Genomic DNA, 133066 nt, shown 5'->3' with positions numbered 1-133066 from the left:
ACGTCACCCACCATTTAGGAGAAGCCTTGTGTTTTTATCAATGAATACAAGGGTTTCTCTGATTGGTTGAGATGGTGAGTGTGACGTCAGCCCCCATTTAGGAGAAGCCTTGTATTTTTATCAATTATAATACAAGGCTTTCTCTTATTGACTGAGAGGCGGAATGTGACGTCACCCACCATTTAGGAGAAGCCTCTTTTTTTTTTTTTTTTTTTATTAATGAATACAAGGCTTTCTCCTATTGGTTGAGATGGGGTGTGTGTGACCATTTAGGAGAAGCCTCATACTCCTATCAATGAATGGAAGACTTTTTTTTATTGGCTGAGATTGGGATTGTGATGTCACCCACCATTTAGGAGAAGCCTTGTATTTTTATAAATGAATACAAGCATTTCTCTTATTGGCTGAGATGGGGAGTGTGTGACCATTTAGGAGAAGCCTCATATTCCTATCAATGAATGAAAGATTTTTTTTTTTATTGGCTGAGATGGGGAATGTGACGTCACCCACCATTTAGAAGAAGCCTTGTATTTTTATCAGTGAATACAAGGCTTCGTCTTATTGGCTGAGATGGGGGATTATGAATTCACCTGCCATTTAGGAAAAGTCTTGTATTCTTATCAATGAACACAGGGCTTTCTCTTATTGGCTGAGATGGGGAGTGTGACATCACCCACCATTTAGGAGAAGACTTGCATTTTTATAAATTAATACAAGAATTTCTCTTATTGGCTAAAATGGGGATTGTGATGTCACCCACCATTTAGGAGAAGCCTTGTGTTTTTATCAATGAATACAAGGCTTTCTCTTATTGGCTGTCGTGGGGAATGTGACGTCACTCACCATTTAGGAGAAGCCTTGTGTTCTTATTAATGTATACAATAATTTCTCTGATTGGCTGAGATGGGGATTGTGACGTCACCCACTATTTAGGAGAAGCCTTGTGTTTTTATCAGTGAATACAAGGCTTTCTCTGATTGGCTGAGATGGGGATTGTGAATTCACCTGCCATTTAGGAGAAGCCTTGTATTCTTATCAATGAATATAAGACTTCTTCTTATTGGCTGAGATGGGGATTGTGACATCACACACCATTTGAGAGAAGCCTTGTATTTTTATCAATGAACGCAAGGCTTTCTCTTATTGGCTAAGATGGGGATTGTGACATTAACCGCCTGCCTCTCCACCTCAGCCAACCAGAGCCAGCAATGTGGTCCGGGTGACTCGCACTATTTCCGGCAGTAGAAGGGAAGTCGCAGGAACGTGCTTTACTGTATATGTAGCACAAGCTACTTCATACAGAATATTCCAGCCTAAGCAGCAGCCGGTCTGTTCTGCCATGCAAATAATTAGTTTGGTCCAAGCTGGCTCAAGGAATTGTCTTAATGTGCCTTGAATTCAATTTTAGATCCGGTTCACACCAGTGCGGCTTTGAAATCACGCTACTTCAGCACAATTTTAAAGCCACAGATTAGTGCGATTTGCACCTCTGATTTCATTTGGACTTCATGTAACAGAAGTCTAAGAAAGTCGCAATGAAATCCCAAAAAATGAGTGCAGAAACCTTTTTCAAAGCTGCTGCAACTTGAGTCACAACAATTTGAATAGTTCTATTGCAAGCAATGGGGATGCGACTTTTTAATGCGATTTTGAACTGTCAAATCACACCAGTGTGAACCAGGGTCTCTCTTGCCCGGCTTTTGTTCACTTCAGAACTGCGTCTCTCCCCCAAACAAGTCTTTGGGAATGTCAAAGCAGCTGAAATCGATCAAATGCAGGTGAACTGCACCAGAAACAAATTCTGAATGATCTCCGTAATGTTCCAATATTAAAAGCATTTTCCCATCAAAGCCCTTCAACACCGACCCTAAGGCTTTGTTCACACATCAGCGATTTGAATCACGGGTGGAATCGCGGCAAAACGCGGGACGAGTTTGTAATACCATTATTTCTTTGCACCCCAAACACTGCGACTTTGAAGTGTCACGCAATTTTGTTTGCAAGATTGCAGCGTGATTTGTCATGCCATCAAGAAATAATGGCATTGCAAACGCGTCCTGCCGCGATCCTGAAATCGCAGGCAGAATCACAGCGATTCCGCCTGCAATTCAAATTGCCTATGTGTGAATGGAGCCTTGGACCTCATTCACGCGGGCGTTGGTAAGCGCACACCTGTGCGAGGGCGGCATTTTCCTGCACGGGGATGCACAGATGTTCAGGCAGTGCTATTCACATCCATTGGAACGCAGTGGCTGCATGGACACAGACGCTGCTCCCAATTTGACATCCGTGCGGGTGCATGCGGGTCCATAAACGCATACAGGTGTTCTGTGTATCCCCATGCTGGCAGACACGACCCTCACACAGGTGTACACTTAAATACAGGCATACCCCACTTTTAAGTACACAATGGGACCAGAGCATGTATGTAAAACGAAAATGTACTTAAAGTGAAGCAATACTTTTTTTCACTTCTCAATGCATACACTAGCTCTATGGGAAATCTTGGTCAGCTTGACATGGCACTGCTCCCAAACCATAAGTGACAAGGACACCAAACTTGGGGAGCATATTAAGGGGAAACAGGACTATGACATAATAGATTACCTAGGCAAGCTGGCTGGCCACAAAATAGGATATGTTGTAGTCCTGGGTCCCTTCTCCATGCTCCCTAAGTTTGGTATCCCTGTCACTTATTGTTTGGGAGTAGTGCCATGTCAAGCTGACCAAGATTTCCTATAGACGCCAATATTGAAAATTGGGAGTAGTGTGCTGTGTACGTAAAGTGAGTATACGTAAAATGGGGTATGCCTGTACACTGCTGTGAAGGAGGCATAAGGTCTGCCATACACAGAGCGAATTTCCATGGTTGCAGGAAATAAATTTGCTCGATTCCCCCATCAACACAGACAGTAATGATGCAGGAATCCCTCCTGCTGAGCCATTGTCTTCTCCCGGTAGGGGGCCAGGGGATATAAAGTGATTATTGGTAGCGGCTATAGCAGCCGTTAGCAATAATCGTAGGTTAAACCCAGCATGCTGGCAGTACCCAAGTTAATTGATCGATCAACTTGGTACATTCTGCCGGCCCAAACACGGTTTAAATCTCTGCCAGTTCCTGCTGAACTCGTCGAGATTCGAACCGTGTATGGCCTGCCTAAGGCCCCTTTCACACAATCGGACCATTCGGGACCGACTCGATCTGGGCACCCATTGTCCTCTATGGGAAGGCGGATGTCCGCTGACACCCGCCTGGCATCCGATCCAACAAGATCTGCTGAAAACAGACGTCCAGCGGGTCGGATGAAAACGGACAGCCTGTCCCCAGATCTCCCCATAGAGGAGAGTGGGACTCTGATAGGTCTCTGCACACTGAGTGGAGACGGAGCTGTCATTGGCCTGCTCAGCGGGGATCAAGGGAGCAAGCGGGGATCTCAGCGGAGTCCGTCCAAACGGATGCACCCCGCGTGAAAGGGACCGAAGTGTGATGTCAGATGGGAGCATCTGACAGCAACATTTTACAAGTATGAACTCCTAGGACCCTTCCAGCTGCAGATGGCGATGGAACCACAAATGTGACATAAAACTGCCATGGATGTCGTTAACAAAATACGCTGCAAAAGACAGCATGCAGGATAACCCATAATGGGGAATGCTGAGTATTCCAACAGCAGACTCTGTGGTCTCATCACACTTGCTGCAAAAGTGTTTATTCATCTGATGTGGAAGGTCAGTGAAGATTATTCTTAGAACACAGTGTTAGAAAACCTGTCCTGTATGCTGCTGTTTCTCGCTGATAAGCCAGCACCAGTTCCTGCTCCACCCATCCACCACCAATAAACTGTAAGTTCACCTTCAGCAACATTTTCCAAATAGCACCCCCCCATGCAATTCCATATCCCCTGAATAGTACATATTAGTGTTCCCTCTTAAAATGCTGCACCTGCTACCATTACACATGTGCTGGCTCTTTAATCCCCCTCCATTGTGCTTTTTTTAGAATGGGCCTGACATTACAATGGTGCGGCTGCTCTGGGCCCTTCAAACTGCACTCATGCGCCGTCCACTCTCCCCTTCTCTAGCTGAGCTCAGTGGCTGCAGCTATAGACCAACAGAGCGCACTGCTCAAGTGTGCAATTTGGATGGTCCAGAGTGGCTCTTAGAGGGCACCATGTAGCGTCCAGCAAGTATGGAGGGGCCAGCAGATTTTGCAGGGAGGGCCCCCCACAGCTGTATGTGTAATGGAGAACAGAGCGCACTGCTCATGTGTGCAATTTGGATGGGCCAGGGGTGGCTCCTAGAGGGCACCATGTAGCGTCCAGCAAGGATGGAGGGGCCAGCAGATTTTGCGGGGAAAAGTTCAAATAACACATTTTCTTCATCCCAGTGATTGGATGGCTTTGTGAAGATTTTATCACACTTGTTTTAGGACTATCATGAGATTGGACTGTTTGGTCTTTTTGATCTAATTGAGTAGCGCCATACCTTTTCTTTTGTTTGAATGTTCTATTCGGGAGATACAGAATAGCACAGGGGGCTTTTTTGGAAGATGTCGATGAAGGTGATCATACACTTTACGATGGCCAAACACATATGTGCGGGTGGAAGAAAGGTGGGCTTAAACACCCTCACATTGCACATGAGCGTCACTGGCCAGCCAATGTTTCTGTTCTGAGAGTGTTCGCTCTCCCAGTACACAGACCGAGCTGTCTGGTCCCTGCTAATGATCGGTAGCCAGCAAGAACAGCTTCCGATCATGTGACCACCATGATAACCGTTCACAGTGGGCACATGATCGGCCGATCCTTCCCATCTCTTGGCTTTCAGAACTTTTTAAAGGGACACTAGAGCGGGCAGGAAAGGATTATAGTATAAGATAAAAAAATGTTACATTTCTTCTGTAAACTACTAATCTTTCTATCCCTCATGTCATGGAGATGAACAAAGGCAGATATGTTTGTAGTCCAGCCTGGGCTTTATATTTTCTCTAAATGTTCTGCTGAACAAAGTTAACAGGTTTGTGCTCTGCCTGTAGTGTTAAGGGGATCTCCACGTTTGTTTAAGGGAAAACAAATTAGGCTACTCTGTAAAATTGCAATATTTTGTAATGTATAATATAATGTTGTTATAAAAGATAACTTTTCAAATGGAGTCTTTATTCTTTACCATGCTATGATTTTCTAAAACTGCATGCATGTGTTACTGGCTGACCCCCCCAGTCTGCACAGAGCTCCCCATCTCTGTCTCTGGGTGTACTGATGTCAGCCTGACACACACACACACACCTTGGATGCCATTAAAGTTCATGGAGGCATCCCAATACTTTTGATAATATAGAGAGAGTGTGTGTGTGTATATATATATATATATATATATATATATACATACACACTCTATATTACCAAAAGTATTGGGACGCCTCCATGAACTTTAATGGCATCCCATTTTTTTTTTTTTATATATATATATATATATACATACATATATATATATATATATGTAAAAAACTTGGATGCCATTAAAGTTCATGGAGGCGTCCCAATACTTTTGGTAATATAGAGTGTGTATGTACACACACACACACACACACACACACACACACACACACACACACACACACACACACACACACACACACACACACACACACACACACACACACACACACACACACACACACACACACACACACACACACACACACACACACACACACACACACACACACACACACACACACACACACACACACACACACACACACACACACACACACACACACACACACACACACACACACACACACACACACTCTCTCTCTATATTACCAAAAGTATTGGGACGCCTCCATGAACTTTAATGGCATCCCAGTCTTAGTCCGTAGGGTTCAATATTGAGTTGGCCCACCCATTGCAGCTATAACAGCTTCAACTCTTCTGGGAAGGCCGTCCACAGGGTTTAGGAGTGTCTATGGGAATGTTTCACCATTCTTCAAGATGCCCATTTGTGAGGTCAGGCACTGATGTTAAGATAAGGCCTGGCTTACAGCCTCCGCTCTAATTCATCCATAAGGTGTTCTATCGGGTTGAGGTCAGGACAAGGTCAAGTTCCTCCACCCCAAACTCGCTCATCCATGTCTTTATGGACCTTGCTTTGTACACTGGTGCACAGTCATGTTGGAACAGGGAGGGGCCATCCCCAATCTGTTTCCACAAAGTTGGGAGCATGAAATTGTCCAAAATGTCTTGGTATGCTGACACCTTAAGAGGAAGTAAACCTGTAAAAGAATAGACTTGTACCTACAGGTAAGTCTATAAGAAGGCTTACCTGTGGGTACTGTGAATATCTCCTAAACCTTCACAGAGTGCATGCAGACGATGATGTCATTGGCGCATGCACTGTGAAGGTCCAGCTTACCGCGCCAGACCTTCAGACCCCGCGCCTCAAACAGGCGACTCCCACCCGCATTTGTTGGAGTGACGTCATCGCAGCTTCGGCCACTCACAGCACCTGAGCCCGCAAACCTGGAAGAAAAACTAGGGAAGATGTCAGCCATCACAGTAGTGTGCGGGCGCCGCTGGAGAGCTTTGTTCTAAGTAAGTATTTCATAATGAGCTAGTATGTGATGCATACTAGCTCATTATGCCTTTGTCTTACAGAGTTTTTTTTTTTTTTGTCCCACCCCCCCCCCCCCCCCCCCCATGTTTACAACCTCTTTAAGTGTTCCCTTCACTGAAATTACGGGGCCAAGCCAAACTCCTGAAAAACAACCCCAAACCATAATCCCCCTCCACCAAATGGTTTGGACCAGTGCACAAAGCAATGTCCATAAAGACATGGATGAGTGAGTTTGGGGTGCAGGAACGTGACTGGCCTGCACAGAGTCCTGACCTCAACCGGATAGAACACCTTTGGGATGAATTAGAGTGCAGACTGCGAGCCAGGCCTTCTCATCCAACATCAGTGCCTGACCTCACAAATGCGCTTCTGGAGGAATGGTCAAACATTCCCATAGACACACTTCTAAACCTTGTGGACAGCCTTCCCGGGGGAGTTGAAGCTGTTATAGCTGCAAAGGGCGGGCCAACTCAATATTGAACCCTACGGACTAAGACCGGGATGCCAATGAAGTACATTTGTGTGTAAAGGCAGGCGTCCCAATACTTTTGACAAAATAGTATATTATATATAAATACAGGAATTCTGGGGATTTATTGTTTCTCTCATTACAACAATGTAATGATTGTTCACAAAAAGGATATCGGGGAACTGGAGAAAGTGCAGAGAAGGGCAACCAAACTGATAAGAGGCATGGAGGAGCTCAGCTATGAGGAGAAATTAGAGGAACTGAATTTATACGATCACCATGTATAAATACAGGGGAGGGCTGGGCCAGGGGGCAGGGGGGCAATTGCCCCCCGGGCCATTCTGATGCTCCGTAAAAAGACTGCACCACTTCTGCCACAGACATGCCTAAAGGATTCCTGGTGAAGAGAAGTAAAAAGTCCCCACTGCTGACCTATTGAGTTCAGGATGAAGGCAAGGACAGAGTGCAGGCCTCTCCCCCAGCATGGATGGTATAAACTGTGTCTGAGCAGAGACCGGTTCCATGCCCCACTGGAGACTCTCCTCCCCCAGGTAGCCCTGACCGAGCTGTCCCAGCTCCCCCCAACTGCCCCATGCTGACCAGGTCAGCAACCTGGATTCGGCCAGTGAATAGAGAGTACCTGGAGCAAAGCTTCAGCCTGGAATGGGGGTCAGGAGGAGGCCGGGGAGAGGGCCGAGTCCCTGCACCATGGGCCTCTGGTTTGTAGTTGCCCCCTGGGCCGAAAGTTGCCAGTCTGCCCCTGTATAAATACATAAGAGGGGGATATGATCACCATTTACAAATACATAAGGGGGGGGATACGATCACCATGTATAAATACATAAGAGGGGGATACAATCTCCATGTATAAATACATAAGAGGGGGATACGATCTCCATGTATAAATACATAAGAGGGGGATACGATCACCATGTATAAATACATAAGAGGGGATACGATCTCCATGTATAAATACATAAGGGGGGATACGATCACCATGTATAAATACATAAGGGGGGAAACGATCACCATGTATAAATACATAAGGGGGGATATGATCACGTATAAATACATAAGGTGGGTATGATCAAAATGTATAGGTACATAAGGGGGGGATATGATCTCCATGTATAAATACATAAGGAGGGATATGATCACCATGTATAAATACATAAGGGGGGATATGATCACCATGTATAAATACATAAGGGGGGATATGGTCTCCATGTATAAATACATAAAGGGGGTATGATCACCATGTATAAATACATAAGGGGGGGATATGATCTCCATGTATAAATACATAAGGGGGGATACGATCACCATGTATAAATACATAAGGGGGGGATACGATCACCATGTATAAATACATAAGAGGGGGATACGATCACCATGTATAAATACATAAGGGGGGGATACGATCACCATGTATAAATACATAAGGGGGGGGATATGATCTCCATGTATAAATACATAAGGAGGGATATGATCACCATGTATAAATACATAAGGGGGGATATGATCACCATGTATAAATACATAAGGGGGGGATATGATCTCCATGTATAAATACATAAGGGGGGATATGATCACCATGTATAAATACATAAGGGGGGGATACGATCACCATGTATAAATACATAAGAGGGGGATACGATCACCATGTATAAATACATAAGGGGGGGATACGATCACCATGTATAAATACATAAGGGGGGGATATGATCTCCATGTATAAATACATAAGGAGGGATATGATCACCATGTATAAATACATAAGGGGGGATATGATCACCATGTATAAATACATAAGGGGGGATATGGTCTCCATGTATAAATACATAAAGGGGGTATGATCACCATGTATAAATACATAAGGGGGGGATATGATCTCCATGTATAAATACATAAGGGGGGATATGATCACCATGTATAAATACATAAGGGGGGGGATATGATCACCATGTATAAATACATAAGGGGGGGGGGATATGATCACCATGTATAAATACATAAGGGGGGGATATGATCACCATGTATAAATACATAAGGGGGGGATACGATCTCCATGTATAAATACTGGAAGAAGCATCTTTGAGAATGCTCTTGGGAATATTAAGCTGAATATAGAAAAGGAGAAGCAGATGTTTGGCGAATCATTGTGTCAAAAGAAATTTGTGAAATTGAAGATCTACCGGGATATACTAATAGGTCCTGGAAGGAATAACTGAAAGGAAAAGTCACCTGGGCTGACAACGTCTTCCATTCAAAAAGAATACACTTTGATTTTTCTGTTCAAAGCCTTTAAATCTGACCAGTCTGAAGTTCCCAGGCATTTCTCTTTCTAAAAAGGACCCTTCCCTTTGCCACACAACCCTGAGTGGGCAGATCCTCAATGTCTTTGTCAGAGACGTGGAGAACCCCTTGGACTGCTATTTTCAGGAACAATTATTTTGTGCCTCCCCAGTTCTCTTTCTGGTCTATAAGATCTGGCCTCCCTGAACCAATCACTGGCTGACCTCCTCTCTGAGGACTGTCACAGGTTAAAGGTTCTTTCGTCAAGCAGGATAAAGCCTTGACTTGCCCCTGGTGACTATGATAGGGTTGAATTCATTCCGCTTTCCAACAATGCAGAACCCCTCAAAGGGAATCTTACATTATTGTTCCTCAACAAGGAATTAGCTGACCATGGTTTACCAAAGTGCTTTTCTAGCTGTAACTGACTAAATCGTGACCCTTTTCGCACAAAGTAGGGAATCAATGGTAATTACTAGGAGATTGCTGGTCAACTTCAGTTCATGCAAAGTTTTGATATTTATTTTCTGGACGCAAGCTTTAAGAGTTGCCTCAATACTATTTGACCATATTCTCAGCCATGGCAACTGAGGTAGGCTATTGCTGGCTTACAGTCACTGCCCCCGTAGGTTTCCAGCTTTATTTTAAAGTACATCTCGATTTTACTATCCAAGGAATCTTTAAATGAGATGGCATCATTCACCGGCTATGGCAAGCCAGGAACCTAATTGACGTAGTAACCAGGGAAGTGTTAGTATCTCCTTTTAGTGGGTATACTTTTGAGAAGGGGTTTATTTCCAACATTCCTCTGGTATAAGCTCTTAACCACTTAAGCCCCGGAGGATTTGGCTGCTCAATGACCAGGCCCTATTTTGCGATTCGGCACTGTGTGACTTTAACGGACAATTGCGCGGTCGTGCGACGCTGTACCCTAATTAAATTGATGTCCTTTTTTTCCCACAAACAGAGCTTTCTTTTGGTGGTATTTGATCATCTGTGCGATTTTTACTTTTTGCGCTATAAACAAGAAAATAGCGACAATTTTGAAAAAATAACAATATTTTTTTATATGAAATTTCCCCCCAAAAAATGTAAAAATCAGAATTTTTTAACATTTTAGGCCAATTTGTTTTCTGCTACATATTTTTGATGAAAAAAATTGCAATAAGCGTAATTTCATTGGTTTGCGCAAAAGTCATTGCGTTTACTAACTACGGGAAAGATTTATGTAATTTTTATTGTTTTTTTTAAACTAGTAATGGCGGCGATCTGCGATTTTTTTTTTGCGGGACTGCGATATTGCGGCGGACAGATCGGACCCTTGACTGACATTTTTGGGAGTACCAGTGACATTACTACAGTAATCAGTGCTATACATATGCACTGTTACTGTAAAAATTACACTGGGAGGGAAGGGGTTAACTTTATTGGTAAACAGTGGGTTAAATGTATCCCTAGGGGCGTGATTCTAACTGTGGGGGGGGGGGGCGTGGCTTGTGATATAACCACAGAGACATACGATCCTACATAGCAGGATCATATGATCTCTGCTGTTACACCAGTGAGAATGCGTGCATAGGTTGAACTGGATGGACTGATGTCTTTTTTCAACCTTACTAACTATGTAACTATATAAGAATGACAGACGGCTGTATTTACATCAGCCGCCTGCCTTTCTCCCTCTCCAGCGGGAGATCGCGAGTGACCGGCGGACATCGGAGCCGCCGGTCACTCGCGCGGGGATGTTAGAGAACGAGCGGGGGAGGGAGCGCGCCTCTGGCGGCGCGCGCTCGCCCCCCTAGAGGCTTGTGGACGAGTTACGTACCTCTACGTCTCTTTGCCCAGGAGGGGCTGACCGCCGCAGTAAATATACTGACGGCGGTCGGCAAGTGGTTACATTTCAACTATTAGAGGAAAGGAACATGAACTGGACTTTGTTGGTGCCTCTACTGGCTTTTCCCATTCAACGGCTTCTACGATGGTCTTGATAAAGGGCTACACAAGTGTAGAATCAAATCTCACAGCAGGCGATTTTTCTGACTTAATCCAAGGAAGCCGAAGCATCTGGTTTTAGCTGGCCCCTACTCAACTATAAAATACCCGGCCTTGTAACTGTACTATCCTATCCTTCAATTATAAGGGATATAAAGAATCCAGTTTATCATTTACCATAATCCCAACCTTTACTATATCTAATCCTGATACAGACTCGGTTTCCCCAAGCAGAACCCCACGCCATGCACTTTTACATTCTGAAGGATCGCACATGAACCCAATCTGGACTAGGTTAACCACTTAAGCCCCGGAGGATTTTCCTGCTCAAAGACCAGGGCCTATTTTGCGATTCGGCACTACGTGACTTTAACGGACAACTGCGCGGTCGTGCGACGCTGTACCCAAATGAAATTGACGTCCTTTTTTCCCACAAACAGAGCTTTCTTTTAGTGATCTTTGATCGCCTGTGCGATTTTTACTTCTTGCGCTATAAACAAAAAAACAATTTTTGAAAAAATATTTTTCACATTTTTTTATATGAAATTCCCCCCAAAAAATGTAAAAATCAAAATTTTTTAACATTTTAGGCCAATTTGTTTTCTGCTACATATTTTTGGTAAAAAAAAATAGCAATAAGCGTATTTTGATTTGTTTGCGCAAAAGTTATTGCGCCTACTAACTATGGGAAAGATGTCATTTTTATTGTTTTTTTATTTTAAATAGTAATGGCGGCGATCTGCGATTTGATTTGCGGGACTGCGACATTGCGGAGGACAGATCGGACCCCTGACTGACATTTTTGGGGGTACCAGTGACATTACTACAGTAATCAGTGCTATACATACTGTATGCATAACATTATTGGTAACCAGTGGTTTAAATGTATCCCTAAGGGCGTGATTCTAACTGTGGGGGGCGTGGCTTGTGATGTAACCACAGAGACATACGATCCTACATAGCAGGATTGTATGATCTCTGCAATTACATCAGGGAGAATGACAGGCAGCTTTGTTTACATCAGCCGTCTGCCTTTCTCCCTCTTCAGCGGGAGATCGCGAGTGGCCGGCGGACATCGGAGCCGCCGGTCACTCGCGCGGGGATGTTTGAATGAGCGGGAGCGTGCTCGCCCACTAGAGGCTCGTGGGCGAGTGCCGTACCGGTGCGTCACTTTGCTCAGGAGGGGGCTGACCGCCGCAGTAAATAAACGGAAGACGGTCGGCAAGTGGTTAAACTTCACTATTAGAGGAAAGGAACATAAACTCATCTGACTCCGGATAGTATTTTATGGAGTTTTTTGGTGCCTCTACTAGCTTTTCCCATTCAACGGCTTCTTAGATGGTCTTGATAAAGGGCTGCACAAGTGTAGAATCAAAGCTCACAGAGGGCGATTTTTCTGACTTAATCCAAGGAAGCCAAAGCATCTGGTTTTAGCTGGCCCCTACTCAACTATAAAATACCCGGCCTTGTAACTGTACTATCCTATCCTTCAATTATAAGGGATATAAAGAATCCAGTTTATCATTTACCATAATCCCAACTATATCTAATCCTGATACAGACTCTGTTTCCCCAAGCAGAACCCCACGCCATGCACTTTTACATTTTGAAGGATCGCACATGAGCCCAATCTGGACTAGGTTAAGGTAACAACCCTCAATTCCAGACTAACTTTATTGCTGTAAATTGAGCGCTGTGTCATTCCCTGGATCCTGGGTCCAGAATTCATGCAGTGTCCCGCCCTAATCCAAACTGAGACTCAGAGAGTAGTGGTATGACAAAAGGACAAGTTTTGGGTTTGTTCATAGCAGGTGCACTAGGACAGCACTGGGCATCCTTGCCCAGCACAATCCCACCCCAAGACCAAGCAAAATGAAATCAGTGCATCGTCAGCCCTGTTCTACTACACTCTAGTGCAGCGTTGAGCTTAATTTCAATGTGGACAAAAGTCAAAGCCCCACTTACAAGCCTGGATTAGGGTTACAAATGGGTCCATGGAAATCACTGTAACCACTTTCACCCCCTTCCTATCCAGACCAATTTCCAATTTTCTGCGCTGTCGCAATTTGAATGACAATTGCGCAGTCATGCAACACTGTACCCATATAAAATGTTATCATTTTGTTCACACAACTGGAGCTTTCGTTTGGTGGTATTTAATCCCCACTAGGTTTTTTTATTTCTTGCTAAATAAACTAAAAAAGACTGAAAATGTTGAAAAAACAAAACGCTTTTTTCATCGTTTATGAAATTTAAAAAAGAAAATTTAGGTCAGAATGTATTTTGCTACATTTCTTTGATGAAAACACAAATCAGTGTATATTTAGTCTTTAGGAAAGTATAGAGTCCACAAACTATGGGATATACAGTATCTCACAAAAGTAAGTACACCCCTCACATTTCTGTAAATATTTTATTCTATCTTTTCATGTGACAACACTGAAGAAATGACACTTTGCTACAATGTAAAGTAGTGAGTGTACAGCTTGTATAACAGTGTAAATTTACTGTCCCCTCAACTCAACACACAGCCATTAAGGTCTAAACCGCTGGCAACAAAAGTGAGTACACCCCTAAGTGACAATGTCCAAATTGGGCTCAAAGTGTCAATATTTTGTGTGGCCACCATTATTTTCCAGCAGTGCCCTAACCTTCTTGGCCATGGAGTTCACCAGAGCTTCCCAGGTTTCCACTGGAGTCCTCTTCCACTCCTCCATGACAACATCACAGAGCTGGTGGATGTTAGAGACCTTGCGCTCCTCCACCTTGCATTTGAGGATGTCCCACAGATGCTCAATAGGGTTTAGGTCTGGAGAAATGCTTGGCCAGTCCATCACCTTTACCCTCAGCTTCTTTAGCAAGGCAGAGGTCATCTTGGAGGTGCTTTTGGGGTCGTTATGTTGGAATACTGCCCTGGGGCCCAGTCTCAGAAGAGAGGGGATCATGCTCTGCTTCAGTATGTCACAGTGCATGTTGGCATTCATGGTTCCCTCAGTGAACTGTAGCTCACCAGTGCCGGCAGCACTCATGCAGCCCCAGACCATGACACTCCTACCACCATGCTTGACTGTAGGCAAGACACACTTGTCTTTGTACTCCTCACCTGGTTGCAGCCACACACGCTTGACACCATCTGAACCAAATAAGTTTATCTTGGTCTCATCAGACCACAGGAGATGGTTCCAGTAATCCATGTCCTTAGTCTGTTTGTCTTTAGCAAAACTGTTTGCAGGCTTTCTTGTGCATCATCTTTAGAAGAGGCTTCCTTCTGGGACGACAGCCATGCAGACCAATTTGATGCAGTGTGCGGCGTATGGTCTGAGCACTGACAGGCTGACCCCCCCACCACTTCAACCTCTGCAGCAATGCTGGCAGCACTCATACGTCTTTTTCCCAAAGACAACCTCTGGATAGGACGCTGAGCACGTGCACTCAACCTCTTTGGTCGACCATGGTGAGTCCTGTTCTGAGTGGAACCTGTCCTGTTAAACCGCTCTATGATCTTGGCCACCGTGCTGCAACTCAGTTTCAGGGTCTTGGCAATCTTCTTCTAGCCTAGGCCATCTTTATGTAGAGCAACAATTCTTTTTTTTTTTTTTAGATTCTCAGAGTTCTTTGCCATGAGGTGCCATATTGAACTTCCAGTGACCAGTATGAGAGAGTGAGAGCAATAACACCAAATTTACCACACCTGCTCCCCATTCACACCTGAGACCTTGTAACACTAACGAGTCACATGACATCAGGGAGAGAAAATGGCTAGATGGGCCCAATTTGGACATTTTCACTTAGGGTTGTACTCACTTTTGTTGCCAGCGGTTTAGACATTAATGGCTGTGTGTTGAGTTATTTTGAGGGGACAGCAAATTTACACTGTTATACAAGCTGTACTCTCACTACTTTACATTGTAGCAAAGTGTAATTTCTTCAGTGTTGTTACATGAAAAGATAGAATAACGGAATTTTTGTAAAATCTTACCGTAAAATTCCTTTCTCTGAGTCCTCCGACAGTCGCCACCCCTTCCCAAGTCTTCACCAATGGGTATTGACCTTTGCTCCGCAGGAGTAGCTAGGCAGAAGATTTGTTAATAACAAAAGCTTTTAGCATAGACACACCCCTAGGGGCTGTCCCCTTAGTCAATACCTCCCTGCACCAGCATTCCCAACTCAGTTTGGTAGCATAGCAGTAAGAGTACACAAAAAACCTCAAAAGAGGGGCAGGGGGCGGCGACTGTCGGAGGACTCAGAGAAAGGAATTTTACAGTAAGATTTTACAAAAATTCAGTTTTCTCTTACGTCCTCCGACAAGTCGCCGCCCCTTCCCAAGTCTTCACCAATGGGACGTCCCAAAGCAGTGTAGACCTGAGGGGTGGGAGACGCAGCCGCAGAAAAAGCAACGCAGTACCCACATCAGAGAAAGGAACCTTACACACCGTAAGAGAACCAACTGGGCAACAGGAAAACGTGCTCAACAGGAGCAACAACCCAGGAAAAAACAAGTAACCCAAGGGTAAAACACCCCAACAGCCAAAGACCCCAAAAAACCAAGGGTCCTTAAGGCACTGCCGCACTGAGAACTTTACGGCCAAAGGAGGCATCGGCCCGACGCCTGACCATCCACCTTATAGAACTTTGAGAAGGTGTGAACGGACGACCAAGTCGCCGCCTTACACACCTGGGCCACAGAAGCCTGATGCCGGAAAGCCCAAGACGTACTCAAAGACCTGGTAGAGTGCGCTTTCACAGGGAAGGGAGGAACCCTCCCCTTCAAGGCATAGGCTTGTACAATGGTTTGTCTAATCCATTTGGCGATAGTCGCAGCCGACGCCGCCATGCCCTTCCGAGGTCCCTCAGGAAGGACAAAGAGGGAATCCGACTTGCGAAAAGGCTTAGTGGACGACAGGTAAACCCTGATCGCCCGGACAACATCCAAGGAATGCAAGGCAACCTCCTTAGGATGCTTCGGCTTCGCGCAGAGCGAAGGCAAAACAATTTCCTCATTAAGGTGAAAATCTGAGATCACTTTCGGCAGAAAGGACGGGTTAGGTCGTAGGACCACCTTATCCTTGTGGACCACCAAGTAGGGAGAGCTGCAGGACAAAGCCGCCAGCTCCAACACCCTGCGAGCCGACGTGATCGCCACCAAAAAGGCCACCTTTTTGGACAACAGAGGCAACGAGATCTCCCTGATCTTTTCAAAGGGAGCATGTTGCAGTACGGACAGAACCAGGTTCAAGTCCCACGGAGGCAAAGGCTCCCTCCGTGGAGGGGCCAAATGGCGCACCCCTTGAACAAAGGTGCGGATCAACGAGTTTGACGCCACAGGGCGCTGAAAGAGAACGGCCAAAGCAGAAATCTGGCCTTTAATCGTGGCCAACACCAAAGGCTGGTCCACTCCCGCTTGGAGAAAAGCCAACACGCTCAACAGTATGAGCGAGGGGAAAACCCCCTGGACTCACACCAGGCAAAGTACGCTTTCCAAGTGCGGTAGTAAATCTTTCCCGAAGAGGCTTTTCTAGACTTGATCAAAGTGGGAATGACCTCAGGGGAGAGACCTCTGTCCTTCAGGACCTGGCTTTCAACAGCCAGGCCGTTAAAGCCAGCGACTGTAAAGCAGGATGGAATATCGGCCCTTGAGACAGAAGGTCTTCTCGAAGCGGCAGGCGCCACGGAGCGTCGACTGCCAGATTTACGAGGTCTGCGTACCAAGACCGGCGAGGCCAGTCCGGTGCCACCAGAATCACCGTGTGCGGTTCCGAGGCCAACCTGCGAAGGAGCCTGGACAGCAGCTGAATCGGCTGAAAGGCATACATCAGACGATACTGATGCCAGGGCGCCACTAACGCGTCTAAGGCGTCTGCCTGAGGATCGCGCGTCCTTGCCACAAACCTTTCCACCTTGTTGTTTTGACGAGACGCGAACAGGTCCACATCTGGGGAACCCCACTTCGCGCACAACATCTGGAAGACATCCGGGTGAAGGGACCATTCTCCCTGGTCCAGGGTCTGGCAACTCAGATAATCCGCCTGCCAGTTCTCCACCCCCCGGAATGCGAACTGCCGTTATCGCCGGGACGTGCGTCTCGGCCCAAGACAGAATGTCGGCCACTTCCCGAGCCGCTCGGGCACTCCTGGTGCCCCCTTGATGGTTGATGTAGGCCACCGCGGTGGCATTGTCCGTCTGAACCCGAACCGGACGGCCTTGAAGCCTTTCCGACCATTGCAGAAGGCAAAGTTTTATCGCTCGCAATTCCAGAATGTTGATCGGAAAGGAGGACTCCTCCTCCGACCATGTCCCCTGGGCGGACAGATTGCCCAGGACACCACCCCAGCCCGACAGGCTGGCATCCGTGGTGACCACCGTCCATAGCAATGGACGAAAAGACTTGCCACCCGACACCGCCGGGGACTGGAGCCACCACAGAAGACACTGTCTGGTGCGGTGACTCAACGAGATCCGCAGATCCAAGGAATGCGGACGCCCGTCCCACTTGGCCAGAATCTCAGCCTGGAGACCCCGCGTGTGAAATTGGGCAAAGGGGATCGCCTCGAAGGCTGAGACCATCAACCCCAGACACCTCATGCATGTCCGGAGGGACGAGCTGTGGTTGGCCCTGAGGGTCCTGACCTCGTCCTGAAGCGTCCGGAGTTTGTTCAGGCGAAGGTTTTCCTTCCGGAAGACAGAGTCCAGAACCATCCCCAAATAGGGAAGGCGAACCGAAGGACACAGACGACTTCGGAAAGGTTATGGTCCAACCGAACTCTTGCAGCGTCTGCACCGTGGTGGACAGGTCGTCCATCAGGCTCTGGCTGGCAGTTGACCGTATGAGGAGATCGTCCAGATACCCCAAGACCGCAATACCCTGTGCCCGCAACAGGGCCAGGACCGGCGCCAGCACCTTGGTAAAAACCCGCGGAGCCAAAGCGAGACCGAAAGGTAACGCCATAAATTGGTCGTGTTCCTCCGCAATGGCGAAACGAAGGTACCGTTGATGACCCTCGAAGATAGGGATGTGTAGGTACGCACCCTTCAGATCGATGGAGGCCATGAACTCCCCCGGATTCAGGGCAGCCACCACCGAGCGCAGGGATTCCATGCGGAACTTGCGCACCCGCACAAAGCGGTTTAGAGCTTTCAGATCCAGAATCGGACGCACCTTGCCCTCCTTTCTGGGCACAGTGAACAGATTGGAGTAAAACCCCCGAAATCTGTCCCGATGAGGCACCGGAACCACCACTCCTTGGGTCCGCAGGTCCCGCACCGCCAGGTGTGGATCCTGCAAACGCTCCGGAGACAGCTGAAGATTTGAGGGAAAAAATCTGCCCGCCGGCCGAGAGAGAAATTCGATCTTGTAACCAGATCGAACGATTTCCTGAACCCATCTGTCCTGAATGCGGAGCAGCCAAGGTTGGAGGAAACCGCGCAGACGTCCCCCCACCCCAGAAACGGGTGAGGGCGTCCCTTCAGGCGGAACTAGCGTGGGTTGTGGAACCGGACTGGCCGGATTTTTGCTTACCCGCCCACGGCTTCTTCTGGGAGCCCTGGCCCTTGAAGGGCTTGCCCTTGGATTGTGACCGAAAGGCACGAAAGGACCCCTGGGAGGGCCTAAACGAGGGATTCCGTTTGCCACGGAAAGACTTGTGCTTGGGATTCTGGGGTAAGAGAGTACTCTTGCCCCCAGTAACACCCTTAATCAGAGTATCCAAAGCCTCGCCAAAGAGGCGAGATCCCATGTAGGGAAAATCCGCCAACGTCTTGCGAGAAGATTGGTCCACCGACCAATTCTTCAGCCATATCAGGCGACTGTTGAGCACCGCCACGCCAGACAGGCGTGCAGCCAAAGGAGCCAAATTCAAGTCCGCATCACACAAGTACATGACGCCTTGATGGATTTGATCCACCATGGCCAAAGTGGTAGGCGGGGCCGAAGCAGCCACCAGCGTGCGCCTGAGCACCTTCGTCCAATCGGCAACTGCCTGGGCTGCCATAACCAAAGCAAAAATAGGTTTTAGCATAGAACCAGCCACCATGTAGGTATGACGGGCAAGAGACTCCAACCTCCTGTCCGCAGGGTCCCGGAAAACCGGGGTATCCTCAGAAGGAATCGCAGTAGCTTTGTTCAAAACGGCTACCGCGTGATCCACCTGAGGCGCCACACACCAACGCTCGTCGTTGGATGGCGCAAATGGATAAAGCAGTTTAAACTTATTCGGCACTGTAAAGGGCTTCTTTAAATTGCGCCACTGTTCATTAACCGTATGGTGAAATTCCGCAGGGCAGGGAAAAACCTGCGCAGATTTGCGGGTCCTTTGCGTCCCAAAGGAGGACACCCTAGCAGGAGGGTGCAAAGTATCCTTAATGGAGGCGATCAGCTCATCCATGAGTGCAAGCTCTTCAGGCGAGCCAGGGGGAGAAGTATCAACCCCTTGCACCTCCGCCTCCCCCTCAGACCTCATGAGGTCCAGAGATGAGCGAGACCCTGAGAAGGGCACGCCAGCCCCAGCAGCCACATCGCCCTCTGAATCAGAGGAAATGGATAACCTGGCCCTTTTTGTGGATCGTTCAGCCATCAGCATCTGCACCCGAGACACCAAGGACGCCACTACCGTGGCCAGATCAGCCCCCTCGGGGGGTGCAGCAGCCCCCTGGTCCCCCACCAGGGCGGGGGGAAACTTGCTATCCTGAGAATCCATGCCCACAGCAATGAAAGCAAAAAAAGGGTACTGTCCCTTTAACACCACGACGAGCGCAGCCCACCGCACACTACTGCATGCACCGATCCCGCAGGGATAGAGAACACTGAGCAAGGAATGACAGGACAATGAAGGAAAAACCTGGAGAGAGCACAAACAGGCTGCTGCCACCGATCGCTGTCCCAGAGAAAGAGGAAGTGATGCAATAACCGGCTGACTTATATAGCCTATGAAGGCTCCGCAAAAATGGCCGCCCAGGCTGAGGGACCGAGGCTACAAGAAAATGGCGCCGACATGTGCTCGAGCGAGCGCGGCCCGCCAAAATGGCGGCAATTGGCGCCAAAACAGCGCTGTACAGGACAGGGCCATCCATAGCAAGTACTGTAAAAAGAATGGCGGGCTGCAATAGCGGTCGCCGCTCAGGCATGTCTGTCTAATCTGCCCCACAGAGCTCACAGCAGAGCGGGAGGGCCCCCCCCCTCGCAGCCCACAAAAGGCATGCATCCATACAGGGATCTGACAGGGAGCCCGCATAGCACACAGACATGAGGGTACACACAGCCACAGACTGACACCCACACAGATGGTCCCCACACAGAAGGCGCTTACCATACCGGATGGCGTGGGGAGCCTTCTCAAGCAACAAACCGCTATCAGGATGACAGGGAGTGCCGCAGCCAGGATGCAGTGGACCGCAGCACAAGACCGCAGAATGGCATCCAGTGAGGTAGCCACCTCACAGGCAGCATCCCTGCAGCGAACAGGGATGGGTCGTTCATGGCGCCAGGGCGAACCATAGCTGAACGCTCGATGGCAGGCTGGGGATCCATCTGGCTCTCAGCCCTGGGATCCAGGGCGGCCAGTCCGAGACCCAGCTCCGCATGATCATCTTCATCCGAAGATCCCTAAACTAAAGCTGACAAAAAACAACAGCTAGTAAAGAAAAGAAGAAATACTTGAAATAAAATCAAAAAAGGGTAGAAGGCTGAGACTGAAGCCCCAGCACAGGAAAGCCTGCTACTCCTAAGCTAGGCAAGATCAAACTGAGTTGGGAATGCTGGTGCAGGGAGGTATTGACTAAGGGGACAGCCCCTAGGGGTGTGTCTATGCTAAAAGCTTTTGTTATTAACAAATCTTCTGCCTAGATACTCCTGCGGAGTAAAGGTCAATACCCATTGGTGAAGACTTGGGAAGGGGCGGCGACTGTCGGAGGACGTAAGAGAAAAAATATTTACAAAAATGTGAGGAGTGTACTCACTTTTGTGAGATACTGTATCCGAATTTTGGAATTTTGATCAATCGTGCTGTACTGACGGCTGATCTCATTTCCTGATGCCCTAAAATATCAGAACAGTACAAATACACCCCCCCCCCCCCCCCTCCAAATGACCCATTTTTGGAATGTAGACAGTCTGGGGTAATTATTAAAGAGTCATAGCGAGTTTCTTAAAGTTGTAATTTTTTGGACACTGAAAAATTAAAAATTATTAAAAAAATATTTTTCTTACATACCGTCACTAGAGCAGTACAGCGTCACCATATAACTGGTGTGGCAGCGATCCGGGACACTGACTGGTGACAGTACAAGTAATAAAAAACTGAAAAAAAAATTTTATGTGACCAGAGCAATACACTGTACTAGGGGGAAGTGATTAGGATTTTTTTTTTTTTTTTTTACACGATTGCTTATAGCAGTAAATTACTGTTCATTGTTATAAGCAAGCATTTTACTAAATTAAATCGATTCATTCAGTTTGTTTTGCTGTGACTAGCAGATTGGCCCCGTCTGTACCATGTGATCACATTGACCAATCACAGCTTGCAACACAATTGTACAAATCAGATAGATGTCTTATAGACCCCACATAGTTAGTGAGGTTGAAAAAAGACATCCGTCCAACCTATAATGTGTGTGTGTTTGCTGTTACCCGTACATTGTATACCCCTGTATGTTGTACATTGTATACCCCTGTATGTTGTACATTGTATACCCCTGTATGTTGTGGTCTTTAAGGTGCCCATCTAATAGTCTCTTGAAACTATCGATGCTCCCTGCTGATACGACTGCTTGTGGAAGAGAAATCCACATCCCCACTGTTCTGACAGTAAAGAACCCCTTAGGTATTTTAAGGTTAAACTGTTTTTCCTCTAGGTTTAGTGAGTGACCACGTGTCTTATTGTATTCCCTTTCTCTGAAAAGTTTGTTCCTTATGCTAGGGTCGCCAGTATAGTATTTTTACATTGATATCATATCCCCCCTCAATCGTCTCTTCTCCAGAGAGAATTAAGCCCTGTACACACGCACCGATTGTTGGCCAAACGAGCGGCCGTCATTTGTCCAGTGTTGTTGTGTTAGTTGAAATGTGCTCTAGACTGCACACGAATTTTGTCGGCCAACAACAACCAACTGCTGAAGTGATGTCATGTTCTGGTCTACTTTTCGTGTGTTTTTTCTTCACTGAGCATGCCCAGTCTTGATCATCACATTTTTGTCGGCCGAAATCTGTACTGACTGACGAACAATCGGCCGCTCTGTTGACGGCCAACAAAAATTTTATAGCATGCACACCAGATTTTGTTGGGCCGAAAAGTCGCAGTCGGTTGTCGGAAGCATCATACTAACAAGCCGACAATCGGCCGATCGGACGTTGGCCGAAAATTTACGGCCAACAATCGGTGCGTGTGTACGGGCCTTGAGTTCAGTGCTTGTAGTCTTTCCTCATAGCTGATGTCCTCCATTCCCCTAATTATTTTTGTTGCCCTTCTCTGAACTTTCTCCAGTTCCAGCACATCCTTCCTGAGGACCGGTGCCCAGAACTGGACGGAATACTCCAGATGTGGCCAGACCAGAGTCATGTAAAGTGGGAGAAAAATATTTTTCTCTTACGTCCTCTGACAGACGCAGCTCCCCATGGTTTCTTCACCACTGGGTAATGGTCCATCTACAAGAGTAGGACTAGGCAGTAAAACTTTTCACCTGACACGCCTATAGGGGCTGTCCCTATAGCAGAGGTGATGTCTCAGAAAGTTGCCTTTCTGGTGGCTAACAAAGGCAGAGAGATTTTTCTGATATTCTGATTAGTGAGCACAGTGTGTCTGGGGTAATGTCATGAGGGACAGCCCCTATAGGTGTGTCAGGTAAAAAGTCTCACTGCCTAGTCTACTCCTGTAGATGGGGCATTACCCATTGGTGAAGAAGGATTTTACGGTAAGTTCTTACAAAAATCCAATTATTTGAGTGAATCCCCTTTTTTATATACATGCCAGTATTCTGTTGGCTTTGCTTGCAGCGGCTTGGCATTGCATGCCACTGCCAAGCCTGTTGTCTACCAGTACCCCCCAGGTCCTTTTCCATCTTAGATTCACCAAGAGGTTCCCCCCCCTAGCGGGTAGCTTGCTTTCGTGTTTCTGACACCCAAGTGCATTACCTTACATTTTTCAACAATAAACCTCATCTGCCATGTAGTTGCCCACCCCCATTATTTTGTTCAGATCTGCTTGTAAGGTTACCACGTCCTGCATAGAAGTTGTTGCCCTGCTTAGTTTAGCATCATCCGCAAATACTGAGATTGTGCTAGATATCCCCTCCCCTAGATCGTTTATGAAAAAAATTAAGCAGGATTGGGCCCATGACAGATCCTTGGGGACCCCACTTTCCACACCCGCCCAATCCGAATACTCCCCATTTATCAACACGCTCAGGACTCGCCCCTGGAGCCAGTTCTCTACCCATGTACCTTAGTTTATACAGTAAGTGTTTGTGGGGAACTGTGTCAAATGCCTTTGCAAAATCCAGATACAGGCCTTCCTTTATCTAGATGGCAACTCACTTAATTTAGGTTAATAGATTGGTCTGGCAAGAACAACTTTTCATGAATCCATGCCGATTAGTAATGAGAATGGTATTATTAGTAGTAAAGTATTGTATATAGTCCCTTAACATCCCCTCCAAAATCTTGCAGACTACTGATGTTAGGCTGACCGGCCTATAGTTACCCGGGATATATCTCGGCCCTTTTTTTTTTTTAAATATTGGTATCACGTTGGCTTTTTTTTTCCAATCAGCTGGCACAATACCCATCTGTAGACTATCCATAAAGATCAAGAATAATGGTCTGGCTATCACCTGTCTGAGTTCTTTAAGAACCCTCGGGTGCAAGCCATCCGGTCCCAGTGATTTATTTGTTACGTTTCTCTAGTTTAGTTCTATCTTCTGTTAACCATGGGGGTACTTCCTGAGGTGTATTATTTAGTTTAGCATTACAAGCTGGGTTAGTGTAGCCCCCCCCCCCCCCCGATTCTTTTGTGAAGACTGAAGAAAATAAATTCTTTAGTACTTTTGCCTTCTCTCTGTCCTCTGTGGCCAGATTCCATTAGTCCTCTTTTATGAGGCCAATGTGTTCTGGTCTCGCTTTCCTACTATTCATATACTTAAAGAATTTTTTTTTTTACTCTCTTCTGCTATAGGTCTCTCATGTTCTATTTTAGCTTCCTTGATTTTTGCCTTTACATTTCTTATTACACTCTGTTATGTTGGAATGCTGCCAATGACCCTCAGCCTTGTATTTTTTGAAGGCCTTTTCTTTAGTATTAATATGTATTTTTATGTTTGAGTTCAGCCACCTTGGGTTTATTTTTGCTCTTTTAAATGTATTCCCCTTTGGAATGCACTGGCCAATCCCTTTGTTAAGTATGCTCTTGAAGCACTCCCATTTTTCCTTCATGTTCTTTGTTCCCAGGGTTCTATCTCATTTTATATTGTCTAGCAAAGAGTGCAGTTTTAGGAAGTTAGCTCTTTTGACATTCACTGTGTCCTTATATTACCCTTGTGTTTCCTATTACTATGAATAATACTTAAACGAATTGACCTATGGTCACTGTTTCCCAAGTTGCCCCGTATTTCTATATCCGTTATCAGGTCCTTATTGTTGGTAATCAGTAGGTCAAGTACCACATTGTTTGTTTGTGCGTTCACCATATGACCCATGAAATTGTCCTGCAAAGCTTTTAGGAACTGCCGAGCCTTGGATAAATGCGCAGTTCCTTCTGCCCAGTATATATCTGGATAATTAAATTATAATTACATTTCCCATCCTTGCTGCCATTCCAAGCCGTGAAAGGCGGTCTGCCACCCTCTCCTCCCTCTGGTTTGGGGGACCTACAGCATACGCCCAATATTTCTTTCTCCAAAGTGCGTTTCCTTTGAAGTTCTACCCATAGAGATTCTATCTCCTCCTTAGCTTCATTATTATCGTCCCTCATATTTACCTGTACACTGTTCTTAACATAGACATACCCCATCCCCCTTTTTTTACCTTTTCTATCTCTGCGATAACAGGAGAAAAAACCCTGAATGCATAGCAGTCGACAGAAGTTGTATTGGAGGAAAGGCGTAAATTAGACAACACTGACCCCAAGGGGCCACCAGGGCATCTGCGCCGTTGGCTAGAGGATCCAGAGACCTTGACACAAACCTCTGCACCTTTCTGCTGAGATGGGAGGCCAGCAGGTCCCCCACCTAAGACACAGTTGATGAAATACCTCCGGGTGGAGACCATTCTCCCGAATCCAATGTCTGCCGACTGAGATAGTTCGCTTGCCAGTTCTCTACCCCTGGAATGTGAGCAGCAGAGAGGGCCAGAACATATCGTTCTGCCCACCTCAAGATACCAGCCACTTCCCAGGCCACTCTTTGTGCCCCCTTGATGATTGACATATGCCACAGCCATAGCATTGTCCGGTTGTATCCGCACAGGGCGTCCCTGCAGACGATCTGTCCATTGGGACAGACAAAGCCCGATCGCTCGAATTTCCAGGATGTTGATCAGCAGCCTGGACTCCTCCCGAGTCCAGACACCTTGGGCCAAACACGCTCTCAAGACCCATTTGGACAGATTGGCTTCCATGGCAATTACAGTCCAATACAGGAGAAGAAAGGATTTCCCCAGACACATGGCTGGGGAGCAGAGCCACCATAGAAGAGACTCCCTCAAACCCTGACTCAACAGTATCAGATTGTCCAATGACAGCGGATCCTTGTTCCATTTGGTAAGAATCTCCTTTTGCAGAGGTCTGGTGTGGAACTGCACAAACCAAACCGCCTCAAAAGTTTGAAACCATCAGACCCAGCACTTGCATGGAAGTCTTGAGTGATGACAGATGGTTGAACAGGAGCCGAACCACATTCTGTAGCTTCAGAAGTTTCATCTGAGGAACACACACCTGGGATGACGCTAAGTCCAGCATCAGCCCCAAATAGTCCAGCTTGGTGGATGGAGTCAGTGCCTGAAAATTCAGAGTTTGCACAGTAATGTCCAAGTTTGCTTCTAGAGCCGAGGACGACTCTGCACGCAGAAGCAGATCGCCCAGGTAACCTAGTACCACAATCCTTTTCTGCCATAGCAAGGCCAGAACTGGGGCGAAAACCTTTGGGAACACCCGAGGAGCTGAGGCGAGACCAAAGGGTAATGCCACAAATTATTAGTGCTCCTCCCCCACGGCAAAACAAAGAAAACATTGATGGCCGACATATATTAAAAAATATGAAGGTAAGCGTCCTCGAGATCGATAGAAGCCATAAGATCTCCTTGATGAAGGAAAGCTACTACCCTTTGGAAGGAAATTTCTGAACCCGCACAAAGTGGTTTAGAGCCTTGAGATCCAAGATCAGACGAAGCTTGCCTTCCTTCCCGGGAACTGTAAATAGGTTTGAATAAAAAACGTTCTGACTCTGGAACCGGCACAATAACTCCTTGTGCTAACAGGTCCTGCACTGCTCCGTAGAGGCTGTGTAGCCGCTTGTGATACAGGCGTAAGTTGGTTGGGTTTCTAACCTTGCCAGGACAGAAACTCGATCTTGTAACCGAATCAAATCAGCTCGTGGACCCCTTTGTCCTGAATGAGCAGATGCCACGAATCGGGAAAAAGACGAAGAAGATGTCCCCACCCCAGATGCGGGTGAGGGTGCCCCTTCAGGCTTGTTTAAGGAACCCGAAGTACCCGCTTTGGACTTACCATTCTGGGAACCTCCCGCAAAATTAGGGTGGATGTCAAAACCTTTACCTGCAATCCAGACGGACGAAAGGGCCACTTTTGAGCCGAGAGCAAACTGTGGAAGTAATGTACTCTTACCTCCTATAAGACCCCTAATGATCTCTTCCATAGAGGCACCGAACAAACGGTCAACTACAAAATGAAGATCAGTTAGCACCTTTTTAGAAGCCTGATCGGCCGACCAGTGCTTCAGCCATATTATGCGGCGAAGGATCACCGCCGTCACAGAAACCCTGCCGACCAAGGGTGCATCACAAATGGACTGTAACCCCTGGAACAACTGATCCGCCAGCTCCGGAGGGTGTTGACTTCCTTCCAGATCCTGGCGTAAAATCTTAGCCCATTCTGTTAAAGTCTGGGATACCAAGGTGATAGCAAACACCGGTCTCAAAATTGAACCAGCCACGGTGAAGAGGTACCAGAGCCTCAGCTCTTTTGTCCACGGGTTCCTTAAAGGACAGAGAATCCTCCAACGGTAACAGTGTGGCCCTATATAGCCTGGAAACCTGAGAGTCTACCGACGGTGGAACCGTCAGTTTCTTCAGAAGAGACTTCTCAAAGGGATATCGCCTAGCAAAACGCTTAGGTATTCCAACCATGCGTTTTAGGGAACCCCACTGACTAGTGACAATCTTGTCAAAATAGGCAGGAAAGGGAAACACCTTAGTAACCTTGAAAGATTTACGGATGCCAAACTGCACCGGCTTCGCCGATTCAGCCGAACCCTCCAACTTTAAAGTTTCCCGCACTGACACAATTAGGGCTACCACCAGCTTTTTATCCTATGCAGCTGCAGAGGGCGACTCCTCATCCTCACTATTTGAACACTCAGCGTGCGGAGACGCAGACCCAGTGGGCTGACTTGTCCTCAGAATTAAGGAAGCAGAGGATACAGGTGAAGGCGGGGCCATATCTACTTTGGATCCTAGTGACTGCAGGGCTGCCGTCATGGTCGCCAGGGCAGACTAATGCCTCGTACACACGCATCGAATATTGGCCGGGAGTTTTCAGCCAACGTCCGATCGGCTGATTTTTGGCTTGTTAGTATGATGCTTTCGACAACCGACTCCGACTTTTCGGCCGAATAAAATCTGGTGTGCAGGCTATAAAATTTTTGTTGGCCGTCAACACAACGGCCGATTTTCCGTCAGTCCGTACAGATTTCGGCGGACAAAAATCTGATGAGCAAGACTGGGCATGCTCAGAGAAGAAAAAACACACAGAAAGTAAACCAACACATGACATCACTTCTGAAGTAGATGTTTGTTGGCCGAGAAAAATCGTGTGCAGTCTAGGCACATTCCAACCAACAAAACACAACTCAGGACAAAAGACGGACGATCGGTCGGCCAATAATCGTTGCGTGTGTACGAGGCATAAGACCCAGAGGTGTCCCGCAGCTTTCAGGAGAGGATCAGGTGGTGATAAACACTCCAGAGGCTCCATGGACAATAAAGAGTTAATCGGCGCAGCGCACAAATTAAAAAAAAAAAAAAAAAAATTTTCTAAAGTTCATGTGCCCCAATACTTTTGGTAATATAGTGTATAGTATCCGCTGCCAGACAAAGTAGTTCATCCACGGGCTCTATACCAGTGATGACGAACCTTGGCACCCCCAATTGTTTTGGAATTACATTTCCCATGATGCTCAACCACACTGCAGAGTGCATGAGCATCATGGGAGATGTAGTTCCAAAACATCTGGGGTCCCAAGGTTCACCATCACTGTTATAGAGCCAGCGGATGAAGAACTACTTTCTGTCTTGCAGCTGATACTATACACTATATTACCAAAAGTATTGGGATGCCTGCCTTCACACTAGTAATGGACCATTATCGGCAAAGCCGATATAATCGAGGGCCGATCTGCACTTTCCCCTATATATCGGAATCGGCCACCAAGGTGACCGATATTGCCGAAAAGTGCTTGTACTGGAGTGATGACTACAGCTAGAGATATCACCCCAGTACCAGCGTCCATAGCCCACGGTTGGCTGTCTTGTAATGACAACCGATGTGGCTGAGAAGCCGCTCGGCTGTCATTACAGGGGACACCCCCGTGCCCCCCCTCCCCGCGGCTCGCCCAGGTCTCCCGTCCCACCGGGAGACCTGGACAACCAGGCTGCCAAAGACGCGATCAAAGCCGCATTCGGCTCTGATTGGGTCTCCCTGTAAAAACCCGGAAGTGATGTCATGACATCACTTCCAGCTACTGTCTGGAGCCAGATTAAAAAAGACAGCATTCAAAACAGCCAAACTTGGCGTTTTGAATGCTTTTAAGTGCAGAGGATGCAAGGGTGATAAAAAAAATATAATACCGATATGAAATGGCCAGAATATCGGCAACAAAAAAAAACAATATCGGTCGATCACTACATGCACATGAACTTAAAAAAAACAAAAAAACACCTTTCACTGCTCTATACAGTCCTCTTAATAGAAGCCCAACCCCAAACACATCCTCCCAAGAGTACATGAAGCAACACTGAAATGCCTGGGCAACATCATTTCCCCCCCCCCCCCACTATATAAACAGAAAAAAAAAAAAAAAAAGGTCACCATGATGGTTTGCACTTTGTAGACGTTTCTCATTTGCAGTGTGGCAGTATGGATGACAGTAGTCTTGTCCCGGGTCACAAAGCCCATCCGAGAAGCCTAGCCATGTGACCTTTTCCAAATATTCTGGCAGCAGCAAGGTTTTAAACTTAGGCGATTGCAGAGAATAAAAGTATTTATTTGGGAACTGGTATGGAACATTCACAATAAAACAAAACCATTGCATAAAAGTCAGTTTTACATGATAAAGTCGTCGCGTTTCGAACAAACCCCTCCCATACCGATACAAAAAAAATTGCCAAATTGGCCCTTCACATAGAGGTCGCGCTCCTTAGGTCTAAGCATAAAATTAGCTTTAAGATCGCCTCTGCCAAAAAAAAAAAGCCAACCAGTCAAAAAAACGCACCAGAGAAAGCACAGCAGCCACCTTGTCACAAGGATGAGTTTATTAAATTAGTTGTCTTATAAAACAAACCTTTGCAGTCTTATTGTTAATATAACAATTCTCCCACGGAAGGACCTGCTTGCAAAGCTTCATCTGTTAAATGAGCAGAAATGAAGATTGAGAAGAAAAAAGAGGGGGTCAGACCGTGCACTTCTGAGCAAAGAGTTAGAATGCATCTAACCAAACTTGGAATCACGCTGACAAAAATCAACTCCTAAAATAAATACCAAGCCAACCAAAAAAAAAGGAAAAAAATTGTGATCTCTCGGCATGGGCGTTGTATGTGGCAATCAAAACACTGGCAGCTCAAGTCTCTCTCTCTGCAAGGACTAAGTCTGGGGCATCAATGGCAGTTGCCGCTCCTCTCCTGGGTCTTCATGGTTGCACAGTCAGAAAATCCCATGTGGATTAAAGTCTTTTATGTTAAACAGATGATAAAGCTCTGTGCTGTGATAAGGAAAGTCAAAGCACAAGTCAGAGCTCTTACCAGTAACAAGGCTCAGCCAATGGCATGTAAAACCTAATATAACTAGAAAAAAAGGTAGCAGTGTGATATGGGCAGGGGCTGGAGAAAGAGTGTGCCGCTATTTCTCCCTGTATGTGGGGGGGCAGGACAGAGGCTAGGAAGCAAAAATAGGCCACTCTGTTTGCAACATGGCACAGCAAATAGATGCATGCCACAATCAGAGCAGAAAGAGATCACAGGCCGGGATATATAGTGCACGAGCAAGTATGCAGGGTGGTGAGGATGGGTCTTATTAAACCCTGTAGTATCCGGATTCACCCAACCACAATTTTGCAGGCTGGGTGAAGGGACTGAATTCTTCCACTGTAGCATTTGGCAGAGTCTTGAAGAAGGGAGAAGATTGCTCTGAGTCAGAGTGGTGAACATTAATGCGAGTGTCACATGAAATCTTCAAATTCTCGATATCCATCATCCACGCCGCCATAATCTAATAGATCATCCTTCATGGTGGCCTTCAGCCCTCCGCCAGGAACAACGCCTTTCTTCTTCTTCTTGGCTTTATTTTGCTAGTTAATAAAAAAAAAAAAGACATATCAGGTTAGTTATAATTTACTGAACTACTAAAATTCTGCTACAATTATTTTTATTCGATTTAAAGATGTCACAGTCGGGTGATGTGCAGAGGCCTAGGTGCACTAAAACCCTAATTATTGGTTTTATTATTCCAAGAGAGAAATTATTCTAAAATGGAACAGCTGTCTTATACTGCGGCAGGCGGACAGAAAGCGGTTAATAGGAATTGTCCCAAAAAGTGTTATATGGTCTGGTAGGCATGGACGACTTAGCGGTCGGTGGCTGTCACGCCCCTCGCCTAATCTTATGTTTTGCTACTTGTACTCTTATCTGACTTATTAGATTTTTTTTCCCTTTTCAAGAAATTGAATGTGCTGTATCCATTTGTACAGTTTTGCTTACACACCTGAGATGTGCTTTGTCATGACTTTCTAACAGGTCTTTGTTTATTACAATAAAGGAACAGTCTGATTGTTTAACCACTTGCCGTCTGAGTACGGTAATACTACTGCGGCAGAGTGGCTCGTTATCGTCTGACGACGTAGTATTAACGTCGTCAGACACTCCCCCTTCTGGGCGGCGCTTGCGCGCTGCCGGAGGCTCGCTCCCGCTGTTTTCATTCACAGCGGGAGTCGGGCCAGGGGAGGAGCAGCGGCGATGGCCGCTGCTCTGCCCTGATCGCCGGGGATCTATTGTGGAGATCCGCCCGCCTGTGTAAACACAAGCGGGCGGATCTCCATAGTGACAGATCGGACTGTTCAGCATAGCTGGACATCCGATCTGTCCATGACTCAGTCACCTCCCCCCCTACACGTCAGTAAGCACCAGGCATACATTAACCCCTCCCTCTCCAATAAAATTAACCCCTTCCCTGCCAGTGTCATTTTTACAGTAACAGTGCATATATATAGCACTGATTACTGCAGTAATGTCACTGGTACCCCCAAAAGTGTCAAAAATGTCAGTCAAGGGTCCGATCTGTCTGCCGCAATGTCGCAGTCCCACAAAAAAAAAAAAAAAAAAAAAAAAAAAAAAAAAAATCGCAGATCGTCGCCATTACGCGTTAAAAAAAAAAAAACACCAAAAATGACAGAAATCTTTCCCTTTGTTAGTAAACGCAATAACTTTTTCGCAAACCAATCAAAATACGCTTTTTGCGATTTTTTTTTACCAAACATAGGTAGCAGAAAACAAATTGGCCAAAAATTTTTTAAAAAATTGGTTTTTACATCTTTTTTGGGGGGAATTTCATATAAAAAAATGTTAAAAATATTGTTATTTTTCAAAATAAACGCTCTTTTTTTGTTTATAGCGCAAAAAGTAAAAATCGCACAGGTGATCAAATACCACCAAAAGAAAGCTCTGTTTGTGGGGAAAAAAAGGACGTAAATTTCGTTTGGGTACGGCGTCGCACGACCGCGCAATTGTCAGTTGAAGTCGCACAGCGCCGAATCGCAAAAAGTGGCCTGGACGGAAGACAGCAAAATCCTCCGGTGGTAAAGTGGTTAAAGAGGACAGTAAGGCGTCCAATCTGCCCACGCAAGGGGTTGGGATGCCAACATAAAGAACTACTCAAGTTCTATCACACGTTCCAGGTTGTCATTATCAGTCCTGCGTCAGCAGTCTGAGGAATGATAGGCCAGGTTGGGGAGTATCTGCTTAGAACAGCCACACTTGCATGATAAGACACCAATGCGGTCACGTTGCATTGGTCAGTGTGAAATGTGAAAGAATAGACAAGAAACAAAAAAATTCTAACCAAAATAAGATTTAACCACTTCAGCTCCGGAAGGTTTTTTAATCCCCCCGCTGGAGGCGCAATTGGGCACTGACTGGAAAGAGGGGGAGTCAATCAGCAGGCCACTCGCGATTGTTCCAGATAGGCAGACAGCCGTTCTGCCTCTATGTAAACAAGGCAGATCGCAGTTCTGACAGGGGAGAAGATAGAGATGTTGTGTTTCTGCTAGATCTCTGGCTTCCTCCAGTAAGAGCACCTCCCCCACAGTTAGCAAGCACTCCCTAGGGACACATTTAACCCTTTGATCGCCTGTTAACCCCTTCCCTGCCCTGTGTCATTTGTGCAGTGAGTGCATATTTTTTAGCACTGATCACTGTATGGTCACTGGTCCCCAAAAAGTGTCAGGTGTCCGATGTGTCCACCGCAATGCCGCAGTACCACTAAAAATCGCTGATCGCCGTCATTACTAGAAAAAAAAAAAAAAAGCCATAAAAATATTTCATATTTTGTAGACGCTATAACTTTAGCGCAAACCAATCAATATAGGATTATTGAAATTGATGAAGAAATTTGATTTTGGACCAGACCACCCACACAGTGGGAGAGGAGGGAAGGACGACAGACGGGAAGCAGGGGAACCCGGGCATCTGACCGTCCCAAGGAGGAGCCCAGGTTCACCCCAAGAGGGGGGACAGCACTCACCACACCAGGAACCAGACAGGCACCGCTCCAGACAGAACCCTTCGCCATCGAAATGGGAGGAACACTGTGACTTGGGCCGAGACCCTGTCGTATGTGACCTCGTGAGGCGTTAAACTCGCAGGCCAGCCCCTGTCCAGTGCGGCTATGTCGCCGCCAACCTAGCGCGGAGCTGAGGTCTGCACACGCTCGTCAGCCAGACTAGGGTAAACACTGGATCTAGATTTTTCAGCCCGTCGCCCAGTCCAGCAGTTGATCGTAGATCTCACAGGAAAAAACCAGGAGAAATTTTCATCCGAAAAAAAAATTTGCCAAGACCAGAGATCCCAGCAAGGAACCAGGTCCTTACTCCTGACTAGGCAGAAAAAAAACGGAGTACCTATAGCAGGGAGCGGGAGTATACCCCCTGAGACTGCCCATACATGGACAACATGTTTGCTTTCTTTTTACTTGACACAGCCTCCTTCTATATTTAACCAAATATTGTGTATTGCGTTGGGTTGCACTAAAATTCATTTAGGTTCCATTCACACTTGTGCGATTTGTCATGCAACTTCGGACCTCCATGTCCCTGCTTTCTAGGAACACTGTATGCCTTCCCTCCTGACAGAATGGCGATCTGCCTTGTCTACATAGACTGCCGTTCTGGCCTGCGTACCAAAGGATTGGTGGGTACCGGCAGACAGAGACTGCAGTACCTGCAGATCAGCTCCTGCTGTGTATAATCACAGAGGGAGCCGCCCACAGTTTGCGCGCATGCGCGCCCCAGACCAGGAGTCTTGGATTACCTACTAGGCACGTGACCCAGCGCAGCAGTGCCACCTTGACGCTGTATAAGTTATACTGGTGGTAAGTGGGTAATCACAGCAGAAGGGGACTGCCGGCGGCACGAGCACCCCCTGCAGGCAGAGGTTCAGACATTTTATATATATATATATATATATATATATATATATATATATATATATACATACACCATATGTACACACACACATGATTCTGCAGAGGAGAGCTGCCCTGTAGCAGTAAGACTGTTATGGGGCGGTCTTAAAGTGGTTAAAGCAAAAGCAAGACAGCCAGGCAGCTGGCATCTTCAGGAGAGCTCAGCAATAGCAGCCTTCAAGTATCCCTTATGTCGGGTTTAAATCTGGGAAGTAAATGTATTCAGGAAAATCCTGTAAAAAGGAGTCATGGAAACCCTGTTAAGACCCAAAATAAAATCTGACTAAAGCCTCACCTTTTCTTGTTTCTGTTTCTCGCTGCACAGAACTGTTAGAGTATTCGATACTTTCTTCAAGTCATCTACTTCCACTGTAGGACAAGTCGCTCAGTTAGTAAAGGGACTTTTCATAAAATATATACAAACATGCGATAACTTATAAAACAAAAATGCAAAATAGGCAAATTATTCCCGGACCGGGGGGGGGGGGGGCTGGGGGTCACGGTTTTCTTTAACCTGTGTAATTCTAGTCAGAAAATATAACTTTTTTTTTAATTCTTGTTAAGAGCTGTCCTGTATGAGCACAGAGTGGCTGCCTATTTCTCCACCCCCTGACAATAAGGCATGCTGATTTTGATAGAGTGCTGGTTTATCAGGGTAAATAATGTCTGCACCTTATGAGTCTATGTGGTTGGTGCCAGCAACTCTCCAGTGCTCATGGCTGTTAGCAGGCTGGTCACTCTTAGGTCAGGGGTCGTTAAACTGCGGCCTGTGGGCCGGATGTGTCCCTCTGCTTGCCTTTACCCAACCCCTGGGGCACCATCCCTGCCACCGGCACCAGACGGGGCACCTTTCTTGCCACCGGTACCAGAGACGGTGGCACGATTCCTTCCACTGACAACAATGATGGGACACTTTCTCCCACTGACACCAAGGGGCACTATTCCTCCCACTGACACCAATGATGGGGCACTATTCCTCCCACTGACACCAATGATGGGACACTATTCCTCCCACTGACACCAATGATGGGGCATAATTCCTCCCACTGATATCAATGATGGGGCATAATTCCTCCCACTGATACCAATGATGGGGCACTATTCCTCCCACTGACACCAATGATGGGGCACCATTCCTCCCACTGACACCAATGATGGGGCACTATTCCTCCCACTGATACCAATGATGGGGCACTATTCCTCCCACTGATACCAATGATGGGGCACAATTCCTCCCACTGACACCAATGATGGGGCATAATTCCTCCCACTGATACCAATGATGGGGCACTATTCCTCCCACTGACAGCAATGATGGGGCACTATTCCTCCCACTGACACCAATGATGGGACACCATTTCTCCCACTGACACCAATGATGGGACACTATTCTTCCCACTGACATGAATGATGGGGCACTATTCCTCCCACTGACACCAATGATGGGACACTATTCCTCCCACTGACATGAATGATGGGGCACTATTCCTCCCACTGACATGAATGATGGGGCCCTATTGCTCCCGCTGACATGAATGATGGGGCACTATTCCTCCCACTGACACCAATGATGGGGCACTATTCCTCCCACTGACATGAATGATGGGACACTATTCCTCCCACTGACATGAATGATGGGGCACTATTCCTCCCACTGACACCAATGATGGGGCACTATTACTCCCACTGACACCAATGATGGGGCACTATTCCTCCCACTGACACCAATGATGGGGCACTATTCCTCCCACTGACACCAATGATGGGGCACTATTCCTCCCACTGACACCAATGATGGGGCACTATTCCTCCCACTGATACCAATGATGGGGCACTATTCCTCCCACTGATACCAATGATGGGGCACTATTCCTCCCACTGACACCAATGATGGGGCACTATTCCTCCCACTGACACCAATTACGTATTTTGTTTTTTTTTACCCCCAACTAAACACAAAGCCTATTGTTTACTCACACCACTGGGGTGGCATTTCCTACTGCTGCTGGCCACAGTCTGGCCCCCTCCCCCAAGGTTTGAAGGGCAGTAAACTGGCCCTTTATTTAGACTGTTTGGAGACCCCTGCTCTAAGAATACAGCGCACAAGTGAGTGCAATCTTTTGTGTTTGTTTCATCGTGTTCTTCTCATGGGCAGGCAAGGGGCACATATGCTGGTGCATGCCATGATCAAAGCCCACTACCCACCAAAAAGTTCCAATTCTGCTAACCTCAGCCCAGGATATGCTACTTTTACGTACATGAGATGCAAATGTCTCGCAATAGTGCTTCTAGGAAGGTTGGGTAATAGAGTGATTTCTCATACTGTGTGATCTTCTCCTTCAACAACCTCCCGAATTCTGTAAAGTCATCTCTTGAGGACGGATTCATGGCATCTATTCCAGTGACATTGGTTACACCTATGGGAAAAAAAAAACATTGAATCACTGCCAAAGCCTTTTTAAAGGTATTCTTGGTACATAAAGTGCAATCAGCTTTTTAAAACCAGAACAGAAAAAAAAAAAACACCATTAAGCCTGCTGCCCATGTCAGCTATTGGGCACAAAAAAAAAAGCCTAAAATCGTGACAGCAGATTCGTATATCCAGAGCAGGGATACTAAAATAAATATAATAAAAGCCCCCTTAATTTCACAACTCCATTCCTTCATCAGAGACCCCCGCACCTCTGGGGCTCCTCTTCATTCACATCAGAGCCCCCCTGCACCTCTGGGACTCCCCTTCATTCACATCAGAGCCCCCCTGCACCTCTGGGGCTCCCCTTCATTCACATCAGAGCCCCCCCTGCACCTCTGGGGCTCCCCTTCATTCACATCAGAGCCCCCCCTGCACCTCTGGGGCTCCCCTTCATTCACATCAGAGCCCCCCCTGCACCTCTGGGGCTCCCCTTCATTCACATCAGAGCCCCCCCTGCACCTCTGGGGCTCCCCTTCATTCACATCAGAGCCCCCCTGCACCTCTGGGACCCCCCTTCATTCACATCAGAGCCCCCCCACACCTCTGGGACCCCCCTTCATTCACATCAGAGCCCCCCCACACCTCTGGGGCTCCCCTTCACATCAGAGCCCCCCCGCTCCTCTGGGGCTCCCCTTCACATCAGAGCCCCCCCGCTCCTCTGGGGCTCCCCTTCATTCACATCAGAGCCCCCCCTGCACCTCTGGGGCTCCCCTTCATTCACATCAGAGCCCCCCCTGCACCTCTGGGGCTCCCCTTCATTCACATCAGAGCCCCCCCTGCACCTCTGGGGCTCCCCTTCATTCACATCAGAGCCCCCCCTGCACCTCTGGGGCTCCCCTTCATTCACATCAGAGCCCCCCCTGCACCTCTGGGGCTCCCCTTCATTCACATCAGAGCCCCCCCTGCACCTCTGGGGCTCCCCTTCATTCACATCAGAGCCCCCCCTGCACCTCTGGGACCCCCCTTCATTCACATCAGAGCCCCCCCTGCACCTCTGGGACCCCCCTTCATTCACATCAGAGCCCCCCCACACCTCTGGGGCTCCCCTTCATTCACATCAGAGCCCCCCCCCCACACCTCTGGGGCTCCCCTTCATTCACATAAGAGCCCCCCCCCCCACACCTCTGGGGCTCCCCTTCATTCACATCAGAGCCCCCCCGCACCTCTGGGGCTCCCCTTCACATCAGAGCCCCCCCGCTCCTCTGGGGCTCCCCTTCACATCAGAGCCCCCCCGCTCCTCTGGGGCTCCCCTTCACATCAGAGCGCCTCCCCGCTTCTCTGGGGCTCCCCTTCACATCAGAGCGCCTCCCCGCTCCTCTGGGGCTCCCCTTCACGAGTGCCCCCCCCCAGCTCTTCTGGGGCTCCCCTTCCCGAGTGCCCCCCCCAGCTCTTCTGGGGCTCCCCTTCACGAGTGCCCCCCCCACAGCTCTTCTGGGGCTCCCCTTCACGAGTGTCCCCCCGCTCTTCTGGGGCTCCCCTTCACGAGTGTCCCCCCGCTCCTCTGGGGCTCCCCTTCACGAGTGTCCCCCCGCTCCTCTGGGGCTCCCCTTCACGAGTGTCCCCCCGCTCCTCTGGGGCTCCCCTTCACGAGTGTCCCCCCGCTCCTCTGGGGCTCCCCTTCACGAGTGTCCCCCCGCTCCTCTGGGGCTCCCCTTCACGAGTGTCCCCCCGCTCCTCTGGGGCTCCCCTTCACGAGTGCCCCCCCGCTCCTCTGGGGCTCCCCTTCACGAGTGCCCCCCCGCTCCTCTGGGGCTCCCCTTCACGAGTGCCCCCCCGCTCCTCTGGGGCTCCCCTTCACAAGTGCCCCCCCCCGCTCCTCTGGGGCTCCCCTTCACAAGTGCCCCCCCACTCCTCTGGGGCTCCCCTTCACGAGTGCCCCCCCCACACCTCTGGGGCTCCCCTTCACGAGTGCCCCCCCCCCACACCTCTGGGGGAGGAAGTAAACACTGATCCATTACTTGTACCTATAGGTACTTTAAATATCTCCCAAACAGGCACAGTTTAGGAGAGGTCTAGAATAAATGCAATCAAGAACGTCATCAGTGCATGCGTTCTAAAGGAACGGCCGCCCATGCCGTTCCTTCCGATTCCTGTGCCGTAAACAGTGGCTCCCCCACGCATGTGCGGGTGTGACGTCACGTGGCTCCGGTCACTCACACAGCTGGAGTCCGCAAACCCGGAAGGAAGACGGGAGGAGATGGATGCGGCCTGCAGCGGGTACAAGGCATCAATCGAGGGGTTTGTTTGCAGGCAAGTTTCACATAATGTGCTAGTAGGTCATAAAAAAAAAAAACTGCCAGTTTACTTCCTTTTTAATCTCTATAGGTTTTGTTTAAAAACTTTTTACAGATTACCCGTTTAGAGTTGGAGTTCTAGTCCTGGAATTATTACTTTTGCTCTAAGGGCTGGGGCACTTTCATTTTTCTTTTTTTTTTTTCACACCGTCGCTTTATTTTTTTGATCACTTTGATTGCCGTCACAAGGAATGTAAGCATCTCTTGTGACAGCAATAAGCAGTGACAGGTTCTCTTTATGGAGGGATCTGGGGTCTATAGGACCCCAAACTCCTCCTTTGCACTTGAAAGCATTAAAAACGATCAGCGTTTTTGAATACTTTCAAATTTTTAAAACTGGCGCCTTTAGGACTCCAGTGAAGCGGAAGTGACGCCGCTGCCGGGTTACCACATCAGAGACCGGATCAAAGCCGATTTCGGCACCTTTTTTGGGCCTCTGGAGGTTGTCGGCTGGTTGCTTGGGTCTCCCGGACTGTAGAGCCCGGGTGGAGCAATGGAAGGCGGTTGGGGGGGGGGGGGGGGGGAGAGGGAACGTCCCCTCCTGCTGCTTGTGATAATAATCCAACGACTGCCTAGCAGCATTGGTTGTCGTTACAAGAAAGCTGACCGTTGGCTCTAATAAAATGGTTCCTGGGGTGATGCCTGCAGCTGCATATCATCCCACTACAACCACTTGAAGCAGAATGACTTACAGGTTCATGATTTTGCAGCAAGTGGTTAAACTCCACAACAATGAAGTGATCTAGCAGTTAAGGCCCCTTTCACATGGGGCGGATTCCATCCCGATCAGCAAGGGATCAGCTCACAGTTCCCCCTGATTGAAGCAGAGCAGGTGGATAACACATCCGTGTCCGTGTTTTGGCAGAGCAGACACACTCTTCTCTACAGGCGCCGTCTGTTCACACCCAACTACCTCCAGAGCTGATTAACCATTTGCCGAGCTGCGAGTGCGAACCCAGCGTGCGTGGCGACGTCATGTCCAAGCCCCGCCCTGCGCGGAAGCTTCTGCCCCTGGACGTCGGGTGACAAAACGCGTAGGATGGGGCTTGGACGTGCAGTCACCACGCACACTGGGATCGCACTAGCGGGTCGGAATTGCAGCCGGAAGCAACTTGGCTTTTTGATTATACCGGCATACTGTCAGTGGAGACAGGCAAATGTGAGTGTTCGGATTATTTTACGAAAATAAAAAAAAGTTTAACCCACTTGCCAACCGCAATACGTTTAAATACATTGCAGTTTGCAAGTGGTTTATTTGGGATTACGGCTAAAGATATCAGTCAGAACCCCCGGTATCCTTTCTTACAGCCGGTGGCTGGCTTGCTTGCTCGTGAAAAGTGTTCCGAGAGGCTCATGAGCCGCTGGAGCCCTTTCAGAAGCGGTGGTCCTATCCCCTCCTCCCCCCTCTCAGACTTACCATTTCTGCCGGTTCGCCTGAGAAACGATCCGAAGGTGCCGCCGGCTTGCCACATAGGCAATGAAAGAGTAGATCCGCTTTCATTGCCTCTATGGCCTTGAAGGACCAGCGCAACGTCCCTTCCAGTCTGGGCTTGAAGTCGTCAAGTTTGCTTTTGTTAAAACAAAAACAATCAAAAAAATGTTTTTGGGACCTTTTGCTTTTAAAAGGTAAAGGATAGATTTGGGGTCTTTTTGAGGGGACCTGTCATCCTTATTTCCATTACAAGGGATGTTTCCATGCCTTTAATAGGAACAAAAATTTAACAAAAATAAATAAAAAAAAAAAATTAAAAAGGAAAAGTGTAAAAATAAAAAAAAGAAGAGAAAAATACTTTAAAGCGCCCCGATCGCTCTGTGCAGAAGCAAACGTATACGTAGGTAGCGCATGCATATGTAAACAGTATTCGCACCACATGTGAGGTTTCGCCGCTAACGCTAGAGCAATAATTCTAGTGCTAGACCTCCTCTAACTCTAAACAGGTAACCTGTAAAGGCGTTTAAAGCGTCACCTATGGAGTTTTTAAAGTACCGAAGTTTGACGCTATTTTACAAGCGTGCGCAAATTTAAAGTGTGACATATCAGGTTATCCATTTACTCGCCGTTAACATCCTTCACATTTTACAAAATTGAGGTAGTTTTTTTTTTTTCCAATTCATTAAAGTGTATTTTTGCCCAAAAAAAAAATTGCGTTTGCAAAACTGCTGCGTAAATACCGCGACATAAAAAAAAAATGCAACGATCGCCATTTTATTCCCTTGGGTCCCTGCTAAAAATAAATTTATAAAATGTATGTTTGGGGATTATAATTTAAAAATACTGATTTAAACTTTAAAGTGCAAAAAAAAAAAAAAGCCTGGTCTTCAAGTGGTTAAAGCGGTTGTATCAAAAAAAAAAAAAAAAAAAAAAAGCTACTAGCTCATTATGGAATACTTGCCTTAGAACGAAGCCCTGACAGTCGCCCGGACAACGCTGAGGCAGCAATCTTCCCTCGGCATCTCTTCCAGGTTCAGCGGCTCCGGCCCTGTGAGTGGTGGGAGCCGTGATGACGTCACTCCCGTGCGCATTTTCAGGCAAGGACCTTCAGAGCGCATGCGTCGCTGGCGTCAGCGGCTGCATTCAGGGCGAATATCTCCTAAACTGTGCAGGTTTAGGAGATATAATCCTTTACCTACAGGTAAGCCTATAATAAGGTTTACCTGTAGGTAAAAAAGGTAAAAAGCGGAGTATAGTACCGCTTTAAGATAGTTTTTCTACCACCTCTATGTGATACAATGAGCTATATTAAATGATCATTTTTAAGAGGTCTTTGGGAGTAACGATTTGCAGCTTCACGAATCTCCTCCTCTTAACGCTCTTTCACACGGGCGGTCCGATCAGATCCGCCTGTCAGTTTTTTAGGCGGATATGATCGGATGCCCCATTCAGCCCTATGGAGCAGCGGATGTCAGCGGTGACATGTCCGCTGACAACCGCATCTGATCCTGTCCGTGAAATCCGGACGGATGGAAACCCTATTTTCCATCCGTCCTTGGGATCGGATCGGATGAGAGCGGACAGGCAGTCCGCTCTGATCAGATTCCCCATAGAGAGCAGCGGGGGCTGTGACACCTCCCTCTCCGCACTGCAAGTGAAGACGGAGCTGTCATCCGCCGGCTCAGCGGGGATCGATCCCCGCTGAGAAGCACGGATGCGCCTACGGAGGCGGACCGTGTGAAAGAGCCCTTAGGCTGGGTTCACACATATGCGAATCCGATGTGGGTTCCCCCAATCCAATTTGCATGACAGCAGAGAGTGACTGGCTCTCAATGCAGCCGGTTCACACCTCTCTGGGGGTGGCTGGGGTCCCCATTTAAAAAGGGTCCTGTGCATTTTTGGTTCTGATTTAGGTGCGAATTCAGGCAAAAATTCAGACCTGAATCGGTGAACAGGGACGCACCGGACCCCCTGCTATGAATCGCTGCATTATGTGAACCCAGCTTTACAGTTTCATGTGCTATCAGCTGGTTTATATTACCAGCAATGTGCTCTGGTGAGTTTACCTCATATTTGTGATGTTGGAGAACACAAATTTGGTGAACACTAGGAAGAATTTTTGAAGAATGCACATAAGATTTTGTGTTTTAGAATATAATATGTATGTCAGGGCTCGACAAACCCCGGGTGCCAGATCGCTTATGTAACTAGAATTAGCGACCTGGGGTGCCCTGCAGGAGGTGTCCTGTCCCTTTTGCGTCCCCACCTCCTCCCTGAGTGCACGGACTTCCGCGCCGTCCAAAAATTGAGGCCACGGCTTTTCGGCCTTCTTTTGTGAGATGAGAGGCGCTGGGGAACTGGCGCCCTCTTGTGGTGGCCGGGAGTAATGACTGTTTTCACTGCCGGTTAATGCATTCCCATCTCTTTCCTAAGAGGAGATGAGAGGGAAGTTTTTGCAGGCTTCATCTCCCTGTCCAGTTACCTTTGCTTAAAGGTAAGTGGATAGGAAGTGTGGTTATTAATTTATTTTTTAAATTTAAAAAAAAAATAAAGAATAATTTTTCTTTTTTTAATTATTAAAAAAAAAATAATATTGTCTCTTTTTTTTTTCAATTATTATTAAAAAAAAAATATATATATATATATATATATATATATATATATATATATATATATATATATATATATATATATATATATATATATATATATATATATATATATATATTATTTTTTTTTTTTACTCGCCATGCCACAGCCGGAGGCCCCTTTCACACGGGCTGTCTGATCAGGTCCGCCTGTCAGTTTTTCAGGCAGACCGGATCGGACCCTTCATTCTCCTCTATGGAGCGGTAATCTGCCGCCATCTGATCCTGTCCTCCAAAAACAGATGGATGGTGGTTCTATTTTCTATCCATCCCGTGGATCGGATCAGATGGCATCGGATGGAAAGAGACAGTCTGTTTCCATCCAATTACGCTATAGAGGAGTGGGGTTCTAGTCCTATTTATGTGTAAATTTAGTATCCGTTTTATTAAATAAAGCTTGTTAGTTTTTAAAAAAAAAAAAAAGAAAATGGCTCCTAACTTTTTTAGCTGGCTCCTAGATTTCAGGAAAATTTGTCAAGCCCTGATGTATGTAATATGTATATTATATTATCTCTTTTGCAGGAGTATTGAACCATTATGGTACGGGACTTTTATATAAGATTTATATGAAGTTGTGTGTTTACACATTGCACTTTTTATTGTATTTCTTGAAAAAAAACGATGTACTTGCACACTATGCACATTGGTATATACTGTTTACATGAGTTGGATATAGTTAACCACTTCAGCTCCGGAAGATTTACCCCCTTTCATGACCAGGTCATTTTCTGCGCTAAGGCACTGCGTTACTTTATAAAGTGGTTGTAAACCCACTTTGATGACTTTTACCTATAGATAAGCCTTTATTAAGGCTTACCTCTAGGCACAGTAAATATCTCCCATGAACTTGCACCGTTTAGGAGATATTTACATTGCATGCAGCTGATGACGTCATCGGCGCATGCGCTCTGAAGAAACGGCCGCCCGTGACATTTTTTCAGAACCCTGTGCCGTGACTGGCGGCTCCCGCGTGCATGCGTCACGCGGCTCTGGCCAGTAATACAGCCGGAGTCCGCTTCGTTGCACCTAAGTGTCACATAATGTGCTAGTATGCGATGTATACTAGCACATTATGCATTTACTTTGCAGGGGGGGAAAAAAAACATTAAGAGTTTCCTTTCTCTAACTGACAATTGCGCAGTCGTGTGAACCGTGTACCCAAATTAAATAGATTCCTTTTTTGGTCACCTCTGGGTTTTTATTTTTTGCACAAAGAAAAAAAAAAAAAATTTTTTTGCTTTCTGCTTCTAAATTTTTTGATGCAGTTCTATTTTTTTTTTTTTTTTTACAAAAAAATGATATATAGAATATATCAAAAATATAATTTTTTTTGTAAAAAAAAAAAAAAACAAAAAGATAGAACTGCATCAAAAAATTTAGAAGCAGATGCTATCCAGTTTTTATGTAAAGACATCAAAAGTTATATATATATATATTTTTCATCCCCCCCCCCCTTTTTTGGAGGTATTTGGTCACCTCTGGATTTTTTTTTTCACAAAGCAAAAAAAAAAAAAGTATTTTTTGCTTTCTGCCTCTAAATTTTTATATATATTTATATATCATTTTTTTTGTAAAAAAAAAAAAAAAAAAAGATAGAACTGCATCAAAAAATTAAGAGGCAGAAAGCAAAAAATATTGGTTTGTTTTTTTTTTTTGCTTTGTGCAAAAAATAAAAATCCAGGTGACCAAATACCTCCAAAAAAAAAGTGTGGGGGGGGGGGGGGGGGTGAAAAAATATATATAACTTTTGATGTCTTTACATAAAAACTGGATAGCATCTGCTTCTAAATTTTTTGATGCAGTTCTATCTTTTTTTTTTTTACTATATATATATATATATATATATATATATATATATATATATATATATCATTTTTTTTTTTTTTTTTTACAAAAAAAGATAGAACTGCATCAAAAAATTTAGAAGCAGATGCTATCCAGTTTTTATGTAAAGACATCAAAAGTAATATAAATATATATATATATATATATATATATATATATATTTATTATTTTTATTTTTTTCACCCCCCCCTTTACAAAATCAAATACGTTTGACACTATCAATATCAGATATCAAATCACTGGATATTAATAGAAAAGAAAAAAAAAATATTAACTATTTACCAAAAGCTTCTTTTGCTAACTCCAGGTCAGCTTCCTCTTGCAGTTTCTTTAGTCGCAGTTTCTCTGCTAGTTGCTCCTCCGGTGACAATTCTTCAGCTTCAGGCTCCTCTATCTGAACACAGAAGCACAATCTGAATCTATGACACCTCCAGACACAGGAAATGTCCAAAACAGATTTCTGTGTCTAATTTTTTTTATTAAGATTTTGAACATCAAACAAAAAATAAAGACATTGCTGGGTAGCACAAAATTAGTACAAAATACACAGGCAGTATACAAGAAAACTGGTGACGATAATAGATGATCAGGGTTTTGCTATGAACCCACAGAAAGTCCATAAGCAGGTGTGAGAAACTACATCAAAGTGGTCGACCAAGAAAAAACCCGCTATGGCTCCAAAACGGACTTCATCTTTTCTACAAACAAGCAGTGCCTATTTGCTCACCCTTTTTTTAAGTTCTTCTTGTTTCTTTTTCAGATTCCTTTCTTTTTCTTTAATTTTTTCATTCAACTTCTTTTTGTCGCTAATTTTAGTTTCTACAAATGAAAAAAAATAAATAAAATGAATACATTTTAAGATGCAAGTCCCAGATTAAGGAAGTGGGGAGGGAATATAAAAAATTAAAAATACAAAAAAAACGTACCTACCTGCTGTCCCTTGCTGGCTCTAAGCCTGAGAATTGAGCGAACACATAATTGCTGATCGCTCAGCTATCGGTCTGCTTAGGGCAATTCTTAGGGCAGAGAGAGATGATTGTCAGTCACAGCAGCTCTGCCCCCTTCAGCGCTCACTAGAGCACCGGTATGCGGAGGGGACGGGAATGACAGGCTCAGGGTCTAAGCGGCATGCTGAAAGGTTGAGCCAGCTGCCTGCAAGTCATCTGGGTGGATCCAGATATTATTGTCGGGATCCCTCCAGAGAGTCTGGAGCAGGGGTGCACCGATCCGACTTTTCTTGTCCCGATATCTGGCATTGTGTATTCCATTCACAGGCGGAGTGCATCTGATATCACTCCGCCTGTAAACCGGACCTATACAGGAAGTAGCGGCTCCCATCCCATACTACTACTACACCAAGTAAGGGACAGCTGAGCCGGGACTCCGCAAAACCGCATCGGCCCATGGATCGGCGGCTCCGTGCAAGTAAGTGACAGCTGAGCCAGTACTCAGCAAAACCGGATCGGCGGCTCCGTGCAAGTGACGGCTGAGCCAGGACTCAGCAAAACCGGATCGGCCCGTGGATCGGTGGCTCCGTGCAAGTGACGGCTGAGCCAGGACTCAGCAAAACCGGATCGGCCCGCATATCGGTGGCTCCGTGCAAGTGACGGCTGAGCCAGGACTCCGCAAAACCGGATTGGCCCGTGGATCGGTTAATTTTACCGATCCCCCGATCCAGCTATTGTGGCAGTATCGGCGCCGATATCCGATCCCAATATCGGATCGGTGAACCCTAGTCTGGAGCAGCTCTGTGATGTCAGCAGACTTTAGTATGCTACCAGCTGATTCTATTTTAAAAGGAGAGCACAAGGGCACTCCTTTGACCCACATGGGAAGTATGACCAAAAAAGCTTTGGTCATACCTCTTAAAACAATTTCAGTCATACATGATTAACCTCCCTGGTGGTCTGATTATGTCAGGATTTCTGTGCTAAAAGCGGTAACATTATACATTTTAAAACTCACCTTCCCTGCGATCGCTGTTGGAAATTTTGAAGAATCATTTGATATTCTTCCCAAATTCCACAAGCGATGTGCCAGAAAGAGACATCAGAATTGTCGCTGTCGTCACTTTCCGTACCGGATGACCAATTTTCCCACCAATCACCATCGCTCAGTTCTTCAAGTAACTCCGTTTCGCTGTCATTGTTTTCCAGTTCGTCTAAAAGCGCTTTTTCACAAAGAATGCTTTTTGGACGCCATGGTCGTTCTCTATTTTCCAGGCACAAAGAACGGGAAAAGCACAGGCAGGGCACTGGAAAAGTCACCATGTGAAATCCTGTGGTGAAATGGGATGATACAGTGTAATCCAATCACAGCTTTCTATCATGTTATTTGGTGTATGTACATTTTTCAATTTGCCGCCGGTTCCACCCCCCTGCTTCACAACGCTTGCAGGCAAGGGAACCCGAGACAGGTGCCAGCATCTGCCGAGCACACAGCGAGAGGGCAGCGGGACTACGGCGGGGGAATCGCAGGGGAAGGTGAGTTTAAGAGCCGGTTCATACTGAGGCAACACAACTTCGGGGGGCGACCTGTGAAGTCGCATGCACCGCCACTTTGGCGCGACTTGCAGGGACTTCACATAATGGAAGTCTATGCAAGTCGCCCAAAAGTAGTACAGGACCCTTTTTTTAAGTCGGAGCGACTTGTGTCGCTCCTATTAGAACGGGTCCTGTACTACTCAATGGACTGCGACCGACCGCGACTTGTCAGGCTGACAAGTCGCGCTAATGTGAATGGGCTCTTAAAATATAAAACAGATTTCCATGCAAAACAATGTACCGCTTTTAGCACAGAAATCCTGACATAATCAGACCGCCAGGGAGGTTAAAAGGAGAAGTTCACTTTAAAAAAAATAGAAATAAAAAAATAAAAATGCACGTTTTTGCAGGTAAAAAATGTGCATTTATAATTTGCTGTTGCAGGATCGCATAAAGCATTGCACCAGTGATTAGCAGATCACTGGTGCCATGCAGGTCTTCTGCGGATCTGTCAGTGTATTTGTGTGCCCGTACATCCCGTACGAGTAAACCGATAACACTGACAGGAAGAATCAATGACCAACCACAGTGATGCAAAGGCTGCTGGACTTTGTAGTTTTCTATTCACAGAGGACTGTGAAGGAGTGAGGTGGGCAGAGCACCGCACAGTGGCATCTTTCTTGATTTGTGGCAACAGACATGGGGAGAAGATCACCAATCTGCTGTCACAGTGGAGATTCAGTGAGGGGGTGACCGGTGCATTCATAACATGCTACACCCTGAATGTGGCGGTAACATGTAGCATGTTATGAAAGGTGAACTTATCCTTTAACAAGCCAGGAATTGTTGCACATAACACAATCAACTCCGTGATACTTCCCTCTAACAGTCCAACGTCCCTTGCTGGCATCTTCCAGGTATCAGGCTGCAGTCATCTTCACTGGCCGGCGAGGGATGATGCCACTCCTGCGCATGAGTGCAGTTATCCCAGCACACAAGCACAGCGGAGGGTACATTCCAAAGACCACTGCGAGCAGGTAGGTAGGTTTATTTTATTCGAGTACAGCCTGCCTGCTCGTAGTTTTTGAAAGCGAGACTTAAGTTCCGCTTTACCTGCGCATACCCTCAACATTCAAACGGGGAACATTTTACTTCCCCATTTTCCCACAGCGTGTATACCAGTGATGGCGAACCTATGGCACCCGTGCCACAGCTGGCACGGAGAGCCCTCTCTGTGGGCACACGAGAGCCGCCACCACTGCCCGCACTGCGACAAGGGGAGAAGGGAGCGCGGGCTGTCAGTGTGCAAGCAGCGTGGGGACAGGGACAAAGCAGTGCTTGAAGGGATCGCCGCCTACTCCGATTCCTTCTGCCTCCCCATTGGCTAAAGCCAGGGACCAATGAGGAGCCAGGACAAGTGCACCATGGGACATTTAGTCCCGGAAGACTATGGCTCCTTTTTAGCATCAGCATGCCCTGTAAAAAAAGGGGAGGGAAAGCCTGGAGCCCGGAAAAAAAAAAAAAAAAAAAAAAAAAAGGGCTGAGAGAGAAGGGAGAACAAGGGTGAGAGGAGGCTGAGGTGGTTTAGGAGGGAGAGGAAGCCCAAGCCACAACAGCCCCTCGAGTTGAACCAGCCAGAGAGGAGCAAGAGGACGGTGCCGAGAGGACGCCAGGGTTAGAAGGGTGATCAAAGGCACCAACAAAAGGAGAAGCTGCTGCCAGGCGCACTGACACTGGACGCCGGAGCCGGGTGAGTGCTGAAATGACTACAATCCCTCTTGGAGTGTGCGTTCCTCACCTGCGTGGCTGGGTGTCTACAGTTAAAGGCTACGTTCACATGTGGGCGCAACGGATCAGGGCAGAATCACCGCGATTCTGCCCGCAATCCGGAAATCATTGCAAATCGCGGGACGCCTGTGCGATGCCCGTGATTTGCAATGGCACCCCAAACGATGTGCAATGTTGCTGTGATTTCCGCCTGCCGAATCGCGGTAACATCGCGCAAACAATTGCGGGACGCATGACGCCCAAAAAAGGTACAAGAGCTTCTTTTGTGCATCATGCGTCCCGCGATTCTGTTTGCGCAAAGTTACCGTGATTCGGCAGGCGGAAATCGCGGCAACATCGCACAGCGTTTGGGGAGCCATGGCAAATCACGGGCAACGCACTGACGTCCCGCAATTTGCAATGATTTCCGGATCGCGGTGATTCTGCCCGTGAACTGCTGCGCCCACATGTGAACGTAGCCTAATTGCAGTGTTGGCACTTTGAAAAAAAAATAAGTTGGTTTTGTGATGAAGTTTGGGCACTCGGCTCAAAAAGGTTCGCCATTACTGGTGTATACAGTTCAGGCTGTGGACCCACCTAGGAAGGACTCTAAGGCCTGCTCAGACTGGCTGCAGGGAATGATGGGTAATTCATAAAATGTGAAGTAAAAACCAATAGGAGCGCTTTTTACCTTTTACATATTTCCGCATAGTATTGCATAAGCTCACCGAAATGGCCCATTACCCCCCAATGCCTTACCTGCTTTCTGGGGCTCTGTCTGACCCTCGGCCTTTTCTGCTTCCTCATCATCCCAATTATCCTAAAAAGAAAAAAAAAAAAACACAGACATTACAGAACAGTCAAATGATTGTGTGCGCTACACTAAAACAATGTGACAATTAGACAAATCAGAAAATAAAAACAAGCCAAATCTGAATCCAGCAACTTTTTTATTTTGAATTTAGAGTGGGCAATTGTTTTTTTTTGGGGGGGGGGAGGGGTTGCTGAGAATCTCTTGGTATTGGACCATGTCTACAGGTTAACCGCTTGGGGACCGCCCACCGTACATATACTGCGGCAGGACAGCCACTCTGTGCTAATCTTGTACCTGGTAACATTATCAGCGTGCCAACCACCCCACCTATGCTGCAATTCACTGCAGCACAAGCCAATCAGTGGGTGCCGGCAGACATCCAGTACCAGGCACCTACAAATCAGCTTCTGCCGTCAACACTCATAGCAGAAGCGGCGCATGTCACCCGCAGGCAGAAGTGCAGGATCATCTATATAGAAGTGATCCTGCACAGAGCTGCCGCCCTGTAGCAGTAAAGCGGATATGTGGCAGACAGACAGTGGGTAAAAATTTCAGGCCATTTTAGGCCTGAATAGAAGTTTAAACCCCCAAATGCTGACGATTGGAGGGTGCCAGAGGACATTGAGTGCCTGGCACCTACGGATCTGCTTCTGCTATGAAGAATCACAGCTGAAGCGGCCCCGCTGGTGGTATGTGCGCGCCCCCTGCAGTTGGAATTGCATAATTACTGGTTCTGGCCAGCTCAGTAGAAAGTTTTAAAAAAGTCCTGGATTCTTTCCTGGGTGTACATAATATAAATGGGTACTGATATTTATAGGTAAAGTTGATCCAGGGAATATCTGATTGCCTCTCGGGAGATCAGGAAGGAATTTTTTTTCCCCTGCTGAAGCAAACCGGATCATACTTTGTTTTTTTTTTGCCCTCCTCTGGATCAACTGTGGGTATTGATTGCCTATAATTAGGAATATATATAGATAGATATTTCTATCTATGCATCCCTCCATATAGAATTTTTTTTCCCCCCTCGGTTGGTTGAACTAGATGGACTGTATTTCTACAGCCAGACTAACTATCATATGTATGTATATACAGTGGGTACGGAAAGTATTCAGACCCCCTTAAATTTTTCACTCTTTGTTATATTGCAGCCATTTGCTAAAATCATTTAAGTTCATTCTTCTTCCTCATGAATGTACACATAGCACCCCATACTGACAGAAAAACACAGAATTGTTGACAATGTTGCAGATTTATTAAAATAGAAAAACTGAAATATCACATGGTCCTAAGTATTCAGACCCTTTGCTCAGTATTTAGTAGAAGCCCCCTTTTGATCTAATACAGCCAGGAGTCTTTTTGGGAAAGATGCAACAAGTCTTTCACACCTGGATTTGGGGATCCTCTGCCATTCCTCCTTGCAGATCCTCTCCAGTTCTGTCAGGTTGGATGGTAAACGTTGGTGGACAGCCATTTTTAGGTCTCTCCAGAGATGCTCAATTGGGTTTAAGTTAGGGCTCTGGCTGGGCCATTCAAGAACAGTCACGGAGTTGTGAAGCCACTCCTTCGTTATTTTAGCTGTGTGCTTAGGGTCATTGTCTTGTTGGAAGGTAAACCTTCGGCCCAGTCTGAGGTCCAGAGCACTCTGGAGAAGGTTTTTGTCCAGGATATCCCTGTACTTGGCCGCATTCATCTTTCCCTCGATTGCAACCAGTCGTCCTGTCCCTGCAGCTGAAAAACACCCCCACAGCATGATGCTGCCACCACCATGCTTCACTGTTGGGACTGTATTGGACAGGTGATGAGCAGTGCCTGGTTTTCTCCACACATACCGCTTAGAATTAAGGCCAAAAAGTTCTATTTTGGTCCCATCAGACCAGAGAATCTTATTTCTCACCATCTTGGAGTCCTTCAGGTGTTTTTTAGCAAACTCCATGCGGGCTTTCATGTGTCTTACACTGAGGAGAGGCTTCCGTCGGGCCACTCTGCCATAACCCCGACTGGTGGAGGGCTGCAGTGATGGTTGACTTTCTACAACTTTCTCCCATCTCCTGACTGCATCTCTGGAGCTCAGCCACAGTGATCTTTGGGTTCTTCTTTACCTCTCACCCCAAGGCTCTTCTCCCCCGATTGCTCAGTTTGGCCGGACGGCCAGCTCTAGGAAGGGTTCTGGTCGTCTCAAATGTCTTCCATTTAAGGATTATGGAGGCCATTGTGCTCTTAGGAACCTTAAGTGCAGCAGAAATCTTTTTGTAACCTTGGCCAGATCTGTGCCTTGCCACAATTCTGTATCTGAGCTCTTCAGGCAGTTCCTTTGACCTCATGATTCTCATTTGCTCTGACATGCATTGTGATCTGGAAGGTCTTATATAGACAGGTGTGTGGCTTTCCTAATCAAGTCCAATCAGTATAATCAAACACAGCTGGACTCAAATGAAGGTGTAGAACCATCTCAAGGATGATCAGAAGAAATGGAAAGCACCTGAGTTAAATATATGTGTGTCACAGCAAAGGGTCTGAATACTTAGGGCCATGTGATATTTCAGTTTTTCTTTTTTAATAAATCTGCAACAATGTCAACAATTCTGTGTTTTTCTGTCAGTATGGGGTGCTATGTGTACATTCATGAGGAAGAAGAATGAACTTAAATGATTTTAGCAAATGGCTGCAATATAACAAAGAGTGAAAAATTTAAGGGGGTCTGAATACTTTCCGTACCCACTGTACATACACACGGTATGGTATAATTATATATATATATATATATATATATATATATAATCCTGTGCACAGTTGTGCGGCCCTGTAGCAGTAAAACTACTGCTATAGGGCGGTCAGCAATTGTTAATATCTCTATTCTGCCCCTCCCATCACCAATTTAAATACACGTTGAGTTTGGTTATGCTAGCAAAGGTAATAATCCACATGACCCGAACCTCCAACAAACAGGAAAACAACAAGCACAAGATAATTTATGATCTTGCTGCATATTTAAACCCAGTGTTAGCACAAGTCAAATATAAAGATTATAATTTAAAGTGGTTCTAAAGCCTGAATAGGTTTTAAATTCTATGCATTAGGGTAAAAAAATTCTTCTGTGCCACAGATAAAACCATGTCCCTGCCTCCCCCCTATAATAACTTGAGATCATTCCTGATCCAGCACTGTGCATGAGAGCAGCGTCTGTCTCCCCTCCACTGGCTCCCGCTGCTGTCAAATTCTTAACGAGGGGGGGTGAATGAGAGCCAGGAGCACCGGTGGGGGACATGAGAAGAGGATTGGGGCTGCTCTGTGCAAAACCATTCCACAGAACAGGTAAGTATAACATGTTATTTACCCCTTTATGCCTAAGCCTTTTTCTGACACTGGCTACTTACAAAGTTAAAAATCTGTATTTTTTGCTAGAAAATGACTTAGAACTTCCAAATATACATATATTTTTGGCAGAGACCCTAGAGAACAAAATGGCGGTCGTTGCGATATTTTATGTCCCACTGTATTTGCGCAGCGGCCTTTTCCATTTTACTATTGGATTTGTTTTATAGCAGAAAGTATATATATATATATATATATAATCTGTCTCTATCTATCTATCTATATATATCTATATCTATATATATATATATATATATCTCTATCTATATATATCCCGATTGGTTCTCTCCTCTCCCGGCCAGCCTGGGACGGAAACACCGCGGATCTGGAAGGACGCCGAGCTATGATAGATGCTTACACCTCCATGTAATTTCTTAATTATAATAGGTGTCAATAAAATTATTTACATGCTCCACTGAGTGGTGCCTTTCTCTCTTTTCTGCATATGCAACAAATAATTTCCATGACTTTTCCAAATCTTTTGGGTTAAGTTAATTTTCCAACACTTTTCCAGGCCTGGAAAGTGCCATTTTAAAATCCCACAACTTTTCCAGGTTTTTCATGACCGTACAAACCCTGTAGATGATATTTAGTAATTAGGTATGTGGGTTACAATTACTAAGGGATTGTCCACACCAGCTGCATGCATTGCACGCAGCGACTGCTGTGTGGTGCTGAGATCAGAGCAGTGATGTGGTGAGCTCAATGAACTTTGAGATATCACACCAACATCTCAAAGTTCAATCGCCAGCCGCACGGTACGAGGCAGTGGGCTGCCTTGCACTGCAAAAAAAAAAAAAAAGTTATGCATGCAGTACTTTTTTATTAGTGCTCTGCTCACAATGTAGTGGTGTGAACTGGGCAGATAGGGAGACAAGGCACTTTGCCCCATCCATGCGGGGTGATTGCTCTAGAATAGCCGCCCACCGCATGTAGTGTGAACATACCCCCAGTTCACGTGACTTGTCATGCGATTTGACAGGTCCAAATTGCATGACAAGTCGCACCCTATTGTCAGCAATAGAACTGTTCAAGCTGCCGACTTTGAAAAAAAAAAAAAAAAAAAAGTAGTTTCTGCACTATTTTTGGTGATTTCAGTTGTGAGTTGTATAGACATCCGTGAATGAAGTCACACAGATGTTAGCCAAGTTCGAATTACCTGCGGCTTTGAAATCATGCGATTTCAAGCGAAGGCCCGTGATTTAAGCGCCACAATCAGTGTAAACAGGTGCTAAAGGAACATAAAATAAAGAACACTAAGCCGGGGCTCACACTAATGCGGTGTGAGACACTGCATGTAATTTGCACAGGAATCGCAGCACATTCCTGTGCAAATTACATGCGGTGTGTCTGGGGTGAGATTTGAGCCATGGATTTGTATGGCTCCACAGTGCATTTGCACCAAACTCGTGCAGGATCCTTTTTTTTTTTTTTTTGTCCGCACCAGAATCGGATCGCATGGGTGTTCTGCAAATCGTACTGCGTTTTCCAAACTCATTTCGGGTGTAGTTAACTTAATATACACCCCGCAATCGGTTCGCATGAAATGGGCTGCGATTTTGATGCAGGACGGAATCTGCAACCACATCCAGTGTGAACTGAGGGCTTAAAGTCTCTCTTTTTAGTTATATAAACATGTTATACTTCCCTCCTCTGTGCAGTTGGTTTGAACAGAGCAGCCCGGGTCCTCTTCTGTGCTTCTGGCCCCTCTTTTCTGCTGAGTGCCCCCCCCCCCCACAGCAAGCTGCTTTCTATGGGGGCACCCGAGCCAAGGCTGCGTACCCATTCAACACAGAGCTGTGGCCTAACCAAGCCCCCTTTCTCTCATTGGCTGACTGACTTTGATTGACAGCAGTGGGAGCCAATGGCACTGCACTGCTGTCTTAGCCAAAAAAGGAGGGGAGTCTCGGACAGCCAAGACACTCCTGCAACAAAGCTGGACTTAGATGGGCTCAGATAAGTATGGGGGGGGGGGGGGCTGCTACACACAGAAAGATTTTTATCTTTATGCATAGAATGCACCTTCCTGACTTCACAATCACTTTAATGTTTGTTTGAAACAATGTAATAACCTTGACTTCCTCCTCTTCATCTTCTCCCTCCCAGCGGTCTGTTGATGTCACTGCAGGAGGAGCCTTTCGAGCGGGATCTTCAGGCTCAAAGTCGTCCACCTCTGTATGAAGAAAAAAAAAAAAAAAAAAAAAGGAGGATTGTTGAGAAATTTAGAAAATACCCTAGGAAATCTTACTGGGACAACCTGTACTAACTGGAAGGGTAGATAAGCAGACAGTTAAGTATAAAGTACCGCCCTAAATTTACATATTTCCATTCTTGCCTGTATGCACACATGGGGTCAAAAACTTCAGATATAAAACAAAAAACACCACAGGGTTCTTTATCTCATAGAACAGGTGCAGGTACACATTACACTCTTTAGCTCTTTGGCCCCCTCTGCTGGCCTTTTCTAAATCGGCACCACAATCCCACCGCCAGCCTATAATACATGCATTGCACTACAACATAAGAATAAGTTAGGGGCATCTACTACGGTAAGTACTAAGCTGCTAAAAGAAAAAAAAATATTTGTTGGTAATTTATTCAGGTAACGTGCAATGACATTACAGCCAATAGATTTGCAGTTTTTTTTTTTCTAACCACTGCTGCCCACCATAGCAGATTTACTGCTACAGGTCTGCAGCTATACACTGGATCTCACACACACACTATAATTATATATATATATATATATATATATATATATATATATATATAGATAGATAATATATATATATATAGATAGAGTAAGTGCGCATCTTCACTGGGATTCAATTACCCTGTCAACGATTCGATTCTGCAATGCATCACAATTACTGCCTGTGGTTTTCATTAAAAAATTCAAGCAATCAGACGCACTCCGATAGTCCGGTCGCCAGTGGCGCACTCCCCCCCCTGCCCCAATCACCAGCATAGCACCCTGCCACCACACCAGGAGGTGGACCAGACCCCACCATACAGCCCCAGCATAAGTTAGAGGGGGAGTAGGATGGGGGCGATAGATGAAGGGGATGCCTGACGAGAAGGAGGGTAACCCGGGGTTCCGACCGTCCCAAGGAAGGAACTCGTCACTTCTGGTGCAGGCGCGGCATCCCTGCACAGCTTCTGGGCATGCACAGAAGCTGTTTAGCAGGGAATGCCGCACCTGCATCGGAAGTGATGAGCGGGGCCGGTGCAGGCGCATTGATTCCTGGGAGCGATGACGTTCAGCTCCCAGGAATCATCGCAAACCGCAAGTGACGGCGCGGGCCGCGGCCGCAGAGGGAGGAAGTGGAAGGAAGGCGAGTATATTTTCTTCTATAATAAGGTAATTAAACAAAAAAAAAAAAAAAAAAAATCGCCAGCATCTATTTTTTTAGGTTGCCCTCAGCTCAGATTTATCGATTTTGAGGCCGGAACTCCGCTTTAAAGTAACCCAACTTTTATGTATAATGTGAAAGATGTTGTTACACTGAGTAAATAGATACCTAAAATGTCACGCTTTAAAATTGCGCACGCTTGCAGAATGGCGACAAACTACTTAAAAATCTCCATAGGTGACGCTTAAAAAAAAAAAATCTTAACGATTACCAGATAGAATTACAGAGGAGGTCTAGGGCTAGAATTATTACTCTCGCTCCAATGATACCTCACGTGTGATTTAAACACTGGTTTATACTTACGGGAGGTATTAGCCCCCGTTCACATGCAAGCGATCCGACTTCGGGTGGCGACCTCCGAGGTCGCGGTGCGAGCAGCGCGCCGCGACCTCGGAGGGGCCGCCACGGACTTCATAACATTGAAGTCTATGGCGGTTGCCTCCAGGTCGCCCCAAAGAAGCTCCGGACCCTTTTTCTAAGTCGGAGCGACTTGTGTTGCTCCTATTAGAACGGGTCCGCAGCTTCTCTATGGAAGGCGACCTACGGCGACCTGTGAGGCGACCAGGTCGCCTCACAGGTCGCCTTAGTGTGAACCGGGGCTTAGTGTGTATTTTCTTTGAGCACGTGGGGATGGGGGGTGCTTAAAAAAAAAAAATGTTTCTTATTTTATTTTTCACTGTTCCTTAAAAAAACAAAAAATTCTGATCACTTTTATTGCTGTCACAAGAAATATAAACATCCCTTGTGACATTAATAGACAGTGACAGGTACTCTTTATGGAGGGATCGGGGGACCTCAAATCCCTCCTCTGCACTTTAAAGAAATCAAAACTCCAAGATCTTCCCTTTTGCATACTTTGAATTTTTTAAAATCAGAACTGTTGGCTGCTAAGGAAACTGGAAGCGACGTTGCTGCCGGGTTTTTACATCAGAGACCAGATCGAAGCTGACTTTGTTCGGGACTCCGGCTGGTTGCTCAGTTCTCCCAGTGGGATGGGAGACTAGGGCGGAGTGGCGGTGGGAGAAAACATTCCCTCATGCTGCTTGTGATAACAGGCGAGCTGATTAGCCGCATCGGTTGTCATCACATTAAGGGTGACCGTCCACTCTAGAATACAGTACCGGGGTGACGCCTCTAGCTGCAGGCATCACTCAGGTACAAAAACTTCCTCAAAATGTCATACGGTTACATCATTTTGCGGGAAGTGGTAAAAATATGACTAAAAACAATTAAAATGGCTAAAATAGAACTAAAACTAAAAGGGCATTTTAGCCAAACGTCTATGACTAAATCAGAAATAAACATCAAAATGAACACTGGACAGTTCTCTCCAATACAGTTCCCAGGCACATCACTTCAAAACTTATACTAAGCTCACCCAGATTCACTTTAACCACTTCTCACCCGGGCCATCTCTGACACTTCACTCCTACAAGTAAAAAACAACCCTTTTTTTGCTAGAAAATTACTTAGAACCCCCAAACTATAATATATATATATATATATATATATATATACATATACACACACAACCAAACTATTATATATAAGTAATCGACCGATATGGTATTTTTACCGCCGATAACGATATTTTGGTCATCGGGTATCGGCCGATATTTTCGGACATTAAAATTTTTTTTTTTTTTTTTTTTAATGTCTACAGGTACTGTGGTGGGGGGATCTGGGGGGTCTAAAAGACCCCAAACCCCTCCTCTGCACTTAAGCATTCAAAACGCCAAGTTTGGCTGTTTCAAATGCTGCAAGTTTTTTTAATTCAGCGCCGCCATGACATCACTTCCGGGTACACGGCAGCGCCAAATTCAAAGGAATGGAGACTAGGAATGCACCGATCCGACTTTTTTGGACCTGATACCGATATCTGGCGTTGTGAAATCGCCGAACCAATCCAGAGCTACACACAAACCAAGCGGCTGCAGTACAGAGCAAAGCCGATGCTTCATGTGTACGGCTCCTCCATTCACAGGCGGAGTGCATCTGATATCACTCCGCCTGTGAGCCGGACCTATACAGGGAGTAGCGGCTCCCATCCCATACTACTACTGCACCTAGTAAGGGATGGCTGAGCCATTACTAAGCAAAAACCGGATCGGCCAGTGGATCGGTCAATGTTACCGATCCCCCGATCCATCTAAAATGGCCATATCGGCGCCGATATCCGATCCGAATATCAGATCGGTGCATTGGAGGTAGGAATCCCGGGTCTCCCGGTGGGATGAGAGACCCGGGCGAGCTGCGGAAGGCGGCGGGACGTCCCCTGCCGCTCCTTGGAATGACAGCCGGTACCGGGGTGATGCCTCTAGCGGCAGGAATCACTCCGGTACAGCACTTTCCCTTAAAATATCGGTAATATTGGTATATAAAAAGCCGATTCTGATACATCGGGGAAAGTCCATCGATCTATGTATATTTTTTTTTTAGCAAAGACCCTAGAGAATAAAATGGCGGGAGCTGCAATTTTTTTTTGTCACACGATATTTGCAACGCAATTTCTTAGGGGGGGGGGGGGGGGAACACTTTCATGAACTAAAAAAAACATGTCACGCTTTAAAATTGCGTCTGCCCGTGGAATGGTGGCAAACTGCTTAAAATTCTCCATAGGCGATTAGAGTTGCACAGGAGGTCTGATGTTAGAATTATTGCTCTCGCTCTGACATTTGCAACAATACCTCAGATGTGTGGTGCGATCAGAGTTTACTTATGCGTGCGGGAGTAACGTATGTGTTCGCATTTACACGTTAGCACAGTGGGACGGAGACACTTTGAATTTTTTTTTTTCTATTTATACAATTTTTTTTTTATTTTCTTTTTTTAAACACTATTTTTGTACTAACTATTGCTATCACAAGGGATGAACAACATCCCTTGTGACAGCATAGGTGACAGGTCCTCTTCATGGAGAGATCTGGAGTCTATTAGACCCCCAAATCTCTCATCTGGCCTCCCATGCAGCCAGTCAGACAGAGATCAGTCTGATTGGCTGCTTCTCTGGCCGCTGGTGGCCAAGTAGACAAAGGGGCGGAACCGGAAATGACAGAACTACTCGTTGCGCCTTGTTTTCAGGGTTACAGAGAGGAGAACGGCGTCAGTTCCTCTCTCTCTGTACAGGGCAGCCATCACCACATCGCTCCCAGGCACAGCAATAGGACTGGAGAGCCCACAGCATTGATCCCGCCACCCGCAGAAGTTATCAAGTGGCTAATAAGCCACTCAGATCACTTCTGCCGGAAAGAGAATCGCCGGCCGAAAAGAACGGTACTGGGATGATGCCTGTAGGTGCAACCACCATCCCGGTATACCCACTGACACCCGAGGACGTACGGGTACATACAGAGGGTGGGAAGTGGTTAAAGCGGAGTTCCGGGCACAGATGTCATTTTTTAATGAACATACCCCCCAGGACAGTCAGGGCTAGTACATTCCACAATGGCTAGCCTCTGATCTGTCCCGGTTCGCACTTATTTTTTAGAAGAAATACTTACTTAGAAAATTTCTTCCACAGCGTTTCCATCTCTCTTGTGGGCAGCTGAAGCCGGCGCGGTCCTCTTCTGCGTCTTCTTCCGCGTCTTCTTCTCCCAGAATGCGCCGCACCAGCCCCTCTCGTCACTTCCGGCGCGGCGCCGCATTCCTAAACAGCTTCTGGGCATGCCCAGAAGCTGTTTAGCAGGGGAATGCGGCGTCGCCCGGAAGTGAGGAGCGGGGCCGGTGCCGTCGCATTGATTCCTGGGAGCGATGACGTTTAGCTCCCAGGAATCATCGCAGCACAGGAAGTGACGGGGTGAGCCACGGCTCCGAGGGAGGAAGCAGTCAGAGGTGAGTATTTACGATCTTCAATAAAAAGGTGAGTAAACAAAAAAAATAAAAATAACTATCCAATTCCTTTTCAGGTCAGGTCTACCTAGCGGAGGGGCACAAAAAAAAAAAAAAATCGTTTTTGTGCCCGGAACTCCGCTTTAAAGCTTGACTCCCGAAAAACTACAATTTTATATATATTTTTTTTTTTTAATATAATAAAAATAAGAGGGAGGAGATCCAGCCTAAAAGTACATCGAAGTGGTTCTAAAGCCTAGACTTTTTTTTTTTTTTTTTTTTAACCTTTAAGTGGTCCTAAAGGCCGGTTTTCTTTTTTACCTTAATGCATTTTCTGCATTACGGGGAAAGCTCGTTTGGCTGTACTTTTCCTGTGGATCACAGGAGTGCAGTTCATTTTGCACTCTTGTGAGCAGTTTTCAGCAGACCGTGGGCTGAAGTCCGCTGACGTCACAGAGCCCGTCCAGGCAGGGGCAAGATCGCGCCAATGGAGTCAGGATCCGCCCCATATGCCTCTTCCTTTCAGCAAGCCACTGAAAGCCTGAGCCGGTTGCTCCCGCCCCCTCCACAGCCCGGCACTCCAGTAAATAACGGAGCAGAGCAGAGAGCCTTTGACAAAGTATAATTCTATACAAAATTAAAAAAAAAAAAAAAAAAAACTTTATGCAGCTGCCGAACCCCCCCCCCCCCCCCCAATATTTAGATCTGATCCCCATCCAACGAACAGCGACTCTTTGCCTCCGCACAGGGAAGCTTGATTGGCTTCAGCTGCTTTCAACCAAATTCTGTGACGAGGGGGGTGGAGCCGAGCCGTGCTGACTATACAAGCAGACAGGGCAGCCCAGGACTGAGCCCGCATGAGTGCCCCCATAGAACATCCAATGGTGGCACATCTAGAACAGGAATTCTATTTTTTTTTTTTAAACTAGTAATGGCGGCGATCAGCAACTAATAGCAGGACTGCGATAATGCACGATGCCAATCGGACACTGACACTTTGTGGAAACCAATGACAATCTCACAGTGATCAGCGCTAACAATATGCACTGTCACTGTATTATGGACAATGGCTGGGAAGGGGTTAAACATCTAGGGCAGGGATCCTCAAACTACGGCCCTCCAACTGTTGCAGGACTACACATCCCATGAGGCTGTGTAAAACTGTAACATGCCCAGACATGACTAGGCATGATGGGAATTGTAGTTTCTGAACAACTGGAGGGCCATAGTTTGAAGACCCCTGGTCTAGGGCAATCAATGTAAGAGAAATCCAGCTGTCAGGACAGAGCTCTGCCTTGTTTACATAGGCAGATCTCCGTTTTGTGTCTCTGCCAGATGATCAGCAGGTGTCGGCAGTCATCCATTGGCCGGTACTCGCAAATCAGCTTCTGCTGTGACTAATCACAACAGAACTGGCGTGCCCTCTTGGCGGAAGCGATTCTGCCCAGGAAGGCTGCCCTGTAGCAGTATACCTGCCATAGGGCGCTCTAAGTCAGTGGTTCTCAACTCCGGTCCTCAGGACCCACCAACAGGCCAGGTTTGCAAGATAACTAAATAACATGACAGGTGATCTCATTTGCTGCTCAGTGATTGCAGTATGCTAGTCTGCATCTCCCCAAGGTAATACTTAAAATCTGGCCTGTTAGTGGGTCCCGAGGACCGGAGTTGGGAACCACTGCTCTAAGTGGCTACTAAACAGTTGAGGCTTCAAGTGGGTTAAAACAAGCTCAGGGCTGCAATAGTTCTCAGTAAATGTGATCACATTTACTGAGAAGATGCCGCCCCCTCAGCTGCTTCAGTTCCCAGGCTGTCCCGCTCCTCCAGGGAGCTCAGGAGTACAATAAATAGCGTCAAGATGGGCAGGTTTGGTATCTATTCCAAGGCCTTCTTTAACCACATGCACCGACCTGACCAAGAGAGCCGACCTCCTTCAGTATATGTGCTGCGGCTGGTTGGCTCTGTTTCGCAAAACGACGTACCTGTATGTCATTTCACGCAATAGCCAGTTTGGGCGCACGCTGATTGGCCAGAGGGGGAATCCAATCAGCAGGTCCAGTGGATGCGATGTCTGCCAGCCACCCGCGATCGCTCCCCGTAGAGACAAAACGGCAGTCTGCCTATGTAAACAAGGCAGGCCGCCGTTCTGCCAGAGATGAACACAGGGATCCTGTGTGCCTGCTATCTAGGAGCACGAATCTCTGTGTTCATCTAGTGAGTCCATTCCCCCCCACAGTGTTAGAAAACACCCCCTAGGGACACACTTACCCCTTTGATCGCCCCTGGTGTTAGCCCCTATCCTGCCAGTGTCATTAGTACAATAACAGTGCATATTTTAGCACTGATTACTGTAGTAATGTCACTGGTCCCCCCAAAGGTGTCAAAAATGTCAGTTAGGGGTCCGATCTGTCCGCCGCAATGCTGCAGTCCCACTAAAAATCGCTGATCACCGCCATTACTAGTAAAAAAAAAAAAAAAAATAATTGCAAATCTTTCCCCTAGTTTGTAGACGCGATAACTTTTGCACAAAGCAATCAAAATATGCTTATTGGGATGTTTTACCAACAATATGTAGAATACATACTGGCCTAAAATGATGAAAAAAAAAATTTAAATAATGCAGAGCCAAATCGCAAAAAATAGCCTGGTCATTAAGGGGGAAAATCTTCCAGTCCAGAAGTAATTAAGGAACAAACCTAAAAATTCCAACTCCATCCCAGAACAATCATGACACATTTATGGACACAAAAGCCTGCAGGAAATCAGCACCGTCCACCTGTTGATCAGATGGGTGACCCCAATGTACAGGTCAGCAGTCAGCTGAGTGATCTCTATAGGGAGCTCACCTGACATTGTGCAATGAATGGGATTTGGCTGCCACTGCTCATCTCTAAATACAACTGCAGAGCTGCAAGTTAGTTGCTGGATTCACAACTCTAAGCCTATCGCTGCTAGAGCCGTTTTTGCACAAGTTTAAGCAAAAAAACATTTTAGCCCTTAACCACTTCCCGCCCGCCCTATAGGTAATTGACGGAGGGAAGGTGGTTGCATTATCCTGACTGGCCATCATATGACGGCGCGCAGGATAATGCACTCTGTGTGCCCCCAGGGGGGCACGCAGAGCGGCGATCGGTGTCACTCTGACACATCGCATCTCCGATCTCAGTAAAGAGCCTACTGACATAGGCCCTTTACCATGTGACCAGCTGTGTCCAATCACAGCTGGTCACATAGTAAGTAGCCGTTGATCGGCTTTCCTCAGTTCGTGCCTGACAGGCACAAGTACAGGAGAGCCGATCAGAGGCTCTCCTGACCCGGGAGGGGGGGGGGGGGGGTCTGTGCTGGTAATCAGATCATTGATTACCAGTGAAGACCCTTGGGGGGTGCCACTAGAGCCACCAGGGATGCCCCACCCATGGCCAACAGGGATGCCCCACCCATGGCCAACAGGGATGCCCCACCCATGGCCAACAGGGATGCCCCACCCATGGCCAACAGGGATGCCCCACCCATGGCCAACAGGGATGCCCCACCCATGGCCATCAGGGATGGCAATCAGGGCTCAGGGAGCCTGCCAGTGGTGCCCTCCCCATCAGTGCTGCCCACCATTGCCATCTATCAGTGCTGCCCACCAGTGCCCATTATTGCCATCAATGCCACCCACCAGTGCCCATTATTGTCCACCAGTGCCGCCTATCAGTGCTGCACATTAGTGCCACCCCATCAGTGCAGGAAAAAAAAACGTATTTACAAAATTTCCTAACAAAAAGTTTTTTTTTGGTTTTTTTTTTTAAACTTTTTGGGCTTTTTTTTTTTATTTGTGTAGTAAATAGAAAAAACATTACGGTGATCAAATACCACCAAAAAGCTATTTGTGGGGAAAAGAAAAAAAAAAAGACAAATTTGGTTTAGGTACAGTGTTGCATGACCGCGCAATTGTCATTCAAAATGCAACAGCGCTAAAAGCTGAAAACTGGCCTGGGCAGGTAAGGGGGAAAGTGTTTGGTACTGGAGGTGGTTAAGATTGTATAAAACTCCCAAAACATTATATATTTTCTGAAAGAAAACACCCTAAAGAATAAAATAGCCGTAGTTCAAATTTTTTTGTCACACGATTTTACTGCAAAAGGTCTATGAAACAAAAAAAGTTTTAGTAAAAAAATACACTAATGGCGCTTTTCCACTGCATGGAACCGTACCGGTTCGGCAAGCTTTTGTCCTTTTCCACTGCTGGTACCGCATGGTATAGGGTGGGAACGGTTCGGTACAGTACGGTATAGGTTTGCTTTTCCACTGCATGGAACCGAACGGTACGGCTCTGAAAAAACAGTACCTACTCGATTGTGGTTCCAACAGGTACCAAACTGGTACCATATCCCACAATCCTTTGCATGCATTCACTACTAGCCACTGATTGGTCAGAGAATCACACCCAGAGAATCACACCCACCCCGTTGTTATCCCACCCACTTAACTTTAGTACTACTTTAGTGGAAAAGCAAACCTATACCGTACCGAACCGTGCAGTGGAAAAGCAAACCGGGCCAAGCAGGGCCGAGTAGAGCCGAGCCGGTACCAGCCGGTACTTGCAGTGGAAAAGTGCCATAACGTTAATTTTAGGGCACACGAAAGCAGTAAATTAGCCATTTTTAAAAAAAATATAAAATATGAGGTTGCGCAGAGTAAATATACAACATGTCAAGCCTTAAATTTAAGTGCGCCCGTGAAATGGTGGCAAACTTAAATACAGTATATATTTTCCATAGGCAATGCTTTAACCACTTGCCGACCGCCTACCATGTTTACAGCAGCAGGTCGGCTCTATTGCATGAAATCACGTACCCGTATGTCATTTCGTGCAATAGCCACTGGACACAGGGGATGCCAATCAGCGGGTCCAGCGGACCTGATGTCTGCTGGCCACCCGGGATCGTTCCCCCGGAGAGACAAGACATCGGTCTGCCTATGTAAACAAGGCAGATCGCCGTTCTGACAGGTAGGAAGACGGAGATCTTGTGTGTCTGCTAAGCAGGAACACTGATCTCTTAATCCAGACAGATCCAATCCAGACCGCCCAGCCCTCCCTTACACACAGTAAGCACCACCTAGGGACACACTTAACCCTTTGATTGCCCCTGATGTTAACCCCTTCCCTGCCAGTGTCATTAGTACAGCGACAGTGTATATTTTTTAGCACTGATCACTGTACTGGTGTCACTGGTCCCCAAAAAGTGTTGAAAGTGTCAGTTAGGTGTCCGATTTGTTCACCGCAATGTCACAGTCCCGCTAAAAATTGCTGATCGTCGCCATTACTAGTAAAAAAAAAAATAATACAATTCCATAAAAATATCCCATGGTTTGTAGACGCGATAACATTTGCACAAGCCAATCAATATACACTTATGGGGATTTTTTTACCAAACATATATAGCAGAATATATATTTTTGCCTAAATTTATGAATTCGATTTTCTTTACATTTATTAGATAGGTTTTATAGCAGAAAGTAAAAAAATGGGATTTTTGACTTACCGTAAAATCTATCTCTCTGGATGTTCATCGGACACAGCTCCTGAGCTTCTTAACCATTGGGTTATACAGCCCCCTACAGGAGTAGGACACTAGGCAGAAAAATAATCTGGCTACGCCTATGGGGCAGTCCCAGGAGGTATACTCCCTCTCTGCTTTAGGTACTCAGTTTTGTTACAAGCAGTGTCAGAATTACAACTCCACAGAGGGGTGGGTGCTGTGTCCAATGAACGTCAGAGAAATGGATTATACGGTAAGTCAAAAATCCCATTTTCTTTCGTTCATTGATGGACACAGCTCCCGATTCTTCTTAACCATTGGGACGTCCCAAAGCAATATTAAACGAGGGGTGGGAACAGTGAAAGAAATTCCCAAGGCTAACTATAGCCAACCAGGTAAACCGGAGCTCAACCAAAACTGGAGCTCACATGAAGATAACACACCCTCAAAGAGGATCAGGTCTTCTAAACAGCAGCCTGCAAAAACCTTGAGGCCAAAGGAAGCATCCGCAGATGCCAACACATCTACTTTATAGATCTGTGAAAGTGTGCACTGACAACCGGGTGGCCGCCTTGCAAACCTGCATCACTGACGCCTGATGACGGAGTGTGCCTTGACAGGGGAAGGAGGAACCTGACCCCGGATGGAACAGACCTAAACCACCGTCTGTCTGATCCATCTGGAAATGGTCGCAGAGGAAACGGACAACTTTTTATGAGGCCCATCCGTGAGCACAAGTAGAGAGTGTGACATCCTAAGAGACTCTAACTGCCAGGTACACCCTAATTGCCCGATCCACATCCAAGGCATGCAAAGCAATTTCCCTCGGATGTGTTGGCCTGGGACACAGGGAAGGCAACACATTGTCTTAATGCAAATGAAAATCAGAGACAACCTGAGGAAGGGACGACGGACAGGGGCGAGGAAACAACCAGTAAGGTGAATGACAGGATAACTCCAATACCGACATCCTGCGCACAGAGGTGAAAGCCACCAAAAAGGCTACTTTCTGGGACAGTGAAAGCCGAGGAATCTTCTCAAGATTCTCAAAAAGAGGCTTCTGGGAGGACAGAGTACCAAATTGAGGTCCCAAGGCAGCAACAGAGACCGCACTGTGGTGTCAATTGCCTAACTCCCTAAAGAAAAGTACACACCAGGGGAGTATGTGGCCAAGGGCTGTTGAAATAAGACCACTAAGGCTGACCCTTGATAGTACTCAAGGGCAGTTTCTGCTCAACCCCCCATTGAAGGAAGGTCAAGATCCGAGCCACCAAACAAGAGCGAGGATGAACCCCAAGAGACTGACACCATGCAATGTACGTCTTCCACGTATGACGGTAGATCTTCCTAGAAGTAGGTTTCCTAGCTTTTAAATCGCGTTGGAAACATCGACTCACGACTGTAAAGCAGTATGGAAGATTGGCCCATGGGACAGATCCTCCCTGGGAGGAATCTTCCAAGAAACGACGGCGACCAGAAGCACCAGATTGGTGTACCCAGGCCGGCAAGGCCAGTCCGGGGCCATAAAGATGACCAGAATCCCTTCTGCCTTGATCCTGCGTAGAAGTCTTGGCAGAAGCTTAAGAAGGAAGGCGGAAATCAGACGATACTGACCCCACGGGGCCGGCAGCGCATCTGTGGCATCCGCTAGAGGATCCCATGACCGAGCCGCCAACAGATCCACCTCGGGAATGCCCCACAACTGATGAAACACCTCCGGATGAAGGGACCACTCCTCTTGGTCCAATGCCTGCCCACTGAGGTAGTCTGCCTGTCAGTTTCCCATCCCGGGAAAGTGTACGGCGGAGAGGGCTGGAACTAACCATTCTGCCCACCTTAGAATGCCAGCTACCTCCAGAGCCACCAGGACACTTCTTGTGCCCCCCTGGTGACTGGCATAAGCCACGGCCATGGCTGATCGCTCAGGATACCAAGACGTTGATCAATAGTCTGGACTCCAGATCACCTGAGCAGAATATTTGCTGAGGACGCCTCCCCAACAAGACAGGCTGGCATCCTTGGTGACCACTGTCCAATACAAGGGGAGGAAGGATTTGCCCAGCCCAAGCACCAAAGAACAAAGCCATCATATTAGGGACTCTTTCCTTCCCCGATTCAGCTGGGTCAGATTGTCCAGAGACTGCAGATTCTTGTCCCATTTGGCCAAAATCTCCCTGCAGGGACCTTGTAAAGAACTGTGCAAACAGAAGCGCCTCGAAGGTAGAGACCATAAGGCCCAGCACCCGCATGCAAGTCTGGGGGAACAACCATCTGCTGGACAGCAGGAGACGATTTGCAGCCTGTAGTTTGTCCAGAGCAAGGAGCACTCTGGCTAAGGCAGAGTCCAGAGTCAGACCCAAATAGTCCAGCTTGTGGACGGAACCAGAGCAGACTTCTGAAAATTCAGCCAAACTCCCTAAAGCTCAAATGGGGATTTCCAGGTTTTCCACCAGAGCAGTAGGAGACTCCGCTCGCAGAAGGACAATGTCCAAGTAGCCCAGTACCACGATCCCCCATTGGCATAATGCTGACACAGAGGCCAACACTTTCGTGAAGACCCGAGGAGCAGAGGCGAGACCAAAAGGTAACGTCACAAACTGATAATGCTCCTCTCCCACAGTAAAGCAGGGGAAGTGTTGGAGACCGACACATATTAGAATGTGAAGATAAGCGTCCTTGACTTCGATGGAGGCAAGAAAATCCCCTGATGCAGGCTAGCCACCACATTGTGAACGGACTCCATTCTGAACTTCTGCATTTGCACAAAGCAGTTCAGTGCCATGAGGTCCAAAATTGGACGCACCTTGCCTTCCTTCCTGGGGACTGTAAACCGGTTTGAGTAAAAACCCTGAAAATGTTCTGAAGTCGGAACCAATACCATCAGCTGTAAAGTAAAAGGTCTTGCACCGCCCCAAAAAAAGCCTGTGAGTGGATTGCACGTCGGAAGGAAGAACCTTACCAGAGGGTAAGAGCGAAACTCGATCTTGTAGCCAGACCGAATGCCTTGTGGACCCACCTGACTTATACCAGGGGAGTCCACGGGTCTGGGAACCAGCAAAGACATCCCCCCACCCCAGATATGGGTGAGAGCACACCTTCCTGCTGAAGGGGCCTTGTTTGCGGGTCTGGAGAAGCCCGCACTTGACTTGCCAGACTAAGTTTGCTTGGATCTTCCAGGAGGAGGCCCCCAAGGGCTTCCGATTCCTTGTCAGTCAACCCTAAGAGCCAAGAAGGAAGGCCCAACGACTACGATGAAGGTCCTTGCTCTTAGTAGCCTGCAGAAGAAAAGTACTCTACCCGCTATGAGACCTTTAATGATGTCATTCAGGGTAGTGCCAAACAGGCAATCTCCTTGAAAGGAAAGATCAGTCAAGGTCTTTTTAGAAGTCTGGTACGCAGACCAGTATTTGTGCCCAAAGGACCACTGCCGAAACAGTCGAACCACTAGGGGAGCCGCATCCAAAGAGGCATCACAGATAAACTGCAGCCCTTGGACCAGCTGGTCCACCAGCTCAGCAAAGGCAGGGGGGGGGGGGATCTACTTCCCCCCCCCCCCCTCCAGGTCACGGCGTAAAAGCCTAGCCCATTCGGTCAGAGTCTGCAACACCAGGGCAATCGTGAATATCGGCCTCTGTGCTGAACCAGTCAGGGTGTACATATTGCGGGCCACAGCCTCCACCTTCCTCTCAGTCGGGTCCTTAAAGGCCGGGGACTCTTCAACTGGAATCATGGTTGCCTTATTTAATCTGGAAACCGGCGGCTCCACCAACGGTTGGACAGTCCACTTCTTAAGAAAGGACTCCTCATAGAGGTATCACCTAGCAACTCGCTTAGGGACCCCAAGGGGCCGCTTTGGTCGTCCCCCACTCTTCAGTGACAATACTGTCAAAATAGGAGGGGAAAGGGAACACCTTTGCCGCTCTGGATTACTTGTGAGCGACAAAGGGAACCTGCGCCTCCATCGCAGCTGCGTCGTCCAACTTTAAGTCTCAAGCACAGATACAACCAGTGCGTCCACCAGCGCCTTTTCGTGTGTGGTTGCAGAAGCGGAGGAATCATCCTCACTGTCTGAGGATTCAGGGCACGTGGTCGCAGACCCAGCAGGGTGACCCACGTCTGCGGGGACCGAATAGGATTCAGGATCTGAGGAGACAGATGAGGCAGGGGAAGGTGGGAGGCGCTTTATACCAGCCTGTTGCCCAAAAGTCACCTCCACCCAGGACCGCCATCTGTGTATCGATGGATAAATGGGACCCGGAGGGCCCCGCAGCCCAAGAGAGGGGATAAGGTGAGGAGAAGTGCTCCAAAGACTCCATGAGTCACCAGGGGGCCCATACAAAAAAGTGTAACACACTGCGAAGGAACAACCACCACTACTCTGGCAGCACCACCCGGCTGCCAGTAACAGAGCACCAATCGATCCACTGCACAGGGGGAGAGGACCCCACCAAACTCATCACCCCGCAGAAGGCAGAAGCCAAATGTGCACTGCAGGAGCAGCGATCCGGGAGTCAGCACCAGGGGATGGGCAGAGGTCCCCACCGCTGAAATCGTGGCCCAGAGGGCTCCACTGTCATGGCCGCCACTATTTGCAATTGCAAACCACCCCAAAATGGCCACCGGACTACACAAATATGGCCTCCGTGCATTAAGCACACAGGCTACAAGAAAATGGCAGCACTACAAGGCTCCCAGGGGGGATCCCTAGGCCTCAAGGACAGGCCCAGGCAGGAGCCCCCACCAGGTACACCCCCACTTTCACAGCCAAACGTCTGGTCACCGGCGGTGCATCCCCCCCGCCCCATCGCCAGCATAGCGCCCTGCCCCCACCCCAGGGGGTGGACCAGACCACCCACACAGCACCAGCATAAGTGGAGGGGTAGGGTGGGGTAGAATGGGGGGGGGGGGGGGGGACAGCTGAAGGGGGCTGTATGAAATGGAGGGGAGCCCGGGGGTCCATCCCAAGGAGGGGCCCACATCCACCCCAACACCCTTCAGGGGGACAGCTACTCACCATACCAGAAACCAGCTGGGCACCTCTCCAGACATTGAAATGGGGGGGGGCTGTCTGCCAGGAGGAATGCAGTGACTCAGGCAGAGAACCAAGCATATGCGACCTCGAGAGGCGTTTAACTCGCAGGCCAGCCCCCCTCTGGTGGGGCTATCTCGTGGCTGACCTAGTGCGGATCTGAGGTCTGCACGCACTCGCTGGCCAGACTAAAGTAACCACCAGATCTAGATTATACAGCCCGTCGCCCAGTCCGACAGTTGACTGTAGATCTCAAAGGAAACAAAATTCTATCTAAAAAGAAAAAATTGCTAAGGATCCTAGCAAGGAACTAGGCAGACAAAAAAACTGAGTACCTATAACAGAGAGGAGTATACCCTCTGGGACTGCCCTTAGGCATAGCCAGATTTTTTTTTCTATGCCTAGTGTCCTACTCCTGTAGGGGGCAGTGTAACCCAATGGTTAAGAAGATCAGGAGCTGTGTCCTTCAGTGATGCTCTTTTTTGTTTATAGCGCAAAAAATTTTTTTTGGGTAAAGCGTTGCACGACCACGCAATTGTCAGTTAAAGTAACGCAGTGCCGAATCACAAAAAATGGCCCCTTCTGGGGCTGAAGTGGTTAGAAGCCCCCTATAGGTCCTCAGTTTAGTGTTATGGAAGAGGTCTGGTGCTAGAATTATTGTTCTTATCCCAACGCGCGTGGCAATACATACCATGTGTATCGCAATCAACGTTTTCAGGTGTAGGCATTACTGTTTGTTCGTGCGTATATGTGGGGAGGCCTTAAAAAAAATAAAAAAATATTTGGGGGGGGGGAATTTTATGTAGTTGGGTGTAATTAATTTTTTTACAATTGAAAAACTTTTTTTCATCATACAAGGGGACAAAAATGGAGCACAGGGAGGATATTGGGGGGGGTCTTTTAGATTCTAGATGTGTCATTAAAGAGAACCTGTCACCAAAAGCTCATCCCATAGAGCAGTGGTGGCGAACCTTGGCACCCCAGATGTTTTAGAACTACATTTCCCATAATGCTCAACTACACTGCAGAGTACATGAGCATCATGGGAAATGTAGTTCCAAAACATCTGGGGTGCCAAGGTTCCCCATCACTGGTCTATGGGATGAGCTTTTGGTGACAGGTTCTCTTTAATGACACATCTAGAATCTAAAAGACCCCCCCCCCCCCAATATCCTCCCTGTGCTCCACTGAATGTAATGCACATCGCAGCATAGCTATCTGAATATTTCCACCCGACAGGCAGGAGTCTGCTTGTCAGACTTATCCCAGTGGCTGCAGCCACCAGGCACCCCCCCCCCCATTTGTCAGGTCCATACACCATATGGCTGTGGCAGCAAACAGGTTAATGTATCTCTACTCACAGATACATACCTTCCCTACCAACCTGTTTACCCATCAGATGCCAGAGGTCCAACCCAGGATTAAGAGGGTCATAACCCCCCCCCCCATGACAATGTTTGGACCTACAGACTGGCCACACATGACCAATCACTCTGTATCCCAACATGGCAATTTTTGTTTTTTACATACTCTCCCACTTCTGAAGATGGCGCTATAACCCAGAGGTCAAGAGCTCAGCTGTGCCATTTACCACCTCAGCTCCGGAAGGTTTTACCCCCCTCATCCTCATGACCAGGCCATTTTTTCCTATTCAGCACTGCGCTACTTTAACTGGAAATTGAGCAATCCATGCAACACTGTATATAAATTAAATTTATAAAAAAAAAAAAGAAAAGTAAAAAAAAAAAAAAAAAAAAAAATCACACAAAGTTTTCTTTTAAGTGGTATTTGATCCCCTCCGCGGATTGTTTTCTTTTTTACAATATAAAGAAAAAAAAAAAAAAAAAAGCATACATTTTGGAAAAAAAAAAAAAAAAAAAAAAAACTATTTACTTTTTGCTATAAAACACTAAAAAAAAAAAAAAATCAAATCTCTTAATAAATTTTGGCCAGTATGTATTCTGCTACATGTCTTTGGTAAAAAAAAAAAAAAATAATATCACAATAACTGTATATAGATTGGTTTGTGTGAAAGTTAGAGCATCCACAACTATGAGATACTGGAATTTGTATTTGCTCTTTTTATATTAGTAATGGCGGCGATTAGTGACTTATAATGGGAATGCAATACTGTGGCGGGCAATCCTACACTGGGTGGGAACTGACTGACACCACCAGTGACACCAATACAGTGATAATACTACACACCAGGGGTCTTCAAACTACGGCCCTCCAGTTGTTCAGGAACTACAATTCCCATCATGTCTGTGAATGTCAGAGTTTTGCAAGGCCTCATGGGATGTGTAGTTCTGCAACAGCTGGAGGGTTCTAGTTTGAGGATCCCTGTACTGACACTGGCTGGAAAGGGGTTAACCTCTAAAGGCATTGATGGCGAACCTTGGCACCCCAGATGTTTTGGAACTACATTTCCCATGATGCTCAACTACACTGCAGAGTGCATAAGCATCATGGGAAATGTAGTTCCAAAACATCTGGGGTGCCAAGGTTCCCCATCACTGCTCTAAGGTGATCAAAGGGTTAAACATGTGCCTAACCAGTGTTTATGTGTGCAGCTTTTAGACCCTTTTTATACTTGTGCGACTTGCCTTGTGACTTAGGACTGCAAAGTCGCATGACAAGAGGTACCCCATGATTTTCAATGAATACCGTTCATATCTGAGCGACTTCAAAGTATTCCCCGCACTACTTGGGCCCGACTTTGATGTGACTTGAGGTCCATAGACATCAAAATTACACAGGCGTTGCTTGAGGTCGCACAAGTGTGTAAGGGGCCTTACTGGAGTTCTCCTTTCCATTTTTCACAGAGCTGTGCTGGGTGTAGCTCACTGGGGGGGGAGGGGTGAAGGTCAGTCATTGGCTGGGACCTGGTGAGTGGCATGTGCCATGACAAATCAAAGCATGGACCTGCATGTACCCGGAAATGCAGAATCTCACACACACATCTGTGTATAGTTCCTTCCCTACAGGAGATAGTCGGTGAAGCGGAGTTCTGCCACCCCCCCCCCCCCCCATGAAAAAATTAAGTCAGCAGCTACAAATATACTGTACCTGCTGACTTATTATGACACTGCGATTTGTCCTGTGATTTGGGACCTGCACAGTTGCATGACAATTCATACTCCATAATTTCTAATGAGTAGTGTTCATATCTGTGTGACTGCACCACTTAGGGCCGATTTTAATGCATTTTGAAGTCCAAAGACCCAGGCATTGCTTCAAGTCCAGCCAAAACCGCGGCAACAAAATTGCGGTAAAATTGTGCGACTTTTAGTGTCGCATAAGTGTGTAAAGGGCCTTACCTGTCCTTGAATCCAGCAATGTCGGCACCCCAGCCAATGTTTCCATCGGCTCTCGGGTGCTCCTGCCGCCATTGCCTGTAAGGGAGACCGGCAGCAAAGCCTTGCGACTTCACAGCTGAATCCCTACTGCGTATGCGTGAGTGTGCTTTGTGAATGGTCCGATGGCAGAGGAAGGGGGCCGAACATCCGGGGGACCTTGCCAAAGCCAGGTTTCCCAAAAGTAGGAATGGGTAGCTGTCAAGAACAGGTAACCCCCCCCCGCAAAAAAAGGTGCCAAACATGGCACCAGAAAAGGGAGGAAGCAGATAAGCGGAGCTTTAACTAAACCTAAAGACATAACATTTCTTCTTCTGTTGGATGGAGTGGAGAGGGATTAGGACCCCTGTCAGGTTTTTATTGCTGTGTCCCCATTAGACAGATTCACCCTCTGTTTGCCCTCTTTACAATTCTCACTGAGTGAAAACAAATCCAAAATTTTAGGATGTCCCCAGAACAGGCAATAGAGGGGAAATCTTCCAATGGGGACACTAGTGCTAATGATTCCCTCACTTTGGAGGGATTTCCTCTCACTTCCTGTTTTGGTTATGGGACAGGAAGTGAAATCTCCATAATGGGACAGAGGTGGCAAAAAAAAAAAATCAAAAAAATCTGACAGGGGATCTAACCCTCCCTTTGCATGTGAAATCTCAGCCAAAGATCTCCCCTCTATTGCCTGTTCTGGGGACATCCTAAAATTTAGGTTTTGCTTTCACTCAGTGGTAATTGTAAAGAGGGCAAACTGAGGGTGAATCTGTCTAATGGGGTCACAGCAATAAAAACCTGACAGGGGATCTAACCCTCCCTTAGGCTGAGGTTACACACGCGGCAGTGTGTTGACAGGTGGCGAGGAGGGGAAATATTGCTTCCTCATGGCCCGCCTACACCCTGTAGCCACGCCACGGCCCGCCTGCACCCTGTGCCCACGCCACGGCCCGCCTGCACCCTGTGCCCACGCCACGGCCCGCCTGCACCCTGTGCCCACGCCACGGCCCGCCTGCACCCTGTGCCCACGCCACGGCCCGCCTGCACCCTGTGCCCACGCCACGGCCCGCCTGCACCCTGTGGTCACGCCACGGCCCGCCTGCACCCTGTGGTCACGCCACGGCCCGCCTGCACCCTGTGGTCACGCCACGGCCCGCCTGCACCCTGTGGTCACGCCACGGCCCGCCTGCACCCTGTGGTCACGCCACGGCCCGCCTACACCCTGCGGCCACGGCCCGCCTACACCCTGCGGCCACGGCCCGCCTACACCCTGCGGCCACGGCCCGCCTACACCCTGCGGCCACGGCACGCCTACACCCTGCGGCCACGGCCCGCCTACACCCTGCGGCCACGGCCCGCCTACACCCTGTGGCCACGGCCCAACTACACCCTGCGGCCACGGCACGCCTACACCCTGTGCCCACGCCGCGGCCCGCCTACACCCTGCGGCCACGGCACGCCTACACCCTGCGGCCACGGCACGCCTACACCCTGCGGCCACGGCACGCCTACACCCTGCGGCCACGGCCCGCCTACACCCTGCGGCCACGGCCCGCCTACACCCTGCGGCCACGGCCCAACTACACCCTGCGGCCACGGCCCAACTACACCCTGCGGCCACGGCCCAACTACACCCTGCGGCCACGGCACGCCTACACCCTGCGGCCACGGCACGCCTACACCCTGCGGCCCACGGCACGCCTACACCCTGCGGCCCACGGCACGCCTACACCCTGTGCCCACGCCGCGGCCCGCCTACACCCTGCGGCCACGGCCCGCCTACACCCTGTGCCCACGGCCCGCCTACACCCTGCGGCCACGGCCCGCCTACACCCTGTGGCCACGGCCCAACTACACCCTGCGGCCACGGCACGCCTACACCCTGTGCCCACGCCGCGGCCCGCCTACACCCTGCGGCCACGGCCCGCCTACACCCTGTGCCCACGCCACGGCCCGCCTACACCCTGTAGCCACGGCACGCCTACACCCTGTAGCCATGGTACAGCTTGCCAGGCCCAACAAGAGAGATGGTCCTGACTGTGACTGAGAATAAAACATCCTTTGCATCTTAAGGAGGCTCAATTACCTATTTCATGCATGCAGTTGGGGGTAAAAAAAAAAAAATCAGCCCCTTCCTGTATCCAACATGAAAAGTTTTTCCTTCAGTTCTACTTAAAAGCCCCATTCTGGGATAATCCTTGCTTGGGTCCTTCTTTGGGTGTCCAGGTCACTGCCTGTATGATGCTGAGCTATTGGATGCCCCAGCGACTGGGTTCTCTCAGGATCCAAAAGAACGATGATGTCATCGCGTTAGGGGAAAGGGGGTGGGGGGCGCAGCAGGGGGGAGACTGGTGATCTCAGGCTGCAGATCCGGATTCCCCCGGTACCGGGCGGTGGAGAGGGACCTGGAGGGGGGGGGGGGGCTTAGCAGAGTATCTGGCTTCACAAAATAAAGGGAGAACACTCTTCATAGGATATGTTGGGGGAGGGGGACATAGCTTTAGCCCGGGGTGGGACTTTAATGAATGGAATAGAAAACCGGCACTACCTGCATGGAGTTTGCATGTTCTCCCTGTGCCCATCTGGGTTTCCTCCAGGTACTCCGGTTTCCTCCCACACTACAAACATGCTGGTAGGTCATCTCCTGTCTATATTAGCCCTGGTATGTAAATATGTGAGTTAGATTGTAAGCTCCTTGGGGTCAGGGACTGCTGAGAATGTACAGTGCTGAGTAAACTGACAGCGCTATATAAATACATCATAAAAGATCCACAACAGCTGTGATGACACATGAAGGTGACCTGTGATTTCCCCCTCCCCCTACATGTGCCCCATCCACTCCCACTGAGCCAACCCCCCCCCCCCCCCCCATGTGTGCTATAACCCACTAACCCTGAGCAAGCCAACACCCACCCCCCAAAATCACTTCCACTGAGCCAACCCCCCCCCCCATGTGTGCTATATCCCCCTCCCCCCCCCATTCACTCCCACTGAGCCAACCCCCCCACCCATGTGTGCTATATCCCCCTTCCCCCCCCCCAAATCACTTCCACTGAGCTAACCCCCCCATGTGTGCTATATCCCCCTTCCCACTACCCCTGAGCAAGCCAACTCCCCCCCAATCACTTCCACTGAGCTAACCCCCTCCACCCACGTATGCTATATCCACCTCCACACTACCCCCGAGCAAGCCAACTCCCCCGTGCCCCATGTCACTCCCCCTGAGCCAACTCCCCTGTGCCCCATGTCACTCCCCCTGAGCCAACCCCCCCGTGCCCCATGTCACTCCCCCACCATGTCACTCCCCCTGAGCCAACTCCCCCGTGCCCCATGTCACTCCCCCTGAGCCAACTCCCCCGTGCCCCATGTCACTCCCCCTGAGCCAACTCCCCTGTGCCCCATGTCACTCCCCCTGAGCCAACCCCCCCCCCGCCCCATGTCACTGCCCCTGAGCCAACCCCCCCGTGCCCCATGTCACTCCCCCACCATGTCACTCCCCCTGAGCCAACTCCCCCGTGCCCCATGTCACTCCCCCTGAGCCAACTCCCCTGTGCCCCATGTCACTCCCCCTGAGCCAACCCCCCCCCCGCCCCATGTCACTGCCCCTGAGCCAACCCCCCCGTGCCCCATGTCACTCCCCCACCATGTCACTCCCCCTGAGCCAACCCCCCCGTGCCCCATGTCACTCCCCCTGAGCCAACCCCCCGTGCCGCATGTCACTCCCCCTGAGCCAACCCCCCCGTGCTGCATGTCACTCCCCCTGAGCGAACCCCCCCCACCATGCATGTCATTCATGTCCCCCACTCCCCCCTGAGCCAACCTCCCCCATATGTGTCTTTCACTCCCACCCCCCCCCCCCATCTACACCCTACCACTCATCTACCCCTGTGACAATCACCTCCTGCTCCCCATCACCTCCTTCCCCCCCGTGTGCCATCCAGATACCCTGAGCCAATCTCCCCCCATCCACTACCCCTGTGCAAATCTCTTCCTGCTCCTTATCCCCCCCCCCCATCTAATCTCAGCCTCTGGACCCCATTCCCCCCCCAGAGATTACTCTCTCCCCTATGTTGCATCCACAGTGCCAATCTCCCCCTCCCTACTAGTCCTTTGCCAACACACCCCCTCCCCAAAAAATACCCCTGCTCCCTATCCCCCCCCCCCCCATGTGGCATCCACTCACCCTGTTCCCTAGACCCCCCCATGTGCCTCATCCACTCTCCCTGTGCCAATCTCTCCCCCCGGCTCCCTAATAACCATCCCCCCCCCCAAAGAAAATACCCCAGGTCCCTATTTATTCCCCCCCCCCCAAGTGGCATCCACTCTAACTGTGACAATCTCTCCCTCTGCTCCCTAACACCCCTCCCCCCGAGTCTCTCACATATGGATTCACATGGCTTTCCTCAGAGAAGGAGGGGGGGCAGTCTGAGGTGACATATCCCCCCCCCCATGAGGACAGTCAGGGAAGTCCTGAGGGGAGGTCAGGGAGGGGTCACCGTGGCAAAACTCCTCCGGGGCCCGGATCCCGGTGGTATGAGGAGGCCCCGGGAATGGGTGGGAGAGTTCCCGGCGCGCCCCTAAAAGGAAGGGTGGGCTCGCCGGAGGTGTCTCAATACGGGGGGGGAGGGAGGGGGATTGGTCCCGGTTCCCCGGGCTCAGGGAGTGTCCGGTGTTCTCTCACCCCAGCTGTCGTTCTCCGCCATTTTTCTTCCCGCTGCAGCTCCGGCTCCGACTGACTCACCGCGTCCAGCTGCGCGCGCAGCTCTCTGACGCCCGGAGGGGCCCCTCGCCGGAAGTACGTCACTGGACACGGAGCGGAAGCGGCTCAGAAGACGCCATGTTGGTACACCCAGGACTCACACACAGGGTTATCTATAGGCTGGAAGCTACACCCGGGTGACTGGGCCGCCATGTTGGCGAGATCACGTGAGAAGCACGTGTCAGGCTGGGCCTGTGTGATCCGCACATGGGAGGACGAGCACGTGCTGAGTGACCGGAGGAGAGAGAGAGAGACGTGTCATCGTGTTCTACAATCCCATTCACCCTCCAACACCACTGCATCCACCCTCCGACACTGCGCCGTCCACTCCCTGACACCGCTCCGTTCACCCTCCGACCCAGCTCCGTTCACCCTCCGACCCAGCTCCGTCCACCCTCCGACACTGCGCCGTCCACTCCCTGACACCGCTCCGTTCACCCTCCGACCCAGCTCCGTCCACCCTCCGACACTGCGCCGCCCACTCCCTGACACCGCTCCGTCCAACCTCCGACACCACTGCATCCACCCTCCAACACTGCGCCGTCCACTCCCTGACACCGCTCCGTTCACCCTCCGACACCGCGCCGTCCACTCCCTGACACCGCTCCGTTCACCCTCCGACACTGCGCCGTCCACTCCCTGACACCGCTCCGTTCACCCTCCGACCCAGCTCCGTCCACCCTCCGACACTGCGCCGCCCACTCCCTGACACCGCTCCGTCCACCCTCCGACACCACTGCATCCACCCTCCGACACTGCGCCGTCCACTCCCTGACACCGCTCCGTCCACCCTCCGACCCAGCTCCGTCCACCCTCCGACACTGCGCCGTCCACTCCCTGACACCGCTCCGTCCACCCTCCTGACACCACTGCATCCACCCTCCGACACTGCGCCGTCCACTCCCTGACACCGCTCCGTTCACCCTCCGACCCAGCTCCGTCCACCCTCCGACACGGCCCCGTCCACCCTCCGACACTGCGCCGTCCACTCCCTGACACCGCTCCGTTCACCCTCCGACCCAGCTCCATCCACCCTCCGACACCGCACCGTCCACCCTCCGACACGGCCCCGTCCACCCTCCGACCCAGCTCCGTCCACCCTCCGACACGGCCCCGTCCACCCTCCGACACGGCCCCGTCCACCCTCCGACACTGCGCCGTCCACTCCCTGACACCACTGCATCCACCCTCTGACACTGCGCCGTCCACTCCCTGACACCGCTCCGTCCACCCTCCGACACCGCACCGCTCTCTCTCCGACACGGCTCCGTCCACTCTCTGCCACCCCCCCCTCTCTCTGACACTGCACCATCCACCACCGTGCCATTCACCCTCCGCCACCACTGCGTCCACCCTCCGACACCGCAACCATTCACCCTCCAACACCACTGCATCCACCCTCCGCCACTGCGCCATCCACTCCCTGACACCGCTCCGTCCACCCTCCGACACCGCACCATTCTCTCTCCGACACGGCTACGTCCACTCTCTGCCACCCCCCCCCCCCTCTCTCTGACACTGCACCATCCACCACCGCACCGTTCACCCTCCGACACCGCAACCATTCACCCTCCAACACCACTGCATTCACCCTCCGCCACTGCGCCATCCACTCCCTGACACCGCTCCGTTCACCCTCCAACGCGGCTGCGTCCACCCTCCAACACCACTGCATCCACCCTCCGCCACTGCGCCATCCACTCTCCAACACCGCTCCGTTCACCCTCTGACACTGCTGCATCCACCCTCTGCCACCGCACCGCTCTCTCTGATACTGCACCATCCACCCTCCGACACTTCGCCGTTCACTCCGACACAGCTCCGTTTACCCTCCACCACCACTGTGTCCACACTCTGCCACCACACTGCTCTCTCTCTCTCTCTCTGACACTGCACCATCCACCGTCCAACACTGCACCGTCCACTCTCTGACACCGCTCCGTTCACCCTCTGACACCGCACCGTCCACCCTCCGACACCGCGCCATTCACCTTCCGACACTGCGCCGTCCGCTCTCCGACACCGCTCTGTTCACCCTCCGACACCACTGCGTCCACCCTCTGCCACCGCACCGCTCTCTCTGATACTGCACCGTCCAACACTGCGCCGTCCACTCTCCGACACCGCTCCGTTCACCCTGTGACACCGCACCGTCCACCCTCCGACACTGTTGCGTCCACCCTCTGCCACCGCACCGCTCTCTCTGACACTGCGCTGTCCACTCTCCGACACCGCTCCATTCACCCTCCGACACCACTGCGTCTACCCTCTGCCACTGCCCTGCTCTCACTGACACTGCGCCATCCACCCTCCGACACTGCGCCGTCCACTCTCCGACACTGCTCCGTTCACCCTCCAATACCGCTGTGTCCACCCTCTGCCACCGCACCGCTCTCTCTCTCTGACACTGCACCATCCACCCTCCGCCACCGAGCCGTTCACCCTCCAACACCGCACTATTCTTTCTCCGACACCGCACCGTCCACCCTCCGACCCCACACCGTCCACCCTCCAATCCAGCGCCGTCCAAAAATAGAGCTTTCTTTTGGTGGTATTTGATCACCTCTGCGGTTTTTAGTTTTTGTGCTATAAACGAAAAAAAAAAAAAACAACAATTTAAAATATATATATATTTTTTTTACTTTTTGCTATGAAACATCCAATAAAAAAATCAAATTTCATCAGTTTAGGCCAATATGTTTTATGCCACATATTTTTGGTAAAAAAAAAATTCCAATAAGTGTATATTGATTGGTTTGTGCAAAAGTTATCGCTTCTACAAACTATGGGATTTATACAGGAATTTTTTTTAAATTTTATTATACTAGTAATGGCAGCGATAAGTGACTTATAGCGGGACTGCGATATTGAGGTGGACAAACTGACACTTCGTGTGAACCAGTGACACTAATACAGTGATCAGTGCTACAGAAATGAACTGTATTACTGTATTAATGACACTGGCAGGGAAGGGGTTAAACATCTATGGCGAACAAATGGTCAAAATGATCGTAAACAATCACCTTGTAAAACAACCCATTAAGTTTAAAATAGAAATGAAATGCAAAACATTTATGTATAGATATAAGAAAACATAAATACTTTTTTTTTTATAAGTGATAACATTCCCTCTGTTCTCAGCTGCATAAGAGCTGGGGAGGGAGGAGAAGCAGCAGTACACTGAGCTTCCCAGTGAATGGCTGTGCAACGGGGGCATGTCAGGACAAGTCTGATCATTGGAGGAGAGCAGGCTGAGTTCCCATCACAGGTAGAGAACTTACCATGATGTGTTCTCCTGCTTAGTGTGGTCAGTTTTTATTAGGAAAGCAGGTATTTGTGGGAACAGTTTGGGGATGGCCCCTTCCTGTTCCAATGACAGTGCACAAAGCAGGGTCCATAAAGACATGGATGAGCGAGTTTGGGGAGGAGGAACTTGACTGACCTGACCTCAACCCAATAGAACGCCTTTGGGATGAATTAGAGCGGAGACTGCGAGCCAGGCCTTCTCTCCAACATCTGTGCCTGACCTCACAAATGCACTTCTTGAAGAATGATCAAACATTCCCACAGCCACATTCCTAAACCTTGTGGACGGCCTTCCCAGAAGAGTTGAAGCTGTTATAGCTGCAAAGGGTGGGCCAACTCAATATTGAACCCTACGGACTAAGACTGGGATGCCATTAAAGTTCATGTGTGCGTAAAGGCAGGCGTCCCAATACTTTTGGTAACATAGTGTAAGTGATCCTGCACAGAGCTGCTGCCCTGTAGCAGTAAAACTTCTATAGGGCGGACGGCAAGTGGTTAAAAAAGCATTTCAGGCCTGAAGATTAGTTAAAACCCCCAAATGTTGGATGTTTTCTGAAAGCGGAGACCCTGGAGAATAAAATAGTGGTAGCTCCAAGTTTTTTATGTCATGCGATTTTAGCGCAACAGTTTATGAAACACAAAAAATACACTAAATGTACTTTTAGAGCAGACAAACACAATGTTACCCAATTTCTTGGTAAAGTTTAAAAGATAAGGTTGCCCCAGTAAATAGATACCAAATACGCCACGGCTTACAACTATGTGTGCCCGTGAAACAGCAACAAACCTTCATGGAATTTCAGTGGAAGGAATTGTGCACCATCGTCGGTGTCAGTGGGAGAAATTGTGCCCTTTTGATGGGTTCAGTGGGAGGAATTTTGCCCCGTCTTTGGTGTCAATGGAAGGAATTGTGCCCCATTGTCTGTCAATTGAAGGTATTCTACCCCATCGTTGGTGTCAATGTAAGGAATTGTGCCCCATTGTCTGTCAATTGAAGGTATTCTGCCCCATCGTTGGTGTCAATGTAAGGAATTGTGCCCTTTCGTTGGTGTCAGTGGAAGAAATTGTGCCCTTTTGATGGGTTCAGTGGGAAGAATTGTGCCCCATCGGTGTCAATGGAAGGAATTCTGACCCATTGTTGGTGTCAGTAACACCATCTTTGGTGTCAATGGAAGGAATTGTGCCCTTTTGTTGATGTCAGTGGGAAGAATAGTATCTCATTGTTGGTGTCAGTAGGAGGAATAGTGTCCAATCGTTGGTGTCTATGGAAGGAATTGTGCCCCATCGTCGGTGTCAGTGGAAGAAATTGTGCCCTTTTGATGGGTTCATTGGGAAGAATTGTGTCCAATCGTTGGTGTCAATAGAATTAAGTCTGCCCCATTGTTGGTATCAGTGGGAGGAATAGTATCTCATTGTTGGTGTCAGTGGGAGGAATAGTATCTCATTGTTGGTGTCAGTGGGAGGAATAGTATCCCATCGTCGGTGTCAGTGGGAGGAATTGTGCTCCATCTTTTGATGGTGTCAGTGGGAGGAAATAATGCCAGAATGGCTGGATAAAGGCAAGCAAAACGCTGCATACGGCCCCCGGGCCACGGTTTGGAGACTGCTGGTTTAGCGTTCACCATGAACAATGGGTCTAAATTATTAATCTCGCTCTGGCATGTGTGGCGATATGTAACGCGTGTAGCACAAGAAACATTTTTGTACGTAAGTGCCCCTGACCCATGTATTTGCATGTGTGTCTATGTGGGGGGGGGGGGGGGGGGGGCTCAAACATTTTTGGTGGGAGAATTTTTAGTGTTTGGATGTAACTTTTAATTTTTGACACTATTTTTATATTTGTTTTTTTTTTTTAAATAGATTTTTATTCAAGGATTTTAACATATAGACATAGAAAACACAATATGCTTCAGATAAAGATAAAATCAGTTACAAACATATAACGAGATCCAACATAGATATAATTATGTAACCACAGTATAAGTTAACCGGTGAGAGAGCTAACCTTAAGACTCATGTAGGACCAACAACCCGTCACCCCTGGTGGGATCTATCTGTGAATGCGAATTATCTGCTGGGTATTGATTTAGATTAAGGTCCAACTGGGTACCTTCACTGATCATGTGCTTTAGGGAATCCTCACCTCACCCCAAGGTTCAGTGTTGGGACCCTTACTTTGTAATATCTTTATAAATTATATAGGGTCTGGGATTAAAAGTACCATTTCAGTCTTTGCAGATGACACCAAGCTTTGCAGTGGAATAACTTCCTTACAGGATGTCTCCAACTTACAATCTGACCTCAATGCACTGTTTCATTGGGCAACTATGTGGCAAATGAGGTTTAATGTTGATAAATGTAAAGTTATGCACTTTGGGGCTAAGAATATGTATGCATCATACATACTAGAGGGGGGGGGTACAACTGGGGGAATCCATAGCAGAGAAGGATCTGGGGGAATCCATAGCGGAGAAGGATCTGGGTGTTCATAAGCTTAATAATAGCATGCAATGCCAAGCTGTGGTTTCCAAAGCAAGCAAAGTCCTTTCTTGTATTAACAGAGGCATGGACTCCAGAGAGAGAGATATCATTTTGCCCCTGTACAAATCATTAGTAAGCCCTCATCTGGAATATGCAGTTCAGTTTTGGGCTCCGGTTCTGAAAGAGTGTATCAATGTCTCTTAATGAAATATTAAATTTCATGATACATTTCATCTAGTGCCCACTTTATAATGGAATGTGGTCCCTTGCAATTATATTAAACACATCTCATTCATCCTGGACACTTAACATTTAGGCTTCGCATACAGATTACAGACACATTGATAAGTGTTTACATATTAAACACATCAGACAGCTGAGCAGAGACGGAACGGCCCTTCCACAAACGCAATTTCAGACACACGACACCCCACCTTTACAGCAATATGTTAGGGAAAACAAAAGCCTTTTCATGTATTGTTTTAGTAGATATATTCTATTGTTAAACTGACCCATGGATTGTACACTAGTTTGAACTGGTTTTTCCCTCTCAAATGTCCCATAAGTATGTGAGCCGAAATGAAATAAATCAGATGTATCCTCATGAAGCGTAAGTGCTGTATGTCTTTACATCTCCTGGCCAGCAGAAGGAAAATTCACTACACAGGGGAGTTAGGACTGAAGGGTCGTAAATCATCTTGCAATTGCCTCCTGACGTAAATGAGCGAACAGTTTGGTGTCAGAAGTTGGGATCTGCCAAATACAGTACCGGGTGAGTAATTCTTTTTTTATTATTGCCACCCTATACTGTCAGAGCAGATTAGCAGTACCTGGTTAGCGCTACTGTAGCGCCTCCCAGGAATCTGATATTCCTAAAGATAATAAGGGGGTCTGATGCCCCAGTTAGAAAAATAATAGAGGGTCTGATGCCCGGTTACAAAGCAGTACTGTGTGTGATAGTGAATTTTCCCTCTAAACATTGTATATTGCTGTATAGACACTTAAGTGTATTTTTAGTCGTTATATATGATTGCATGCCATTGTACAGATGTATATGTAGATTGTATGTGAGATCAAGCTGAGCTTGAAGGTATAAACTTGCCCACTGAGAATAGTTAAAAGCAAACCATAAATTGGGTGTAGATAAATCTAATTAGAAAGATGCAGGAAACCACATAAGCTGGAAAACTAGGTTTGCCAGTAAAGTCTAAAAAACTGACATCAACATCCCTAGATAAACCTTCAAACTCAGCTGATCTCACTTCATATTCTGAGCTTAGAATAATGGGCAATTCTCAAGGTATGGAGAACCCCAAGGGAAAAATTAAATTTAAGTTTAGAAAATGTATGAGAATTGTATGGTGTATGGGCAACCTTAGTCGTGTAGAGGCGTGTGAGATCCATGGATTGTTATGTTGTGTTAGTTTTAATAATGTTCGAAAAGTGCTGTATCAGCAAAACATTTGATAACACTGAATGAATACTGGTTGCATAATGATTTGTTTTGTGTTTATTACTTATGTTTTAAAGTGATGTGACTTTGCCACAAGTACAACTAAAGGTAACAAATCCGTGCTATGCTGGTCATGGCAGCTTTTAGAAGCAAGAAAATATATTTGGTGTGTAAAGTGTGACCTTAAGGACTAAAATTGTATTTCTATTCTTAAATCGTGAGCAATTTGAACTTTATCATTGAGGTAACTACTGACTTTTTAAAACAAAAATTTGGTGCCTTTTCAGCCCACCATGGGCACAAACCCCCCCCCCCCCGTCCTTGACACAGGTAATTGCAAGGCTTGGGAGTGTAAACAGCTGCATTGTCATGCAAATTGACTGAGTAAATTTTTAGAAGAAAGTACAAAAGAATCTGTTAATTGTATATACAGATGTGTATTAACTATAATTTTTGCTTTTGTAGAAAAAAACAGTTTTTTGAAGAATGTTCCAAATGGGTGCAATATGGTGAAGTATAATTTTCGTGTAGCCAAATGGGAAATTATTAATGTTTATTTTTGAGCTGCTCATTTTTTAACCATGGTGAACAATAATAATTTTTTTTAAATTTATGGTATACCATAACAAAAAAAATAGAAATCCACGTGGTAATAATTAATTTGACGTCAACAATTTTTGGTATTAGAAAAGTGCACTGTTAAGAAAGAAAATGTTTAACATGCTTACTGTATGCTAAATTCCTCTAACCTTTGGTTTATTTTTAGGAGGAAAATATAATGTTTTGTTACTAAATTTTTTTGATGCTTATTTCTCAGATAAATTCTATGCCCTGGTTTTATTGATTTAAGACTTTCAGAACGAAGGAAGATCACAGCCTTCAAAGACAACTCACCAATGGGATTATTGTTTCCAAATTGTTTTTTTTCTTGTTTATTAGACTGTTTTTATGGGTGTTGTACTGCTTGGCATTAATGAGTTTCTATGCCTTAGATAATTAAGCATCTCCTGTCTTATGAAGTTTTTATTATATTGTGAGATGGAAGAATAGGATGGAATTGGATAAATTGTTGCTCTATTATTACACCTATAGTGTACTAAGAATTACAATGAATATATGTCAGTGTTACTACAAATTGTTAAGGTTACTTTGGTATTGCTAATTCAGGTTTAAGACTAGGTAACCTCCTGTTGTTAATTCAATTAGCTGCATGGCCAGCCAAGCCATCTCTTTTCATTCTAAGGTGACTCATTGCCCCAGGCTTTGCATATTAATGGTCCTTGAAGTCAAGCCTTGTGTCTCCAAGGCTATTTCAAACCTGTTTGGTTTCAATTTCCTGTTTGGTGTCACTGGGCAACTGTACCATCTCTTATAAATTTATGTTTGCATGGGTACTCACTTCTAGCTGTTTTGTGTGTCTCTGTGTGTCCATGTACACAAAACAGCTTGAATTTTACTCCCTACTGTTTAGTGATCACAGCACCTTAGCCATGCAAGGGATTCTCAGTTGTCTATTGGCCTTTAGTTCTAGGTAGCTGCCTGCTTGGGTGAGTAAGAGGACTGCAAGTTAACCCATCTCCACCTTTGGAGAAGACAAGGCAGTTCATTAGACTTTGCACCTCAATCCCTCCAAGGGCCCTCACCATTGTTGCATGTGTGGACATGCTGTGTTCTCCCCAGATAGTGCCATTAGGTATCCTTCCTGTCTTAAAATTACCTGTTTTCCTGTAAGCCCTGAACCCCAGTGCTGCAAGTGGTTCTTACTAGCATTTATTTTGCTGCCTGTAAGACCAGAAGCCCAGTGCCGCACTATACTCCTGCCATTCTTGTAAATCTTGTATTCTGTGCTATCCAAGTTCCTGTCTCTGTTCTTACCTGTTATTCTTTCTGAAGTCAGAATGACTCCAGACCCAAGAACCAAGCTATCTCCCTTTGAAATTTTGATAGGGAGACCCTTTCCCAACCCCATGGACAATGAATCCATTAATTCTCATACCTGGAGATCTGCAGCAGATGCAAGAGGAATATGTGGCAAAATTAATTGAAAAATTAAACAGTGATTATAGTGATATTTCGCTCTCGTTTCCTTTGCCAACAGGTGCACCAACCCACCCATTCAAGCCTGGAGACAGAGTCCTGGTGAAGGCCCCCCATAAGCTGAAGTCGCTAGACCCACCCTACGGACCTCCTGCGATAGTTCAAGCAGTGACCAGAACAGCGGTATTGACAGACGACTCCCCGGTTTGGATCCGCGCATCGCGACTGAAGGAAGCCCCACCTCTGCACCCCACGACTGCGGACCGGAGATTGTGACGAGCACCAGACGAATTCCAGTTGGATCCAGACAAGACGCATTGGTACAATGGCAACGGACACCCCTACTCCTGGAAGACTTCCCATCCGTTGTTAAACTTTCAGTGCGAAATAGAAATACATTTTTATTATTACAGGTCAAGAATTGTGAACTTTGAGGCCTCCATTGACCTTGCTACATATTGAGTCAAAACTCTTTCAGTTTGAAACACACATTGCGTCCATTGTTTGACATGGTTTTGTTTGCCTGAACTTTGAGATGAGAAGCTGTGTCATCTGCCCCAAAAGGAAAATGTGTTTGACAAACTTTTAAATACAATACTCAGAAAGACAGATAAATAAATCGCTTATCACAGGTGGATCGGCCTTTGGGGGAAAAGGTTTACATAAGACATCCTTCCCCTGGTCTTGAAACACGAAAAACCAGAGAGGTCGTAAAACTTTATGTTCAGGCCATGACTCACACAATGGGCGAAACTCAATTTCAGGATAACACCTGTGTTCAACCATACACAATGCAAGTAAACTATTGTTTCCACCCTGAGAAGACAAACAAAACTGTCTGGACAAAGACGAGAATCTGTCATTTATTTACCTAAACACAAACAGGGGGATAAAGTTGTTGAAATCTACACGGAGTCACATAAACATTGTCACTTAGATTGATGAGAACTGCAAATCTCAAAATGAATTTCAGAAAATCATAAATTGATATCTCTGCCCCATCATATACAAAAGGTGTTATGGAACTATGATGTTATGACAACCTCCTACTGAGAAGTACATTATATTCTATCATATAGTAGTGTCAAATGGTCAGGAATTTCACCCATATTTTATCATCCAGTCCAAATCATAAATGTACTGTTGTTAACATAGTAATCCCTTAAATGGATAATACTCCAATTGGAAACAAACCATGTGTAGAAAAAGTTACATATACAAGCTGTTGTGCATCAATATATATAACTGTATATGTATCTATATAATTCTTACTGCTACTAATTGAAGTCTTGGGTTAAAAAGTAAAATCCAATATATATATATTACGTAAGATATATTAAATATTAGAATAGTGTTACCAAGATTAATCTTTATTCAGATACCTGGTGGATTAAATGGACATCATAGATGAGAGCATGATTACATTTTATGTTTTTTTTTATAATAGTCTTAAATGGAGAAATTTTTAATTAATTTTAATATACTGGTTAACCAAGAGGTGTCACCCTATGACATCACCAGTTAATGAATAAGATGTTCCAACCAATAGGAATAATGTTCCTCCCACTGGGGTTGGCTTATGATAATTTTTACTGCCCTTTTGTTCAACACAAAATAAAAAGAAACCAGAGATGTAATAGGACACAACACAACGGACACACACAAGACACATCACACTTACAACATACACACTACTAACAGCCATGCATAGACTCATCTACACAGACGCCATCTTGGTCCACCATGTATCTGAACCTTTGAGGGACGCCAAGCGAAACTCCTCCCTAATTGGCCACCATCTTGGAAATGCAGCCATCTTAAAGGAACCTGGTAACTACTATTCTAAGCTAAGCGGCCATTTTAAATATGGTAATTATGCCTTGCTGTTATTTGATTATTATTCAATATTGTTTATGTACTTCCTTAAATGTTTTACATTTCCTATTTAAAGGGTAACGAAAGTACAATCCCAGCCGTATAAACCATATGTAGATTTTTCTCTAAAGAGATGATTTTTGTTTTTATAACATTTTTAATATCAGATTAAGCGCATTATTTGTGATTTTACGTCTTCCGTTTTGCATGGCTTATTCTCACTTCATCTGCAGTGGAATGACTTTCGGCCATGTGATTCGCAGACTATTGTGGTCTGATTATATAGAATATTAATTTATGGTTCATACTACACCTGGGAAAAACATAATCTTGCTTTATTTTACTTTCATCGTTTAGCTAAATATCACATTGCATTTATCGTTTTAAGTTGGTATTTTATGTAAGGTTATCTCTTTGTGTCACCCAAGTATGATCATTTATGGTGAAAATATGTCTTGCGAATAAATATTCTTATATATATATTCCCTACTGTAGACTGTTTCACTAAGATTGGTATATGCTTTTAAAAAGAAATTAACTGATAAAAAAAGAACTCGGGAAAATTGCGTGGTATACTATGAGTGTCTGAACAAAATTAATTGGGTTTTTTTTCTTAGATATTAAATTATTTGCCGTAATCGGCTGGAGGCACTGCGTCATAATTCTATTGATAGTTCAGACACCGCCTTTTAGTAATAAATTAAAAATGGTCAAATTTTATACCAAAACGCACAACATATTAAATGGAGGCACTGCTGAGATATCATTGATTTCTTACATATGCCAATCATAATTTTGATCATGGTGACATAATTAATAACTTTGCAAAAAAAAAAAAAAAAAAAAAAGAATTTTTTTTTTAATAATTTTTTTTTTTATTTAATTATGAATATTGATAGTAATGCCCTAAAATGTCTACATAAGGTAAGGTTCACGCTGCCAACTCTGGCTAGATGTTAATCCCACAGCCCCAGTAGATTCGGCACAGATCTAGAATATGTAGAGACACCTCTCTGAGTCTAAAATGGTGGTATATGTATAGGCTAGTTGGAGTCATACCAAAATCCTCAGAAAAAGTCGGGCCAAAAATGGGCACCAGACGTGGGTAGGGGAAAACCTGATGTATGAACTCACCGAAAGCTTCTCTAACCCCAAAGACGTCAGGAAGCGTGATCACATACTTTTAGAATCATGGCCAATCTTACTGTATCTCTGTGAGGAACTGCACCATAAGGCTCAGCAAAAAGGAATTTAGTAAAGTTCTAATCTCCACTCCAAATAATAAGAAGTGAGATAAGGAACCTCCTTGAGCAGGTGAAAGTAACCTCTATTGGGACACATAGGTTAAGAGAATGTAGCACGAAACTGTAGGAAAAAGTAGAACTGTGGCAGAAGTTGTATTCAGAAAGCTGTAATATGAGCAACCATTTGAAAGAGCAATGTAAACGATTAATGCAAGAAGTAGGAAGTTTTGAGCAAGGAAATGTTTTTTTTTTATTAGTGGAAGTTGCCAAGTAACCAGCAGTTGAAAATTAAGTTGCCGAGTAACCAGCAGTGGAAAATTTAAAAAAAATAAATAAATAAAAATAAAAATGTAACAGTTCCAGTAAGGACAGGAATTCATCAATGAATAAATAGGAAAATTCAAAAAGGTTATGGTGTCCATACAAAAGGGTACTGCTTATCAGTCCTGCATTATAAATAAAATGAAGTAATTAATTAGACCCAGATATGACTCCCAGTCTGATGGTTATGACCCAGACAAGGGGGGAGAGTCAGGCAAAGAGTCCACGTCCTACCCCAGCCATATTCCTAAGATAGGAGGGCAGAAATTGGGAAGCCATACGTAACTAGGTATGAGTCATCAGGTCACCGCAAAAAGACTAGCACCCCTAAAAAGATACCATACACCTCCAGAATTTAAAAAGTTTGTTTTAAAAGAGTACTGTCCCGATTTTTATTAAGAAAGGGTCCTTAGACATTACTAATCATCTTGAGGCCTACGAAAACAGCCTATCTGTGTTGTGCCTCAAGGATGTAATTTAAAAGTCGGCCCACACATAAAAAAAAAAAAAAAAAAAAAAACCCTTACCGCTGATAGATATAATTTAAAATGTACACAGCACCAAAGCCCACTGAATTTTTGCTGTACTGTACTCAAAAGTGCCTAACACCCTTCAATGGAGGAGCCTGAGTACAACCATCCAGAATTTAAAACCCTGTGCTTTGAGGCATCGGCCAGGTACATAAAAATAAGTTTGGCCAGGGACTACAAGTTGGGGTGTTCACTGGAATGGTTGGCAAAAGAGCGACAATTTGCACTCCATCCAGCAGACCAGTGAATACAAAGAAAGGCGTGAGCCTGTCACCAAAATTGTGGCAGGAACACACCTTTCTCCTCAACCTTAACACTAAAAATAAATAAATAAATAAAAATAAAAAGGAGCAAGATTTTATACTGGATACCTCAAGGAGGACACCGGACACCCCACAAATAAGGAGGGGGGAACAGAGGCCATTTTAGGATTTCTTTCCAAGGGGACAGGACCCAAGGGTTCAAAGAATCTCCAGGGAGCATCCCCAAAGAGCCCAATTCACCCTTGAGGATGGAAATCCTCGCTATGCCAAATATCCTCAACAAAAGGGGGGACCCCACAAATAAATAGGGATTTGCCCCATCTTAGGGCTCCCCAAAATCCTCGGGAAGATGAACAGACATTAAGGCCCAGACCCCGCCAGAACCGAGCAAATGGTTCTGATGGGGATCTGTCCCATCTGTCTGTACCCGAGAGACATAGGCACCGCAGGAAGCGGAGCCAAATAAAATAAAAAAAAAAAAAAGCCAATAATTCTATTTCTGAAAAGGTTTTTCAGCAGAGTAGATGCCAAGGTGGATCGGATGATCACTTGGTTCACTCAGGGCACTGTAGCCCGAACTAAAATAATTCCTCTTTAGGAACAAATCTTGTGGCCAGCCAAAGGCCACAAAATCCTTAAATGCCCAGATAGCAAGGGATCAGAGGGACACACTGAATGGATGCATAGGAGACAGAGGTTCTAACACCATTTTATCCCCAGGTCACAGTATTGAGGATCCTGAAAATCCCTGCCAGGGGGATCTTGGTTGTTAGATAATAACTACTCTCCTATTTTTCAGTGGTCACTTCATCCCTCTGACTCAAACAGGTCGCTCAAAGCGGGCACATTTCGAAAAATCGCCAATGGCGGTGATACAAGGAGGATCAAACCCTAATGACGTAATGAAGTCAAGAGGTTAAAGGTGGTATTACGGTAACCAAGAAGAATCCTCAATGTCAGGTAGTTTTGTTGCCTACCATGAATTGCATTGATGCCCCAAAGGGGGGATATTATATTTTTTTATTCCTCCCAAGTAGAAGGTAAATTCTAACAAAATAGTATATCACTGTTCAATTGTTCAATGTGTGGTATCCATGGTGATAAATACGTCCCCATGTTAATGAGCCCCAGAAGTCAGTCTCCCCTGGGAAAGGTTGCATATATAGTCTCACCGTCCATGGTGGTCAGATAAAAGGCTGATCACACGATGGAATAAAAGGAGGACTCTGAGGAAGCTCAGGATACTAACTTTACATTGAAATCCCAACTAAAAGTTATGGCTGAAAACTGTATGTATCATTTTCTCATGGAATCCATTTCCCTTTATAGGACTAAGAGACCCAGGAAGTAAGCAGGAAACCGAGAGTCTGATGTATCTGAGACACCCGAGGGGGGTTACAGTGTGAAGGACCCCGGGATATCCCTGATGGCCGGTCTACCAAGACGAACCTGTCAAGACAGCCAAAGGCAAAAGTGCCCGGAGAAATCCACATTCCACTGACCAACAGATGATCACCCTTGGATCCACACCTCACTCGGAGTCACCATGCTTATCTACTGAAGTCACTACACCTACTTGCAGGTGTCTATAACCCCATTCAATTATTCCATACCTATCTACAAAGCTGTCAAAGTCAGATTTAAGCCCTATTTCTTCAAAAGTTCTACCTTGGAAAAATGTTTCAAACGGCTACGGCAATTTTCACAATTTTTCCAAGAGGGGGGATTTGTTAAACTTTCAGTGCGAAATAGAAATACATTTTTATTATTACAGGTCAAGAATTGTGAACTTTGAGGCCTCCATTGACCTTGCTACATATTGAGTCAAAACTCTTTCAGTTTGAAACACACATTGCGTCCATTGTTTGACATGGTTTTGTTTGCCTGAACTTTGAGATGAGAAGCTGTGTCATCTGCCCCAAAAGGAAAATGTGTTTGACAAACTTTTAAATACAATACTCAGAAAGACAGATAAATAAATCGCTTATCACAGGTGGATCGGCCTTTGGGGGAAAAGGTTTACATAAGACATCCTTCCCCTGGTCTTGAAACACGAAAAACCAGAGAGGTCGTAAAACTTTATGTTCAGGCCATGACTCACACAATGGGCGAAACTCAATTTCAGGATAACACCTGTGTTCAACCATACACAATGCAAGTAAACTATTGTTTCCACCCTGAGAAGACAAACAAAACTGTCTGGACAAAGACGAGAATCTGTCATTTATTTACCTAAACACAAACAGGGGGATAAAGTTGTTGAAATCTACACGGAGTCACATAAACATTGTCACTTAGATTGATGAGAACTGCAAATCTCAAAATGAATTTCAGAAAATCATAAATTGATATCTCTGCCCCATCATATACAAAAGGTGTTATGGAACTATGATGTTATGACAACCTCCTACTGAGAAGTACATTATATTCTATCATATAGTAGTGTCAAATGGTCAGGAATTTCACCCATATTTTATCATCCAGTCCAAATCATAAATGTACTGTTGTTAACATAGTAATCCCTTAAATGGATAATACTCCAATTGGAAACAAACCATGTGTAGAAAAAGTTACATATACAAGCTGTTGTGCATCAATATATATAACTGTATATGTATCTATATAATTCTTACTGCTACTAATTGAAGTCTTGGGTTAAAAAGTAAAATCCAATATATATATATTACGTAAGATATATTAAATATTAGAATAGTGTTACCAAGATTAATCTTTATTCAGATACCTGGTGGATTAAATGGACATCATAGATGAGAGCATGATTACATTTTATGTTTTTTTTTATAATAGTCTTAAATGGAGAAATTTTTAATTAATTTTAATATACTGGTTAACCAAGAGGTGTCACCCTATGACATCACCAGTTAATGAATAAGATGTTCCAACCAATAGGAATAATGTTCCTCCCACTGGGGTTGGCTTATGATAATTTTTACTGCCCTTTTGTTCAACACAAAATAAAAAGAAACCAGAGATGTAATAGGACACAACACAACGGACACACACAAGACACATCACACTTACAACATACACACTACTAACAGCCATGCATAGACTCATCTACACAGACGCCATCTTGGTCCACCATGTATCTGAACCTTTGAGGGACGCCAAGCGAAACTCCTCCCTAATTGGCCACCATCTTGGAAATGCAGCCATCTTAAAGGAACCTGGTAAATACTATTCTAAGCTAAGCGGCCATTTTAAATATGGTAATTATGCCTTGCTGTTATTTGATTATTATTCAATATTGTTTATGTACTTCCTTAAATGTTTTACATTTCCTATTTAAAGGGTAACGAAAGTACAATCCCAGCCGTATAAACCATATGTAGATTTTTCTCTAAAGAGATGATTTTTGTTTTTATAACATTTTTAATATCAGATTAAGCGCATTATTTGTGATTTTACGTCTTCCGTTTTGCATGGCTTATTCTCACTTCATCTGCAGTGGAATGACTTTCGGCCATGTGATTCGCAGACTATTGTGGTCTGATTATATAGAATATTAATTTATGGTTCATACTACACCTGGGAAAAACATAATCTTGCTTTATTTTACTTTCATCGTTTAGCTAAATATCACATTGCATTTATCGTTTTAAGTTGGTATTTTATGTAAGGTTATCTCTTTGTGTCACCCAAGTATGATCATTTATGGTGAAAATATGTCTTGCGAATAAATATTCTTATATATATATTCCCTACTGTAGACTGTTTCACTAAGATTGGTATATGCTTTTAAAAAGAAATTAACTGATAAAAAAAGAACTCGGGAAAATTGCGTGGTATACTATGAGTGTCTGAACAAAATTAATTGGGTTTTTTTTCTTAGATATTAAATTATTTGCCGTAATCGGCTGGAGGCACTGCGTCATAATTCTATTGATAGTTCAGACACCGCCTTTTAGTAATAAATTAAAAATGGTCAAATTTTATACCAAAACGCACAACACCGTGAAGCAGTGGTACTCTTTGTAGCAAGCTCAACACTAGTAGCCACTGTCTGGTTACTTGCAACATGTGCTCACCACCCGGAGAACCTCTCCTCATTATGCCCTTCCTCACCCCAGGAAAGGAGAGAGACACGAGACATTCATGTCTCCACTTTACAGTTGAAGTCAAGCCTATTGGACACAAAGGACAACATATGGATGTTTATTGCTGCCAACATACTGAACTCTTCTGATTTTTGCCTTTCTGATCACTACAATTCCGATGATTTGTTCTCTACCTGTCTGCTAGCTGTTCCTACCCCAGTTAATGTTTTAAAAGTCTATTATAGTGGGGTGTGGGCCGACTCAAGTATGGAAGACACTGATGTATACACTCATCCAAATCTATATGCTTATCGTAGTGACAGATCCTCATATTCACTCACAGAAACAATGGTAGAGGTAGATACAGGATATGTAACCTCCGCTGAGGTATATTACAACATGACCTGCAATAGAAGTTATATCCCTATGTGCACACAACCAAGTCGCCAGCCTACATACACCTTAGAGCAGGAGTTCCCAAACTGTGGGTCGGGACCCACTGGTGGGTCGCGAGCTGCATTTGAGTGGGTCGGGCTGAGCAGGATATCACTGAGAGCAGGCCAGCTTAAATTGTTCTGTGCGAGCCCGCGCAAATTACAGAGAGCCAAAGCAGTCAAATTGCAATGGATTCAGGTTCACGGAGGCTGGTCTGCATTTCCCACGAGGAGGATACTTGCATCAGTGAGTACGTATGTGGGCTGTTATGTGGGATATGTTCATGGGGTGCAGAGCCAGCAACTCAGTCCTGCTGGCGGCAGCGGTAAAGGCTAGACTGGAGGCAGGATTCTCATAGCTATAGCGGGCAGAGACAGCAGCCTCAGTGTCATAAGATGACCAGGTGGCCCGCCAGTGTCAGGAGTTTATGGCAGCTTCTGTGACCCCAGTAGAGGATCTGAAGGAGAAGAGCCAGGACACCAAGACCATCATAGAGCTCCTCATCGAGACTCTAGGTGAGGTGTGCTGGGCCCTGGAGAGGGCAAACGGAGGCTTCACCTTCACCGCTGGGAGAGGAAGGAGGGTGAGTGCCATATAGCCTGCTGATCACTGTCCTGGGGTGGTTGATTTCTGTCTTCTGCCTGCCTTATACTGTCTATGAGGGTGCTGATTACTTACCACACATGCCACAGGTTTCTGACCCTTCACTTAGAACATTTGGCAAGTGTATTCAATAATAAATTGAAAAGTAGTAAATTGATATTTTTAGTTTAACATCCCTTTAAAATATGTATTATTATTATTTGCATTTATATAGCGCCAACAAATTCTGTAGCGCTTTACAATATTCAATTACAAGCAAGTGGGTCCCGAAAAATAACTGTATTCATAAGTGGGTCTAGGCCCAAAAAAGTTTGGGAAGCCCTGCCTTAGTATATAATGTCACCTGTTTAGAACCTTGTCTGTGCAAGTCAGTTACCAATAATATAACGTGCACTCATACAATAATGCAACCCAGTTATGTCAAGAATGTCCAGCTCCCTAAGGGATGGTTACTATCATGTGGGACTCATAGTTGGACATATATCCCAGGAGGGCACATAGTGCTATTCTCAGACTCTAGGTGACCCCACCCTTATGAATAAGGTTGGGATCAAAGTTTGGGTTGAAAGAGTGTATCAATGTCTCTTAATGAAATATTAAATTTCATGATACATTTCAGCTAGTGCCCACTTTATAATGGAATGTGGTCCCTTGCAATTATATTAAACACATCTCATTCATCCTGGACACTTAACAGTTAGGCTTCGCATACAGATTACAGACACATTGATAAGTGTTTACATATTAAACACATCAGACAGCTGAGCAGAGACGGAACGGCCCTTCCACAAACGCAATTTCAGACACACGACACCCCATCTTTACAGCAATATGTTAGGGAAAACAAAAGCCTTTTCATGTATTGTTTTAGTAGATATATTCTATTGTTAAACTGACCCATGGATTGTACACTGGTTTGAACTGGTTTTTCCCTCTCAAATGTCCCATAAATATGTGAGCCGAAATGAAATAAATCAGATGTATCCTCATGAAGCTTAAGTGCTGTATGTCTTTACATCTCCTGGCCAGCAGAAGGAAAATTCACTACACAGGGGAGTTAGGACTGAAGGGTCGTAAATAATCTTGCAACTGCCTCCTGACGTAAATGAGCTAACAGGTTCTTAAAAAGGATATCGGGGAACTGGAGAAAGTGCAGAGAAGGGCAACCAAACTGATAAGAGGCATGGAGGAGCTCAGCTATGAGAAAAGATTAGAGGAACTGAATTTATTCTCTCTTGAGAAGAGGAGATTAAGGGGGGATATGATAACCATGTATAAATACATAAGGGGGGATATGATCAGAATGTATAAATGCATAAGGGGTCCATATAGTGAACTTGGTGTTGAGTTATTCACTTTAAGGTCAACACAGAGGATGAGGGGGGCACTCTTTACGTCTAGAGGAAAACAGATTTCGTCTCCAAATACGGAAAGGTTTCTTCACCGTAAGAGCTGTGAAAATGTGGAATAGACTCCCTCCAGAGGTGATTCTGGCCAGCTCACTAGATTGCTTTAAAAAAGGTCTGGATTCTTTCCTGGGTGTATTTAATATACAGTAAGTGGGTACTAAAATTTTTTTTTAGGTAAAGTTGATCCAGGGAATATCCGATTGCCTCTCGGGGGATCAGGAAGGAATTTTTTTCCCCTGCTTTAGCAAATTGGATCATACTTTGCTGGTGGGTTTTTTTCGCCTTCCCCTGGATCAACTGTAGGTATAGGATTGTGTATATGGGATTGTATGGTTGGGTTTTCAATACTGTTTTTTTTTTTTTCTTTTTGTTGGTTGAACCAGATGGACTTGTGTCTTTTTTCAACCTGACTAACTATGTAACTATGTAAGTAACGAAGGAGGGTTACCTATAAGGCACATGTATATACGTATACAAAGGAAAACTTTTTAAAGTCTAGGGAAGTGTAAGAGTTTATCTCCTCAGTCTTATTAGTGGACTTCCCCAACTAAGGAAAGAAAGAAGAGGGGGGTAAGGTGTGTGTGTGTGTGTGTAGGGGGGGGGGGGGTATTGAATTAGTTGGGTACCACTAGATGTTACGGCTTTAAGTATTATTTCATAGGAGGTATCAGGAGTAATTAACAACGTATCAAGTTCATTTTGGAATTTTCCCATATCTGCCAATGAAAATGAAATTTCTTCGCCCTTCTTTCTTTGTATGCCAGAATCCTCTCCATTTCGCCTTGAGAGTTGACTCGACTCTGTTAATTACTTCTAAAAGCGAGGGAATGGTTGTAGAGCGCGAGTATTTAGCAATCGAAATTCTAGACGCGAACAGTATATATGGGAAATTACTCGCCTAGCATGAGGGGGGACACATTTCTATACCCAAAGATAAGAGAGCAAGTGGAGGTGTAATTCTAATTTGCATTCCTATAACTGCAGAGATCAGATTTTAAATTTCATCCCAAAAGGGTTGAATTTTGGGACAGCCCCACAAAGTGTGTAATTGATTGCCTGTTTCTTTGCATTCTCTCCAGCAAAGGGGTGATATCCAGGGATCCATGAGGTGTAAACGTATGTGGCACTGCCCCCTGGGGAGCTGCTGAGAAATACACTTCTTGGGTTCCCCTGGGTTACCATTAGCAACTGACAGCAGATACACGGCATTAAAATTTCTTGGCTCAGACAATGAACAGTCCAGGGGATTTGATTTTTTTTTTGTGGTTTATTTGGAACTTGGATGAGAGAAGGGATGAGTGGGATACTCCAACTTGAACTATGCACAATTCCTGAGGACAACTGACTGTAGATTGCTTTAAGGCCGCTGCTTCACCTTGCCACTGAAGTGAAGATAAAGAATATGTACTCTCGCTTGGATTACTCTTCAGGGTCTAACTTGGCACCCCCTTTCTCACTGACTATGTGCGCTGACTTTCTGTCCACTGACATCCTACTGGAAAGGTCCCCTTCCTGGGCAGACCCCTGGCAAGCTTCCGGTACTCACAAACACTGTTTTTCCCTGGATCGCTCTGCCTCCAACTCCCGGGTCAGCATCCACCGGACCTCCTGGCTCAGCACCGCACTTCTGGTCCACATGGCCATCCTCCTGTGACCACCTTCCTCAGCAGCAGGAGGAGAGACAGCCATCACCCTCCTCCTGGGACCTGGCTTCCCAGCCAAAGACACCCTGTCACATGTGCCTGCGGCTTTTATAACCTATCCCAGGATGCACCACTGTTGTGCCTACCCACTTGGATAGTCATAAAAGCCTGTGTGTCACTGGCTGGGTTTCCTCCACTATCCAGCAGGCTCCCCTATTTGATAAAGTGGGGACACTCCCTCAGACCAAGTGAATCACACATGGACACATGCAACAGGCCTAACTACTGATCAGGCTCCCCTGTGAAGCAGGCAGAGCAAACTATACTTTTTCCTAGCACCTACCTAGGAGGGTGCTACACATATAATATCTATTGAGTATTTTTTGGGCATTATCCCAATGTTCTATTCAGGATGCAGATTTCATATTGGTTCTGATTGCTGATTGCCATTGGGGAGTCGTGTAGGTTAGTTGCAGTTCACTCTCCCATTTCAGCATAGATGGTATTTTAATGAGAAAGGGTTGATAGACGCAATAGTTATAGAATAAAGATATTCCCTTTTTAGTGGGGTTGTTCATGTTTAATAAGAACATCCCGATTTCCGTAGGGAGTTTAATAGGAGAAATGTTATGGGAGAAATGTTATGTTTACTTATATAATGAGGAATAATTTAGTGGCGGGTGAGTAAATCCAGTGCAGAAGGATTTTCAAGGGCTGACATAGAGTTAACACCTTTAGTTCTCCACCTAGATATATTAAGCCCAGGAATAATGTGGATGTAAGTCTCCAAGAAGATATTTAATAGGGAGCTAGGTTCAGAGAATGACTTTTTAGATAACTGAGCCCATGCTCCTATTGTTGCCTCAATGGTAGGGTAAGGAGGTATATTGACATTGTTTGTAATAACTAGTAGAAGCCATAGCTAGGGCTGGGGGGTCGTGGCCTGGGATGAGCTCCTTTTCTATTTGGGACCACAAATTGTCCTCCTGACTTGAGAACCAGTAACGTATTTGAGATAGTAGTGAGGCCTGGAAATATGCTTGCGCGTTAGGTAGACCAATCGCTCCCAAGTGTTTTGGTTTGTATAGAGTTGCAAGAGATATTCTGGGTGCCTTTCCATTCCAGATAAACTTCCTCAACATAGCGTCCAAATCCAAGAAGAATCTGAGGTGATTGAAATTGGAAGGGTTCTAAATAGATAAAGTAGTTTCGGAAGTACTTGCATTTGGTATGCTGCCATGCGACCTACCCAAGACAACTGGACCTTACGTATCTTAGTAAAGTCCTTCTCAATTAGGTCTAAAATCGGGGGGAAATTGTATTTATATATGTTGGCTGTGGGAATGGCAAGTTGGATTCCAAGGTATGTAAGAGAAGGAGAGTCCCAATTGCAAGGGAAAATGGACTTCAGCTTTTCCAGATCAGAAGAGGGCATGGCTATAGAGAGTGTGGAGCATTTAGTTGTGTTCACTTTATATAGGGACACTGGACCAAATCTTCTCATGAGATTTTGAATTTTAGGTACGGTCTCTACCGGTTGCACAATAGTCAGCAAAATATCATCTGCGAAGAGGCCTAGTTTATGTTCCTTTTCTCCAACCACAATGCCTTTGATCTCACTGTCAGTTCAAATATGTTTCGCCAGGGTTTCATTTGCTAAGGAGAATACAATTGGTGATAACAGATAGCCCTGTCGGGTACCATTAGTTAAAGCAAATGGGACAGATAGAAGGCCTGAGGTGAGCACTTGGGCTTTAGGGTTAGAGTAAAGGGACATAATAGCAGTATGTATATAGAAAGAGAGACCACATTTTTCCAAAGTTTTGGAAAATTACCCCCAGTGTACTCTATCGAATGCTTTTTCTGCATCCAAGGCGAGCAGGACACTAGGGGTATTAGACAATTTGGCATATCGTAGTAGATCCAGCATTCGTCTAGTGCCATCTGGTGCTACTCTCCCTTGAACAAATCCTACCTGGTCTAAGCCTATCAGATTTGGGGTAACGGTTAATAGTCTATTGGCCAGGACTTTGGCAAATATCTTAATGTCCACATTTAGGAGAGAGATGGGTCTAAAATGTTGGGGATGGTTAGGGTCCTTCCCTGGTTTGGGTATGGTAACTATGATGGCCTGCAGCATCTCCTTTGGGAATGCACCCGCCTCTGAGGCTACATTAAATACCCTAGTTAATTTTGGGGCAAGGAGGGAGGAAAAGGATTTATAATATTCAGGCCGAGAAGTCTTCCGCTCCAAGGGATTTATGTAGGGGTAGGGATTTAATTACAGCAAGGATTTCTTCAGTGGTGATGGGCCTATTTAACTGTTTGAGAGCAGTGTCATCAACAGAAGGAAGATGGATTTCCTTAAGGAAATCATTAATGTCGGCGTCAGAGGGTTTGTGTGTGAGGGGGTCCCCTTGCAGGTTGTAGAGGGCCTCATAGTAGTCCTTAAACACATTCGCTATATCCTTAGGGTTAGACTGTGGCTCCAGATTTATGATGTTTAAGGAGAGAGAGATGAGACTTGACCTGTCTGTTCTTTAGCTGGGAGGCTTAAAGCTTCCCTGCTCTGTTTTAGCCTTTTAAGATAGTTGTCACAATCAGATTTAAGCAGTTGTCTGAGTTCTTCCCTACACTGGTTAAGTTGCTGTAACAAGGCAGAATTTGCATCCTGGGATTGTTTGTGCTTGGATTCTAAGTCAGCTATCTTGTGGTTGAGTTGTGTTATACTTTGGGCTTTTCTTTTACACGCTCTAGCTGCTAGTCTACATTTTTCTTTTTTTAACCACTTATGGACCGGAAGATTTTCCCCCTTAACCACTTAAGCCCCGGAAGATTTTACCCCCTTCCTGACCAGGGGGTATTTTGCGATTCGGCACTGTGTGACTTTAACGGACAATTGCGCGGTCGTGCGACGCTGTACCTAAACGAATTTGACGTCCTTTTTTTCCCACAAACAGAGCTTTCTTTTGGTGGTATTTGATCACCTGTGCGATTTTTTGATCACGCGCTATAAACAAAAAAAGAGCGTCAATTTTGCAAAAATAACAATATTTTTCACATTTTTTTTATATGAAATTCCCCCCAAAAAAAAAAGTAAAAATCAAAATTTTTTAAAATTTTCGGCCAATTTGTTTTATGCTACCTATGTTTGGTAAAAAAAAATAGCAAAAAGCGTATTTTGATTGGTTTGCGCAAAAGTTATCGCGTTTACTAACAAAGGGAAAGATTTTTGTCATTTTTGTTGGTTTTTTTTTTAACGCGTAATGGCGGCGATCTGCGTTTTTTTTTGCGGTACTGCGACATTGGGGCGGACAGATCGGACCCTTGACTGACATTTGTGACACTTTTGGGGTTACCAGTGACATTTCTACAGTAATCAGTGCTATACATATGCACTGTTACTGTAAAAATACACTGGTTGTGAAGGGGTTAACTTTATTTGGGAGGGAGGGGCTGTGTGTATCCCTAGGGGCGTGCTTTCTACTGTGATTGGCTGTGGCTTGAGCTGTAAGGACACTGATCAACAGATCTACATACTAGATCCGTTTGATCAGTGTCTTTACAGCGAGGAGAATGACAGGTGGCTTGTTTACACAAGCTGCCTGACATTCTCCCTCTCCCCCGCCGATCGCCGAGTGACCGGCGGACATCGGGTCCGCTGGTCACACGCGCGGGGGGGTCCGTGACCACGCGGGAGCGGGAGCGCGCCTCCGGGGGCGCGCGCTCGCTCCCTAGACCCTCACAAGCTAGTGACGTAGCCCTACGTCACTTTGCCTGTGAGGGGCTGACTGCCGACGTAGATCGGCGTTAGGCAGTCGGCAAGTGGTTAATGATCAGGCCATTTTTTGTGATACAGCACTGCGGTAATTTAACTGACACGCGGTCATGCAGTGCTGTACCCAAATACAATTGATGTCTTTTTTTTCCCCACAAACAGAGCTTTCTTTTGGTGGTATTTGATCACCTGTGCGATTTTTATTTTTTGCGCTATAAACAAAAAAATAGCAACAATTCTAAAAAAAAATACAATATTTTTTACTTTCTGCTATATAACATTCCCAATAAAAAAATGTAAAAATTTTTTCATAATTTTAGGCCAATTTGTATTCTGCTACATATTTTTAGTGAAAAAAATCCCAATAAGTGTATATTGATTGGTTTGCACAAAAGTTATCACGTCTACAAACTAGTTATGCCATCACGTCTGGCCTCTGGCAGTTGTAAACACTGCTGTGATCTCGGCTTGGAAGCCGAGATCGGTTTTTGTTTTTTTGATCCCAGGCTTTCCAACCTAGAGGAGAGATGTGGGGTCTTTATAGACCCTACATCTCTCCATAAAGAGGACCTGTCATGCCCTATTCCTATTATAAGTGATGTTTACATTCCTTGTAATAGGAATAAAAGTGATCCAAAAAAAGGGAAAGTGTAAAAATGTAAAATAAACAATAAAAAAATAAAAATTTAGAGTACCCCTGTGACGGTACTCACCGTCACTGAGAGTGAAAGACAGATACTTAATGGTTTGAATTGCTTCAAGTGGAACAGTAATATTTGTCAGCCATGTATCTTGAGAAATATGTGAAGACTTTTCCTGTTTGATTCTGAACATGTTCATTGAAAGAGCTAATCACATTGGCTTCTGTTCCATGTCCTTCAATGTCAGAGACAGGCTTTCCCTATTGTTTGTGTATTGAGATAATGTGTATTGAACTTCAATGTCAGACAGGCTCTCCCAATTGTTTGTGTAATTAAGTGGGATGTGTATTCTGTCCAGATGGCTAGATAATTAGTTCAGGTTAATTCTGTTTCTGTATACAATTTCATCTGCATATGATAATGTAATCAGGCAGAGGGGAGGGATTGTGTACACTGTATGGGAGTGACTGAGTGTAAAACTCTGTTTTTATTGGACTGTGAATTTCATGTCATGTTCCCCACAAGGTCCACCTGGGCAGTAACCTTGTGGGGGGAAACTGTATAAAAGAGTGGGTGTACCATTAAAAACGTTGAGTTCTACTTCACCCTCAATCTGGAGTCCTGTCTCTTATTGGGCAAATCTGCTGCAAGGGATTGCTATGCTCGTCATACTCCCTTGAATGATCACTAAGCTCTTTTAAGAGCTTGTTCCTGTTCCTGCTTCGCTCTCTGGGAAAAGAGAGCCTTTTCGTAGGTGTCGGGAGCCTTGTCGTAGGTCCAGGGTGGGTAGGAGGTAGGAGACGGCAAGACACCCAACCAAGCTGCGGCGGTTCGCGGGATCAGTGGTGGTTATGGTGTCTGGTGGAGTGCTTGGAGCCCTCAGGAAGCACTAGGAGCATCCGTCAATGGAGGTACCCAGTCGGGGTGCCAGTTGATCCGTTACAACCCCCGTCCTCGCACGCAGAAGGGAATGCATATATACGCCACGCCCGCAAATTAAACAGTGTTCAGACCACACATGCGATCATTAGAGCGAGAGCAATAATTCTAGCCCTAGACCTCCTCTGTAACTCTAAACTGGTAACCTGTAAAAAATTTTAAAGCATCGCCTGTAGAGCACCAAAGTTTGGCGCCATTCCACGACTGTGCGCAATTTTATTTTTTTTCCATAAACATTTTTTATTAAAGATAAAAGGAGATACATCAAATGACATATTGTGATTGAACATTTCAACATAGTAATAGAAAAGCTAGGATTCGCAAAGAAGTGGAGGCAGAGAATCGTACTGTAACAAGTACATTGCAAAAAACCCATTCAGGAAAAAAAAAAAATCGGCATAGATAGTCTTACAGTATAACAATAGGAATGAGCATGACTCCAACGTGGGCCATAATTGTCAGGGTTCTGGATACATGTACCCCTGTGGTATCAAGGAAAAGCTTTAGAGTATGGACAATCAGGTTAGGAGAAATGTTATATCCTGAGGCCTAGGGGGTCCACGGATCTAATATCGGGGTACCAGTGTTATGGATGTAGCCCGTGGGGGTGCAGGTCCATGAGTTAACTGAAGTTAAGAAGGGATAGTAAAAGCAGAAAAGAAAGTGGGTAAGGAAGGAGGGAGGAGTTAGGAAGGAGAGAAAAAAAAAGGAGGGAGGAGGGAAGGGTTAGGGTGTGGGGGAGGGGGGGGAGAAGGGGGAGCCCCTGATGGGGAAGGTACTGTATTAGCCCATTTACGCTGTGACAATAAAGACAGCCCATATGAAGTGGTGTGGTCGTCAAGAACAGAATTCGGTGTATGGTCATCATCTTCCATGGGAGAGTCATGTAGAGTGGGGAGATCCATTGGCGGGTTCAATGATTGATTTGTATAGATCCGTCTCTTTGAATCGGAGCCAGTCGAGCCATTCGGTAGAAAAATTGGATATATTATCTCTGGAGATGGCAATCAGCTCTTCGACCTCTTCGATCTTATTCAACCTGCGGAACCATTCCAGAGTCGAGGGAATTGAAGTTGACCGCCAATGGCATGGGACACATAATTTAGCGGCGGTCAGCATATGACGTGCTAGGACGGTTGTATATGTGGAAACACTGCGTGGAGAGTAATTAAGTAGGATGCGTTCCGGAGAATACGGAAAGACGCTAGATGTGACGGAAGTCACGATTTTGTGAACATTTTCCCAGAAGGGTTGCAAAGCTGGGCATGTCCACCAAATATGTAACATGGTTCCGGTCTCTGCATTGCATCTCCAACATGTATCAGGCACTTCCGGTGCAAATTTGTGAATTTTCGCAGGGGTCCTGTACCAGCGTGTTAAGATTTTGTAACCATTCTCCTGAGCAGTGACATTAATTGAAGCACGATGGGGCGAGCGACAAACGGATTCCCAGTCAATATCAGACAGGGTAATTTGCAGGTCTTTTGACCATGCTTGTGTGAACGTTGCTGAGGAAGCTGAAGGTGCATCAAGCAAGTGGTTGTATAATTCTGAAATGATATGGCGTTGAGGGCGATTTCTCTCGCAGATAGATTCCAATGGTGTCAGAGGTCTCGTCCATTTGGAATGAGCATGGTTGGACGAGAGGAAGTGACGGATTTGGAAAAACGTCCATAGTGGGAGACCTGGAGGATGGAGGGTGGAATTTAGCATTTCCCAGGTGATAGGTGTTCCTTTTTTGAAAAAGTGCTTGGCCAAAACTTCTTGATGCGGCCAGCACGAACGTAGAAAGCTAGCAGACAACCCAGGCGGAAAAGCTGGGTTGAAACGCAGGGATGTAAGAGGGCCATAATGGGGGTCAATTTTCAAACTCTTGCGCCATTTGTCGTGTGCTAGTAATGGAGGTCCGATAAGGGGGTGCAATCGAAGGGATTGCGGGACAGCAGAGATAGGGAACCAGGGGAGGAGGTTTAGCGGGGTGGCAGACCAGGCATTTTCCACACCCACGACCGTCTTTTGGCCAGTGTGTAGGTTCCAATCCACTATTCTACTGAGTAGGCAAGCTTTATAGTAGTTTCGTACATCCGGCAGACTTAGTCCACCTCTATGCTTAGGGGCTGTAAGGCGAGAAAACTTAATTCTGGGTGGCTTATCTTGCCATATGAATTTCAGCCAGTGGGATCGGAGAGAGGAGAAGAATGCAGGAGGTAGGTGTATAGGAATAGTTTGGAAAAGGTATAATAGTTTTGGAAGGATGGACATCTTAAGGAGGGCCACCCTACCAAACCAGGAGATTCGGATGTTCCTCCAGGCTTTTAAATCCGCGCATATGGTGGATAGTAGGGTCTGATAATTGGAGTCGTAAAGACTCGAGAGAGCTCGTGGAATGTGAATGCCTAAGTATGGGAGTGAAGACGTGGTCCATACAAAAGGAAAGTTGCGTTGGCAGCGTTCTACTTCTGAGTGCGGGAGTGAGATGTTGAGGGCCATAGACTTCGAGTAGTTTATTTTGAGATTTGATAATGAGCCATAATGCTTCAGGTCTCTAAGTAGGTTCGGGATGGAGAGGTGGGGTTGTGATAAGAAGAGGAGCATGTCGTCCGCGAACGCTGCCACTTTATGAGTGTAGTCACCGACCTGGATTCCGTGTATATCGGGGTTCGATCGGAGCATGTTTAGCAAAGGTTCAAGGGATAAAACAAAAAGAATTGGGGACAAGGGACAGCCCTGTCTTGTGCCATTGGATAAGCAGAAGGCGTCCGACAGGTGGCCGTTAACCCGGACTCGGGCTCTCTGATCCGTGTATAGTGCCTCGATGCTTGAGAGCATCCGGGATTGGATTCCGATGGATTCCAGAGTCTTCATTAAGTAGTCCCAGGCCACTCTGTCGAACGCCTTCTCGGCATCGAGGGATAGGAAAAAACCGGGAACCTTCTTGGTGGTAAGCCAGTGGTGTATATTAAGGGCTTTCGTGGTGTTGTCCCGCGCCTCTCTGCCAGGGACAAAGCCCACCTGATCAGAAGAGACAAGAGACGGTAGAAAGGGGAGAATTCTATTAGCCAGAATCTTTGCATACAGTTTGGCATCTACGTTTAGTAGTGAAATCGGCCGATAGCTGGTGACTGAAGTGGCGTCTTTTCCTGCTTTGGGGATGACTGATATGTGTGCTTCTAATAGGGAGGGAGGGTGCGAAGGGGAAGTGGCGAGGCTTTGGAATGCTCGAAGAAAGTGTGGGGTGAGGGTGTCAGCAAAAGTACGGTAGTATTATAGCGTTAGCCCATCGGGGCCTGGACTTTTGCCCGGTTTCATTTCTTTGAGAGCCCGGGTTAGTTCTTCCCCAGAGATGGGGGCTTCCATGGATTCAGCATCCGTTTCCGACAGAGGGGACATGCCGTGGGTCCGGAAGAAGGCGTCGAGTTGAACCCTTCTGGATTCCGGGGAGGGTTGGGCGGCCAGGGAGTCAGAGAGGTTATAGAGTTTCTTATAGTAGGACTCGAACTGCTTGGCTATGGCAGGGTTTGAGCAATGAGAGGTACCAGCGGCATCACGAATAAGGTGTACTGTGGAGGATGAGGCTGGCGCGCGAACAGCATGAGCTAGGAAGCGACCGCTCTTGTTTCCCTGCTCATAGAATATCTTGCGGGAAAGAACAAGCCTACGGTGTGCTTGAAGTCCCAATTTGTCGCGAAGCTCGGTGCGAACTGCTGTCAGCTCAGATAAAGTGGCTTGGGCAAGAGAACGTTTAAATGACCTTTCAAGTGTGCCAAGGCGAGCGTAGAGGTCTGATATCTCTTTCTGGCGTGCTCGCTTAAGCGAGGCTGACAAGGAAAGAAATTCTCCCCGGATCACGCACTTATGTGCCTCCCATTGGGTCAATGCCGTGGTATCAGGAGTATCGTTTCTAGTAAAGTAATCTGACAGACTGTTTTGAAGATTCGCTACTACAGCCTTGTCTCGCAGAAGAGAGGAGTTAAGTCTCCATGATTTGCATCTCGCTTCGGTTTCGGGGAATTTAAGGGACATAGTGATCGGATTATGATCAGAGAGCACTTTAGGTTCAATAGTGGCAGATAGCAGGTAAGGTAGATCCGGTTGGGAGAGGAACAGATAGTCTATTCTGGAGAACTTCGAGTGGGGGGCGGAGTAAAACGTGTAGTCTCTTGTATCCGGGTGAATCAGTCTCCAGGAGTCATGGAGTCGGAGAGACTGAAGCTGATCAGTGATTTGGCACAACGCCTTGTATGGGAGCGCAGATGAGCCCGTGGAGGAATCAAGGAGGGGGTTTAAAGGAGCATTAAAGTCGCCTCCGAGAATCAGGAGGCCTGACATGAAGTCCCGGAGCTCCGGAATGACGGATCTAAAGAAAGCGACTTGCTTACAATTAGGTGCGTACAGATTGGCGATCGTGACCGGGCGTGACTCAAGGAGGCCCTTGATGAAGATGAACCGTCCGGTCGGGTCCCTTTTAATGTCTAGTAGTTCAAAGTGCAAGTGGCGAGCAAGGAGAATCGAGACCCCACGTGATTTGGAGCCTTCCAACGTAGCATGATATCCCGTAGGAAAGTTTTTGTTGGAGAGAAATATCGGGTCTCCAGTCCTAAAATGGGTTTCTTGGATTAGGAGTATTTGCGCCTTGAGCCTATGCGCCTCCACTAGCAGCTGGGAACGCTTTTCAGGCACATTTAGGCCATGCGCATTAAGAGAAAGGATTTTAATATTTGTGTGAGACTGCACCACTTCAGGTTTAGACATGTGGGGGGGGGGGGGATAAGCAGACAAGAACAAAAAAAAAAAAAAAAAACCCTAAGATTGGGGGGGGGGGGGGGCTGTGGGGGAGGAAGGGTAGGGATCAACAACAGATAATAAAGAGGAGTAAAAAAGGGGAGGGGATGAGGGTCGGACAGAAAGGGCAGAAGGGTAGGAAAAGTGGGGATGGGGGGGAGGAAGGGGTAAGAAGAGTGGTAGGAAGAAAAGAGAAAAGTGTCAAGGGAGGGACGTGGAAAGAAGAGGTGGGAGAGAAGGCAGCCGAGAGAGAGAAGATATAAAGAAAGAAAGAGAGGCTCCCGATTAGCTTACCAGAGTTACTGGTCAAGCCCTAGAGGAATGGGGGAAGGTGATACGCACAAAGTGCTAGGGGTCAGCAGGAGTCTGGGAGTGACCCAGACAACTGGTGTTGTGAGGGAAGGGGATTGGATACGAACAACAAATAACCGTGAAACTACACGGCACCGGGGGACAGCAAGTGACGAGTGCAGTATTGGTGTCTCCTGTGCATTACCTAGGGGCCGCCAGGGATGTGGATGATAAGGTTTAGAGTTGTAGGAATTCCAAGCATTAGAACTAAAGCTACAAATTTCAGAGAAAAAAAAATAAAAAAAATGACAGTGCATATCATAATACAAAAGTGTAACTTGTTAATGTACAAGGTAGCATAAGATGATCAGAAATGTCATGTCAAGTTAGAAATGTCAGCGAACAGCATAACCCAGTATGGGCAGAACCCAGTAACATAGTAATAGTGCATAACTGTATAATAGCATTGTTAATCGTGAAATCAGACAGTGTGTGTCCACCTCATGGTGATATGGATTGGATATATAGATTGGTAACATTCAGTAAAAAGGTTCCATGAACCAAAGGTAGAGAGGCAAAGAGAGAGCATTGCAGGATATAGCGCATAGTTCCAGGGAAGCGGAAGAGGAGTAAGGATCAGGATAGGAGTTGGGGGGTGGTTGGTCGCCCCAGGAAAGGAGAAGAGGAGATAAAAAAAAAAAAAAAAGAAAAAAAAAAGAAGAGGGAATAAATAGATAAAATAATGATAGGTGTATGGGCAAGAAGACAGAGGGATCAGTGAGAGCATCTGGACTAGGGTGAAGGGTAGAGAGCAGTTGCCGGTGGCAAAGATCTACGCGGATTTCGGGGTCCCATCGCCCCCGTACATCCAGAGGACGTATGGGACCCGGTTAGTGCGCGTGGAGGGGATAAGGGTAGCATAGGAGAGGAGGGGGGCAGATAGACAGAGTTAAGTCGGTTGATGGATAGTATAGTCTGAACAAGAACTTTCAAGGAGAAGAAGAACTTTCAGGGAGAGCAAGATGGGAGAGTAGAAGGATGAGCAGTTATCAAAGAAGGTGCAAGGCAAGTTAAGGGATCAATCTAATCTCCCCACTCCCCCCACCCTACCACACACAACCAAAGTCAGAGTTAATTGCACATCCCCAGATTCACCTTCCGTATGTTGGGTGCTGTTGTCTTCTTTAAGCAAAGTCTCTTGTCAGGCCGTGTAGTGTATCCTCCGTGACAGCATACGGGACCGTTCGAGCCCGGCGGGGTAGTGAGTGGGAGGAATTAGTGCAAGGAAGGAGTGTATTCAGTCCCGGGAGGGACCCGTGGCAGTCGGTTTGCAGTCTATACGGTAAGCAGGGCTATGATCTAAAGCTCCAGGGATTTTAAGCTTCATCAGGGTAGTCGAAGACTCCGGCGGTATGCGAGAGCAGAGGGGAGGGAGGGGATGGAGCAGGGAAGGATTCCAGCAGCAGTTGTCTCCTTGCATGATCCAGGGATCTGTCAGCAGCGTGTTTGCGCAAGTCCCAGGGGATGGATGAGAGCAGGGCTCAGAGCAGCCGGTAGTTAGGTAAGTATTATCAGGGCGGTTAGCTGGACCGGGGGCGACAATAGGGGTGAGCGGGTCAAGTGAGTTAGTACAAGGGGGGGGGGGGTGTAGAGGTGGGATGAGTAAGGTGGACTCACATTGCATTCATCACGGCTAGAGGAAGCTGCAGGATTAGAGGTCTAGGTGCTCCCTCTGATGATCCGGTGGACGGAGTGGGCTGGGTTGTGGATCAGCCCGCTGACGAGCTGGTGTAGAGTTGGAGCGAGATTGGTGTCGCCTGTGGCGATGTCGCTGGGCCTTCGGTGTGGAGGAGGATGTGACAGATACCCAGGGTTCCGGTGTGTAGAAGGCATTGTACCAGTCTGGTAGATCCAGGAGCCGTACATCCATGGCTTCACAGAATGCAGGAAGATCTTCAGGGGTTCGGAGAGATGCTGATCTTCCCCGAAAGGAGGCAGAGAGACAAAATGGGAAACGCCACCTGTAAGTTATTCCTCTGGTGTGGAGTGAGTCAAGGAGGGGACGGAGAGCTCTGCGGTTCTGCAGTGTAATGGCAGAAAGGTCCTGAAACAGCTTGACCTCCGTACCTTCATATGATATACGTTCCCGTGCTCTTGCCTTTCGGAGGATGGCTTCTTTTACCGGATAACTTACTAGACATGCTATGACATCTCTCGGGGGGATCAGATTCACCCCCCCTCGGCCTCAGAGCGCGATGCACCCGCTCAAATTCAATGGGGGTGTCTGCGGGTCTCTCTAGAAGGTCATTGAAAATGGCGGTCAGTGCGGGAGTAAGGGCAGGGGGTTCAACAGATTCAGAGAGACCACGCAGTCTGATGTTGTGCCTCCTGCCACGATTATCAAGGTCTTCTATGTGGCGATTCAGCTCAATAAAATGGGCAGAGTGGGAGTCCGATGCCCGCTGGAGTTGTTTGATAGCAGTGGCTTGAGTGGCAGAAGATCTTTCTGTATCAGTCAGCCTTGCGGTGACTGATCGCAGTTCCGCTGCGAGGTCTGAGATGGCAGAGCCCAGAGTGCTCTTGATGTCAGCCACTACTGACTGTAGGTCTGCCAGGCTTGGAAGCGGGGTCGCCATGGTGTGTCCAGACAGGGGTAGCGTGTGAGAGGCAGGCAGCACGTCTGAGGAGCTAGGCGCGGGAGAAGGTGAGGCCGCTCGCAGGCCTTCTCGCTGGGTCCGGAAAAGAGCAGGAATGTTTCCAGACATCTGGGTGCCCTGGTCGGATGGCACACGATTGGCAGAGGCACTGCGACCCGATCTAACCATTGTGGGATGAGGAGAAGACACCTAAAATCTCAAAGTTTGTCCCCCAGTGCAGAGAGCTTCTCTATCTTGCGGCCATTCGGGTCCGGTGCCAAGCCACGCCCCCCTGTGCGCAATTTTAAAGTGTGACATGTTAGGTATCAATTTACTCAGCGTAACATCATTTTTCACTTTATACAAAAAAAAATAACTTTAGTTTTTAGGGTTTTTTAGTTCATGAAAGTTTTTTTTCTCCAAAAAAACGCATTTGAAAAATTGCTGCACAAATACCGTGCGACCAAAAAAGTTAACATAAAAAATTGCAATGATCACCATTTTATTCCCTAGGGTCTCTGCTAAAAACATATATAATCTTTGGGGGTTCTGAGTAATTTTCTAGCAAAATAAATGATGATTTTTACATGTAAGAGAGGAGTGTCAGAATTGGCTTGGGTGGCAAGTGGTTAATATCACTTTAACCACCTGCCGCAAAATCACATACCTGTATGTCATTCTGCTTCAAGCGGTTGTAGCGGGAGAATATGCAGCTAGATGCAACACCCCGGTACCGTCTTTTAACGGTTGGCTTTCTTTTATCGCCACAATTGTTAGAGTGAGAGCAATAGATCTAGCGCTAGACCTCCTCTGTAACTCTAAACTGGTAACCTGTAAAAAAAAATGTAAAGTGTCGCCTATGGAGATTTTTTTTTAAGTACTGTAGTTTGTTGCTATTCCACAAGTGTGCGCAATTTTAAAGCATGACATGTTAGGTATCAATTTACATGGCGTAACATCATCTTTCACATTATACAAAAAATTCCCTTAAAGAATTGTTGGACAGGAAAAGATGCCTAGACCTGGAAACACATGTAAAGGTTGATAAAGCAGACACTTGTACTCTGAGGGAGCTGACCGATAGAGCCAGATCTAAATCCGACTAGAGGAAGCCTAGAATATTTATAACTTCTAGATGACTACATGATCCGTCCTCGCATCTGGTTTAATCAGGCAGCTTCACCTGCAGGCAACCCGTGCATCTTTGGGCAGAGCACCCTCTGTCACCACCCTCACCTCAGGGGTTCTCTGCACTCAGCTGCAAGGGGAGCCCTCTCATCACCTCAGCCTCCAGCCAGGTACGTGACAGCTGGACACGGCCGTAGAAGGTCCTTAACCTATCAGCAGGATCGGCATCTGCTTCTTTGTGCAAGGAGGAACAGGATGAGCACTGCCAGAGCCCTACAAAATTATCTCCAGCAGGTGAATGTGAATGTGAATGTCTCTGAGCAAACAATCAGAAACAGACTTCATGAGGGTGACCTGGAGGGCCTGATGTCCTCTAGTGGGCCCTGTGCTCACTGCCCGGAACTGTGGAGCTTTATTGGCATTTTCCAATGAACACCAGAATTGGCAGATCCGCCACTGGTGCCCTGTTCTTTTCACAGACGAGAGCAGATTCACCCTGAGCACATGTGACAGACGTGAAAGGAAGCCGTGGAGAACATCAAGCTGCTTGTAACATCGTTCAGCATGACCGGTTTGGTGGTGGGTCAGTGATGGTCTGGGGAGGCCAAGGGGGGGCTCACAGACCTCTACAGGCTAGACTATGGCACCCTGACTGCCATAAGGTATTGGGATTAAATCCTTTGACCCACTGTCAGACCCTACGCTGGTGCATTGGGTCCTGGATTCCTCCTGGTGCAAGACAATGCCCAGCCTTATGTGATGAGAGTATGCAGCCAGTTCCTGGAGGATGAAGGAATTGATTCCATTGAATGGCCTCCACACTCGCCTGTCATGGTCTTACCTTCTTGCTGTTCTCCTTCGTTTGACATGTGCTGGCGTCCATCTTGGTTTCTGGGTTTCTTGTAGCCTCCCACCCTGCGGCTCCTCCTTCCCACTGGGAGGAGCTGGATGCCTAGCTCATATATATAGGAGGTCTGTGGCTTCAGTTCCCTGCTTGGTCCTCCTGTGTTCACATGCTACTAAGACTGCTGCTACTTCTGGTTCCTGTTCCTGGCTTCGTCTGACTACCCTGCTGGTTCCTGATCCTGGCTTCGTCTGACTACCCTGCTGGTTCCTGTCCCCTGGCTTCGCAAAGACTCTGCATCGGTTTCGCCATCCGTTTGGACTTTTGCTTTATAGCTTGTTTTTCAATAAAGCTTTCTTATTTTCACTTATCTGTTGTTGTACGTCTGGTTCATGGTTCCGTGACATTAGGACCAAGCCATGAATTCTGACGGTACAGGGCCATCCTCGCTACCCACGCTGGTTGCCAGACTTGATCAGCAGGATCACCTGTTGGGTCGGTTCGCCGTGGTGTTGCAAACCCTGCTTGAACGCACGGTACCACAGGTCACGAATTCTGACGGTGCAGGGCCATCCTCACTACCCACGCTGGTTTCCAGACTTGATCAGCAGGATCACCTGTTGGGTCAGTTCGCCGTGGCGTTGCAAACCCTGCTTGAACGCACGGTTCATTTCGCTCCCGTTGCCGATGGGTCGGTTGTCGCTCCTGGGTCCGCTCCTACTGCCGCTCCGGTTGTTGCGCCAGAGTCTACCCCGACACCTGTTGTTGCGCCTGCGGTGTTTCGGGGTATGTCCGGTTCTGCCCCCCTTCCACAGCGCTTTGGGGGAGAGCCAACTCAGTGCCGAGGTTTCCTTAACCAGGTGGGCATTTATTTCGAGTTGCTGCCACATGCCTTTCCTACTGAAAGATCAAAGGTGGGCTTCTTAATCTCGCTGCTCTCGGACAAGGCCTTGGCCTGGGCCAGCCCTTTATGGGAGAACAACAATCCGGTGGTTGCCGAGTTTTCCGGTTTTGTTGCTTCTCTTCGGAAGGTATTCGATGTGCCGGCTCGTGCTGCCTCTGCTGCGAAGCTCCTTATGTCCATCAGACAGGGTTCACGATCCGTAGCTGAATACGCCATTGAGTTTCGTACCCTGGCAGCAGAGGTGGGCTGGAATAATGAGGCTCTGGTCGCTGCTTTCTCTCATGGTCTCTCGGATGCCTTGAAGGATGAGGTTGCAGCTAAGGACCTACCAGTGGAGCTCGAGTCTCTTATTTCTTTCCTGATTTTGATTGACACCAGACTCAGGGAGAGACCTTCCTTTAAGGAGAGTCTGCGGAGGCCTCCTAACAGATTGGCGCCTACCTTTGTTGTCCCACCCGTGCCTCCCTCTCCTCCCACGCCTCCTGGGGATGACTTGTCTGGGGGTGAACCCATGCAGCTGGGGTTTGCTCGCCTGTCCGAGGGGGAGAGGGTACTCCGGAGACGCGAGGGCCGTTGCATGTACTGTGGTCTCGGTGGGCATTTTCGGTTGGCATGTCCGAACCGTCCAGGGAAACGCTCGCACCTGAGATCCTGTCGGGGGCAGATCTTGGGTGGAGTCTCCTCGTCCCCGGTTTCCCGTGTTGACAAACCACTGATCACTGTTGTCCTTTCCTGGGTCGGGGGCTCGGTGACGACCCAGGCGTTGGTGGACTCTGGTGCTGGTGGTTTGTTCATTGATAGTGTGTTCGCTGCCGCCAATTCCATTCCTCTGCAGGCTCGAGGTTCTCCTCTGGCTCTTGAGGCGATAGACGGCAGACCCCTTCTGCCGCCACACGTGACTCATGAGACCCTTCCAGTGGGGTTAGCCATTGGTGCCGTCCACAGAGAGTCGGTCTGCTTCCAGGTTATTTCGTCTCCACACTACTCGGTGGTCTTGGGGTACCCCTGGCTCCAGAAGCATAATCCGATTTTCGATTGGAGATCGGCCGAGATCCTCTCGTGGTCACCGCAGTGTGGGGCTAGTTGCATCCATGGGCCTGTCAAGTTGCTGTGTACTTCCTCGGACTCTCTGTTGCCCCCTGAATACGAGGAGTACCGGGATGTATTCGATAAGGTGCGCGCGGTTGCCCTACCTCCGCACCGCCCATACGATTGTGCCATCGAGTTACAATCTGGTGTGTAATCGTTTCACTTCCTCGGTTCCTCGGCCTCGTCCGGTCCGAGTGGGCAATCGTGAGGAGTATGAGGTGAGCAATATCCTGGACTCACGCCTGGTCCGCGGTCGGGTGCAGTTTTTGGTTCATTGGCGTGGTTATGGTCCAGAGGAGCGTTCCTGGGTTCCCTCCGCAGATGTCCATGCTCCTGCCTTGCTCCGAGCCTTCCACGCACGCTTCCCTCAGAAACCGTTCTTTACTCCGCGGAGGAGGGGCCCTTGAGGGGGAGGTACTGTCATGGTCTTACCTTCTTGCTGTTCTCCTTCGTTTGACATGTGCTGGCGGCCATCTTGGTTTCTGGGTTTCTTGTAGCCTCCCACCCTGCGGCTCCTCCTTCCCACTGGGAGGAGCTGGATACCTAGCTCATATATATAGGAGGTCTGTGGCTTCAGTTCCCTGCTTGGTCCTCCTGTGTTCACATGCTACTAAGACTGCTGCTACTTCTGGTTCCTGTTCCTGGCTTCGTCTGACTACCCTGCTGGTTCCTGATCCTGGCTTCGTCTGACTACCCTGCTGGTTCCTGATCCTGGCTTCGTCTGACTACCCTGCTGGTTCCTGTCCCCTGGCTTCGCAAAGACTCTGCATCGGTTTCGCCATCCGTTTGGACTTTTGCTTTATAGCTTGTTTTTCAATAAAGCTTTCTTATTTTCACTTATCTGTTGTTGTACGTCTGGTTCATGGTTCCGTGACATCGCCTGACCTAAATCTAATGGAACACCTCTGGAACATTATGTTTCCATCCATCTCACGTCACCAGGTTGCACCTCAGTCTGTTCAGAAGCTCAGTGATGCCCTGGTCCAGATGTGGGAGGAAATACCCCAGGACACCAGGAGTACCATTTTGATTTGCTACAATGACATTTCAGCAAAATGGACTAGCCTGCTGCATAATTTTTTCACTTAGATTTTCAGAGTGTCTTTGAATTCAGCCCTTTGTAGGGTGATAATTTTCATTTCCATCAAACGATGTGGCATCTTTTCCTTCCTAACACATTACCCAGTCCATACCAGTGTAGATCCTAGCACATTACCCAGTCCATACCAGTATAGATCCTAACACATTACCCAGTCCATATTAGTATAGATCCTAACACGTTACCCAGTCCATACCAGTATAGATCCTAACACATTACCCAGTCCATACCAGTATAGATCCTAACACATTACCCAGTCCATACCAGTATAGATCCTCACACATTACACAGTCCATACCAGTATGGATCCTAACACATTACCCAGTCCATATCAGTATAGATTCTAACACATTACCCAGTCCATACCAGTATAACACATTACCCAGTCTATACCAGTATAGATCCTAAAACATTACCCAGTACATGTCAGTATAGATCCTAACACATTACCCAGTCCATATCAGTATAGATCCTAACACATTACCCAGTCCATATCAGTATAGATTCTAACACATTACCCAGTCCATACCAGTATAACACATTACCCAGTCTATACCAGTATAGATCCTAAAACATTACCCAGTACATGTCAGTATAGATCCTAACACATTACCCAGTCCATATCAGTATAGATTCTAACACATTACCAAGTCCATACCATCCTAACACATTACCCAGTCCATACCATCCTAACACATTACCCAGTCCATACCAGTATAGATCCTAACACATTACCCAGTCCATACCAGTATCACACATTACCCAGTCCATACCAGTATAGATCCTAACACATTACCCAGTACATGCCAGTATAGATCCTAACACATTACCCAGTCCATACCAGTATAGATCCTAACACATAACCCAGTCGATATAAGTATAAATATCCAGCTTGATATTTTTCCCCATTGAGATCTGATGTGTTTTGAAAGTGTTCATTTAATTTTTTTTGAGCAGTGTATATATATATATATATATATATATATATATATATATTCTAAATAATTACTCTTGGTTCTAAAAAAATACTGATTGTTACTTGTAAGCAACAAATGGCAGAAAAAAACTGGTCTTTAAGTGGTGACATATCAGGAAATTCTTCCAAAGTGATAGAATTCCTGGTTGTCACCAGAACAAATGTCCCGACTGGAAGATTTCCCCTCTATTCCATTTCTGGTGACAACCCAAATTTTGGGATTTTCTTTCCCTGTCATTGATAACGGTAAACATGGCAAATAGGGAGGGTGAACCTCTCTTAAGCCCCTTATTTGTACTTTGACGCAGTTGGCCAGCTTATGCCTCATTTCCACTGAGCGGTACGGTTTGGTTCGGTACAGTTCAGTATGGTTCGGAACGGTACACCATGATCAGGCTTGCGTTTTCACTGGCAACAGTACCCTTACATGAGAGGCGTGGTGTAGCCGGAAAGTAGTGATCGACGTCACTTGATAGGCATGGTGAACCAATGGTCAACCAATCAACGTTCTGCAGAGTGTAGCTCCACCCTGTTGGTACGGTACGATTGTGCTTTGTACCCCAATGAAAGGGTCCCAAAAAAGTGGTACGGTACAGTTCAGAATTAGGGTAGCATTCACAACTTTTGACAATGGAAACGGCAAAAATTGCGTACCGCACCGAACCGAACTGTACCGTTCAGTGGAAACGAGGCATTAGACATTTATTGCAATATGTGTGAACCAAAATTTCCTGCATTTTATTGCAAGGTTTGCTAGAAAGGGTATATAGGTATTAAGGGTTGTAGAAAAAGAAATAGCCGCACATCCAGGGATTCCAATAAGTTTCAAATACCTTTAATTCCAAAATGTTGCAAGTGATGACACCAAAGACACCAACATGAAGTCTCGTAGACGCGTTTCACACATACATCTTGTGCTTAATCATTACTGATTAAGCACAAGATGTATGTGTGAAACGCGTCTACGAGACTTCATGTTGGTGTCTTTGGTGTCATCACTTGCAACATTTTGGAATTAAAGGTATTTGAAACTTATTGGAATCCCTGGATGTGAGGCTATTTCTTTTTCTACAAGTGTTCCCACGGAGGCGGGCCGGGGCCAGCACTCTATTGGATATCCTATCTCCTGGCAAATACCACACACTATACACCTGGAGCAGCGTTTTCCTTTCTTCAGTATCCTAGGTATTAAGGGTTCATTCAGAATTAGCAGTATTATTATGCGGTCACACCTCTTGAGCACCTGATAGATAACATACTAGATAGATAATGTACAAGCTATTGGGATTTAAGCACAGGTAGGCTCCATTCACACCAATGCGTTTTTTCATGCTTTTTGCAGAATCGCAGGACATTATTTTTAATATTGGTTCCTATAGGACACGTTCACAGCAATGCATTTTTATGCCTCAGCGTTTTAAGAAAGGGCCAGGGACTTTTTAAATGCAAAAATTGCTTTTTTGGTTTAATAGACTTCAACAGAGAAGCATGTAGTGCATTTTTACAGCAATTCTGCCACAAATTGCGTTTTGTGTTTTTTAACCTGTCCATCAACACATTTGGCCAAAAAAAAAAGCATACAAAACGCATCAAACCTGCGGTAAAAAAGCAACAAGCACTGCAGGAGCGCTCAAAAGCAAGCTGCTTAGGTGTGAATGGAGCCTTAGGCCCCATTCACACCTCAGCATTTTATAGCTGGAAGCAGGCAGATTGGTGCATTTTTGAGTGTTTTTCTGCTCAAATGCAATAATTAAATAAAAATAAATAAATAAAATATATAAATAAATTAACGCTGGCACCTCCTGGCTCTTTCAGAGGTTTAAGATGCCAGGAGGCGGGGCATGGTTTAAAATCATGTGACCGCCGTGATTGGCTGTCACGGCAGCCTCCTGATTGGGGATGCCAGGAACGCGCTCTAGGCACTGCACTATTGACCTCAATTTATGCAAATATGAGGCTTCTCGACGCTAAGGCCTAAGCGCCAAGAGGCTGCATACTTGTGTGCGGCCGGCCTCAAGGGGTTAACCCCTAACACTAATATTGATCACTAATTCTAATATTAACCCCTTATCCTAATATTAACCCCTAATCCTAACCCCTATTCCTGATCCTTACCCCTAACCCTAATATTGACCATTAATCCTAACTACTAACCCTCATTTTAACAGATAACCCTAACATTGACATTAACCCTAATATTTCCCCTAACCCTAATATTGACCCCTAAGCCTAATATTAACCCCTAACGCTAATCCTAACTCTAATATTAACCCCCTATCCCTAATAATACCCCTAATCCTAACCCCTAACCCTAATATTACCCCTATCCCTAATATTAACCCCTAATCCTAATATTACCCCTAACCCTAATATTAACCCCTAACTCTAATATTGTCCCCTAATCCTAATACTAACCCCTCCCCTAACCCAAATAATAACCACTAATCCTTACCCTGAACCATAATATTAACCTCTAACTCTAATCCTTACCCTAATCCTAACTGTAATATTAACCCCCTATCCCTAATAATAACCCTAATCCTAACCCCTAATGCTAACATTAACCCCTATCCCTAAAATTAACCCCTAACCCTAATATTACCCCTATCCCTAATATTAATCCCTATCCCTAATATTACCCCTAACTCTAATATTAACCCCTAATCCTAACCTCTATCCCTAATCCTTACCCCTAACCCTAATATTACCCCTATCCCTAATATTAATCCCTATCCCTAATATTACCCCCTAACTCTAATATTAACCCCTAATCCTAACCTCTATCCCTAATCCTTACCCCTAACCCTAATATTGACCCTTAATCCTAACTACTAACCCTAATTTTAACAGATAACCCTAACATGGACCCCCTTATCCTTTAGAATCCGTCCTCACGCGGCCATGCTCAGGTGGAACCTACTCGACCCCCTTATCCTAACTTCAACCTAATATTTCCCCTTAACCCTAATATTGACCCCTAATCCTAATATTAACCCCTAACCCGAATCCTTACCCTAATCCTAACTCTAATTTTAACCCCCTATCCCTAATAATAACCCTAATCCTAACCCCTAACCCTAATATTACCCCTAACCCTAATATTAACCCCTAACCCTAATATTAACCCCTATCCCTAATATTATCCCCTAACCCTAATATTACTCCTAACCCTAATATTGACCCTTAATCCTAACTACTAACCCTAATTTTAATAGATAACCCTAACATTGACCCCCTTATCCTAACCCTTAACTCTAATATTTCCCCTAACCCTAATATTGACATATTGACCCCTAATCCTAATATTAACCCCTAACCCTAATCCTTACCCTAATCCTAACTCTAGTATTAACCCCCTATCCCTAATAATAACCCTAATCCTAACCCCTAATGCTAACATTAATCCCTAATAGTAACCTCTAACCCTAATATTACCCCTATCCCTAATATTAACCCCTAACCCTAATATTAACCCCTGACTCTAATATTAACCCCTAATCTTAACCCATATCCCTAATCCTTACCCATAACCCTAATATTGACCCTTAATCCTAACTACTAACCCTAATTTTAACAGATAACCCTAACATGGACCCCCTTATCTTTTAGAATCCGTCCTCATGCGGCCATGCTCAGGTGGAACCTACTCGACCCTCTTATCCTAACCCTTAAACCTAATATTTTCCCTAACCCTAATATTGACCTCTAATCCTAATATTAACCCCTAACCCTAATCCTTATCCTAATCCTAACTCTAATATTACCCCCCTATCCCTAATAATAACCCTAATCCTAACCCCTATCCCTAACATTAACCCCTATCCCTAATATTAACCCCTAACCCTAATATTAACCCCTATCCCTAATATTAACCCCTAACCCTAATATTACCCCTAACCCTAATATTATCCCCTAACCCTAATATTACTCCTAACCCTAATATTGACCCTTAATCCTAACTACTAACCCTAATTTTAGTAGATAACCCTAACATTGACCCCCTTATCCTAACCCTTAACCCTAATATTTCCCCTAACCCTAATATTGACCCCTAATCCTAATATTAACCCCTAACCCTAATCTTTACCCTAATCCTAACTCTAATATTAAACCCCACTCAAAAATGCAACATTCAGGTGTGAATGCAGCCTTAGGCCCCTTTCACCCAGGAGGACTGATTGGGTCCGTTTCCACCCGCCGACATCCAATCCAATCTGTCTAGCAGATCGGATGGCCGTTGGGTGTAAACGGATAGGCGGTCGTCCATAGAGGAGAGTGGGCTGTGTCTGCTCTGCATAGCGGAGCGGACATGGACCAGCCCATCTGCCTGCTCACCAGGGATCAGCGGACAGATTCCCCGCTGAGCAGGCAGACTCCCGGTGTAAGGGGCCCAACAGGAGCACAGACAGCAATAAAACATGATAGGTGTTCTAATCCCTCTCCACTCCATTCAAAAGAAAAATAGTTTTTAGTTATCCTTTAACTTTCCGATTCTGGAGCCTGTTTACAAACACAGGATTAGCACAATGAACAGTGGTGGTCCCACATCCCCCACCACCATGAACAGTGGTGGTTCCACGTTCCCCAGCACTATGAACAGTGGTGGTTCTACATTCCCCAGCACCATGAACAGTGGTGGTCCCACATCCCCCACCACCATGAACAGTGATGGTTCCACGTTCCCCAGCACCATGAACAGTGATGGTTCCACGTTCCCCAGCACCATGAACAGTGGTGGTCCCACGTTCCCCAGCACCATGAACAGTGGTGGTCCCACATCCCCCACCACCATGAACAGTGATGGTTCCACGTTCCTCAGCACCATGAACAGTGGTGGTCCCACATCCCCCACCACCATGAACAGTGATGGTCCCACATTCCCCAGCACCATGAACAGTGGTGGTCCCACATCCCCCACCACCATGAACAGTGATGGTTCCACGTTCCCCAGAACCATGAACAGTGGTGGTCCCACGTTCCCCAGCACCATGAACAGTGGTGGTCCCACGTTCCCCAGCACCATGAACAGTGGTGGTTCCACATTCCCCAGCACCATGAAAAGTGGTAGTTCCACCTTCCCCAGCACCATGAACAGTAGTGGTTCCACATTCCCCAGCACCATGAACAGTGGTGGTCCCACATCCCCCATCACCATGAACAGTGGTGGTCCCATGTTCCCCAGCACCAAGAACAGTGGTGGTTCCACATTCCCCAGCAACATGAACAGTGGTGGTTCCACATTCCCCAGCAACATGAACAGTGGTGGTTCCACATTCCCCAGCACCATAAACAGTGGTGGTCCCACATTCCTCGGCACCATGAACAGTAGTGGTTCCACGTTCCCCAGCACCAAGAACAGTGGTGGTTCCACATTCCCCAGCACCGAGAACAGTAGTGGTTCCACATTCCCCAGCAACATGAACAGTAGTGGTTCCACATTCCCCAGCAACATGAACAGTGGTGGTTCCACATTCCCCAGCAACATGAACAGTAGTGGTTCCACGTTCCCCAGCACCAAGAACAGTGGTGGTTCCACATTCCCCAGCACCGAGAACAGTAGTGGTTCCACATTCCCCAGCAACATGAACAGTGGTGGTTCCACATTCCCCAGCACCATGAACAGTGGTGGTCCCACGTTCCCCAGCACCATGAACAGTGGTGGTCCCACGTTCCCCAGCACCATGAACAGTGGTGGTCCCACGTTCCCCAGCACCATGAACAGTGGTGGTCCCACATCCCCCACCACCATGAACAGTGATGGTTCCACGTTCCCCAGCACCATGAACAGTGGTGGTCCCACATCCCCCACCACCATGAACAGTGATGGTCCCACATTCCCCAGCACCATGAACAGTGGTGGTCCCACATCCCCCACCACCATGAACAGTGATGGTCCCACATTCCCCAGCACCATGAACAGTGGTGGTCCCACATCCCCCACCACCATGAACAGTGATGGTTCCACGTTCCCCAGCACCATGAACAGTGGTGGTCCCACGTTCCCCAGCACCATGAACAGTGGTGGTCCCACGTTCCCCAGCACTATGAACAGTGGTGGTTCCACATTCCCCAGCACCATGAAAAGTGGTAGTTCCACCTTCCCCAGTACCATGAACAGTGGTGGTCCCACATCCCCCACCACCATGAACAGTGGTGGTCCCATGTTCCCCAGCACCATGAACAGTGGTGGTTCTACGTTCCCCAGCACCAAGAACAGTGGTGGTTCCACATTCCCCAGCAACATGAACAGTGGTGGTTCTACGTTCCCCAGCACCAAGAACAGTGGTGGTTCCACATTCCCCAGCACCATAAACAGTGGTGGTCCCACATTCCTCGGCACCATGATCAGTGGTGGTTCCACGTTCCCCAGCACCAAGAACAGTGGTGGTTCCACATTCCCCAGCACCATAAACAGTGGTGGTCCCACATTCCTCGGCACCATGATCAGTGGTGGTTCCACGTTCCCCAGCACCAAGAACAGTGGTGGTTCCACATTCCCCAGCACCGAGAACAGTAGTGGTTCCACATTCCCCAGCAACATGAACAGTAGTGGTTCCACATCCCCCAGCAACATGAACAGTGGTGGTTCCAGGTTCCACGGCACCATGAACAGTGGTGGTTCCTCGTTCCTCAGCAATAAAATGTAACCCATTGATCTTTCAGTTTCAATACATTTTTATTCAAAGGTTTGTAAACATACTTGACAACAATCACAATTTCAATCAAAGAAAATAATTGTACTTGTTGAGATACAGTATGTCTGTATTTAATATTCACATGATTTTCCAGTAAATAACCTCCTTATTGGACTCCTGATTGCTCACTGATTTTCTCAGAGGTCCGCACTAAGATACAAGTCAGATTTCAGGCATCCCCTGCAACAAAAATGTCATTTGTGCACTTGTACGCAGTCATGTTGGAACAGGAAGGGGCCATCCCCAAACTCCTCCCACAAAGTTGGGAGCATGAAATTGTCCAAAATGTCTTGGTATGCTGATGCCTTAAGTGTTCCCTTCACTGGAACTAAGGGGCCAACCCAACCCCTGAAAAACAACCCCCCACACCATAACCCTCCACCAAATTATTTGGACCAGTGGACAAAGCAAGGTCCATAAAGACAAGGATGAGCGAGTTTAGGTTGGATGAACTTGAGGAATCCTGACCTCAACCCAAATGAACACCTTTGGGATGAAGTAAAGGGGAGACTGTGAGCCAGGCCTTCTCATCCAACATTAGTGCCTGTCACAAATGCGCTTCTGGAAGAATGGTCAAACATTGCCATAGACACTCCTAAACCTTGTGGACAGCCTTCCCAGAAGAGTTGAAGCTGTTATAGCTGCAAAGGGTGGAGCCAACTCAATATTGAACCCTACGGACTAAGACTGGGATGCCATTAAATTTCATGTGTGCGTAAAGGCAGGCGTCCCAATACTTTTGACATTATGGTGTATGTGAATCTGCTCACCTTGGATTTGACCTCAAAATCACAAAGACTGCATAATACACAGAGCGCTGGACACAGGACTGCATAATACACAGAGCACTGGACACAGGACTGTATAATACACAGAGTGCTGGGCACAGGACTGCATAATACACAGAGCGCTGGGTACAGGACTGCATAATACACAGAGCGCTGGGAACAGCACTGCATAATACACAGAGCACTGGGCACAGGACTGCATAATACACAGAGCACTGGGTACAGGACTGCATAATACACAGAGCGCTGGGTACAGGACTGCATATTACACAGAGCGCTGGGCACAGGACTGTATAATACACAGAGTGCTGGGCACAGAACTGCATAATACACAGATCGCTGGGTACAGGACTGCATAATACACAGAGCGCTGGGCACAGGACTGTATAATACACAGAGTGCTGGGCACAGGACTGCATAATACACAGAGCGCTGGGCACAGGACTGTATAATACACAGAGCGCTGGGCACAGGACTACATAATACACAGAGCGCTGGGTAAAGGACTGTATAATACACAGAGTGCTGGGCACAGGACTGCATAATACACAGATCGCTGGGTACAGGACTGCATAATACACAGAGCGCTGGGTACAGGACTGCATAATACACAGAGTGCTGGGCACAGGACTGCATAATACACAGATCGCTGGGTACAGGACTGCATAATACACAGAGCGCTGGGTACAGGACTGCATAATACACAGAGCGCTGGGAACAGGACTGCATAATACACAGAGCGCTGGGAACAGGACTGCATAATACACAGAGCACTGGGCACAGGACTGCATAATACACAGAGCGCTGGATACAGGACTGCATAATACACAGAGCGCTGGGTACAGGACTGCATAATACACAGAGCGCTGGGTACAGGACTGCATAATACACAGAGCACTGGGCACAGGACTGCATAATACACAGAGCACTGGGCTTGTCTTGTATATTCTTCTACTATATTGTGGTAATGTGAAATAAAGCACCCGTGTTTTGTAAAAAAAAAAAAAGACACAGCATCAGCTTCATTCTGACAGGGGGGGGGGGGTGCGATTGATTTTTTTCTCCGATCACTTCTCTTAATAAAAGTATCTCCCACAGTACACAAAAACTATGGATTAACCCTTTGATCACCCTAGATGTTTAAACCCTTTCCAGCCAGTCTCATTAGTACAGTGACAGTGCATATTTTTAGCACTGATCACTGTGTTAGTGTCACTGGTTCCCACAAAGTGTCAAAAGTGTCATTGAGTCCTGGTTCTCACATATGCGATGCGGGAACCCTGCAAATCCACTGCTGGTTCCCGCATCGCATTCAACTCGCAGGCAGTTCACACTGCCATATGCGAATTGCTGGGGGGTGTCAATACAAAGGTAATGACACCCCCAGATCAGTTGAGCCACCATGCAATCCAATTCTGGTGCGGACCCAAAAAAACGGGTCCTGTGTGAGTTGTGTCCGAATCCGATGCGAATTCAGCCATACAATCTATATGGCTGAATTCACATCACACAGACATCGCATGTGATTTGCAGAGCAGCGCGCTCCGAATCGCATGCAATGTCTGTCATTGCATATAGGTGAACCGCCGTGTCAGAATGTCCACTGCAATAGACGTTATTATAACTCTCACGCAAACCAATCAGATTTTTTTTTTACCAAAAAATAAATAGCAGAATACAAATAGATCTAAATTTTTATTTATTTATTTATTTATTTTTTTGATTCTGTTTTATAGCAGAAAGTAAAAAATATATAAATATTTTTTTTTTTCAAAATGTCCGGTCTTTTTTCGTTTATAGCGAAAATAATTACAAAAAACCCAGAGGTGATCAAATACCACCAAAAGAAAGCTCTGTTTGTGTGGAAAAAAAAAAAACGATACAAATTTCATTTGGGTACAGCTTTGCATGACTGCGCAATTACCAGTTAACCACTTCTGGACCAGAAGGATTTGTCCCCTAAATGACCAGGCCATTTCTTGCGATTCAACACTGCATTACTTTAACGGACAATTGCGCGGTGGTGCGACACTGTACCCAAATAAAATTGATGTCCTTTTTTCCCCACAAACAGGGCTTTCTTTTAGTGGTATTTGATCACCTGTGCGATTTTTATTTTTTGCGCTATAAACCAAAAAAAAGAGCGACAATTCTGAAAAAAAAATATTTTTCACATTCTGCTTTATAACATTCCCAATAAAAAAAAAATTAAAATTAAAATTTTTTAACATTTTAGGGCAATTTGTTTTCTGCTACATTTTTTTTGGTAGAAAAAAAAAATCACAATAAGCGTATTTTGATTGATTTGCACAAAAGTTATTGCGTCTACAAACTACTGGAAATATTTATGTCATTTTTATTGTTTTTTTTTTTTTTTACTAGTAATGGCGGCGATCTGCGATTTTTAGCGGGACTGCAACATTGCGGCAGACAGATCTGACCCCTAACATTTTTGACACTTTTGGGGGGACCAGTGACATTACTACAGTAATCAGTGCTAAAAATATGCACTGTTACTGTAATAATGACAATGGCAGGGAAGGGGTTAACCCTGTGGGTGATCAAGGGGTTAAATGTGAGCCTAGGGGAGTGTTTCTAACTGTGGGGGAGGAGGGGCTTGTGAAATGACCATGGAGACCTGTGATCCTACATAGAAGGATCACAGGCACTCTGTGATCATTTCAGAGAGAAGAACGGTCGGCTGCGTTTTCAACAGCCGACCGCTCTTCTCTCCCAGCGGGGAGCGATCGCGGGTGTCAGCCGGCAATCGGAGCCGCCAGCCCCGTGCATCGGATTTCCCGCTGACGAGTGGGGGCGGGAGCGCGCGGCCGGAGGCACGTGCTCGCCCCCTGGCTGCAGGCGCGCGACCGATGTAGATTCATGCAGGAGGGGCTGCCTGACGCATAAATCGGCGGCGGGCGGTCCGGAACTAGTTAAAGTAGCACAGTGCCGAATAGCAAAAAAATGAAGGGGGTAAAATCTTCTGGAGGTAAAATGTGATAATAGTGTCCGAGTATTTCTTACAAGGGCTGTGAAGCCGTCTGGGTCTGGTTTATTGCTGGATTTATTTGCTAATTGGTCCCCTTGCAGTGTAATGGGATTTTCTTAGCACTTGGGAAAATTCCTGAGCCGGGCGGGAGGGCGAGGTTAGAGAAAAAGGTTTCAGCTTTCTTACTACCAAAATTCTTGGTGTCCCTATAACTCAAAGAGGTGTATATAAAATTTCATGGAAGATTTTAGTGGGATTGCTCATAACTTGTAACTGGCCAATTACACAGCCGACCGTTCTTCACACAAGTAAACACAGCCGACCGTTCTTCTCTCTGGAATAATCACAGAGCGCCTGTGATCCTTCTATATGAGATGACAGGTCTCTATGATCATTTCACAAGCCACGCCCCCCCCCCACAGTTAGAAACACTCCCTTAGGCTCACATTTAACCCCTTGATCACCCACACTGTTAATCCCTTCCCTCCCAGTGTCATTAGTACAGTAACAGTGCATATTTTTAGCATATTTTTATCACTGTATTAGTGTCACTGGTTCACACGAAGTGTCAGTTTGTCCACCTCAATATCGCAGTCCCGCTATAAGTCACTTATCGCTGCCATTACTAGTATAATAAAATTTTAAAAAAATTCCAGTGTCATTATTACAGTAGCAGTGCATATTTTTAGCACTGATTACTGTAGTAATGTCACCCTCCAATCTGACAGAGCTTGAGATATTTTGCAAAGAATGGGCAAAAATGTCCTCTCTAGATGTGCAAAGCTGGTAGAGACTTCCCCAGAAAGACTTGCAGCTGTAATTGCAGGGAAAGGCGGTTCTACAAATTATTGACTCCGGGGGGTGAATACAAATGCAGCCACACTTTTCACAGATTTATTTGTATCATTTATCATTTTCCTTCCACTTCACAATTATGGACACTTTGTGTCGGTCTATCACATAAAATCCCAATAAAATACATTTACGTTTTTGGTTGTAACATGACAAAATGTGGAAAATGTCAAGGGGTGTGAATACTTTTTTCAAGGCACTGTAATTATGTAAAGGATTGGAAGGCAACCAATATACATTTGGAAACATACACAATTCAAGTTCAGATTCAGAATACTTTATTAATCTGACGTTCTGACATCACATTTAAAATGTAACCAATAGTGTTTGACTCCACAGTAAGTGTCAGGGTGAGGGCAGTGATTGGTCTCAGCAAGTTGCATACATGCAGATCAGGAGGAGATGAAGTAGAACGCACAGTGAGCAGCGATCGGCATGCGATTTCCCCGCTGGAAATAGAAAAGAAAGATCATTTTAAGTAAAACCATTTCCATAACCCAGTATAGTTTTCCTCTATATCTGCGGTCTCCAAACTTTCTAAACAATGGGCCAGTTTACTGTCCTTTAGACTTTAGGGGGGCCGAACTGTGGTTATTGGGAGTAGAAAATGTCCCGACATCAGGGGAAAAAAAATGCCTAATTTGTTTCAGTGGGATAAATTGTGCCACATTGTTGGTGTCATTGGGATAAATCATGCCCATTCATTGGTGTCATTGGGATAAATTGTGCCCCATTGTTGGTGTCATTGGGATGAATTGTGCCCCATTGTTGGTGTCATTGGGAGGAATTGTGCCCCATTGTTGGTGTCATTGGGAGGAATTGTGCCCCATTGTTGGTGTCATTGGGAGGAATTGTGCCCCATTGTTGGTGTAATTGGGATAAATTGTGCCCCTTCGTTGGCGTCATTGGGATAAATTGTGCCCCATCGTTGGTGTCATTGGGATAAATTGTGCCTGATTGTTGGCATCATTGGGATAAATTGTGCCCCTTCGTTGGTGTCATTGGGATAAATTGTGCCCCATTGAGGAATGGTGCCCCATTGTTGGTATCAGTGGATGAAATGGTGCCCCAAGGGACAAATAAAAGCAACCAGAGGGTCACATCTGGCCCCTGGGCCTAAGTTTGGAGAACACTGCTCTAGAGCAGTGTTTCTCAACCACGAGCGTATTACCCAGTTTGGCCTGGATTAAGGTCATGAGTTTCCATGGTGTACGAAGGCTGGCCTCCAGCACCATCACAACTAATGATGCTTAATACCCATGGCGCCATTTGTTGCTATGGTGTTGACAGAGACCCATCCCAAGCTTTTCATGAGATTTCGGAGGTTCACCTCCTCCAGACCTTCTCCACCTCCCGCCCTTTGCTGCATTGCAAGAGCCAAAAGGTAAGACTCTAATGTGCGGAGGGGACTGTGT

At 46.6% G+C, this 133066-nt stretch overlaps 2 protein-coding genes across 2 annotated transcripts in view; both read right to left on the bottom strand.

The window, feature by feature from the left end:
* Positions 1–30104: 30104 nt before the first annotated feature.
* Positions 30105–79585, bottom strand: EIF3J (eukaryotic translation initiation factor 3 subunit J). Its single transcript, XM_082253185.1, has 8 exons — positions 79485–79585; positions 55740–55840; positions 50241–50301; positions 45959–46050; positions 45514–45625; positions 36798–36956; positions 34835–34908; positions 30105–31153 (listed from the first exon to the last, which is right to left on the bottom strand). Exons 1-8 carry the CDS (start codon positions 79504–79506, stop codon positions 31025–31027), a joined length of 750 nt encoding a protein of 249 aa, XP_082109311.1. The 5' UTR covers positions 79507–79585; the 3' UTR covers positions 30105–31024.
* A 52391-nt stretch (positions 79586–131976) lies between these two features.
* LOC309552205 (stereocilin-like) overlaps positions 131977–133066 on the bottom strand; it is a gene marked incomplete at its 5' end in the record, with an annotated part of 44856 nt that continues 43766 nt past the window's right edge. Inside the window, one exon of the mRNA XM_082253041.1 lies at positions 131977–132100. Coding sequence (XP_082109167.1) covers positions 132021–132100 — 80 coding nt within the window. The 3' untranslated portion in view covers positions 131977–132020. The remainder of the gene's footprint in view (positions 132101–133066) is intronic.

This window comes from Pelophylax lessonae, assembly GCF_965119305.1.
Source record: "Pelophylax lessonae genome assembly, chromosome: 4".
In the NCBI taxonomy this organism is placed as follows: domain Eukaryota; kingdom Metazoa; phylum Chordata; class Amphibia; order Anura; family Ranidae; genus Pelophylax; species Pelophylax lessonae.
This window is presented reverse-complemented; position numbering and strand designations above follow the sequence as displayed.

Excerpts from the sequence above, each read along its gene's own strand:
- EIF3J (XM_082253185.1), bottom strand. The coding sequence starts at position 79,506 with ATGGCGGAGAACGACAGCTGGG. Across the intron at positions 55,841-79,484 it reads GGCGGAGAACGACAGCTGGG|AGGTGGACGACTTTGAGCCT; the intron begins GTGAGAGAACAC and ends TTCTTCATACAG. Across the intron at positions 36,957-45,513 it reads GTTAGCAAAAGAAGCTTTTG|GTGTAACCAATGTCACTGGA; the intron begins GTAAATAGTTAA and ends TTTTTCCCATAG.